At 41.1% G+C, this 144179-nt stretch overlaps 5 protein-coding genes across 7 annotated transcripts; 4 read left to right on the forward strand and 1 right to left on the reverse strand.

The window, feature by feature from the left end:
* Window positions 1-4446: 4446 nt before the first annotated feature.
* abcg2d (ATP binding cassette subfamily G member 2 (JR blood group)) lies at window positions 4447-19717 on the forward strand. 2 transcript variants are annotated; one of them, XM_072677083.1, is made up of 16 exons: window positions 4447-4658; window positions 7570-7629; window positions 7793-7907; window positions 8363-8515; window positions 9210-9367; window positions 9848-9999; window positions 10231-10332; window positions 10866-11116; window positions 13660-13742; window positions 15326-15415; window positions 15671-15795; window positions 15945-16099; window positions 16565-16654; window positions 18053-18139; window positions 18277-18293; window positions 19537-19717. In XM_072677083.1, the coding sequence occupies exons 1-16, from the start codon at window positions 4447-4449 to the stop codon at window positions 19682-19684; spliced, it is 1998 nt and encodes a 665-aa protein (XP_072533184.1). In that variant the 3' UTR covers window positions 19685-19717. The 2 variants fall into 2 exon arrangements, with proteins under 2 accessions (XP_072533184.1, XP_072533183.1); XM_072677082.1 differs by lacking the exon at window positions 18277-18293 and having other exon boundaries at window positions 18053-18135.
* An 871-nt stretch (window positions 19718-20588) lies between these two features.
* On the reverse strand, window positions 20589-42252 carry pkd2 (polycystic kidney disease 2). Of its 2 annotated transcripts, none has more exons than XM_072678467.1 (15): window positions 41129-42252; window positions 31462-31575; window positions 30124-30257; window positions 29107-29357; window positions 28664-28888; window positions 28270-28498; window positions 27946-28116; window positions 27626-27807; window positions 26861-26981; window positions 26464-26562; window positions 26232-26353; window positions 25982-26099; window positions 25209-25369; window positions 24847-24994; window positions 20589-23062 (listed from the first exon to the last, which is right to left on the reverse strand). In XM_072678467.1, exons 1-15 carry the CDS (start codon window positions 41547-41549, stop codon window positions 22835-22837), a joined length of 2724 nt encoding a protein of 907 aa, XP_072534568.1. In that variant the 5' UTR covers window positions 41550-42252; the 3' UTR covers window positions 20589-22834. The 2 variants fall into 2 exon arrangements, with proteins under 2 accessions (XP_072534568.1, XP_072534567.1); XM_072678466.1 differs by having other exon boundaries at window positions 25209-25372; window positions 41129-42251.
* Window positions 42253-44504: 2252 nt separating this feature from the next.
* LOC140554220 (uncharacterized) lies at window positions 44505-48153 on the forward strand. Its single transcript, XM_072677085.1, has 3 exons — window positions 44505-44652; window positions 45608-45643; window positions 46173-48153. Exons 1-3 carry the CDS (start codon window positions 44586-44588, stop codon window positions 46799-46801), a joined length of 732 nt encoding a protein of 243 aa, XP_072533186.1. The 5' UTR covers window positions 44505-44585; the 3' UTR covers window positions 46802-48153.
* Window positions 48154-49607: 1454 nt separating this feature from the next.
* Window positions 49608-79163, forward strand: papss1 (3'-phosphoadenosine 5'-phosphosulfate synthase 1). The gene is made up of 12 exons (XM_072678468.1): window positions 49608-49838; window positions 52701-52815; window positions 52938-53173; window positions 54521-54659; window positions 56363-56481; window positions 57534-57647; window positions 58115-58226; window positions 62006-62211; window positions 66646-66781; window positions 67178-67446; window positions 72006-72235; window positions 77066-79163. The coding sequence occupies exons 1-12, from the start codon at window positions 49779-49781 to the stop codon at window positions 77202-77204; spliced, it is 1875 nt and encodes a 624-aa protein (XP_072534569.1). The 5' UTR covers window positions 49608-49778; the 3' UTR covers window positions 77205-79163.
* A 35389-nt stretch (window positions 79164-114552) lies between these two features.
* On the forward strand, window positions 114553-129455 carry dkk2 (dickkopf WNT signaling pathway inhibitor 2). Its single transcript, XM_072677086.1, has 4 exons — window positions 114553-114777; window positions 125363-125513; window positions 125931-126062; window positions 129010-129455. The coding sequence occupies exons 1-4, from the start codon at window positions 114553-114555 to the stop codon at window positions 129258-129260; spliced, it is 759 nt and encodes a 252-aa protein (XP_072533187.1). The 3' UTR covers window positions 129261-129455.
* Window positions 129456-144179: the final 14724 nt, after the last annotated feature.

Below are 144179 nucleotides of genomic sequence, written 5' to 3' on the forward strand. Positions count from 1 at the left end.
AGATTTGTAAACAGCTTTTTTGATCAGAAATACAGAATTTTCCCCTTGTCACAATGATACAAATACACTGGTAACCCCCAACCAACCACCTGGGGTACCACAGCAAACAAATATCAAAATCAATCCTGCTTCCTTTGATTTGACTGATGTACATCATAACGAATGTAAATGGCCCCTACTATATATATATATATATATATATATATATATATATATATATATATATATATATTAGTGGCCATTTACATTCTATATGCATTCTTATATAATAGTAATAATATATACTGATGGACGCATTTTAAAGTTTTGAGTATTATTGTTTGAGTCCAGCAGGGGGGGCTATTGCAGAGTGTAACTGATGAGATGATATGCTTAATGCAGGACGTTTGGGCCTCAGGCCTGTAGAAACCAGGATCACTATTATGGCTTATTAGTGACACATGAAATAAGGTTACTATTTTATATACCAATCGGTCATACCATTAAAACCACTGAAAGGTGAAGTGAATAACACTGATCTACTGTGACATCTGCCAAGGGTGGATATATTAGGCAGTAAGTGTACAGTCAGTTCTTGAAGGTAATGTTTACGTTAAAAGCAGGAAAAATGGGCAAACATAAGAATCTGAGCCACTTTGACATGAATCAAATTGTGATGGCTAGACAACTGGGTCGGATGTCAGGTCTTGCGGGGTGTTTTCGATATGCAGTGGTCAGTACCTACCAAAAGTGGTCCTTGGAGGCCCTAGCTCACAACTTACAGGACTTAAAGTATCTGCTGCTAAAGTCTTGGTGCCAGATACCACAGGACACCTTCAGAGGTCTTGTGGAGTCCATGCCTCAACATTCAGAGCTGTTTTGGTGACTCGAGAGGGTCTTACTTCGTGTTAGGTCAATAGTTTTAATGTTCTGTCAGCTTAGTGTACCAGTAATTGACCAGGACCTTCAGCTCTGCAAATTTACAGTCAGAACACATGTACAAAGGCTTAATTAGTCTGCTGTATCAATTTACAGAGGAACAGTGATTTTAAATTGGTCCTGAGGAGTCAGCGTTACAAAATACTTCAATAAACATACGTTTCATAACCACCTTCCCTGCTGTTATGAAAATGAATGAAGCACGTCATCATGCTTCCTCATGACCTTTATTTACACTCTGTCCACCTCCCATCTAACCTGCCTTTATTTACAGTAGTGTGAAACACACCAAAGGACTTTTACACACGCAAGCCCATATTAGCTCAAGAGTCAAAGGTTAGTGGTTATTGTTTTAAAAACTGGTCAGGAACTACAAAGACAAAATCAAGTGCAGAACAGCTTTCCTGTGGTCTGCATGTGAAGCGGGGCCCCCGTTGGTGTTGTAAATGATGGAAGAAACAGAGGAGAGTTGAACTGAGAAGCAAGTTATATAAGGGGCTTGAGGGACAGGTGGAGAAGTTCAGTGTGGTAGTCCTTAGTAGTCCTTCTTCCAAAATGTAGTTAAGTCATGTCATAATTCCAATATATAGCATCATTTACCTTAAAAACAGCTTCATATTATTTAATGCTCCACTGACCTGTGATAGAGAGAATAGCACCTCCACTCCTCCACTCCAGGCTCGGCATCTCGGTTTCTGCAAAATATTTGCCAGAACTGTGTAACGCTGCGTAACACGACTCATATTTGTGTAAAATCCAGTAATATGACTCTACCACCTCAGTCCACATGACAGTTCTGTATTTCTCAGCTTGTCCAGAAATGCATGTGTAAAGTGTGTCTTGTAGGGGTGGTTCAAAATGCATATTACTCATCCAGACTGTAGGGGGAGCCCAGGAGCAAGAAATACCTTCTTGCATAAAGCTGCTTTAAGTACTGCAAAGGTTTCTCTTAGCAGTTCTGTGCTGTAAACCATGGGACAGGTCAGAAGTTTGGTCCTGAATAAAACCAGTTAAATGGTTTGTTGCTACATGAGCTCCAACGCAGCATGTTTTACACTGCATAGAGGAAACATGCAGTAATTGGCTCTTTATAAAGTGAAGCAGTGTTTCTTAAGCCTCATGGTCCGAAGTTGTGCCAATGTGTCGGGATCTCAGAAATATGGACTAATTTAAGAACGTGTACTTTACAGAACACTGTTGTAAATGAGAACCTTGTGTAATCTCTGATGCTATTTGCATGTGTGATCTGCCCTCCCACTGCATGGCATTCACTGCTGGTGCCTCTATATAAGCAGCAGAGCTGGAGGAGCCTGCAGTTCACTGCAACACCCTGGGGGAAAGAAGCGGCATAACAGCAGTGATCAAAGGTCATAAGGAGAACAGGTTGGAGGACAGTGAGTATATTTCGTTCTGTTGACCAGGCTGATTTATTTACACATGGTTTAATAGTTATAGTAAGAAGAAAATAGCATCATTGCATGTGCTTTTATCAGTTTCTCTGTAGATCTAAGCCCTGGCGTCCAGTGAGATGTTACACAAGGCAATTACATCTAATAGCAGTGTGATTTGCTGAAACGCAAAGCATATTAGTCATGCGTCTTCAGTCTTGTGCTGAATCAAATGATTCTTTGATTTAAGCCACACAACATTTGTGCCACCAGAGAACTTTTTATAAAAGTTTTAGGACGGTTTTAATGGGGTCATAAGCAGCTTTAGCTGAAAATCATCATTTTGAAAGAATATGAATCTTTTACTGCCCAGTCTGTTGACAGTTTGTTGGGCAGTGACAAAACAAATGTCGATTAAGTAGAGAAATCATTGAGTGGTCAAAGAAATGGAAGTTTAACAAGCGAGCATCTATATTAGACGGCTGCGCCATGCCTAAACCTTTCAGTTAGTGCAGAATCAGCTCTGACTGGGTCAGTATGTAATCAGTGTTGGTGAAGCACAGATTCATGCCTGTGTGTAGCATGTATTGCTCCCCTTCTTGACACAGTGTCATTTGGTCGTAGTTCTTTTTGGCAGGGTCAGTTATGGTGCATTTAGTGCAGAATCTAAAGGCCGAAATTAAAGTTGATTGTGCAGTTGTGTGGGATTTCAAAATGTAACTAATATTGCACAGAATGTTGGAATTTAATATTTTATATAATGTTACATGTCGGATGCAATATACAGTAAATTGTACATTTAAATGTATTGTACACAATAAAAGGACGTGATTTTATGTTTTTAGGACATAAAAATAAAAATGCGATGCCATAGAAGAACCACTTTTGGGTCCATAAAGAACCATGTTTGTTGTAGATGTGTAAGAGTGGAGAATCTCTAAATTGGTGAAAGTTCTTCATTCTTCATTTAAACGTCATGGTTCTTCTATGGCATTGCTCACCTTTATTTCTGAGAGTGTAGCTATTTTTGACTCCAGAAGAGCAAAAGGTTTAGATGACACTGATCTACTGCACCAGAACGTCTGCATTATTCATTATACTGCATTCACAACCCTCCGCAGCTGTAATCCACGTGAATATAATTTCTGCAGTTCATGTATTGGCATCATCAGACATTTAACTCCAGAATCGGTCCAGAAAACTGAGTGAATTTTGGCATGAATGTTCCTTCATGAGCTCTCAGCCTCTCTACTCCTCTCTGCTAGTGTGGAATGTCTTGTGACCCTCCTTTTAGACTCCTAATTGAATATACTCAGATATGCGCAATTCAGGCAGTGGGTTCACTGGCTGCCTTTCTCTGATATCTCCAGGCATTACGACTGGAACTTGTTCCAAACTCTTGATCACGCAGGAGTCCAGAATAAAACGAGCACCTCTGCTCATATTTGCAGTAGAACGAGCAGACAGCACCAGCACTGTATTAGCATGAATTTATTTGGATTTATTCATGCTCTGAAACATCAGAGAGACACAACACAGAGCACACACACACACACACACACACACACACACACATACTCACACACACAGAAAAACACTAGCCCCTGTCCACTGGTTTCTCAACCTGCACTAGTTCTCGTGGCTGTTGTACTGCAGCTAGTAAATCATCTGGTAACTCATGGTGCTTCCTAGTGTTCTCTTTCTGGCATATTAATAAAGATAAATTTGCCTTCATTAGGGAGTAGTGTCTCTCTCTGTGCTCTGTGTTTATGGATTTATATACTTACAGCACTGTTGAAAAGTTCTGAATCACTGTTTCTGGTGCTGCTAGTTTACAGCTTTATATATTTCTAATCATTTATACAAAAAAATGTAAATAATTAGGATCAATTTTAGTACAGAACGATGAACAGAGCTGTACATGATTTCATTAGGAGTAGGTGGATACTAAACTGAATTACAGTATATTATTCATCAGCTAAGGTTCAAGAACCTGATGCTGAACGTTTTGAACTTATGCTATCGGAAAAAAAAAATTAAATACCTTCTGGTGTTTGTTGATTTATCCAAACTTTTGAATGGTTATTGTTTTTGTTATTACCCATCAGTGTTCATCCATGCAGGTTCAGAGCCTTATAATATGGAGGGCCGTGTGAATCACATCAACATCCAAATGATTGAGGAGGTGGGCCAAAACGGAACGGTTGGGCCAAAGATTGTCACCACAGAGACCATGAGACAGCAGCATGGAGCCACTGTCAGCTTTCACAACATCCAGTACAGCGTGAAGATGAGGAGTGGGTCACTGTGCAAGAGGAAGGTTCTCACTAAAGACATCCTACAGGACCTCAAGTGAGTCTGACCGCCATTAAGTCCAGATCTCCAGCTTGCTTAGTTAATCCAATGTATTTTAATGGTTTGATGATCATATCTTACAGAAGTCAGAACTATTTTCCAGCAAAACAACACATTTACTGACCTAATTGTAATTCTCTTTTGATCTCTGTTGAACTTCAGACACCAATCATGTCTTGTGCGATTGGCTACTTTTGGGGTCAGGTGGACAACCGAGTCAATTTGATGCTTGGTGGTTTGGTGGCTTGGTGATAGCAGGTTTGTCTTTAAACGCTGGGGTCTTGGATTCAAGTCCTTGTCTGGGTTTCCATGTTCTCCCCATGTCTGCAGGAGTTTCCTATGGGGACATCAGTTCTTTCCCACAGTCTAAAAACATGGGAATCGGGTGAACCGATTACTCTACAATTCCCCTGGTGTGTATGAATGAGAGTGTGTCTGTGTGCCCAGATATGGATTGGCACTCTGTCCTGGGAGAACCTTACCAGAGAGGAGAATTACCACTTGTCTTCATTGTACCACAATGTCTTCCGAGTTTGTCGGATACCAGAGGACGCTACCGAGCAAGTCCATTTGAGCAAAATAATTTAGCAGAATAGCACCAAATGTGTCTGCCTCCAGTTATAAGACAACTCTAGCGTCCGGCCGCCAGCAGAGGAACTAAGAAGTGGCTATTTCCAGCTCTGCCTCCTTGATGCAGTCCTCCAGGTGGATGATACGGTTGTTGGTCTGGTTGACAGTACGCTATGCGCAATTGCGCAATGTTGGCTGCTTCTTACTGGTGTGTGTTGGTTGAGTGCTGAGCGTAAAGGATTGTGTGGAGAGCATTGATTGTAAAGCACCCTTGGGTGTTAGAAAGGTACTATAGAAGTGTAGCTTTCACTCATTCATTCGTTCATTCATGATCACTTGATCATTTAAGCTTTGGCACCATCATCTGGAAAGCACCAGTTTGACCTCGGCGATGCCACAGCCATCCGTAAGCATAATTGGCTTTGTTCTCTCTGGGTGGATGGCCTTCCCTCTCCCCCATTACTTAGCTGTCTGGTCGCTGACCCAGCAGTTGGTGCTCCACTACAGCGCATACAGCTGTTCACTGAGGTTGCGTCTTTAACAGTTGAAAAAGGTGGTGGTGGCTCTTCACATGTCTCAGAGGAAGCACGTGCGAGCCTTCATCCTTCCAGAGCTGCTAGCATTGTGTGATAGGGGGAGACTGAACTAGTGAGATGAATTGGCCCAAGACTAAACTGTTTTATTCTGAACAGAAATGCTTTTTAATGCATCCGACATTTCTCAGGAGTGATTGTGCTATTTCACACACTTTTCTGGGCCTTTCCTGAAGAGTGTTAATTATTTGATATTAAGCATGGGCTCTTGCATATAATCTGTCTGGTACTGTTCAGCATAGGCTGCCAGGATACAATTAACTGCAGTTACATGTCACAGTTCATCTTTCTTATTAGCACTGCAGATTCAGGCGGGAATGTAGGAATGACGTAGAGTGCTAATTAGATGTTTAATTACACCTGCTTGAAAACTGATGTCTGATCAAATTTCTGTTACATAAGGGTCTATATCTGTTATGTAAGGAGATCATTATCAGTTGATCTGCTTAGAAATTCTTATTTGTAAAGCTTTTAAATGGGAATTATCACATTGAATTTTCAGTCATTAAAAGTCACAATGTCTGGTTTTGCAGCCGGTTCATTTTGCTTGTCTTAACAGGGTTTATTTTCTGGTGTTCTCAGAAATGTGCAGCGTAAAACATTGGCCCATATTTATGAAGCGCCGAGTTAAGAACACTGATCTAGTGTCAGGTCTCATCAGTCCGTGCAGAGTTTTGCATAAGCTGATTCCTGTCCCACTCATTCTCACTTTTGAGACGTTTGGTAAATGTGGGCCCTACTGATGCGCAGGAGACCATATTAGGTGCAGTAATGGTCTGATCACTGCAGCTGAGTTGAATGAGGTGTGTTATAAATGTGAAAAAGGCTAAACAGTAGTGACTCTAATGTGCAAATTAAGTGGAAACACTACCTCTCATTAGCTTTCCTTTGCTTTGGAAGCTATGCGTGACTAAGCATCCTGACTCATAGGATAGTATACACAGTAACGCGCTGCCATTACACACCCAAAACAAGTAGGTGAGAAGCCATGGCTGCTCCCGCCATGTGCCACCATTGGACAACAAGTTTACACTATAAAGTGTGGAGGTAAAAGCAGAACTCTAGTGAAAGGCTATTTTGTCTGCGTATGGCTGAGCAGAACATTTGAGCAATCTGGTCTGGTTCACTCCACATACATTCAGACACAATAGAGCAGCCCAAAAAGGCTAGAAATAGTCTGAATAATTCTATTTTACTATCTTACTATCTTATAATCTCACCTTGTTGTTTACAGAATATATACACATTAATACACAGTGTACATATTTTAGAGATAGATAGAGATCTTGACATTACTCTTAACCTATAGACATTGAATAGATGTGAGTTCACAAAATCAACTCAGCACTCAGCAAATACACATAGGCATATACATCTATATACATTTTTGTTACTGATGAACCAAATTTAAAACCTTTGTACTAAAATGTACAATTTATTGACATTTTATTCACTAAAATGCAAATTTTTACCAACTTAATTTTTAACGGTCTACTTTTTTTCATTAGAAGAAATTTAGAACATCTAAAGTTCATCTCTAAGTTCACACAATTTTGGAAGCTTTATTTAACCTTATGTGCCCTGCCGGCAGATAGGATTCTGTTTTTCCTCAGTCTGAAGAAAATCCAAATTCACCACCATCATAAATCAACCAAAGCTGGTGGACCACATTTGAGGTGTTGTTAATGCAGAACTGCGACTCAGAGCTGAATAAAGCTGATGTGTTTGTTCTCATCTGTTTCCAGCGGAATCATGAGACCTGGGCTGAATGCTATTCTAGGCCCTACAGGAAGTGGCAAATCTTCGTGAGTACGTCTTAGTTGAATATAAATGTGTCCCAGAGTCACTATTTATGATTCTTTAGTGAAGGCCGCCGCCTTTGAGCTATTTAAAATGATTCCCCTTTTGCCATTTTTAGAAAATATCCTTTAACAGTGTGTTGTATTTTACACTTGTGCCAATCCTCAGGTTTCTGGATGTGCTTGCAGCCAGGAAAGATCCCTCGGGTCTGTCTGGTGAAGTCTTGATAGATGGCGCCCCCCAGCCACCTAATTTCAAATGTCTCTCTGGCTACGTTGTACAGGTACAAAGATGCACAACACCTTATATGTGTTTATTAATGATCTTCATTAGAACTGCTTACATTGTACTATCAGTCATTGGCCTCTTCATGAGCTCCTCTACCTTGTAGTTGAACTGTATGGGGTTATATTACTGTAATAATATGTATAATAATATCTCAACTGTTGTAGCTCACCTGTTGAACATTTACCTTTACCCCATTTATCACTGTCAGCTTCTGACCACAGGACCTCAGTCAGATATTATCTGGGTGGTGGATCATTCTTGCACAGCAGTGGCATGGTAGTGTGTTTCACACTGATACGAGCCGAGCTAAGCCCTGCGCTGTTGCTGAGGTTTTTACAAATCAGTGTTACTGACAGGCTCAGACTACAGCTCAGTCTCTAACTGTGCTAGATTATTAAGTGACAGTTGACAGTGTAGTGTATGTTTGTGTGTCTGTCTGTGTCTGTTCAGGACGATGTGGTGATGGGTACTCTGACAGTAAGAGAGAATCTGCGTTTCTCAGCTGCTCTGCGTCTCTCCTCCTCTGTGAGCCAGAAGGAAAAGGAGGCCAGAGTTAACCACCTCATCACTGAGCTGGGCCTCAGCAAAGTGGCTGATGCACGGGTAAACCACACTACTCTAATTCTAGCAATACAAGTAAATACTACTCTACCACCTCAGCCCACATAATTCTGTCACTTTCGGTGACAGTTCTGTTTCTCCCAGCTTGTCCAGAAAAGCATGTAGGTGTGTCTTTCTTGAGCAGTGGACTGAAAGAGCGAATTCCTCTTCTTTACTGTTGGGGGAGCCCAGGAGCAAGAACATGCTGCTTTAAGCAACATGTACTACCATTGACACCAAGGGCAATTTCACCATGTTTTTCACAATTTCAGCAAAACTAATCATTAGCCAGTGTGAACTGGTAAATTAAAAAAAAAAACTTACAGATTTCCTTACAATGTTGGTGATAGGAGCTTGGGTGTTGTTGTTGTGTCTACAGTCATTTATAGTTTGGCCCACAGTGCTCTGCTATCTCCACATCTGCCAGCATCTCAAAAACCCTATGCCATGCCTCAGGAAGTGTATTTAGAACTATTATATGTACAAACACACTGTGATGAAGCTTTGAGGGTCAATAAACTCTTCACTTTTGTAATATGGTGGGTTTCTCTGAAATTGACTACTTCATATCTAACCATAATTACATAATTATGCAAAAAAGTGAAAACAAACTGCTGAAATTCCCCATTAAATATGTTTATATATTTCTAAAGATTTCAGATCCTCATATATTGACATCACTCTTGTGGTTGTTCAGGTGGGCACGGAGCTGATTCGGGGCATCTCCGGAGGAGAGCGCAAGAGAACCAACATCGGCATGGAGCTGATCATTGACCCCTCTGTGCTGTTCCTGGATGAGCCCACCACAGGCCTGGATGCCAGCACTGCCAACTCTGTGCTGCATCTGCTTAAACGGTGAGCAAACACACCTAGTTCAACTCATCAGTTAATAAGCAAGGGTCAAGTAGGTGTGATAGAAGAGGGAAAATGCATTTCAGGACTGTACTGACCGTTACTCAGCCTCTATGTTCCTGGGGTTCATTTATTAGCTGAGAAAGTGAGAAAAATGAAAGAGTGTGTGATAGTGGAACGTCATCTTACAATTAGTTTCACAAATCAAGGCTGTCCAGACTGGTTTCTGATGCTGTGTTGTGGCCTGACATAAGCAGTGATTAATTCTGTTCTTATTTTCTCTGTTATTCATCTTTTTCTTTATCATATTTTGCACAATTTCACTAGAAACACACTTATAGTTTCTATTTTCTCTGTAAATGTGCAGAAATTAATGACCTTTCATAAAATGACTTTTGAGGGAGAATAGTTGAATCATTGTTTGGACACTGTGGTCTACATACTGTATGTTAATTACTTTCTTTTCTGTTCTCTCCGTTTCAGAATGGCCAATAATGGACGTACCATTATCATGTCCATTCACCAGCCACGTTACTCCATCTACCGGCTCTTCGACAGCCTTACACTGCTGGTCAGTGGCAAACAGGTGTACCATGGACCGGCCCAGAATGCACTGGAGTACTTTGCCAATATTGGTACATGCCACACAAACACACACAAAACACCTCAAAACACATACGAAGTAACCACATACTAGATATTTTAATTTGCAAAATTAAATTGAGATAGATAAATAGATAAATAATATGACCATCAGACTTTTGTTAATATGTCTTTTTTAGGAAGTTTATGTAGTTGGTTTGCACACAGTACACTTCCATGACTCTCCCAGGTTTATGATGTTTGATTTTGATGTGGTGTACCAGGTTATGCCTGTGAAGCTCATAACAACCCAGCAGACTTCTTCTTGGATGTCATTAATGGAGACTCCATTGCTGTGACCATGGCCAAGCTACAGAATGCAGAAGGTATTTGTTTAAATTTAGCTAATGTCTCGATCAGAAAGGTATTTCACAAAGCACAGCAGAGTTAGCCAACCTGTGAAATCCTGTTTTGTGAAACACCCTCAGGGGACCTTAGACTTGCCCACCCTTGACGTTTATTAAAAGGAACATTGCACTGATGCAGGGAATGGTAAGAGCGGCCTCAAGTGCACCTTGCCATTAGCCATGGGTTGGGATCAAAACTCATGACCTCTTGAGTGGTTGCCAGATTTCCTGGCCTGTATTTTGTCTGTTACCACCCAGTTTGCAAAAAAAAATTTAAGATGTTTAGGCTGAAACAGTCAAAAGTTCGCTTTTTATGTTTAATTATTTTAATATTTTGCCACAAAAACGTTAGCAAGCGCACTGTAGAACTAGACAGATTAACCACAGGGCTTCACTAGCATTTAGAGAAATCCCTGCAAGAATAAGTCTGCTTGCTGTTGGAGGAGTAAGAAGATGGGCAGCTTTTGTGGGTGTTCACAACTGGACTAAGTGTAACCTTTTGCTACTGTCAGCTATAGAGTTTGAAGAGTCTGGAAGCAGACGACAGAGTATTGAAGAGCGTCTGGTGGAGCAGTACAGGAACAGCAGCTACACTCGAGACACCAAAGCCGAACTGGAGAGCATCATCCAGGGCAAAGAGTACAGCGTCCGGCCCAAGTCTCGCACCATCACCTACAACAGTGGTTTCTGCCACCAGTTTAAGTGGGTTTTGAAAAGAACTTTCCGGAACCTGATGCTGAATCCTCAGACTTCTGTTGCACAGGTAAGCAGCCAACACTTACATTGTGGCAAACTGTAGCGATATGGTGTATGTTACTGTCTGAATACTCATACTTTCACTCAATAACATTACCAATACAAAGAGCAGACTTTCCACTCCCCACATTAGTGTGGACCCAAACAAAAATGCTGTTTGGAAAGTTCAAAGCCATGATGACACAAAGTACAACAAAGCCATGTTGTCTTAACCCAACAATTAGTGCTGGGCAGGCAATGAATGCCAGCAAAATTTCCTTTAATATTTAGTATTTACATTTTTTTTTTAAAGTTTTTGGCCTGAACATTTGCTTCAGACTTACTGGCCAGCTCAAGCTGGTAAACCTGCTTAGACTGGTTGACTGCCTTTGCTCTTGACCAGGATAGGGTATGTTTTCATTTAATTTTAATGCTTAAGCTGGTCTGACCAATCTAGTTAACCAGTATGATTAAGCTTGCTGACCAGCAAGTCGGTTGGCCAGCATGACAACAATGGTGGGCCATTATGTCTAGCTTGACCAGCAGCTTGGTCAAGTTTGTCATACAGATAGACCTGAAATGCTCAACGGCTAAGTTGGTAAACCTCAAGGTTTCTCCTAGATGGCCAGTTATTGGTCATCAGGGACCAGCGACCAGCAAAAGCTGGTCTTGGGCTGGATTATTAAGCTGGTTTAAATTAAATGTGTATTGATACCTTTGGACTTTGACACTGTAGTATATAAAGTGAAGTATGTTTTTGCCTTCATACGCACTTTTTAAACACTACTTAGTACTGGCACTTCTGTGCAGAGCAGCGATTACACTGTTTGGATCCAAACATGGTGGCAAAACAGGAAAAAAGGAAACGTATCTGTGGGATAGTGCCACCAGCCAAGGACCTTATGACAGGACTTTCGCTCACATCTTAAGCCGGCTCTCTCCCTGCCTCCTCCAATCCACATTCTCTCGTCTCCCTCACAGAGACCCTACATGCTCATTAGCCACCAAATGCCATCAGAGAAACCTCACTTTAAGAATTATTAACAGCTAATTGGCCCCAGATAATTTAGGTTAATCCCTCCAGGGCCAGCTAGGCTAAGCGGATTTGGTGACTGTTGACGCCCCACTCTTGCCTCCTTTGGCCAGTATCTGCAGTGATATCATATTGGTGGAAAAAGGGGTGGATAGGGCCAGGGAGAGCTGGGCAGTGCCGGCCAGGCCATCACCTGACCGGACGGGTTGGCCCCAGTTGGTGCCTCTTCCACATGAGGGGTGAGAGAAAATGATGGGAGAGTGGCTCCTTATCCCTTTTGGCTCTGTTTGCTTAGCCTTTCACCCTGGGAACGGATTTCATGCCAGGCAGACACCTGTCAGCATCCATAAAGTCCTCAGGAGATTACTGCCCCCAACTCACCCCTGTCTCTCGCCCTCATTCTCACACTTGCTAACTTTGTCTGGGACTTTGTCTGCACCTCTGGAGCATTCTCACATTGCAAAATGCTACATACAACATGACAAAACTGCTGTTTTTTTATTTGTCCCGATGTTTGGGAGTTGGATGTAAAATGGAGGTGGATGATTATGGCAAATAATCATCTGATGTTTGATGAGCTAGATCTTACCACAAAGCCAACAAGAGTTCCAGATTTGCTTCCATGCTTTCAAAAAATCCAGAATTTTTTTCCAGAATTGTGCCAGATTAGTGTTTTATGACTTAATATACACTATAGGGACAAAAGTATTGGGACACCTGCTCATTCACAATTAAAAATGGTTTACTCTGCTTTTGTTGGAGTAACTGTCTCTACTGTCCAGGGAAGGCTTTTTGCCAGATTTTGGAGGAGCATTGCTTGCATGACTTTGCTTGCATGACTTTGATTGCATTCAGCAACAAGAGCTTTGGTGAGCTCAACATGTTGCATGATCACCACCCCACCTCATCCCCAACTTACCAACTCATCCCAAAAGAATTGGATGGAGCACCTCCATCATTCCATAGAACACAGCTGGGGGGCTTCATACCCCCTCTAGCCCACGCCTGGCATTAGGCATGGTGTCAGTGGGTTCATGATGATCTGCTCCAGAGAGTCCTGTTCTATTGGCAATACTGCTTTTTATGGACTAGACAAGCCGTGGGTGTGCATTTGCAATGGGTGTAACTTAAAGTAGCTGAATGCATTCATTAGAAGGGGTGTCCACAAACATTTGGGCATGTAGTGTATCACAATATCAATACAATATTTGATTATTTTAGAGAATAATGCTGCAAATTCAGTCAATAGGTAAATCAGCCACAGCTCCTGTATAATGCTACTGCTACACCACACCACAATCAGCGGGCCAAATCGAGACCACTTCTAGTGGATGGTTTATTAAAGAATCCTTTTTGTAAATGGGAACTGCGAGTCTAAGGAACTTTTTGGGAGATTTTAAGAATCTACAGAGGTAATGATTCTACACCAGCCATCTTTATAGTTGAGAGTGTTACAGAATGACCGCTACACAACGCCAACAACATTGGTGATTTTCTATTGTTTCTAAGTTTTTGTTGACCCTTTACCCACCCTACAGTTGGCAGTCACTGTCTTCCTGGCCCTCATTGTTGGTGCCATCTTCTTTAAAGTGAAGGACAACCAGAGTGGCATACAGAACAGGTGAGTTAGGTCCAAAAATACCTGGTTTCCATTTATGTTCTCAAAAACCTAGTGGCAGGCACTCATCTGCACTTTTATGGCTGCCCAAATCCATTCCGTTAATTTCCTAGTTCAGGTACACCTGCAGTACAGAAATGTACATGCTGAAATGCATCTCAAACAGGCTAAAGGCTAAAACAGCCCCCACTCCTTTGGGAAGGCTTTCACAAGATTTTGGAGTGTGTCTGTGGGAATTTGTGTCCATTCAGTCAAAAGAGCTTGTGTTAGGTCAGGCACTTATGTTGAACTTATGGTGAACACATTTCCACTGCTTCAGACTCCAGTGGCGACGTGCTTTACACCACTCCAGCCGGCCCTCAGCATTTCAAATAGTGATCTTAGGGTTGTGAGCGGCTCCATTGGAACATGCTACATTGGAACTCTGTAGTGAAGGACGCAACAGAGGAAAGTGCCTTAGCACTCGTCGGCCATTGCTCTGTGAGTTTGCATGGTCTACCAATTTAGGACTTAGCTGTTGCTGCTCCTAACGGCTTCCATTTTACAATCGTAGAACTTACAGTTGACGGGGCAGATCTAGCAGGGCAGAAATTAGACAAACAAATTTGTGAAAAGGTGGCTTCCTATGCTAGTGCCACTTTTAACATCACTGAGCTCTTCAGTATGACCTCTTCTACCCTCAGTGTATGTCTAAAGAGATGTCTGAAATGCTGAATGCTACCTTTTCACTTAAAGTCAGCATATGTCCGCCTTAAAAGCAGCTCTGTATGTAAATGCAGTGTATCATGGTGTGCAGTAGTAACATCACTAATATGAGCATGAACTCCTTGGTTTGGTGTTATAATCAAAATAACACGTAGGCAGTTCTTTGTGGTCAGGCCGACCTAAGCCTCTTAACCTCATCACACACATTATGTTACACAGTCCATTATAGGTCAGAAGCCAGTGCACTGAAGCATACGTTTAACATGCATCTCAGACATTCTCTTCCCCTCCAGTCCTATGTCACGTGCATGATCAGCTTTGAGCAAGTGGATTTCATGGCATTAGACTGTTCAGAGTAACCTTAGATTATATGTCAGCTGAACTGAGAGAAATCCACGTCATTACGATGAAGACATTTAACCCTGTAAACTCTGAGACCTGTCTACACTTCAGTCGCTCACTCTTGTAGCAATACATATGCAATAATGAGCTCATCTATTAGGGTTTAACAGTATGATGGTAATACTGTATACCACTGTATTTAAAAATGTTGATGGTATCAAGTCAAACGTTCAGTAAGTTTGTAAGGAGAGAGAATATTATAGTGTAATGTGATCAAAAGTCATTACTAAGAGTACAGCCTTGATTCACATAAAGAAAAAAAACTCACCCTCATATTGTTGCCACTATTTGGCTTTTCTTAGGCAGAGCTCATATTACTAAGTCACCCTGAATAAGAGCATCTGCTAAAATGCCGTAAATGCAAATGCCTGTGTATGTGTAGTATGTGGCACAGTATATCTGTATGGTGGGGTATTTACATGACCCTGTCATGTGTTTGTATGTAATGACGTGTTTCTAATTTGTGCTTCTCCTGGCAGGTTTGGTGCTCTGTTCTTCATCACAACTAACCAGTGTTTCAGTACACTCTCAGCTGCTGAGCTCTTCATTACAGAGAGGAAACTCTTCATGTATGTGTAAAATCTCTCTCAGTTTTCAGCTCCAATTCAAGGGTCCAGGGTCTGGATTCAGGAAACCTTACATTGTTCAAAACATCTGTAGAAATGTATACATGTCCTGCTTAAAATAATGAACACCTTTATCAGACAGTATTTGAGAGCTTTGAGAATTTGAGAATTACATTTAAATATATTGAAGTACATTGAAGTATCCTCACTTTTGGAACTGAGACAATGCTTTTGACTTATAAAACTCTCTGTTTTTAGACATGAGTACACCAGCGGCTACTACAGAGTCTCTGTCTACTTCCTGACAAAGATCCTGTCTGACATCATTACCCTGCGCACAATTCCTGCCATACTCTTTACCTGCGTCTCCTATTTTATGATTGGTGAGTTATGGAGCTGATGTTGTTTTGATATGCTTTACCACATTTCTTCATGTAACATTCATACTTTGTGTGTATGTATGTGTGTGTGTATGTGTGTGTGTGTGTGTGTGTGTGTGTGTGTGTGTGTGTGTGTGTGTGTGTGTGTGTAGGATTTAAGCCCACGGCTGCAGCGTTCTTCATCTTCATGTTTACAGTGACCCTGGTGGCGTACACAGCCACAGCTATGACCATGGCCATCTCTGCTGACCAGTCTGTGGTGGCTGTCGCAAACATCTTCATGACCATCGCCTTCGTCTTTATGATGGTAAGTCAGAAATGTTTGGCAAAGCGAGTCAGTGTAGCCTAAGGTGAGTTTCTGTTATTAATAAATTAAATTATTAAAAAAAGTTGAACATTACGAAAATTAATAAACCACTCAAAACTGGTGTATGCACGTTTTATCACACACACTTTTATAGAAGAGGCACAACATGTAATATGATTAACCACCACTAGAAAAGTGGTTGCTATACCATTGCTAAGTGGTTGCCATGGTATTCTAGATAGTTGCTAGGCAGTTGCTGTTCTGTTTCATGTTCCATTGTTTTAAGCAGTAATTTTGAAAACCCTGGTGGTTTCTATGTGGTTGCTAGGTGGTAGTTATGCAGTTACTATGGTATTCCATGTGATTGTTGTGAAGTTGCTAGGCAGTTGCTATGCTATTCCGAGTGGTTGCTATGTCGTTCAGCTGTGCAGTGTTTATCTAACTGTACCAAACTGCTGATTGTAGATTTTCTCTGGTCTGCTGGTGAATCTGGAGAGTGTGATGGCCTGGCTTAACTGGCTGAAGTACTTCAGCATCCCACGCTACGGACTAACGGTAAGAATCACTCGCTTACACTATATGGACAAAAGTATTGGGACAGCTAACTGTCTTTTCTGAAGGCTTTTACTAGATTTTGGAGCAAACTAGACAAGCTGTGTGTGTGTGCACTCATTTGCACATCTATGTCAGTGGTAGGTGCAACTTAAAGTAGCTGAATGCATTCATTAGAAGGGGTGTCCACAAACATTGGGACACACAATGTACCTAATTTGCATGTTTTAATACCTGCTAATGCACGTATGTCCTCCAAAAGCCATCCAATAGCCTGTTCTTGGCTTTTCCAGCTCCATTGTGTCTGAAAACTCTTTATTCCAGGCTATGCTCAGTTACAGAGAATGCAAATATGAAACATATCCCTGGGTGGAATTATATTTACATATGTAAATAAGCAGAGCTCTGCTAGATACAGAGAAACATGAAACTTATTAGGTAATTAGGATTATTAGGTTCACTTACTTTGCACCTACAGTCAATGGACACTAACTATACACTATGGGTGTGCTTTGTAGGTTTACAGTTATTGACTATAGCCCATCTTTGAGTCAGCCAGACAAACATGTCTAGTCGAGTCCTTGATGGCAATGGTTAAAAGCCAATCTGTACCAAGGGCCCTTCGAGCTACAATTATGGCTCGGCTTGACCCACCAAACTTTAAGAAGTATGAGAATCCACAGAAGACAAGCGTCCAGGCTTTTTTCTGTCGTGGCACCAAAGTGATGGAACGAACATACCCTGGGTGTCCGAACGGTAGAGTCGCTCACTGTCTTCAAACGCAGACTGAAGACCCATCTCTTCCAAGAGTACTTAGGCAGAGTGTAGTGTGTGTCGAGTATTGTGGTCTCCATACTGACTTCTGTATTTAGTAGTATCTCAGCTTAGAGGTATATTTTGGATCCTAGTTGATATAAACTAGCCAAGGGTATTTTCTGAGTAAACAGTGAAGCACTTTTGTAAGTCGCTCTGGAGAAGATTATCTGCTAAAGGCCTTTGATGTAAATCTAAATGTAAATAATTGAGGACAACACAAATGTGCAAAACAAGAGATGAGTTAGGTAGTCAGTGCTCGTCTCTTACTGTACTGTACCCAAGGTTGTGTTTAATACAGTAGACAGTATGTGAGCGCTGCAGTTTATTCAGATGAACAAACACACTGGGAAAACCAACCTGAGAAGATTAAACAATAAACATGAACCAGGAAAGCTGAGACGGGACAAAACACAAGGACACATGGATCACCACAAGAGCAGGCAAAGACACAGTAAAACACAGAGTTATGGCACAGAGGGAGACTAACCGACAAGGTGGCCGGAGGGAGGAGGCGGAGGAGGCTGTTCTAATGGAAACTGTTGCAATGAAGACATGCAGAGTGATGTCAATGGTGTGTTTGAACAGGCTTTGGAGATTAATGAATTTGTGGGATTGAACTTCTGTGAAAACCTCTCAGCCAGACTAGCCAACGACACACAGGGGATCACGTATGTATACCACACACACACACACACACACACACACACATACACACACACATACATGCACTGTACACACAGACACACAGTGGCAAGTCAGTTTACATGTGTTCTGGTGGCTTGGTGTTTGGTGTTTCTGTTGGAATAGAGACAGGTCAGTCCAGTTTGTCTTTTGCAGACATGCATATAAAAATATGCCTTCTTGCGCCATCTGCTGATTATAAAAAAAATAAAAATAAATAGGACACCCTATTTTGCCAGCAAGGGTTTCCTCATTGCACACCTCTCATGAGAATCAACTGTGCTTGGTCTCTTTCTGATGGTAGATGCTGGTCTTCCACATTAACTGTGGCAAGACCTACCTGTAGGTCCTGAGATGACATTGTAGGATTGTTGGAGACTACTTTACGCTTCTGATCTGGTCTGATCTCGGGCTGAACTTGCTAGGACAGTCTGATCTGGCCATGTTGGACGTTGTTTCACTTGTAAATGAGTCAGCGGACAGTGGAACAGCTGATTTCTAATTGTTGATATTTTAAAATCCCTTTCCAGACTCCTCTGCATCTACAACCTTCTTTCTGAAGGCATCAGAGAGAGGCACCATGGATCTGGCCTTGGTGATCTCACTCACTGTACCAACCGAGAGCAAACCAAACTAAATTTCTGAGGTTTAAAGCTCCTCCAAAATTCTCTCTAACCATGTTTTAATCATGTGCATTTTAAGTTTAGTAAAAAGTAAAAACTCCTTACAAGAAAATTGTTTATATTAATTATATTTAATTTTACATTTAAAAAAACAAATACATTTGTACAGTGCAACGCAGTAATCTCCTCTTCACTGGAGTCAAAGTGCTACAGCACCCTCAGAGCACTATTATAGCTGAAAAAGCCTTTTCCCTGGGTCTAATCAGTTATGGAGAATGCTAATATGTAAATAAACATGGCCCTACTGGATTCATGGGGTTGGAACTTGCTGTAATAAAGAGTGCCAAAGACACGTGGACGTACCTACAATCACTGGACACTTTATCTGAAACACCTACCAAATACAGTAGGTGAATTGTAGGTTTACAGTGACTGACTATAGCCAATCTGTGAGTCAGCCAATGAAACAATCTCTTCACATATCCCAGTTTAGAAATCTGGGGTCAGGAGTGCTACAGCACCCTTGGAGCATCCTTGGAGCAAAGAGGGTTAAATGTCTTACTCAAGGGTCCCAACAGTAGTTTAGCACACCTGTGTGGTGAACACCACACAACCCAGCCCCAATAAAATAATTAATTAAACTGAATTGTGAGCTGCACTTTAAAATAACGAGACACTTTATCAATTGAAGTATCTTTGAAGTATCTTTGAAGTATCATTGTTGTCACATCACTCACCCTTTTCCAATACTCCTTGCTACCACAGGTGCACAGGCGAACAGCATCTGAAGTCCCAAGGAATCGATTATTCCACCTGGGGTTTATGGCAGAACCACCTGGCCCTGATCATTATGAGCATCATTTTCCTCATCATCGCCTACATCAAGCTCAGATTCATCCGCAAGTTCTCTTGAGTGTTCAGCTGGCAGCGCATCTTCCCGGACTGTTGTGTGTGTGTTATGTTTTTGGGGTTGATCCCCTCTGAGTGGAACCACTGTTAGAGGCAGGACCAAAATATGAACTGAACACCTTCAAAATATTTGCACAACTTGCAAAAGCAATCTCGATAAAAATGAGATCACACCAGTTATAGTTCTAATAATAAAAACAAGGTTCTAGGTGTAAATGCGAGGTCAGTTTTTTTAGAAATGCCATGCTGTAATAGAGAATATAATTCTAATAAAATAGAAAACAGTTATGAGACTTAAAATCCTTGCGGTTAGATTAATGAAGTGACTTCTTATGAACAACTGGATGTCTGATTCTCTGTCTGCTTTTGGTTGTAGTCCAATCAACAAAACTGTAAATAGTTAAATTGACTTTTATACTTTTGTATGTTTTTCATTTTAGATAATATTAACTTTTGTATTTAATAAAAATATTAACTTGTCAATTAAAGTATCACACATATAACAGCGCTGCTCATTATTCAGAGTCTGACATCTGTACTCACTGATCGTCCACATATCAGAATTGTTTATTAGTATGTTTAGTTTAGAATAATGTACATATTTCTACCACACAAACCTTTAAGGTAAAGATAATCTAAATTCAGCTCAAGATTGCCTTACATTTTAATCCGGTGCTTTAAAGCAGCCTAATCTGTTTTAATCCGGCCTAATCCCCTGTCAACAAACATCAATTGTAGAATTAAAGGAGATCAATCTAATGCCATGTCAAGACAAAATCCATTAATTCTGACTGCTTAAAACCGTCTGGACGATATGACTGAAAACAATGTTAACTATTATGCCTATAGTGCACAAATTAAACCAATCAAACAACAGCATCACTCACTAACATGCCAGTGACATATGCTGTAAAATTCTGCATACGCTTTATTTCAAACAACCTTGATATGAAAACAGTACTGAGGACTATAAAGTACCATAAAGCACAGTGCAGAGGCTGATTTGCATAGCTGATGGCTGATACATGTCCTGCTATTAAGCTGGGAATTGAACAAAACATCACAGAATAATAAAATGTTATGTGGAACAGCAAACTGAACATCAGCAGCATTAACAAAAAAACACCACAAATGTTAAGGAAGCCAGGATATTAAGACTCTGTAAGATTCTGTAATTATGAGGCAAAACTGACATCAGAAAAAAAGCTTTGCAAAAGCAGCTATACAAGTCAAACTCACACGGCCTTCCCATGAAAGCAGATGCACTCCAAATCGAAGTTTGTTTTAAGTTACAATATGTATAAAATACGAAATTACACAAAACTGTTATACATCACCTTATATAGATGACAGAATATGACAGAACATGCCACTCTTTCAACAACATTAAATGAAGTCAACTGCATACACATAACAGGAAATTTGATTTGGAGTGAAATTTGAGTAAAGTGTTGTACTGAGAAAACACTTTGTGCTTTTATCAACATTAGACCTGATAATACTGTGTGAAAGGTCTCTTAAAATAAATCAGGTAGCGCTATGAAAGCAGAGACTTTCATTGTACTTCATTGAATAATGCCTTCAGTAATATAAAAAATGAGGCGAATATGTAGGCCTCAAAGTTTGTGCATTTTAAATATTTATCTGATTTTACCAATCAAGCTCTCTTATTGATTGAAGGGCACAAATGCCACCAAGCCAACAGAAAAGAGCATTTACAATACATACACTGAGAGAAGCCTCAGACAATAATGCAGAAATCAATTTTCAAATGTACATATTATGGTTGCAATATTATGTAATGGTTGTGATGGCTGTAACATTATGACCCAAATGCAGCACTATAAAGAACAATCTTAGCGTGTTGTGAAAACTAAATTGCCATAGTGCTAATATACTGAAACGGTCAGTTCTTGCTCTCATTATTCAAAGAACAAAAAGAGGTCATTCAAGACGTCAGATTATTAGTTTATGTTTGTAGATATGAATCATATACAGAATAACGACTCGGTATATGAATGAATCAGTTATTCTCATTAACATGACAAATACTAGGACCCAACCTGACAAACTTTGTTTTTTCCTGGACAAGCAAACAATGCGTGGTCTAAGAAATCAAAGCAAATTTGTATCAATAAACTGAATTTTCCAAGTTGAAATGTGGAGCACACTAAAGTCAAGGGATTAAACAGTTTAAATGAATACAAAATAAATATTGATACTGAGAAACAGGTGATATTGTCATGAGCATTGCGATCAAATTCCCAAGAAATGTATAATAAAAAAATAAATAATTCAGCTTTTTGTGCTCCGATTGCTTTACTAGACTTTATGAAAATGATTCATCTGCAGGATGATAACGATATTCAAAAACGCATGAACATATTGCAGCAGTTTCGTGAGGATTACAAGCTTTGTGAAGGTGCATTTAAACTGTTGAATAAAGGATGAGCTTGAATCTTGAGGGTTTATATAAGGCTGCTCCTAAGAAATTGTGATGGCACAGCTCGCTGAAGCAAAACGTCTGTCGCAGGGTGTCTTGTGTACAGTCTGTATGTATGTCAGTATGTTTATGTTTCACTGTAGGATCCCTACCCATCACCTGGTTCTGCTCAAATTAGAAAAACTCTAAATTTTACTTATTGATCCCATCCTGATTGGCTGAAAAAACACATGCAGGTAGTTAGTTTGGAATGTAAAGCTCATGTCTGGAGTGACAGCCTTTCAAACACTGTGTTTTCTACTGGTGTTACACTGAACATGTATGTCTCTATGAATGTGAATAAAAAAAATTAAAAAAACATTGTTCGACTTCATTTTTGTACAATCAGAAAAGTAAGTGTACCTTCATAGATTTTGAAAAAAATACTTGCATATTAATGCAAACCCTTGATACAGTATATTTAGCTACAGTTCCACTAGTCTTGATTTAATGATATTGTCCATCATTCAGGCGCTGAAGATCTATGTTAACTGTCCCAAAACAAGATTTTTCTTTGTTACCAGTAAACCTCAATGACTCTAAAACGTCTATCTGACAGTACCGGACCGAAAAGTGCACAGCATGAAAAAAACTGCAGCATACAAACTATAATACTGTTGTGATTATAAACATTTGGAATACTTCTTGGCAATGAGATAAGCAGGAGTGGTCTTAAACATGTCCACTGCCATTGCCCCCAGCGTCTGGATCCTCAGTTGATAATGAGGAGGAGGGGCGGGCGCTACGAGGGCGGGCCTGAGCTCCGTGGCCAATCGGAGTGGCTCGCTGGTGGCTGACCTGGGAGATGGCGTCGTCTGACTCCCAGCGCTCAAGCTCTTCTCGCACCAGCTTCTCCATGTGCTCTCTGTGAACTTCCGTATCCCTTCCCATCCTCTCATCCTAACAGACAAAATGAGAGTAAAAAGAGGTAAAAAGACAAAGAAAAACACCCCACAGTGACTCTGAAATAAAACAAGCAAGATGTGATTGAGGTGTAGACTTCAGTGTAAACTCCCCAGTCAGTAGCAATGCCAGTGTAGAAGACAAAAAGGTATATCTAAAATGCTAGCTAACTGTGCAGACAGGATCTGATCATGAATCTGGTGGTATTTGTCATTATTATAGCCATTTTTTGCTTGTTTTAATAAAGTGGTGGCACTGATGATGTCAGCAGCTGACAGATTGGTTTACAGTCAACAACCTTCACTGGAATGTAGACAAGACCAAGGAAATGGTTGTTGACTTCAGGAAAACAAGACACGACCACTCTCCGCTCAACATCAACGGCTCCTCTGTGAAGATCGTTAAGAGCACCAAGTTCCTTGGTGTCCACTTAGCGGAGAACCTCACCTGGTCCCTGAACACCAGCTCTACAGCCAAGAAAGCCCAGCAGCGTCTCTACGTCCTCCGGAAGCTGAGCAAGACCCGTCTCCCTTCACACATCCTCACCCTCTTCTATAGAGGGACCATAGAGAGCAACCTGAGCAGCTGCATCACTGCCTGGTTTGGGACCTGCACAGCCTCTGACCGCAAGACCCTCCAACGCATTGTGAGGACAGCTGAAAGGATCATCGGAGTCTCTCCTCCCTCCGTCATGTACATTTACACTGCCCGCTGCATCCGCTAAGCAACCAGCATTGTGGATGACTCCACCCACCCTTCACACAGACTGTTCTCCCTCCTGCCACCAGGAAAAAGGTACCGCAGCATCCGGTCCAACGCGACCAGACTCTGCAATAGCTTCTTCCCCCAAGCCATCAGACTTCTCAACTCAACTTCTGAACTGATGTCTTTTCTGTTGCATGCACATACACTCGTTTTGTATGCACTGTCTATGTTGCACCATGGTCCTGGAGGAATGTTGTTTCGTTTTACTGTGTACTCTGTATGTAGTTGAAATTACAATAAAACCCACTTGACTTGACTTGATTCCGCTTCATGTATTCACTAGATCTGATAAAAATGTTTTACAAAATATTTTTAAAGAATCATAGTGATGGTATCAAAGGATTGTATGTTAAACACAGAGTTTAAAAAAGCAAGCATCTCAGTTTGACCATCAGACTTGAGTTTGAGTTGCAGTGTTTTTGGAATTTATCCAGTGGAATTAAGCTAGGTGTAGGTAACGTAAACATATTGCAAACTCTGAAAAAAAAAAGTCCTGCCTAACTACAGAAAAAAATAGTTAATCTAAGAAAATACCAAATTATATATTTTTCTCTGCCAGTTACGAGTAAATTCATCACAACAACTATAGATAATAGTTAGAGGAGAATCATAAAACTGGGTAGTCAGGGGCTTTAACTGTTCAGGATTTTCTTCATAAATGTTTCCAGCATTTTTTCAACATTTGACTGAATATGAGCAGAAAGTATAACTGTACATATTATAATTTATCCTGCTACTTCCATCAGCAGCACTAAGCCAGTTTCATTAGCAGCCATACATGCCCATGCCATAACAGTACCTCCACCCTGTTTGACAGATGATGTGGTATGCTCTGCATCATAAATCCTTTCTTTCCTTCTCCATACTCAAGCTGATTTAGTTTAAATTTTTTCAGAGCTGGGTAGACCTTTTTACAGAGGTTTTCTATTAGTCTAATCAGGCCATTCTGTTTTTAAAAGTTACCAATGGTTTGTTGGTAAACTGTCTGCATTTACTTTCAAGAAGGCATCCCTCACCTCCATGACGCCGTCCAGCAGTCGACCGAGCACTTCTCTTCTCTTCAGCTTGGCTCTCTCCATGGCCTCCAGCTTCACAATGACTGCATCGATCTTGGACACAATACTTCCAATCGAGTGCTCCATACGGTCCACTCGCCGCACCAATCTGTCAATATGGAGATCATTTACGCACATTTACAAATTACACATGACTTAAGTAGAACTCAAAATTACATATCCAATTATGATTCATAAATGGTGAGAGACCATTCTCCATGGTTCCAGTGGAGATGTGTAAGATGTTTTATGCAATAGAAATATTTAGTGAAGAATACCCTTTTCTAATTTTCTTTGTTAAAAAATAACAATAAGGAACTTACACTTGAAACTCCTCATAAGATACGCCCCCAGAGCTGCTGCCACGGCGACGAGAGCTGTGTCCACTGTCCTCATCATCATCCTCTTCCGAGTCGTCCTGGCTACGAGAGAAGCTCCGCCCACTCAAAGGCCTGGGCAGCGAACTGCGCTCCAGATCCAAGTCCTCCTGGCATGTGTGTGAGAGACACTGAGCATCTATACAGGTGTGTGTGTGTGAGAGAGTGTGTGTGCAGGTAAAGGTGTATCTAATTTAAGATCTTTTTAGGCAGATACTAAAATTCTAATATCCTTATTCTTATAGTAAACAGCACATAGGTTTCTCACACCTCAGCCAAGACAGTTGTCAGTGTGGTTCCTTAGCTCCCAAACTAAGGAGTCAAACACAACTCCTGGAAGACTGTAACAAACCAGAGTTTATAGTTTACAGTCAACTTCCTAATCAAAATCCAGTCTGTGGCCTCTCGTCTCGGATTTTGTACTAAAGGATGTTTTGTGATGTTCAGTAAGGCACTCAATGTCTTATGAAAACGACCAATGAGAGGGGATTTGGGCTGTTTCCATTGTTTACACAGTCGGCAAAATCGAATACTAGAAACAAGCTGTACGGCGCAATAACTTGCTGTTTTTGTTACCAAACCTATGAAGTCTTGGCTTTGTTAGATCACATTTAGTACAAGTAAATAAAACATCATTTAGGCTTCATTTAAATGATCAAGAAAAGTAGAATCAATGACAGAAATCAGAGGCCCCTTGTGTGCCACTCGCATTTACTCACTCTCTCTTTCTCTAGGTCATCCTTCATCTGCTGGTGTTCATGCTCAGAAAGCTCCTGGTCACCATCCAGGTCATACTTGGCAAAAATGGCTTCAATTTCAGCATCTGAGTGTCCCTTTCTGCAAACATTTAAAAAATTACACACATCAGCTTTGGTCAGATTATTCTATATAGTTTGTCATCAAATAAATCCACAGTTTAAACATCATTAAGACATGTATTGTTTATTTGTAATGTTTATGTTTGCCCACCCTCGGAGGTCCTGCCGGAGCTCGTCAAAGTTGAGTTTCCCTCCTGCCTGGCGAAGGCTGTCGGAGATGTCATCCACTGTGGTCTTCCTCAGCCTGAGTTTCACCATGGCCTTATGGTAACCCTGTAAATGCGCATCAGCAACCAGCTCTTTATTCTACTACAGTTTTTTTCCACATTTGTACGTAGAACAATACTGATGCACTGTAGGTGTATTCTCTCACTCAACTATACCTTTTTAATGAGATCTGTAATCTCCATTTCAGATCTCTGCTGTGCCATGTCCGCCTTCACCTCTGAGTATGTGTCATTGATAATAGCCAAGAACATGTTCTGAAGAATGGGAAGGGGAAATGAATTAGCAAAAGATAAAGTAATTAGACTTACATGGGACTGACTACTAATGGTCATCAGTGCAGTAATCAGTTCCTTGTATTCTATAGGTGAATTAATTTCAGCTGAACCTACAGACTACATAGACAGACAGCAGTACTTCATTAACACAGAAGGAATAATTAACCTGTACCTGCGTCTGGTTTTCTGGACCCACATTAAGACTACTCTTATTGTCTACTACTAAAGAGAGTACATCTTTTTAGTAGATGTATGATTTTCTCATTTGCCTACTTACCAACAGAATCATGAACATGAAAAACACAAAGGTGGTGAAGTAGATTGGCCCTAGAACTCTGTTTGTCTCTTCAATCTCAGAGAAGTCGAAGTCTCCAAGAATGATCCGGAACTGTGTGAAACTGCATGAAAAGAGACAGAGTAAGAATAAGATGAGTTACACTAATGGTTATGGACACTTAAATAAATGCATTTAGCAATGTTTAGTTAGACATATTGCTGACACAGATGTCCAAATACCGCCAATAGAATTGGACTGTATGGAATTTATAAAAATGAACCTATTGGGCTAGCACTGAGCTGTGAAGCAGTGGGACCTTGTTCTGTAATGATGGTGCTTCATCCAATACTTTAGGGATTAGTTGGGGAGTTTGGGATGAGATGGGGTGGTGAATATTCAACATCCTGACCTTACTAATGCAGGAAAAACTTTTTAATGCCCTTGTTTTCAAAAGAGATTATGAGTAAGCAGGTGTCCCAATACTTTTGTCCATATAGTGTACCTTACATAAGAGTGAACGTATTTACAAATATCTGTCAAATAATCAATAGGTAATACGAATTTGAAATGACCTGAAATTATTAGTCAGCTACCAAATTATTATAAGATAAGATAATCAGCAGCAAAGGGATAGCAAGACACTCAGATGCAAAAACGTAGATAAATTACCACTATATACACAATATAAATAATAGTAAAACAACAATAACAATATTATTTACAGACTATCTGGTTTCAGATCAGTAAAAAAGACCATGGACTTACATGCACGCCTGGAAGGTGCTAAAATCATTAAGCTGGTTTCCAAACACCAGGTAGGCCAACTGTGCGTATGCAAGGAATACAATGAAGAACATGATGGCAAATCCCAGAAGGTCCTTAGCACATCGGGACATTGTGGTGGACAGCTGACTCATGGTCTTATTGAAGTTGATGAACTTAAAAAGCTGTGAAAAGACCAGCGCACTTCAATTCAATTCTCAATTCACATTATTAACACATACATTTCATGTTATAAATACCTACTCCACATTAAATACTATTATATGCAATAGAACATTGGCATGTAGAGGTGAGTGCCTTACTTTGACCCAGGCAAGAAAGACGATGACTGCAGCCAGGTTGTTGAACTGAACCTGCAGCTGAGCAAGTGGTTCGAAGTTCGGGTATGTGCTGTGGTTCTCCAGAAGGTACCTTAGCCTGTTACTGACGGCTGATGTCCTGTAGATGTTCATAATGATGGCAGGGGCGCTCAGCTAGTAGATACATGGAGAGAAAAGTGAATGATAACTCAAACAATAAAAGGGCTGAGAAAGCTAAACAGCAAGAACATTTGACAGTACAGCTCTGGATAAGAGCGTCTGCTAAATGCCTTCAATGTAAATGTAAATGTCAGGATTCTCTCTCACAGTTACAATGACAACGTCCAGACAGTTCCACAGGCTCTTGAAGTAGCGCAGGCGGTGCAGACGAATCTCCAGCACTTCCTCCACCATGTAGTAGAGCACAAAAAGGCAGAAGACCACCTCACACGTCCCCACAAAGTAGTCCCAGCTGGACACATATCGCACCAGGCGAACTGTTTGGAACTGCCAAGATGTCACAGCACCCCCGGTGGCAGGAAACTCCACTAGCATTCTGTAACATAATGAGTTAACAAAATCCTCAACTTCCTCAGACCCAAAATCTATGTTTGAAAAAATCAACATATGTTTCAATTGAACATCAATCCTAAATTTAGAAAGAGCTGATCGATTGCATGAATAACTATACAATGTATACATGTATGGGAGCTTGGCTGACCTGACAATGCAGAAGAGGTTCACATTCCCATTGTAGACAGAGAAGTCAAGGAACACAGCTCTGGTACCACGGTCCAGCCATAGGTTATCTTTTAGCTCTTGCAGCTGCTTGGTGGACTCCTCCCGGCTGCGGGACAGGTCCTGGTAGTAACCCCCTCCTCTGTAAGTAGCCACCTCACCCCAGTAGCTGCTCTCTCCAAGAGCGTTCTCCTCAGAGTACACCCAACTGGGACAGACACAATGTTTTAAACCTCATGGCTAAACATTTCGCAAAAACATGGCAAGAATTAAACAAACGAACTTGGCTGTCTTAGGCATGCAATATTACCCTAATCGATTTACACTAGTATCTACTATTTAATACATTATAGCATATTTGTATTCTATTTATTATTATTACGCCTGTAAAATAATTTTCCAATTTTTAATTAGGTTTTTCCTTACGCTGTGCCGTTCTTAAGGCCGAAGGGTGCCTTATCCTCACTGGCTGGTGAGTAGGTGCTGTAGCAGTCGTACACTTCGTCCTTCAGGTCCTCGTGCACAGGGCAAGACTTGTTAAGCACTTTGACCTGGCGAAGGCGAGGGACGCCCAGCAGAAGGTTCTCATAATAGATGAGACTCTGGTTCTCTGGAAGGCTCTTGTTGTTGTACCACACGTCCCAGTACATGCCGTTTAGGAAAGGCCCTTCTGTGTACTACGGGAAATATACACATTAGAAATAATGATAGTGACAGCCTCAAATGTTTAAACTGATTATGACAGATTTGAATTCAGATTGGGGGTGAAGGATCGCAATATTATGTTTTGCAGTGCTGTATCAATTCTCAAAAACACAGTATGGATCTTTAATGAATAGTTTACATGTAAAAAGTGGTGTCAGACAATGGTTTATTGTGTTTAAACCTGGATGTGTTTAAACCCAGATCCCACTGTTGTGATTGCATAAAATATCAACTTTTCTTTTACTTAGATTTGATTTTTATGATATTGTGTTTTTACAATTTTTTTTTCTAAAATTTGTACATAAAAAACAAAAAACACAGTATATCGGCTTGCTTATAGTAACGCATTATGTTAAATCATAACCCCAGTTGGGGTTGTGTGTTGGGGCTCCTGCAACACACAACTCTAATTCAGATAACTGTTATACTGACCATGAATTTGTATGTGTTATATTTGTTTAAAATACAATTTATTTCTAAACAGAGCTGAATCTGTAGCAAGAAAAGCTTTGAAGGTCATTAAACTTTTCAACATTCAACATTTAGTAATGCTGAGAAGCCTGTAGGAAAACACACTGTTGTTTCAACAAACACAGTATAGAATTACTATTTATCTATTGCAATGAAATCTCAGCTTCAGCATAGTTAAACAGTTTGTTTGTTTGGCATTTGTACTTGTGAAGACATTAAAGTGGTTAAAAAAATATTTTAATGTTACACTGAATTAAAGTTCTTTACTTTCCAGAAGTCCTCCATGGTTGAAATGGTCTTAAAAGTGGTGGGATCTCCATTTGACAGTGGTGTGTCCAGGAAGAGTTGAGACATGACTTTAGTGTAAAAGTACATGTTGGTGCTCACCATCCCATATGTTACTGAAACACATTCAGACAAAGTATTTCAAAAGTACAGTATTTTACATCTTTAAATCTTCATTATTTCGTACTTGTTTTTACACAGATAAAACTAGTGTGATGTTGCAGTGACACCTGGAGAAGTATTTAAATTCTTTCCACCTTACCGTTCCTCCAAACCTAGCCTCAACTAAACCATTCTGCCAGGAAACTGTATGATAATGCCAAACTTTTCCAAAACGATTTTTGACTACCTTAGATTTTTACACAGCAGATGTGCCAAAATCAACAGTGTGAGTGTTAATGTTAATATAATGTCAATGTTAATATAACAATGTTAATATAACAAAACTTCCAGTCAATTTCACATTAACAGTACTGACTTAACACTTGCCAATTTTCTGTCTCATGTATGTACAATACATCCTTACCCAGATGTACTGGCTTGGCTTTACAAACAGGACAAAACTGGAGAGAGTTTTCCATAAAGTAAGGCTGAAGCAAAGCACAGCTGTAACCACACAGAGACACAAATACGACATCTTTCCATTACAACAACTGATCCACTGCTTGCCAGTAACATTATTAGGAGCTGAGCGAACTTAAATAGGAAATGTTATTTATTTGCCTGTCCTAATTTGTCTTTGCCTGCTGAGAAAAGATGTCATGTTTATGTCTTAGGTTTAGGTTTCACATTTTGTTTCACCACTTTTTTATCAATTGGATTCTTTATCAGTTCAAAAATGCCAGTTTATCTTTATTTAGCTGGGTCAAATAGAAAAATGTAGAGCAAGTCTAAACTAAAAAAAAAAGCACTCGAAGGTGAGTCACTAACAGCATGGCTGGAAAAACAATCTAAAATGTTCAGATAAATAAAAAAAAAGCATGATCTGGGCTGATAAATGAATTAATCTTTTAAATGTCTTCATTTTGTATTACAGACACTGTAGCTAAATTGTAACAATATCAAAAATGATAAGATATTCTCAGTGTCACAGCAGAAACGGGATAGCAAGACACTCAGACGCAAAAACATAGATAAATTAACAATATATACACAAAATAAATAATAGAAATAACATGGTAAAAAAGGTCAATCTTAAATGTAGATTGAATCTTATAATAAACCTTATTTAAGTTTACTCTGAATTTCACTAATTGCAAATTCACAACTAGTCAATGCCTTTATCATGTTAGATCAGTGTGTTTGTTATATCCAACTTACTGATGCATAAAGTGATGAGGAAGAAGGTGTAGGTAATGGTCTCTCTCAAAACGTTCTTTAGGTACATCTCCCTGCTGCTGTCACTGTCCTCCATCAGACGCGTGCCCCACAGAACTGGAATCACAAAGAAGAAAAACAGTTAATCACCTTAATTATTAAAGGCCCTTTATTCAGCTTTATAAATGATACAGGTATGTAACTGTATATATATATATTCTTCTGTCGAAATGCAGCTCAAAGTTAGAAACTATGTACAAATAGAATACGTAAAAAAAAGTAAAATGAATTAAACTACCTGAAAGAATTACTGGTAACACTTTATTCACAGTCTACCTACATAACATGTGCATAAGCACTGAATAGCGCATGTGTCTTACGCAAGATTTGACTGTTAATAGCTTATGTCATTATTCACAAGATAAAACATCACGAGATAAGATGTTTATAGTAAATATAGTACAGTGAAGTTAATGACAATAGTTTAAGACCACTTAGGTCAATACAAAGTGACATATTTGTTTATTTTATTCAGCTGTAATGAAGCACCATGTGATGTAAAAATGATCACTTTTATTTGTGTTTCTTTAGAAATAATATGTGATGTTTTTAACCAGTGTTTCATTTCATTTATAACAGTGTCATAAATGAAATAAATGTCTCGTGTCAGCTGGAATATTTTCACTATTTTAATAGAAGTCATAATGTGATTTCACATTAGAACTGGGCTATATACGTATCGTGATCAATTTTGTTTTTGTGATACACAATACGCTTTTTTAAGCACTATGAGGATATGTTTTTGTGCTTGAGGAACATTTCATTACAAATGAATGCAATTAATTTGATGAAGTTGAAGAGGATGAAGAGGATCTGAATAGTACTGTTTAAAAATCTGTTGCTACTGATGTATTTAGTCTGTGATTACATGTGTCGTGATAAATATCGTCATGGAAAATGTCTTTCAATATCGTGTAGTAGTATTTTTTTACCATTTCGCCCAGCCCTATCATCAATAAGTGTGTGTTTTCTGAGATCTAGCAAGTTGGAATGATCAAAACCTGTGGAGGCACATGTACATATTTCACATACCACAATTAGCTAAATACAATTAACCAGGACTAATTATGCTCACTTTGTAACATGCAGTTGTTCAGTGCTCTTTAAGAAGGCTACTGACAATATCCACAAAATTCTTAAAAAAGCATACTGTGATATAACAATCACAATAACGATATGTGATAATGTCTAGTTGTATCTTAAAGCTCCAGAGCAAAACTGTAAAGCAAATTTTGGAAAACATACATCTCATTCACACTACTTTTGGGAAAAGGGAAAAATAAAGCATTGATTTTAAGACCCTATTTGGCATACAGTGTCAGACACAGTAAAAACTGAGGGGAATGCATGTAATAAATAAATGTAATAAATTTACTCCTAATAGAAGAATGTCTAGAGGAAGCAGACAACCAGTTTTTTTAATTGTTTTCTCATTTTTTGTCCATAATTTCTGTATGATCGAGCTGATTGGCTGTAAATAAAGTATTTCAGAGTGTGTTTGGTAAGAAATGCAGAGAAACTGACCACATCTCAATTCTTTATAGGAGAATAGCGGTGGTGACGGGAACCAAGGATCCTTATTTCTACAAATACAGTCATTTTATTTTCTTTCCAAACCTACACATGTCTTGTGTGCAATGATATTAACTGTAAATACAAAAATATATTGTATGACAATGTTATATTCCTAACATTTTTTGTCCAATACCTTTAGGTACTGCAGCTTTGAGATGTATTTAACTTTTCAGACGCCTGGTTTCTATTCACAACCACTGTGACCACACTGCTCACCAACCCACACCCTGCTCACCAACCCACACAGTGCTCACCAACCCACACACTGCTCACCAACCCACACACTGCTCACCAACCCACACACTGCTCACCAACCCACACACTAACCCACACACTGCTCACTAACCCACTCACTAACCCACACACTGCTCACTAACCCACTCACTAACCCACACACTGCTCACTAACCCACTCACTAACCCACACACTGCTCACTAACCCTACTCACTAACCCACTCACTACTCACTAACCCACTCACTAACCCACACACTACTCACTAACCCACACACTAACCCACTCACTACCCCACTCACTAACTCACACACTGCTCACTAACCCACTCACTACTCACTAACCCACACACTGCTCACTAACCCACACACTGCTCACTAACCCACTCACTACTCACTAACCCACTCACTACTCACTAACCCACACACTAACCCACTCACTAACCCACACACTGCTCACTAACCCACACACTAACCCACTCACTAACCCACTCACTAACCCACTCACTACTCACTAACCCACTCACTACTCACTAACCCACTCACTAACCCACACACTGCTCACTAACCCACTCACTACTCACTAACCCACTCACTACTCACTAACCCACACACTAACCCACTCACTAACCCACACACTGCTCACTAACCCACTCACTAACCCACACACTACTCACTAACCCACTCACTAACCTACACACTGCTCACTAACCCACTCACTAACCCACACACTGCCCACTAACCCAAACCCTGCTCACTAACCCACACCCTGCTCACTAACCCACTCACTGCTCACTAACCCACTCACTAACCCACACACTGCTCACTAACCCACACACTGCTCACTAACCCACACACTGCTCACTAACCCACTCACTAACCCACTCACTGCTCACTAACCCACTCACTGCTCACTAACCCACACACTGCTCACTAACCCACTCACTGCTCACTAACCCACACACTAACCCACTCACTACTCACTAACCCACTCACTAACCCAAACACTACTCACTAACCCACTCACTACTCACTAATCCACACACTGCTCACTAACCCACTCACTAACCCACTCACTGCTCACTAACCCACACACTAACCCACTCACTGCTCACTAACCCACACACTGCTCACTAACCCACACACTGCTCACTAACCCACACACTAACCCACACACTGCTCACTAACCCACTCACTAACCCACACACTGCTCACTAACCCACACACTACTCACTAATCCACACACTAACCCACTCACTAACCCACTCACTGCTCACTAACCCACACACTGCTCACTAACCCACACACTGCTCACTAACCCACTCACTAACCCACTCACTGCTCACTAACCCACTCACTGCTCACTAACCCACTCACTAACCCACACACTACTCACTAACCCATACACTGCTCACTAACCCACACACTAACCCACTCACTACTCACTAACCCACTCACGACTCACTAACCCACTCACTAACCCACACACTACTCACTAACCCATACACTGCTCACTAACCCACTCACTGCTCACTAACTCACTCACTACTCACTAACCCACTCACTACTCACTAACCCACACACTACTCACTAACCCACACACTACTCACTAACCCACTCACTGCTCACTAACCCACTCACTGCTCACTAACCCACACACTAACCCACTCACTACTCACTAACCCACTCACTGCTCACTAACCCACTCACTAACCCACACACTACTCACTAACCCACACACTACTCACTAACCCATACACTGCTCACTAACCCACTCACTGCTCACTAACCCACACACTAACCCACTCACTACTCACTAACCCACTCACTGCTCACTAACCCACTCACTAACCCACTAACCCACTCACTAACCCATACACTGCTCACTAACCCACTCACTGCTCACTAACTCACTCACTAACCCACACACTGCTCACTAACCCACTCACTAACCCACACACTACTCACTAACCCACTCACTACTCACTAACCCACTCACTACTCACTACTCACTAACCCACACACTGCTCACTAACCCACACACTGCTCACTAACCCACACACTGCTCACTAACCCACACACTGCTCACTAACCCACTCACTACTCACTAACCCACACACTGCTCACTAACCCACACACTGCTCACTAACCCACACACTGCTCACTAACCCACACACTGCTCACTAACTACTCACTAACCCACTCACTGCTCACTAACCCACACACTGCTCACTAACCCACACACTGCTCACTAACCCACTCACTAACCCACACACTACTCACTAACCCATACACTGCTCACTAACCCACTCACTGCTCACTAACCCACTCACTGCTCACTAACCCACACACTAACCCACTCACTACTCACTAACCCACTCACTGCTCACTAACCCACTCACTAACCCACTCACTACTCACTAACCCATACACTGCTCACTAACCCACTCACTGCTCACTAACCCACTCACTGCTCACTAACCCATACACTGCTCACTAACCCACTCACTGCTCACTAACCCACACACTGCTCACCAACCCACACACTGCTCACTAACCCATACACTGCTCACTAACCCACTCACTGCTCACTAACCCACACACTAACCCACACACTGCTCACTAACCCACACACTAACCCACACACTGCTCACTAACCCACTCACTAACCCACACACTGCTCACTAACCCACTCACTAACCCACACACTGCTCACTAACCCACTCACTGCTCACTAACCCACTCACTACTCACTAACCCACTCACTGCTCACTAACCCACACACTAACCCACTCACTGCTCACTAACTCATTCACTAACCCACACACTGCTCACTAACCCACTCACTACTCACTAACCCACACACTGCTCACTAACCCACTCACTAACCCACTCACTGCTCACTAACCCACACACTGCTCACTAACCCACTCACTGCTCACTAACCCACACACTAACCCACTCACTACTCACTAACCCACTCACTAACCCAAACACTACTCACTAACCCACTCACTACTCACTAATCCACACACTGCTCACTAACCCACTCACTAACCCACTCACTGCTCACTAACCCACACACTAACCCACTCACTGCTCACTAACCCACACACTGCTCACTAACCCACACACTGCTCACTAACCCACACACTAACCCACACACTGCTCACTAACCCACTCACTAACCCACACACTGCTCACTAACCCACACACTACTCACTAATCCACACACTAACCCACTCACTAACCCACTCACTGCTCACTAACCCACACACTGCTCACTAACCCACACACTGCTCACTAACCCACACACTGCTCACTAACCCACTCACTACTCACTAACCCACACACTGCTCACTAACCCACTCACTAACCCACTCACTGCTCACTAACCCACTCACTGCTCACTAACCCACTCACTAACCCACACACTACTCACTAACCCATACACTGCTCACTAACCCACACACTAACCCACTCACTACTCACTAACCCACTCACGACTCACTAACCCACTCACTAACCCACACACTACTCACTAACCCATACACTGCTCACTAACTCACTCACTAACCCACTCACTACTCACTAACCCACACACTACTCACTAACCCACACACTACTCACTAACCCACTCACTGCTCACTAACCCACTCACTGCTCACTAACCCACACACTAACCCACTCACTACTCACTAACCCACTCACTGCTCACTAACCCACTCACTAACCCACACACTACTCACTAACCCATACACTGCTCACTAACCCACTCACTGCTCACTAACCCACACACTAACCCACTCACTACTCACTAACCCACTCACTGCTCACTAACCCACTCACTAACCCACTAACCCACTCACTAACCCATACACTGCTCACTAACCCACTCACTGCTCACTAACCCACTCACTAACCCACACACTGCTCACTAACCCACTCACTAACCCACACACTACTCACTAACCCACTCACTACTCACTAACCCACTCACTAACCCACTCACTACTCACTAACCCACACACTGCTCACTAACCCACACACTGCTCACTAACCCACACACTGCTCACTAACCCACTCACTACTCACTAACCCACTCACTAACCCACACACTGCTCACTAACCCACTCACTAACCCACACACTTCTCACTAACCCACTCACTACTCACTAACCCACACACTGCTCACTAACCCACACACTGCTCACTAACCCACTCACTAACCCACTCACTAATCACTAACCCACTCACTGCTCACTAACCCACACACTGCTCACTAACCCACACACTACTCACTAACCCATACACTGCTCACTAACCCACTCACTGCTCACTAACCCACTCACTGCTCACTAACCCACACACTAACCCACTCACTACTCACTAACCCACTCACTGCTCACTAACCCACTCACTAACCCACTCACTACTCACTAACCCATACACTGCTCACTAACCCACTCACTAACCCACTAACTGCTCACTAACCCACTCACTGCTCACTAACCCACACACTAACCCACTCACTACTCACTAACCCACTCACTGCTCACTAACCCACTCACTAACCCACACACTACTCACTAACCCATACACTGCTCACTAACCCACTCACTGCTCACCAACCCACTCACTGCTCACTAACCCATACACTGCTCACTAACCCACTCACTGCTCACTAACCCACACACTAACCCACACACTGCTCACTAACCCACACACTAACCCACACACTGCTCACTAACCCACTCACTAACCCACACACTGCTCACTAACCCACTCACTAACCCACACACTGCTCACTAACCCACTCACTGCTCACTAACCCACTCACTGCTCACTAACCCACTCACTGCTCACTAACCCACACACTAACCCACTCACTGCTCACTAACTCACTCACTAACCCACACACTGCTCACTAACCCACTCACTACTCACTAACCCACTCACTACTCACTAACCCACTCACTAACCCACTCACTGCTCACTAACCCACACACTGCTCACTAACCCACACACTGCTCACTAACCCACTCACTGCTCACTAACCCACTCACTGCTCACTAACCCACACACTAACCCACTCACTACTCACTAACCCACTCACTAACCCAAACACTACTCACTAACCCACTCACTACTCACTAATCCACACACTGCTCACTAACCCACTCACTAACCCACTCACTGCTCACTAACCCACACACTAACCCACTCACTGCTCACTAACCCACACACTGCTCACTAACCCACACACTGCTCACTAACCCACACACTAACCCACACACTGCTCACTAACCCACACACTGCTCACTAACCCACACACTAACCCACACACTGCTCACTAACCCACACACTACTCACTAATCCACACACTAACCCACTCACTAACCCACTCACTGCTCACTAACCCACACACTGCTCACTAACCCACACACTGCTCACTAACCCACACACTGCTCACTAACCCACTCACTAACCCACTCACTGCTCACTAACCCACTCACTGCTCACTAACCCACTCACTGCTCACTAACCCACACACTAACCCACTCACTACTCACTAACCCACTCACTAACCCAAACACTACTCACTAACCCACTCACTACTCACTAATCCACACACTGCTCACTAACCCACTCACTAACCCACTCACTGCTCACTAACCCACACACTAACCCACTCACTGCTCACTAACCCACACACTGCTCACTAACCCACACACTGCTCACTAACCCACACACTAACCCACACACTGCTCACTAACCCACACACTGCTCACTAACTCACTCACTAACCCACACACTGCTCACTAACCCACACACTACTCACTAATCCACACACTAACCCACTCACTAACCCACTCACTGCTCACTAACCCACACACTGCTCACTAACCCACTCACTGCTCACTAACCCACTCACTACTCACTAACCCACTCACTACTCACTAACCCACACACTGCTCACTAACCCACTCACTAACCCACTCACTGCTCACTAACCCACTCACTGCTCACTAACCCACTCACTAACCCACACACTACTCACTAACCCATACACTGCTCACTAACCCACACACTGCTCACTAACCCACTCACTAACCCACACACTGCTCACTAACCCACACACTGCTCACTAACCCACTCACTAACCCACTCACTACTCACTAACCCACACACTGCTCACTAACCCACACACTGCTCACTAACCCACACACTGCTCACTAACCCACACACTAACCCACACACTGCTCACTAACCCACTCACTGCTCACTAACCCACTCACTGCTCACTAACCCACACACTAACCCACTCACTACTCACTAACCCACTCACTGCTCACTAACCCACTCACTAACCCACACACTACTCACTAACCCATACACTGCTCACTAACCCACTCACTGCTCACTAACCCACTCACTGCTCACTAACCCACACACTAACCCACTCACTACTCACTAACCCACTCACTGCTCACTAACCCACTCACTAACCCACACACTACTCACTAACCCATACACTGCTCACTAACCCACTCACTGCTCACCAACCCACACACTGCTCACTAACCCATACACTGCTCACTAACCCATACACTGCTCACTAACCCACACACTAACCCACACACTGCTCACTAACCCACACACTAACCCACACACTGCTCACTAACCCACTCACTAACCCACGCACTGCTCACTAACCCACTCACTGCTCACTCACCCACTCACTACTCACTAACCCACTCACTAACCCACTCACTGCTCACTAACCCACACACTAACCCACTCACTACTCACTAACCCACTCACTGCTCACTAACTCACTCACTAACCCACTCACTACTCACTAACCCACTCACTAACCCACACACTACTCACTAACCCACTCACTAACCCACACACTACTCTCTAACCCACTCACTAACCCACACACTGCTCACTAACCCACTCACTGCTCACTAACCCACTCACTAACCCACACACTGCTCACTAACCCACTCACTACTCACTAACCCACACACTGCTCACTAACCCACACACTGCTCACTAACCCACACACTGCTCACTAACCCACTCACTAACCCACACACTGCTCACTAACCCACACACTGCTCACTAACCCACTCACTGCTCACTAACCCACTCACTGCTCACTAACCCACTCACTAACCCACACACTGCTCACTAACCCACACACTGCTCACTAACCCACACACTGCTCACTAACCCACACACTGCTCACTAACCCACTCACTAACCCACACACTGCTCACTAACCCACACACTGCTCACTAACCCACACACTGCTCACTAACCCACACACTGCTCACTAACCCACTCACTGCTCACTAACCCACACACTGCTCACTAACCCACTCACTAACCCACTCACTGCTCACTAATCCACTCACTACTCACTAACCCACACACTGCTCACTAACCCACACACTGCTCACTAACCCACTCACTGCTCACTAACCCACTCACTGCTCACTAACCCACTCACTGCTCACTAATCCACTCACTACTCACTAACCCACACACTGCTCACTAACCCACTCACTAACCCACACACTGCTCACTAACCCACACACTGCTCACTAACCCACTCACTGCTCACTAACCCACTCACTAATCCACACACTGCTCACTAACCCACTCACTAACCCACTCACTGCTCACTAACCCACTCTGAATAACTTACATCTTGACAGCTTAATTATTCAGGCCATTTTTAACCTTTATGAATTTTCCCTTTTAAAATTCTTCTGTGGTTAGCCGTGCATACTTCTGATTTTTGCCAGTATCCTCTTGCCCCAGCCGTGCTGTGTGCCCTCTGCAGGCCGGCCGGGTGAAAGCCCACCGCGCATCCGGCCGCTGCTTCCCCCGCTGAAGCTTCCCAGGCCGCTGCTGCCGCTGCTGCTGCTCGAAGCCGTGGACAAAGACCTGCGTCCAGGGCTCTCCGGGGCCCAGCTGGCACCCATCAGTCCATCCTCGGGCTCAAAGCCCGGGTTGTCCCGGCTCCACGCTTGCCTGGAGCTGGAGGCCGGCGGGCAGGGGCAGGGGCAGGGGCTCGGGCTCTCCTCCTCAGACGCGGTGTGGGGCACTGTGCCCAGCTCGATGGCTTCGCTCGGCGGGAGGGAGGCTGAGGCCGGCTGGGGCTGCTGCTGCTGCTGCTGCTGCTGGGAGCGGAGTCTGGTCGAGCTCATGGTTCAGTCCTTGGTTTGAGAAAAGTTCAGATCATGGTAAATAAAGAGAGTTTACCGGGATGAATATGGCTCTGTTTCCAAACGCCACCCAAAGCCAGAAAACACTAGAACTATCTATCTATCTACATCTCCAGCGTCTTCGCGCGTGAAAAAACAAAAGAGAAAAACGGAGAACGGACCAGGCTTGAGAAACGAAGTTCTTGGTTATTTTAAAGCTGGATAAGTGAGCCGTTCTTGTGGTTTGTGGATGTTAAAATCCTCCGTTTGTGAAGAGGAGGAACTGTTCCTGCGTCCCGCGGCCATCTTGTTCCCTTCAGTTTTCCCCTAAAACCGCAGTCCTCATTGGCGGAGGGATCAGATTACACCCCTGGATTCGGAAACTTCTGCACTTTCGGTGCTGAAATAAATAAATAATTTACAACAAACTTCTCAAGGACTTCTTGAAAAAACCCTCACGAAATTGACAGCGCCAGCCGCTTAGCTACCATTCCCCCCGTTAACGTTAAAGGATGCTCAGAGATAGCTAGCTAGCATAGCTAGCCAATAGCTAGCGCTACCAATGTTAGCTATAACGGTATCTAGATAAATAAGTTTACCATATTTTATAACATTAGCTATATGTATATTTAAAATGTAAGATAAGTCTTTTGACTGACAGACGAAGCTAAAACACTTTTTTTTACTTTGTGATAAAAACTCAAACCAGTGGGTTTCAGTTACATAAGCGCTCTCTGTTTGGGCTCTGCTGCTGTTGTTGCTAGGCAACGTTGTGCCCCACCCACCAACGTCTCTGATTGGATGAAAATAATGAGTGGCATGTACTTCAGCCAATGATCTTCATTTCTGAAATCTATCGTCGTTTGTACGAAAGTGATGGGCGATGGCACTAGTGGTTCTGGTTCCTACTGTAATCAGTTTGTATTGGATTACTGAGTGACACAAAAGCACAGTTCAGTGTTTTCAGAATTTTTCCACTTTTCTCTGCAGAAGACCTGTTGTCCTGAGTTATTTGGTGGCCCCGTACAGCTTATATAAGGTTTATGCACAAACTATCTATGACTTATATGATTTAATATAAGTACTTCAAAAAAGTTTGTGTCTCTTCTGGTAGTCCATGGTGGATTTTGCTGGAAGCATGGTGCTCATCTCCGAACATACCTTTGGCTGCTCCAGATGTTCTGTAGCATAATTATGTTTGTGCAGGCAGTGCTGCCTCTGATTTAACAGCATACGAACAGCTTTTCTTGGTTTTATTGAAAAACTCTCATCATCTAGACCTCCACATTTCCACTAGCAAATTACAATTTTAGCTCTGATTGAGTAAAAACAATGAGTGGCATTTACTTCTGCCATTGATCTTCATTTCTGAAAATGTTCAATTCTTGTATTTTGAATTTTTCCACTTTTCTTTGCAGGAGGCAGAAGGTAGTCCCCAGTTATTTGGTCACCTTGCACATCTTATATAAGGTTTATATACTATAATAGTGCCCTATAATATTTAGGTCAAGGGATTCTGAGGGACATTTCAAACTAATGGTTGTGTCTCTTCTGGTAGTCCATGGTGGATTTTGCTGGAAGCATGGTGCTTATCTCCAAACATCTCTTTGCCTTCTTTAGATCTTCTGTAGTGGACTCACCTTGACTTTTGTGATACGGTTGCAGTTAAGGTTTTCTTCTTATGAGCCTTCCCTGAAAATTATGTTTGTGTGGACAGTGCTGCCTTTGATTGACCCTTGGTTTTAAAGACACCATTTTATTCTTGGTTTCTTAAAAACAGTCCGCACTGTAGAAACCGCAAGCTGAAAACACTTGGCTGTGCTCTTATAGCCTCCTCCTGCCCTGTGGACGTTGATTACTTTCATTATCAGATATTTAGACAGTTAGAGGACTTTATGGTTGATGAGTATTTTGGACACGGGTTGAAGAGTCAGGGAATGCTTTAACCTTATAAATTTGATTCAGCTGACAGTTCCTAATTACAGTTGATGACATTGCTCAAGCCTGACTTGCTATTGAAGATCTGAGACAGCAACAACAACAACAACAACAACAACAATAAAACCATTGGTCATACACCTGGTCATGCATCTTGAGTATCAGGATAATATCTGGATAAGGCTGAGCCACATAAAAATGCATGTTTAAACTTATTCAAGATGCATTTAAAACATATACAAATCCAATCCGATCACCTAACCACTTCAGGATGTGGTCTGAGATGCACTTGAGCCACATGTTGTAGCAGTGTAAACGCATCAGGATGTTCAATACGCTTATAACAACCTAAACCCCCCCACCCAGTACACCATAAACGTCAAACTAACCAGAGACGTATTTGACTATCCAGTGTAAATACATACAAGTGTGATAAGAAAACTGAGCGATAGCCTAAGGGCTTGATATATATACTGTATACTGTATACTGTATACACATGAAGCCCTTAAGCTATTGCTCAGTTTTCTTATGACACGCTTTCTGTGTTCTGTCAGGTCGAGGCACATTTGCTTTCATAAAAGTTATTAAGTCTGTTGTTTGTGGTATTCTCGACTCTCGACAAGTCGACACAGTCTGAAACACAATGCGGTGGATAGACGAGCCCCACAGTACCACCTCACACTGTGGTGTAGACAGGCCACTACAGGTGGGATGTGTTAACCAAATGTGTTTAAAGTCAAAATCTTATTAACTACATTTACAGTATTTTATCATGTTGTGTACAGTGCAGTTTGACACTAGAAAGTGATTAAGTAGAAGTGTTTGTGTACCATGACTTACTGAATCACACAAAATCAGACAAAACACCGGCTCTATCCTGACTTTGGATCAGTTGGTTGCTAGACGTTTCGTCATTCCCCAAATGTCAGGATCATGAGATGTGAATTAATTAACACTATGCCTCAGGTGTTTCTGCTATTTCACAACACTGTTGTTGTTTTTCCAATCACGCAGATTAAAAGTGCGTGTTTTGGGTTGGTGCGAGCTGTCTTTCATATCAGAGTCTGAGAAAGAAGAGGGTCTACATTCGAACTGCAGTCATGGACATGAACTTTGCTCTTCAGCTCCTTCTAACTCTGGCTGCACTGATCACATATTCAACAGAGGGTAAGCTGTGTGACTAACCCAAGACATTACATTGCTTTTAATACAGTTTCTTGTAAAAGTGCAGTCGGCTCTGAGTCTTCTAATGGAGAGTAAACACTTAGGTTTTGGAGCTCATGGTTTTCTAGTATAGCTCTTTATAAATAAACAGTTGTACTTATTGCTGACTGAGGCTTTAGCACCAGAATCTAAAGCACAGAATTACATTGAGGAGTAAAACGGTTTGCAGATATGCTCTAGAAATAAGCTGGACAGATCTGATGTTGCCACTGCATCGGTACGACAGCACAGGAACCGTAGTCCGCTGTTTATGCAGACTGTGGAATCAGAGCACTGTTGTGCTAGGTCCTTGCATAGGCCACCCTTTACCCAGCTAGCAAAGTTACTACATAATAAAGTTGATCGTAATCTTCAACCATTCGCCCCAGCTCTCTACGCCTAATGCTGTGAAAAGTTGGAAACTGGTTATATATATAATTGGTCTGTTCATACTTTTCAAACTCTCTCATGATGCTTCTTTTCATGGTTGTCTTTGCAGCAACACACAGCATGACTGAAAAGCTCTCCTATAGCCTATTTTAAACCACAGGTTGAATTAAAAAAACTCTTTACTAAACTTTTAAGTTGAACGGAGTTGTGACCATACATCTTTCACAGCTGACCAATAATATGTTTGTTGGATTGTTGTTGTTTTTGTTCTATTTATTATTATAGCTGTTTTCTACTTCAATCAAATACCTTAAATGCCCCCTGTGGGCATGTCCTTTACTCAATCAGATACACCCATAGAAATGAACAAAAAAAGTGATTGTCTGAAGAAGTGAACTTCAAACTCTTAACATGTCCTGGTAGACTGACTAGACCCAGAGAAAGGGGAAACACCTGTGAATTGGCTTTAACCAACCCTGTGCTTTATACGGATCGCTGTTGATCTACTAACACATCTGTTGTCCAACAGGGAAAAGTCTGAGAGTGTGTCGCAAGTCTTTGCGCCGTAAGTCTTCAGTACTCTTATTAATATGCATTGTGGTCTGGTTGATGAGACAAATTCTTTCATTTCTGTTATACACAGTAATGTTTTACTGCAATAAATAATGTATTCATTATAATGATATTTTAATAAATACTCTTATTACTATGGTACTGTAATTTATCATATATTTATTCATTTTTAATATGTTTTTAATGTTAATGTTTTTGCGTTATTTATTCCTGTGCTTTAGTTTTTTGTCCAAATCTCTCATTATTGTTGTTGAGAGATGTTATATAGTACAAATAATAATAATAATAATAATAATAATAATAATAATTTTGGGTTGATCTTTTAGATTACAATAATGTTTATTACTGTTTTTAAACATATTTAATTATTTGTCACTTTTAGCTGCTGCCTTTGTGGAAATAAATAGAAATGCTCTATAAATAAAAAGTATTATCATTATTTTTATTATTATTGTTGTTGTTGTTGTTGGATAATGCTACAATGCAGAATTTGCATATCTTTTTTCATTGGTTCTGAGCAGGACTCAGTAAGCGCCAGACATTCCTAGACGGCTCTGCAGTGTTTCCACAGAATGAAGAGCGAGATATGGGGTGTGTCGATTATGAGATCAACAGCACTGTCACTCCGCAACCTGCCCCGAACCTCCCTATGCGCTGGGTGTACTACCCTCATCCTGTGGCTATATATCTGCCCAAAAACAACACATATGTGTGGCCACATGCGTGGACCCGTCTTCTGCCTGGGAACTTCAACCTGTCTAAAATCATTAACTCCACACAACGACAACCTCAACTTCGGCCAGTGGTGATCCATGGTAGGACCCTGAGACCTATGAACAATGTCCCTCCGGAGCTTGAGGCCTTTCTTAGGGGCAACAGAGTAGGCCAGGGGGGTGTAGCTCCACAAGGCGCACAGCTTGTAGTGGTCAGGCCAGTGAACATGATTCAGCTGCCCAGAAGAGGAATGTCTGACTTACTCAATTTAGCTGGACGAATGCCAGAATTTCAGAAGGGAGGAGGTTTTGTCAAAGGTCCTGATGTAGCTTCTTCATGGCCTGCATTGCACACACCACCCAGACCCCCGCTGCTATTTGGCCGTGTCTATGGGTACAAATTACCCTACAATGCTTACGCCAAATCTTCTACTTAAACAAGTATTTTCTGCAACTTCTGCCAGTTTGGGCTTGGGTTTTGTCTGTTTTGGGGTATAAATAGCAAATAGTATGATCGCATACATTCAGGTCATTTAGCACATAACCTTTAATATACTGATATGCCATAACATTAAAGCCACCTGCCTAATACTGAGTAGGTCCCCCTTGTGCTGCCTTAACAGATGTGACCATTCAAGGCATGGACTCCACAAGACCTCTAAAGGTGTCCTGTGGTATCTGCCACCAAGACATTGGCAGCAGATCCTTTGAGTCCTGTAAGCTGGGAGGTGGGGCATCAATTGCATCAATGAGCCTTGGGCGCCCATTACCCTGTCCTGACCAGTTCACCAGTTGTCCTTTCTTGGAGCACTTTTGGTAGGTACTGACCACTGCACACAAGCAAAAACAAAACAAAACAAAGATCTGCCTAAAGTTTTGAAGATGTTCACAGTCACAGTTTGGTCCTTGTCCTTGTAAAAGTAGCTTAGATCCTTACGCATGGTCATTATTCCTACTTTTTACACGTCACCTTTAAAAACTGCACTTGCTGCCTAATATGTAGATCCCATTCCTGGACAGGTGTCATTATAATGAGACGGACAATGTTTTTCATGTCAACTGTAAGTGGTTTTAATGTTATGGCTGATCTGTGAATCTAGGCACACCTACTTTCCCACACTTTTGAAATCTACTTTTTTGCTCTTATAAGAAAGTGGATTTGTTTAAAATCAAATCAAATCAAATTTTATTTGTCACATACATAGTAATACACAGTATAACTTGCAGTGAAATGTTTTTTTGACAGTCTGCCCACATCAAAGCTATTCAATAAGATCTAAATTTAAACTAAACCTTAACTTAATGAAATAAAGTGCAAAAGTGCAACAACAACAAAAAATTTATAGATATATAGAAATATAAGATAAGACAAAAAAACAGAAGTTGAACAGAATAAATAGGTTCATATTTAACATTTATACAAATGGATAAAACTGGTCTTCTGGCACAAAAGATGCTCTGTAAATTACATTAAGCGAGATTTGTCCATATTAAAGTGTATTTTGGCATTAAAGATCAAGGCACTGCCACTCTTCACTCCATGTGCATTATCAACAGCTGCCGACTCACCACATATTAACCATAGCAGCAGAAATTATTTTTTTAATTACAAATTTAATTCTTAAAATCTAACCAAAATATCTCTGTACTTAATTGTATCTGTATATTTGCTGCATATAGTTGTAAAGTTTGTTTTTCACTTCAAAAGTCACTTTCATGATTACAGAGTATTTGTGAGGATGCTAACATTAATGGGCAATCAGCTTGCTTTACATCTGTAATCACTGCTTTCTGGCTTCTGTACTTCACATGTATTAATAAATGCATGGCAAATTCTAATTTTATTTGACCAATGTCAGTTTGTTCAGTTTTTCTGTTGTTGGGAAACACTGGGCATGTTGTCACAGTGCTATTTTGTGAAATTCCATGCCAGGGCTTTATATATTTACATATTAAATGCACAATATGTAATATTTTGGTTGGCTTAAAAGAAAACAATAATGTCAAGTAATAATATGTAGGATGGGTTATAGGGCATTAGTTAAATCATTGAACAAAAGCAGATTTTAGTATTGCCCTGTTCTCTGTTAGTAAAACTCCTTTATACCCAAAAGGAAGCTTTAATGATGTTCTTGATCAGATCTGTACATTTCATTATGGACGTTTTTCCACAGTTTCACAGTAAACAACGGATTTAGTTTATAAACTAAGAGTTTTTATTTAATTGTTGAGATGTGAACCTAGTCGTTTATATTTATATCAAGGTTTGATGAGAAATGGTTCGAACTTACTAACTTTTTACCCTGGTGGTGATAGAGGAACCAAGGGCCTGAGAGCCTACCACATAAATATTCCCATTTTCAGAATCAGAATCAGAATCAGAATCAGAAATACTTTATTGATCCCAGGAGGGAAATTACAGTTGTTACAGCTGCAACCGGGGTTGTGTAAGGGTAATATATATATATATATATATATATATATATATAAGATAAGATAAGATTAGTCCTTTATTAGTCCCACAGTGGGGAAATTCCCAGTGTAACAGCAGAAAGGGATAGCAAGACACTCAGTTACAAAAATTTGGATAAATATATATATTATATAGTCAAGTCAAGTCAAGTCAAATTTATTTGTATAGCACTTTTTACAACTGTTGTCGTCACAAAGCAGCTTTACATAATTAGTACTTAATAAAGGACAGAGACAGAGAAGAAAGAAGGAATAACATGAAGCGTCAAAGACCCCCGTGAGCAGCCAGCGGCGACAGTGGCAAGGAAAAACTCCCTCAGAGCTGAAGGAAGAAACCTTGGGAGGAACCAAGGCTCACAAGGGGGACCTGACCCATCCTCCTCTGGCCAGACTATTTAAACATTAATGATAAAAATGACCAAAGCAGATACAACACAAAGTTAATAGTGGTTAACTTTGTGTTGTATATCATAGTGTTATATATTATACACTATGAAATAAACACTCTATAAAAATAATCAAATACATTTTAAACACATAGAGAAAAAGGAAAAAAGAAAAACTTGAAATGTAAATATATATAAATTATATGATTTTTAGTAAAGTGGTGACTTGGCTGAGTTTAAGATTAGTAAATTTATTGGGGGCGCAGTCTGCCCTGCTGCACCTCTCCCCCTACAGTGTGGAGGTTATGGTAAACACGGCTGAATGCCTCCCTGTGTCACTAGATGGCAGTAGAGTGCACGCGACCTCCTGGTTTCCTGTGACGCAGGGCCCAAAGCCGCCGCCGCCGCCGCCGCCGCTGCTGCTGTCTGTCCGAGCTGTCCGGCTTCCACCATCCATCCATAACAGCCGGTTTCACAGAGTGTTTTGCTCTACAAAGCTGCTCGTTTTTCAGTCCTGCGTGCATCGTTTTTGTTCTGCGTGACAAATCCAACAGGCATGGAGACTTCTGGAAACTCGCACAAGAAGCAGAAGCTGAGTAACACTGCTGAGAGCTGGGTGAGTAGTCGTTAGCCGACCGGCTAGGAAGGATGGGTCTGCACACACCGCGTCCAGAAACCGCCATGAAGACTGTATGAAGCACGAAGCTTAAGCTCGCCCTCCTGACTGAGTTCACAGGCTCTTGGGTTTCCCTCATTACTGGCTTTACAGACTCATGAAACCAGTGTCAACACAGATGCTGGAATTCAGGGCTCAGAAACGAAGAGGAGGGGGGCTGTTTAATCCCGGTAACTTTTATAGAGCAAAATAAGACGCTAAACTGACACAGATGAGCGTTTAATTGCCTCGAAATCAGAGCAATGATGGGTAATGTGTGAGGGCCATTACATCAGTCCTCCATGGCTCTCAAATGACTGTCGTCAAGAGGCGTGACCGCCTTGTCTCCGAGGTAGGCGTGGCCAGGTCGCTACTGGTTGCAAGGGGCGTGGCTTGTGTTAAAATTGTAAATATTACGATAAATAAAATTTATATAGAAAAAATGTGAGTAGATGAATAAACAGATACAGTTAACGTCGAAATAAAATAGAGTAAAATTAAATAGTGCTATTTTTGACTAAGGGCTGTCACATGGCTGTCACATGTGACATGGGGCAGTGGTGGCTCAGCGGTTAGAGCACCGGGATATTGATAACAGGGTTGTGGGTTCGATTCCCGGGCTCGGCAAGCTGCCACTGTTGGGCCCTTGAGCAAGGCCCTTTACCCTCTCTGCTCCCCGGGCGCTGGAGTTGGCTGCCCACCGCTCTGGGTGTGTGTGTGTACTCACTGCCCCTAACACGTGTGTGTGTGTGTGTGAGTGTGTGTTCACTACCAGATGGGTTAAATGCGGAGGACACATTTCGCTGTACAGTGACGAATACGTGCACCTTTATCCTTTATCCTTTTATCCATGGTTTTCAGTGGATAAACATTTTACATCTTCTATTTTTATTTATAACAAAATTAAAAATTCCCCTCCATTTACACCAATTTTCTCCCCAATTTGGACCACCAATCATCCAATCCGTACGTACTCTCTCCCTCCGTCAGTCATTTTCTGAACTGCTGCTGATGCAACATCACCGGGCATCACCACATACTCAGCTTCGGCGCCAGCGACGGCTAGCACCGCAGCGAAGCGAAGCAGTGTGGAGGGAGAGCGCCATCTACCCACCCTGAAGAGAGCGAGGCTGGTTGTGCTCTCTCTGGGCCTTGGCTGCTGATGGCTTGTAGCATGCTCGGGATTCGAACCAGCGGTCCTCTGATCATAGTGACTTTTAGTGCCTTATTCAGCTGGACCACCCGAGGCCCTCAGTTTGTATTTATGAGGTTTTTATTATTGCATATTTATTAGTTATTTATTTCATGCTTTTGTCCACTTAAGCTGGATAAACTCCTCTTTTGAATATTGGTTCCTTTTAAGGTTCCTTACTCTTACTCTGAGGGAGTATTTCCATGCCACTCTCGCCTTTGGCTTTCTTAGTGGGGCTCTGACCCAGATCTCCATGAATGGTATATAATATATGATCTAATGATTATATAAAGAAAATTGAAATTGTTCTTTAATGATTCAGTGGATTCCTTCCTAAATTGCACCTGACTTAAACAGGTAATCACCAGTGTTTTAGGGGGTCCAGACCTTAGATTTGACCACAGTTTGATTTTAGCTTTTTGATGATATGTTACAGTTTGATGGGATTCCTCCCAGTTATATTTGTTCATTTGATCAGTATGTCCAGGAAACGTACTGATAAAAAAAGTTATCATTTCACTGTTAAGTAGGTCCCCTTTAATTGTGTAATAAATGAATAATAATATTAAAGCTATTGAGCAAAATATGCTCCTGACATGTCAACATTTGAAACTGCTGAATCTCAAGCCAGTTAGGTCAGTAAGATGAACATCCTAATGGCGCGTCCTTAAGATCAATGGCTGGACGTACCTTTAGGATTGTGGCATTGGCAACCCAGTGAGAGGTGTTTTCAGTCAGGTTCTTTGCACGCCTCTGAATTCAGGAGATATGCAGATTGGATCAGTGTGTCTAAATTGGATTTGTAGAATCTCACTTTAGCTTTTAGAATTGGATTGGTCAGAATCAATGTGTTCCACACCTGCCAGATTTAGTGAGTGTGTTTGAGCTGTGAAATTACGAAACTGTGCTGGACAGTCTTCAGATGAAGTTCAGCTTCACTGGCCTAATGGATTTGGTTCAGGGCTGAACAGTGTGGACATGTAGTGTTCGATAATGCTTAAAACAAACAGGGTACGGCTAATGACTAAAAGAGGAAGTGAAAACCCAGACAACTAAAGAAAATACCAGCTGAACGAGAGGTACAAGCAGTACAGTCCTGCTCTGAGAGAGACTGATGAGAGAGAGCACTGCCAAGGCTGAGACCCTGAGTTGTTACGTCAGCATTGCTTGCAACCTTTTAAAAGGAGGCTTATAGTGAAGAGTGTGTTCGGCCTGTTACTGGAAAACACATGTTTTGGCTTTAAACACACAGTTCTTGCGCTGTACGTGATCTGGTCTAAACATGAACCTTAATGCCAGGTGTGGGCTAGAGAGGTATAAGGCCCTCAACATTAAACTGAGTAGCAGTATAACTGTGTTCTCTGGAATGATGGATGGTGCTCCATCCAGTACTTTGAGTTGGGGAGTTGAGCATGAGGTGGGGTGGTGATCATCCAACATCCTAATCTCACTTACAGGGAAAATTAGTGAGCAGGTGTCCCAATACTTTTGTCAATATATTGTAGGAAGTAAAAGATGTGACAGAACACACATTTTAAGCCAGAAATAAACGGTATGATTCCTCACCTGCTGTACTGTTGAGGAAATTGTGCAAAGCATTATTTCATGATGTTTTAATGTATCTTTTCCAGGGGAAGCAAAGAGCTACTAATGTCACCTATCAAGCCCATCACGTGAGCCGAAACAAACGTGGACAGGCGGTCGGCACAAGAGGGGGCTTCCGTGGTTGCACTGTGTGGCTTACAGGTACAGTTCAACCATCTGTGATCTGAAAAAGACATTGGCAGTTTAACAAGTGCATGAAGGTCTGTTACAAAGTTTTATCAAGGTAATGAATTGAGTGCCCTGTGCTATCCTGTATTCCGCAGGCTTGTCAGGTGCAGGGAAGACGACGGTGAGCATGGCTCTGGAGGAGCATTTGGTGTGCCATGGCATTCCGTGCTACACTCTGGATGGGGATAATATCAGACAGGGCCTGAACAAAAACCTGGGCTTCAGTCCTGAGGACCGCGAGGAAAACATCCGCCGCATTGCTGAAGTGGCAAAGCTGTTCGCTGATGCCGGCCTTGTGTGCATCGCCAGCTTCATCTCCCCATATAGCAGAGTAAGAGAACTGTGTGTGTATGTCTGTTTTTCATATATAGTTTAAAACTGCAAGAAACCTGCTCTCAAAAGTGCTTCTGGTCTTTATGATGTTCCAAAACACCTTCATTCTCCCAATTTCCTCTTCTACCACATCCCAAAATGTTCTCTTGGGTTGAGAACTGATGACTGGGAAGGACCCTGAAGAACACTGAACTCATTGGCATGTTCATGAAACCAGTTTTAGACGCCTCTTGCACACGGTGCATGATTATGCTGGAAGTAGTGGCTAGAAGATGAGTTAATGAAAGGATGCACTTATTCAGCAAAAATACTCAGAAATCCTATGGCATTAAGGCGACTATTGATTGGTGTAAGGGGGCCCAAAGTGTGCAGAGAAAACATCACATCCCCCACTCCATGACACCACCTCCACCAGCCTAGACTGTTGTCACACAGCTGTCCACGTTGTGTCCATGGGTTCATGCACATCTGTTCATCAGATCAGGTTTCTTTTTTCTGGTCTTTGACTGTTCAGTTTTCAGGTCCAAATCCAATCCAATCCCCTTGGGATGTGGTAGAATGGGTGGGCAGTATGAAAGTGCTCCTGAAAAATCATAATTGCCAGAATGACTGCCAGAAACAGTCATGTCTGCATGGACCAGACTCTCTAAGAACTGCAGCCTTAGCTTTCTGTTCTTGGCTGACATAAGTGGAGCTTGATGACACTTTGGCTATTGTAGCCCATGCTCTGCAGGGTTCAACGTGTTCTGCATCTGAGATGCAGAGTTTACTGCAATTGTACAGCATGGTTATCGGAGTTACCATAGCCTTTCTGTCTGCTCAAACCAGTCTGACCATCTCTCTGTTGACTTCTCCCATCAACAAGCTGTTTCTGTCTGCAGAACTGCCGCTCACTAGTCTGAAAATCTCAGACCAGCAGTTATATATCAACATAAATATTCAAATATACATAAATAAATAATGCATATTGTTTTTGTTTTTTTATTGTAGTTGTTACTGAATATAGGTATCTACAGTACTTCTGTGAGAGAGAAACGGGAGAAAATGCCAGTATGAATGCTAATTTGGTATTTGTCAAGACAGAAGCATGATAAAAGGCAGCAACCATGCATCTGAAGCAGTGGGACTGCTGTGTGCTATTCTGAGCTGGGTCTGATTTCCCAAAGGATTAGCACAAACAGCATCATTACACAGTAGAGCAAACATTTCACTTCCTCTGTATCAATTAAGACTTTATTAATAGGAACCCATTGGAAAAAAAATGTGTTCTATTGTGTCCTAATTATGAGTTTTTGTTATTCATATTGAGTTCTCATTATATTTCCATGTTTATTCTCCTGTGTAGGACCGCCTGAATGCCAGGAAGATCCATGAGGGAGCAGGCCTCCCCTTCTTCGAAGTGTTTGTGGACGCCCCACTGGATGTGTGCGAGCAAAGAGACGTGAAGGGTCTTTACAAAAGAGCCAGAGCTGGAGAAATCCGAGGTAAAGCACTAGAACCTCCTTGTTGGAGTGTGTTACTGTGTTCCTGTACAGTGCAAGCTGCTGTTCAGAGAGTTTCCACTTCTCATTTTCCGATGTCCAGTCAGAGTTTATTTCCACTGATCAGTTAAAACACTGTGACCACTCACAGAATAAGTGAATAACTTAGATTATCTCATAACAATTATTACAGTCTACATGTAGAATGCAAGCGAAAAGGGCTGGTGGAATGACCTCAGGGACTCAAATGGCTATGACTGGACAACTGGGTCAAACCACAAAATGGCAACAGGGTGTTTGGCTCATCATTGAGGCTATTTATCTCTATTCTAAACAGAGGAGCTATTGTGACTCACACAACAGAGAGGGATGTTTCACAACTCACAGTGCACCCCACCCTGCTCCGGCAGAGTGCCCTTGCTAACCCCTGTCCACCTTTGAAAGTGCCTTCAATGGGCACTTGAGTGTCCAAACTGGGTATGTGTGTGATGTTTTTCTGTGGGTTGCGCTGGACCAAGTCCAATCTGCACGCCTCCACCTCACACCTACAGATGGACCACCTAGCACCTCTAGCACCCACACTCTTATGTGCCTCTTATGGTTCTTTGAGAGATGCCCTGTTTGTAATAGAGGTATGTGAGTGGAAAGAATCTTGTAAAGGTCTAAAACACCTTCACTTGATATAAAGGGTCCATCACATTCACACATCTCTATATACATGTTTTTTAATGAAACCGAAAGTGGTTCTTCCAGAGCATCAATTTAGAAACAATCTGAAGCACCTCTATTTTTAAGAGTGTAAGTAGCCAGCATGTTAGGCAGGTGGCCGTAATGTTCTGCCTCTTCAGTTTCAGTTATTGTGTATATACAGTTCATTCTGTATGTTTGATACTGGGGCACACTCATACGTTTTAACCTATATCTCGCTTGAACTACTGTGTTCTTAGAACTTGGCGTTTGGTGTATTTGCTCAGATTGTCTTCTTATAACATGGCAAACTGTGTCCATATGTAGCATCACCAACATCTGCTGGCCTGCTGTAGTGTTTGAGTTTTTTTTTTTGGTGCATTACTGCATCATTTTGAATGTTCCTCTGATCAGATTAGTCAGACAGTATTGATTTTACGCACTTCCCCTTTGCTTATGTGGATGTGGCTGAAGACGAAAAGTGAGAAAATGCTGTCAGTGCAGTTGTGAGGAAAGCATAATGATGCTATCTTTGTAAAGCCAGAGGAAACGACCCATTTCTTGTTATTCTGACGCTAACGTTTTGCACATTGGGACTGCTGAGTGCACCAAAAAGCCAGATTTTGTTTCTCATCTGCTGTAGAACTTTGGTGCTAATTGGCCTTAAACTGTCTTTTTTAATCCTTTTAAATCCGCACTTGAGTGTACTCCGATAAGCCAAGTTAACCCCTAACACTCATCAACAAACATTATTTGTGTAGTTATGAGAGTGAAGAAGGGGTTATGAAGACATCTGTGGTGCTAATAGCTTTTAGTAGGTTGTTTTATGAAACCATGTGTGCATCAATGCTTTATTGAGTGAAATGATAAGATTGATCTGTGTAAATAAAAACACTGTCTACCCAAAGCCTGCTGTTCTCTCTCAAACATCCACCCATTAGTCTTCAAAGTAGCCATTACATATCAGATTTGATCTGTAATGGCTGAACTAACACCTGTCTGTTTTTCTTGGCTGGCAGGGTTTACTGGGATCGACTCGGAATATGAGAAACCTGAGGCTCCGGAGCTGGTGCTAAAGACAGACTCGTGCAGCGTGAATGAGTGCATCCAGCAGCTTCTCGACCTTCTGCAGGAGAGAGTGAGCTCACACAGCCGTACATGTCTTGTCATAAGACTATAGGAATCTGTAGTGCTGACTATTGCAATATTTAATTTAGTTATTAATGGTCTTATTATTGCAAAAATAATTATTAAAGAAACAGGCTTTTTAACTGTCTAATTTATTTAAATCATTAATTTTCATATATACAGATTTATTTGTGTGATATTACCATATTTCTACCACTTTAATATAGATAGATAGATAGATAGATAGAGAGGGGGTATTGACAATTTAATAAGACTAGGAGCATATAAACATGAACCTAATGCCAGGTGTGGGCTTGAGGTGGATAAAACCCCCCAGCATTGGAGCAGCTGTGGAGGAGCGGAAGTGTGTTATCTGGAATGATGATGCTCCATCTAATACTTTTGGGATGAGCTGGGGATAGGGTTGGGCGGTGTGTATCCAACATCCTAACCTCCCTAACGCTCTTGTCGCTGAATGATTGAATCAAATCATTGCAGCAATGCTTCAAAATCCAGTAGAAAGCAGTAAAGACATTTATTCAAACAAAAACAGGCTTCTTAATAAGCTCATAAGCTTAATACCCTTGATTTCAGATAAAACAATAAGAGAGTAGGTGTCCTAATACTTCTGTCCATATTGTGTATAATGCTGAAACAGAGTATTATTAGTAGTCAAACACTGCAATTTAACATTGTCCAGTTTGGTCATATAATTCTGAATAGTCCAGTGTCCACAAAGTTCACCAGCTTTCATAGTGATTTACATTCCCTGAGAAGCCCATAGAGCATACAGGGATTCATCTTGACCACTAGGTAGAGATATTTGACCTAACTTTAAAACCTGGAGCTTATTTGCTGCTACATCAGGTTTTATATCTGATCCACTGTCTGTAATACTGTTGTAAAATCTACTGGTTAGCTCTGTGCAGGTGATGGCCAATGTAAGTTTGAACCAGGTTAACATATCAAGCATAATATATTTTTATATAAGTATGTCATGGGAATTACTCTAACATACTCCTGCTCATAGATAACCGCTGACTTCTGTTTAACACCTTTCAGGACATTGTTCCTGTAGATGCTTCGTATGAGGTGAAAGAGCTCTATGTGCCTGAGAACAAGCTGGACTTGGCTAAGGCGGACGCAGAGACTCTGCCTGCTATTGAGATTGGAAAGGTAACAACTTCACTTTCAACAGAAGGAATGGGTTTTAAACATCATCAGCGCATCTTGCTGCATTCTTCTAGGGATGGTGTTGATTTGGGGAAATTAAATTGTATTATAACATTGCATTATCTGGTGTCCAAACATAAAAATAAAATACAAAAATAAAGCTTGTCTTTATAATGTGTATAATTCTGAAACCATGAGCTATCGAGCTAATCGAATCATAGAAAAAGCTGAGATTTCATGATGCATTGAATTATTTTCAAAGAATTGTAATCTTAGTGTCAGAGTGGCCTGTGTTATGATTATCAATAAGCTGGGAGGATTTGTGAAGATCACAAGACTTGCTTAAGGTGTAGTTACTTCTTTTCAGTTAAAAACAAATGTCTCTGGACTAGAAGTTTTAATGGGCTAATAAACATTGAGCTTGATGTTTTACTCTCTTGTCTTCAAAACCTTTTTTCTTCTTCTTTCAGGTGGACATGCAGTGGGTTCAAGTCCTGGCTGAGGGCTGGGCCACTCCACTCAATGGCTTCATGAGAGAGAGAGAGTACCTCCAGTGTCTTCATTTTGATTGCCTGCTGGACGGTAAGTCTTTGATCTTGCAAGGATGATGATGGTGGGTCCAGAACATATTAGTTTTACAGGACTACTTTCAGCTTATTATTAGAGCCTAAATGAGGCCCAATTCTCCAGGCCCAAAATAGCAAAGACGATCACAATACAGCACTATTGCAGTGAGGCATATACTCACCTCTGACTTAATGCCAAGTTAATGGAAAAAAAAACTGCATTAACTTCAGATGAAATTGACAACAGGGTGGAGACTTGCACTTTAAAGAGACAGCACTGATGTTAACAGACTAGTATTTGTGGAACTAGACCTAGTAATATAAGTAAGTGCATGTATTGTATTGCTTTATAGTATCTGTCATACGCCACAGCATGGACCACAGCACGGCTGATATTCTGTCCTGATTTAGCATTGCAGCTAATTAAGATCTTAATACATTGAATTTTGAGTGTTTGCTCTGCAAAAAAGGGTAATCTCCACAGAACTCCCAGTTATACAATATTCTATAAGGCAGGAATTTGCCATGTTTTACACCTTTCTTAGCGCAGGACCTATCCAACTACTACTGTAGTTTGGACCGTTATGACGGGTGGGAACAATCCAGACATACATGGGTGTGCACAAGACAAAAGGACCAAAAACCAAGGGTCCTGGTTCATTTTCTAGTGCAGCGTGTGAGCCTATAGACCACCAAAAGTAAATTTGATAGTAGACCTGATGTGGTTGAATTCTACCTTGTAAACCAACCAGTGGCTGAGAGTTTCTCTGCACAAACAGGATGCTGAAATGGTAGAGTGAGCATCACATTCAACACACTCTTTCTACCAGCTCTAAACCAACCAGTCATCACTCTGACAGTGAAACATGTAGATGTTAAACACTTTTATAGTCATGAAAACATGACTGGCAGATCTTTTATTAGAACTGTACAGTGGGGGGAGATGTGGATTTTATAATATGATCTATGACGTATGAAAATTATATCATATAATATGATGTGATTGATCTGTTACATGAAAGTAGAAGAGTGCTTGTATCTCCTCAAGTCTGGTCAATTAAAGAACACAGTTTGTATTATCTGGTGCACTTCGGACATGTCTGTGTGAAACCAGCCAAACCAAGTGGAAAAGACACCATGTCATGACTACATGTAAAAATGGCAGTGTGTCTTTAGTAACTCATATGAATATACCCACCTATGGTGGACGGATAGGTGTTATGCCCCTATATAAAGAAGACCACTCCTGTAAATCTCTGTAGACCAATCTCTGTAAACCATGGCAATTCTTTTGTACTGAATTGCACCAGGACTAAACTGCAGCACTAGAGGGCGCTGTTGATAAGCTGTATAAACTCAGTCAGCCGCCTTCGCTCTGAGGATGTTGTGTAGTTGTGGTCAAAGCTCAGGGAATAGTGTTACTCTGAGCAAATTTAATTAAATGGAATATAAAAGTGAATTAGGGCTTTAATATACGAGTCTCAGGTTCTGCTCCCTCAGGCCTGAAGTCACGCTGATCTTACACACCCGGGGCTTTCTGAGAGTTACAGAGTCGTAGGCGGCTGAAATAAAAAGAAAAGAGCGAGTGCCGTTTTGATTATGGGAGAAGGCAAATGCGCTGAGGGGCTTTTTAGGAGGTAATCTGCTTCTCCTGTTTATGGAACTGTGTAATTACAACAATTTCCCACGTTGAGTTTGAGTTTCCAAAAAAGAGTCAGCTTAGTTTTATTGCTCCATAACACTGACCCTTCCGTTGTGTGTGTTGTGTTGCCAAACAGTCCTGCATGCACACACATACTGTATGTACATAGACACACTCATACACACATGCCCATGTTACATGAACCGCGTGTATAAGTGGAAGATCATCTGGATATCAGAGTCAGTATTTAGTATTTCTGAGTATAAGTTAAAACAGACAGAGCAAAAGTAGAAGTGGCTCATTTACAGTTTCCACTAAACACTTATTTATTCAGTATTTTAAGCTGTTTTTGATGCATAGTGTGTGGCTCGGCTTGACCCACCATCCCTTAAAATAATTTTTTTCTGTCCTGCACCGAAGAGGTGGAACAAACTTTCCCTGGGTGTCCGAACAGCAGAGACGCTCGCTTTCTTCAAACGCAGACTAAAAAAGTAGAGTACTATGGTGTCCTTATTGACTTGTGTTTAGTAGTGTCTAAGCTTAGAGGTATCTTTGAATTTAATGTAATGTAAATGTAAGAAAATTGGCTGGTTTACAGCATTGTGACTGCTCACGGGAGCTGCGGAGCTCATCATAGTTTTAACACCATAACCAAATTACTGTAATTATTCTTGAGTTTTACTGGACAATGTTGTTGTTGTTGTTGTTGTTGTCTCAATGTCCTCTTTGCTTTCCTCTCTGCTTTTCCTCCTGTCACGTGCAGAGCTCATGAGTCCTAGCTTTCCTGAAGTCACTGTTGTGTTTTACAGTTTTGCCAGCTTTTAACTGGGGCTTTTGTTAGTGGGTGAGGTTTGTGTATAAATGGGGGTATAAATATTAGGGATGCACTGAAACAGAACAAAATGAGCACCAGCTGAAAACTGCTGAATTCCGAACATGTTTCTTCTGAGGTTTTCATTGAAATTACCATTGCATGGCAAGTCGGACAGACCAAACATATTTTTGTCTTGCTTTTCAAGGAAAAACCAATTACAAAACTGCAGTTTAAAATATTTATTAAACACGGTACTATATTTTAACATCCCCAAAGACATACCGAGTGTCATTCTCTGATGCTTTAAAATGCTTCCACACAGCCGACGTGCTGCATTAACACAGAGCACCCCCCTGGTGGTTGCGATTTGATCACTTCATTAAAAATATCATTGGTATAAATTATTCAGCCTTTCCTAGTTTTGAAATTTTTTTAGATGTATAATTTTGCTTGCCAAATATTCTGTTAATCTCTGGTAAATATAACTAGTCAAGACTGTTGCATAACAGTTTATGGGGTTTAAGAATTAGCCCTTTTCACAGATTACTTCTACTGATTTGGTTATGCAGTGAGGACACAACAGTTTTTGAGGTTTACGGTTTGTCACTTTCATTTACCGAGCTCTCATTAATCAACTATGCCAAGATAAACACAGTTTCTAGTGCATCTAAAAAAAATACATAAACTATACAATGTTTGTTTATAAATGCACATGCAGTCAAGTTAAACGGGACTAATAACATTGTACAGAAACATGCAGCTAATCAGTGTTTAAGTGCTGACAGTGTTCACAATGCACTCAGAAATCACAATAATAAATGTTTTCATTTAATTTCTAATTAATTAATAAGTTTACTGTGTTCAGTGAGCAGTTATTTCTCCTACTTTACAAGATTCTCAGGTTGAGATGTCTTCACTAGGTGTTTAGGGTATTTCCCTGGCCCTGACCGAGCCATTGGAAGAGAGTGGGCGAGTGTGCTACTCAGCCAGTGCTGGGATGCTCACAGCCTTTTGTCTTATAGAAAGCAGCTGCTTCAGCTACTTATGAAGCATTGAGAGGATCCTGAAAGGCATGTTTGAAAAGTGCCCAGCTCCTGTTGATTCAGTCAGTTGTAGGAGTCAATGAATCTGCCAAACACCAATATCAGCTTTTCAGCGCTCTCTCGTCTCCCCATATATCTGTAACCGTACCTGTCTTTCACTCTTGGGTTTTGAGTTGTTGTGTGTTGTGGATTTTTTTTTTTCTTTCTTTTTTTTTTTCTCTTTCACAGTGTTTGAGCACACGGTGAGCTTCTGATGTATGTGGCATGTGTGATTGACCTTTGCCCTCACTCCATAGGAGGGGTTATTAACATGTCGGTGCCGGTGGTCCTGCCCGTCTCTGGCGCAGACAAGGAGCGTCTAGACGGCTGCACAGCGGTGGCGCTGGTGTACGGCGGCCGGCGGGTGGCCATCCTGCGTAACCCGGAGTTCTATGAGCACCGCAAGGAGGAGCGCTGTGCACGTCAGTGTGGCACCACCTGCAAGGACCACCCCTATATCAAGGTCAGAGGCGTGGGAACACTGATGGTAACATCACTAGACCGCTTTCAGTCACATGGACTGTCCATGCCTTTTTAGAGGACAGAGGGTCTTTTCCCTAGAAAGCATTTTCCCTAGAAACTCCTACTGGAAGACCTGCTTTTTGAAATGGTGGCTTCACTTGAAGGTGTGATAGTCATGGGAAAAAGTCCATCACTGGTCATTGGAGCAGTACCTTCTAAGGTACAGCCATTGTTTCTATTGTAATAGGTGATTTTCAGTTATGTATAAGGTGCACATTAGAAGGTAAGGGCTAAATAATGGGCTTTTCAGGGTACATTTGTGTTTACTGTACCTCAGAAAATGTATGCATCGCCCAGTCTTTTTCATTCTGATGGAAGACTTCTCCATCATGCAGTTGTTCTCAGCTCTCTTTTGCTCTCGGTCGGTCTCTCTCACTTTCTCTTGTAATCCTTTTATCCCCGACCTCCTCCAGTTCACACATCTGTTTTGCTTGGATTTCTTGCTTAGCATTCTATTTACACAGTGTTCTGTCGGACCCCTTCCCCTATCCCCCCCCCCCCCCCCTCTCACCTTCCTCTTCCAAATATATCAGAGTAAATACTGAACGATTGTTTCCATCTGTGAACACGGACGAGGGGCTCAGGTAGACTTTAATGGTTCACAAACCGGCCGGGCTGCTGCAGTCCCCTCTTTTAGAGGGCGCCAGTGAAGGAAAGCTCATGGACTCTGTAACGGTCTGGCCCGTCTGCCTTTAACCACAATAAGGCCCCCCCTGACCAACATACAATTGTAAAAATTGCACTTATTGAAAAATACAGTTATGGTTTTGGCACCAAGCAACTTTGCTGGATTGGGCTGTGATGTGTGAAGTTTGCACAGTCAGGTGGGGCTTCAGGGTGGAGGTAATTTAGGCAGAGAAATTTTGGCTGTGCTTTTTCACTGTGTTACTTAGCTCTGACAGGAAAAGACCAGTCAGAGGATCTTTAGAGGCCTGGCACCACTCACTCCGTTCCTGCTCTAATGAAAGTGATTGTGTGTTAATATCATTTAGATCAGTGGTTCCTGGAATACAGCTGCTCGGAATATTTTAGTCTCTAACACACCTGATTCAACTATTCCTCTCATTTGTAACCCTTCTAAGTTAAAGCGCATGTGTGTTAGAACAGGAAAACACTGAAATGTGCAGGACCATGGTTGTGAAACAAAAAACAAAAAAAAAGAGTTTTACAGTATTTACTATTAAGAGTGTATATCATCCAGTTGATGAATTGGGCCTGGGCTTATATTCATAAAGCTTCTTAGAATAGGCCTTTATCACACTCGCTGTGTTGTCACACCCGGCTTTAAATAATAGTGTTAATGAACTTCCGCCTGAACCGTTTAACAGATCACTCACTGGTTTTCAACCTCCCTCAAAACTCTTCATTAGGCTTCAGCACAGCCCACAGGAGGGCAGTTAACTTGTCCCAACATGGATGAAAGTTCAACACATTTGTGTGACCAGAGCATTTCTTTAACACCACATCACATATCTGAATGGCCAGACTAAAGACTAGCACTTACTGAGCACATCTGCTCTGAGAATCTTCAGTAACACAGGTCTTAAAAAAGACCTGAAATCAGCTGAAGAACGTTTAGCCCAAACAGAACCCAACTCCCAGCACCAAGTTTAGAACCTAAACCTGACTGCATCCTGACCAAAACTCCACATTCTGACGATCGTGTCTGTTCTGTTATATTGTAGTGACCTTGACAGCTATCATCAGATCTTCTGTGAGTAAACTGGGGGTGGGGGGGGAGGGTTTCTTTGAGTTTCAAGTACGGCTCTGCCTGACCCGCCATCCTTTAAGATCCACAGAAGACAAGCATCCAGACTCTTTTCTGTCCTGGCACCCAAGTGGTGGAACAAACTTTTCCTGGGTGTCCGGGCGTCAGAACAGGCACTCACTGTTTTCACACGCAGACGGTACCTCTTCCGAGAGTACTTGGGCAGAGTGTAGTGTATGTTGAGTATTGTGATCTACATACTGACTTCTGTATTTAGTAGCATCTAAGCTTAGAGATCTTTTAGTCTGTATAAACTAGCTAAAGGTATTTTTTGAGTAAACTGAGAAGCACTTTAGTAAGTCGGTCTGGATAAAAGCATCTGCTAAATTCCGCAAATGTAAAAGTGATGGACAAAAGCTGTTGTTTTTTTTTTTTTTTTCTATTAATGTTTTTTTGTTTTTTTCTTCAGAAATGTCTCTAAAAAGAACATGTGAATGAATCAATGTTTTCATCAGCTACTGTGTTGCACTAATAAGATGTAAAATCAGATCAAATCACGTTTGTCACATCACAGGTGTAACAGTGAGTGAAAAACGGTAGTAAAAGAAAAACGGAAAAAATAGAAACGCTGAATATTTACACATTAACATACACTCACTATACATACTCCGCACACAGACAGACGGAATAAACAGGAAAGTGGATTTACTGCTTATAACTAACCCAGGTTATCCAGCTCTGGTCCTGCTGACTGACATACTTCAGTCTGGACAGTGTTAAGGCTGATTTTTTTATTTTATTTTTTTAAATTTTTTTTTAATTTTCTTTCAGTTTTTAAAATTTCTGCCCTTTCCGTTCGGATTTGTCACGCTCTTTTTCAAAATTGTCAAAAAAAGATATATGAAGAACCTATTTATGAGAACCTGACACAAGCCAGACAAATGTTCGAGAAGTGATGTCTGACCACGACCAGATCTGCTGGGAACAGTTTGGTTCCGTCAGACTCAGACAAATATTTCGAGCTGTGCGTTTCTGTTTGGCAGAAGAGGAATGTGCACTTGTATTGGCCTTAGCTTTGACGTATTTGGCATTGCACAACACTGTGTGTGTGTGTATGTGTGTGTGTCCGTGTCTACAGCTTGAGGCCGTTACAGTATCACTTATGGGGTGTGTGTGTGTGTGTGTGTGTGTGTTTCCTGGACTGAAGTATGTCAGTCAGCAGGACCAGAGCTGGATAACCTGGGTTTAGTTGAAAGCAGTAAACCCACTTTCCTGTTTATTCCCTGTGTGTGTGTGACAGTGGTAAAATAGCGTCTTTGGTTATGTGAGGGGAGAGAGCGGGGGGGTTTATCTGTTTTTTATAATGTCCCCTTTATGGACAAAAGTATTTAGACACCTGCTCATTTTCTGTTTCTTTTGAAATCAGTCCTACTTTTGTTGGAGTAACTGTCTCTACTGTCCAGAGCAGCTTTTGGAGCACTGCTGTGAGGATTTGATAGCATTCAGCAACAAGAGCGTTAGTGAGGTCAGGATATTAGATGATCACCACCCCAACTCATCCACAACTCCCCAACTCATCCCAGAAGTATTGGTTGGAGCACCAACATCATTCCAGAGAACACAGTTGCACCTCTCCACAGCTCACTACCAGGGAGCTTTATACCCCTCTGGCCCACACCTGGCGTTAAGCATGGTGCCAGTAGGTTCATGTTAATCTGCTCCAGAGAATCTAATTCTATTGGCATCACTTCTCTAGAAGGACTAGACATTCTGTGTTTGCACACTTGTGTCAGCAATAGGTGCACCTATTTAAAATATTACTCCCTCACTCATTCTTTTCTTTGCATCTCTCTCTCTCTCTCTCTCTCTCTCTCTCTCTCACACACACAAAACACTATTACACTATCTTGCATCTTCTTTCTGATGTGCAAACAAAAAAACACATGCATGCATGTACTTACACATACACACAGTATTTGTGCTGTATAGGAGTTTTCATGGTTGGAAAGTGAAGAGTGGGTGTAAGCGGTCTCTGTTGGTCTTAAATCTTTAAAACACAAAGCTTCAAGACTTGTGTCCTCACACTCTCATGTTAACACTGAGCAGACTAACACTTCAGAGGATGTCAGCTGTCCACTCAGCAGCGGAAGAAGTTGAGTTATAGCCTGAATGAAGACACGTTCTAATGCGCTTTTGGGGAGTTGAGTAAATCATTGACAGTTACTCCAAAAACATCAGTATATACTGTAAGAGTTTTTAATAACCATGATTTCAGAAGAAACAATGAATCAACAGGTGTCCCAATACGTTTGTCCATATAGTGTATATTCAGTTCAGAAGTACACCTAAACCATAAACCTAAATATGCTTTAGAACTTGATTTACTGCAGGTTACTCTTTACTGTACATTCTTTAATAAAATAAAGATGCCAAAAGGATTCTTTGCACAATACCACGGAGGAAACAACTTTGAATCCCTAAAAAAACAGTTTCAGTGGATGTTTTTATTTATATCCCGCGTTTATTTATTTATTTATTTATTTATTTGTGTTCGTCTGTGTGAGTCGACACCCTTCTCCTGGATGAGTTGTCCATTTAATCTTTAGCCGAGAGCAGCACCAGTGTTTCTAACGGTCCTCATGGTTGTGCATGTGTGCTCTCTTTCAGATGGTGATGGAGAGTGGTGACTGGCTGGTGGGAGGAGACCTGCAGGTGCTGGACCGTATCTACTGGAATGACGGTCTGGATTCTTACCGCCTCACCCCCACTGAGCTCAAACAGAAATTCAAAGAGATGAATGCAGGTAACTTGGTGCTTGGGTAAAATGCACATCGACTGCATCATGACTGCCCAGTCCTGGTCCTGGAGATCTTCTGTTCTGGACAGTTATATTTGGTATTGGAACTAAATCCTGTGGAGTAGATCTCCGGTACCAGGATTGGGCACCCTGGACTACATAACACATACAGCTTGCTTCTTCAGCTCTGGTCCTGGAGGGCTAGCATCCAGCACAATTTGGGGACTGCCCTGTTTAAACACACTGAACCTGGCAATTAACTGATCAGTTGAACAAGACTTATTTAGATCATGAAACCACAGAACCGTTCAGAACACTGGCCCTCCAGGACCAAAAATGAAAACGTTATTGAAAATCACGGAAACAAGAAGGATGATGACTCTCCGTCTTTTCCCACCTCAGATGCGGTGTTTGCATTCCAGCTGAGAAATCCGGTCCACAACGGTCATGCGCTGCTCATGCAGGACACTCAGAGGCGTCTAATTGAGCGTGGTTATCGAAGGCCTGTGTTGCTGCTGCACCCACTGGGTGGTTGGACCAAAGACGATGACGTGCCGCTGCCCTGGCGTATGAGACAGCATGCTGCCGTGCTGGAGGAGGGTGTGCTGGACCCCAACTCCACCATCGTGGCCATTTTCCCCTCGCCTATGATGTACGCCGGTCCCACTGAGGTAAGCAGAGAAGTGCCTGGGCTACCTATTCAGTATGTTTTAACTGCCGTGCTGGGCCAAAATGAATAGGCAAGCTAATAAATGCTCATATCTTGTAATTGATGATAAATTACACCATTGTTAAAAAGTGATTACTTCCTTTCAAAATGTCAAAACATCATTTATTCTAGTCAGTTTAGACTCTGCAGCTCCCCCTCAGGTTCAGCTCTGCTATGCTATACATGTTGATGTGACTCAGTACCGAAGTGTGAAGACACATCACAATATGCAAATATTTATCTGCTTCCTGACATAACAATGGCTATCTTAAGCTGCAGCGTAATATGAGGTGTGAAATGAGAAGCAGACCATGAGAATCCTACCTGATCAAACACAAAGGCACCCATATTCACCAATAGTGTTTGACACAGATGGAATATGGCAACCGCATTTAACCCATCCGTGCAGTGAACACACTGAACACACACATGCACACTAGTGAGCATTCACACACAGTGGACTGTGAGCACGCGTGCCCGGAGCAGTGAGCAACCTTCACTGCGGTGCCCAGGGAGCGGACCTTGCTCAAGGGCCAAACAGTGGCAGCTTGCAGACTCCGGGTTGTAAACTCACAATTCTCATCAATAGCCCATTTAGCCACTTAGCAGTTAGTTTAGATGTGTCTGCCACAGCAAAATTCTGGAAAATTGAGGCGTTGTAAGTCACTTTTTCTTTGCCAAACAAAATTTTAAAGTGTCAGAACTATCTGGAATCATAGGGTACCATTTTTCTTTAAAATGAAACTTTTTAAAATGACCTTAGCATTTAAGTGTCCAAATGTACTGTTGTTTTCCAGAAGAGCAGAATGTTTAGATGACACTGGAATACTGCTTTCATTACTATTTCCAAATAAATCTTTAATTATTCTGAAATAATTTATTCGGCCGGATTTACATTTTATAAGTGTATTTATCTGTGCCAATATTTGTATCAGCAGATTTGTGAATGAAATATATTGAATATTTGGGATCTCCCCTAGTTTTTACTGCAGATAGTCTGTCGATAGTTCTTCCTGGCTGTCTAGAAGCAAAGAAAGCACTGTGGCCTTCCCAAGGATTCACCAACACCGTATTCTCCAACAGCAGAGCACCAGAACCTCAACTTCAGAAGTGCAATCTGAAATCTGCCTTATGAATTGTGTACGACTTGATTTGTTCCAGGCTTTTGAAGGTGGTGATCAGTGCCACCTCTGTTCCATTTGAATAGAATAAAGAGCCTTGACTCAATATGAAACACCATATTTGTTACCTCTCTAGAAGCTGCGTAACCTCTCTTACCTTCTAAGTGGCTGAAGCTGAGAGTGCAGCTCTGCATCTGCTGGTACACCCCTAGGATCTTTTTTATTTTTATTTTATTTTCTCATATTACTTTTCAACAGGTTAGTCTATCAGCACAGGGGTTATTTACATACGTCAGTCTTGAATTAATACATTAATACGAACAGTTTAGGGTGAGAAGCTGGTGATTTGAAAATGGTCATATAAAAATAGCACACAAATGTTAGGAGTGGACATTGGGGGAAATAAAGACCCTTTAAATATGGAAATGTAGTCTTAGGAAAAAGTTTTTTTTTTTTTTTTTTTTTTAAATAAATGTGCAATTTTCAGGGGAAGACTTAAACCAGTCAAAGAACCATTTAAGTATCCAAATGGATCTTTGAATGTCATGGTTTTATAATGCCTTCACAAAAGAACCTTTTGAAGAGCCTTTTCTTAAAGAGTGTTGGGCTAAATTTTGGAGCACACTGTTGTGTACGGCTGACCTTATGGCACATCGTGTTCTTGTTCAAGTGCATTAGCTTTTATGCTAGGCTGCTGTACAGTGTCAGTCCCTCAGTGCCTGAAACGGTCCTGAAGTGCAGAGACTTTAAAATCGGCCACATGAGTGAAGCTGCAGACAGCCGAGACTGGCTCATCACATACACACGTCTCTTAGCTGGCCGGTCTCATTTGATTTATGATTCTTTGTGCTGCCTTTAAATACAACCAGCTTGCTCCGAGCCGATCCCTCAGTGGCCTCCGCACACACTCCAGTCAGAGAGAGAAAGAAACCTAGGAGCGTTCCTCCGACTCAAATTGTCGCTGATGGAATATACTCTATCTGTTTTGAAGTCCGCTGTCCTTTAATCATTTGGCCGGGGACATTAGTGGTTTATTAAGAGCAGACCGGGTTCTGGAGCTCTAGAGCGAGCCCGCAGGAAGCAACTATTACACTCAATGAGTTACGAGGAGGAAGCGAAGGACCTGTTCACTCTCACAAACGCACATCTCCTCTGATATAGGCCAGCGCAGATCGTGTGTCTCTGTCTAAACAGGCCTGAGCACATATCCTTAGATGTCTCTACTTCGTTTAGAACGAACGTGTTTTGGCGGAACTGTTCTTTCTCAAATCTACTGGTCCAATTATCCGGCTCGGACTAATTTCGCATGTTATTGAGAAAAGAGTGCACTGGTTCTAAAATCTACTGTTTTGTGGTTTAGGCTCACACAGCTGTAAAAACTGATTAACTGTTGAAAACAAAAACCAACAATATGTTAATTCACAGCTTTTTGTCAGTTTGTTAAAATTGTTCATTTTGTGCAAAGCATGGGAGCCTCAGTGATTTACGAAGCCTGTTCCCTCAACACATTTTCAACATAAGAAGGCCTGGAGAACTTGCTTTAGAGTGAGCAGCTTCATTCACAAGAAGAGTTGTGGTACAAAGCTGATGTACACATTTACAGATGGCTGTAAGGCTGGCCTAAATAATTTGTGTACTCGAGGATTTGTCATTATGTTCGTATTCATTTCTCTATTTAGTATTCAGAGGCTTGTTCATTCTTCTTTCCCTTACACATTATGCAAAACCTGTTAACATCAGAACATCTTTATATTCATGCCTGATTTTAGGTAATTAGTTATCTTGAACTGCAATAACCAATAGAACTGTGGAAATGATTAAATGTAAATAGTAATGATGAGGTGCTTTAAAGGTGGTTTTGAGAATTTTATAGAGATTTAGAGAGTATTCAGGAACACCAATGAGTTCAAAGCCTGTAAGAAGCCTATTTTATATATACAATTATGGTATACAATTATGCAAATTGCATAAACTTGCTACATTCTATGAACTGGTGCTGAAGCAAGGGTTATATTGATTAAGCTCTCTTACAGAGTAAGCCCCTCATACATTCAAACATGTTGCCTTTCAGTGCAATTCTCACAATTTAATGACATTTAATGTCATTCACATGAATTGTGTAGGTTTGCTACTTTTTTGTAATTGTTATTTAAGTATTAGTTATTTTAATAATGCCAATCAGGACTAAGATAATAACACTAAAGCTAAAGTTGTTTTTATTTTCTCATATTTATATACTTTCTTCAAAAACTTTCTAACTGCTGACAAAAAATGTTCATTTATGTAAATGATTTATAATGTTTTTTTAATCTGAAATTGATGACCATCTGTAGATCCCTCTAAGCAGTCATAACCACCATGAGAGTTCAGCATTCGTCTTATTGATCAAAGTACATCTCAGTTGGTGATTGCCAGGGTCCAAGCACTATGTGCCATTATGGAGCCAGTACAGCGCACCCAAAGGGCAATGTTTTTAGCAAGATCAGCACAACATATCGTTTCAGCATCGTGGTCACGTCGCAGGAAGTGCATTGCCAAGTAAAGCAAAATGAATCAAACATTTATGATCCAACATTTTTGCTGCTTGATACAAAAAGAAAATTTACTATTTACTGCATTTTTCATGACTAATCTACCAGAGGCAGATTACATCTGCCCAATATCATTTATTGTGCTCCAAACTTGGATACACAGAGTGTATTAATAATTAGGGATGTCTGAATCTGATCCAGTCATATTTGAGTAGATCGGATATCTCTTCTGTTTTAACCCAATCCAGTTCTTAGTCTTTGTTTTAATTACAGTGGTCCAAGCACAGAGAAGGTCACAGAACCACTCACCTTTTTTTGTTTTTAAACCAGCAGTGAAGAGCAAATTCAGAACCGAGTGGAGGCTAACGCTAATGCTAATACACACGCTATAGAAACCCAAATCACAGCACATTCACACACTACAAACCAGTTATTACACACCAGTAGACCAACAACAACTGATATCCGTCCAGAATGTCTCATTATAGAAACAGCTACTAAAAATGAAGGGATTTACTGAATGTATTAATCAGCAGCTCATCTGGTCTAAACTGTGTGGCTGTATTATTTCTACAAACACAAAGATCGGATCAGTATCAGTAATGGCCGATACTCTGAGACTTCAAACAGATTGGGGGTAAAATAAGCTGATTGGGGGTAAAATAACCTGATCGGGACACCCCTATTAATAATATCATTTCATATGTTATATAATTGAATTGTGGTGAAATTCTTTTATTGTAGTTGTCTAATCACAGTAAACATTTCTCCCAGGAATGATGCCACCAGAGCCTCTGCTACAGAGCTTCTACCCGTCACCTTTCACACTGCTCATAACTTTTCATGTCTTTATGTGTGTTTCTCCACAGGTGCAGTGGCACTGCAGAGCTCGGATGGTTGCCGGGGCAAACTTCTACATTGTGGGCCGAGACCCAGCGGGAATGCCCCACCCGGATACAGGTAAAGATCTGTATGAGCCTACTCACGGCGCCAAAGTCCTCACCATGGCCCCCGGACTCATCTCTCTGGAGATTGTGCCCTTCAAAGTGGCAGCTTACAACAAAGTGAAGAAGGCCATGGACTTTTATGACCCCAAAAAGTAAGTTGTTTGCCATTTGTCATTTTCTTTCTGTTGGTATCCCACTAACCTTAAACCAGAAAAGTTTACTACCCTTATGTTTATGTTTCCTCCTTTTGGATATGAGCACAGTTAAACCAGCTTGAAAATATTGGAAACTCCAGGTCTTAAGCCTTAAGCACATGAATGTAATTGGCCACTTTATACATTTACTCAGTAAGTGATATCATAAGAGGTTTGTAAAACTGTATTCTACAATCTAAGATGAGGATCAGCACAGTCTGCAGATGGCAGGAGTGTTTTCTCCAATACGCTCAAGAATCGATCATTCGACTTCTCCAGTGTAACTTCCATGTGTGTCCGGCCTCCTTTTTGTTATCTACAGAGAAACTTCACGCCAAGAATAACAGGAACTGTGGTGGTTTTTTGAGGATTTTACAAAGTTCTGTGGCTTTTTTCAGTGCTTTGAAGTCGTCCAGAAATCACGGAGAGCTGCCGCTAATTACGTGGCCGTGTATGAGTGTTGCGGACGATGACTAACAGAAATCTTGCCGTGTTCCTGTAATTAATCGTGCTCTCCGCTATCAAATGAACTGCCTTCTCATCCCACGTGCCAGAAAGCATACTGACTGAAATCTCACGAAAACTGTCCTTCCGTAGGCCAGCATGAACTAAGCGAGCGAGCATTGTTTGCCAGTCGTTTGCTGAAAGGCAGAGGAACCAGCCGAAAGCTGTTTTTTCCCTAATTAGTTTGATTTCATGGAGCCATGACTGTAAGAAATTATGCTCAGCTCGAATGGTCTCATCTGAATCCTTTCTGGAAACACAACAGTCGCTTCCCTCAGTCAACTGAAGCGTTCTGTCTCCTCCGTCTCCTGTATGGAGGCTTTGATGCTTGTCGTACACTGCTCTGGAATGCGGGGTCATCCTGCTCAGATGTAGATCTTCCAACAAACCACCAGAAGTTGTTGTCCGTCCGGGGCTAAAATAAATACATGCTTTAAACATTTCTTTTTTTTGCAAATACATTTTTATTTGAAGTTCTTGGAAGGAAAATTGACTGCACTGTACAAGTATGTGACTGTTTGGTGTGTTTTGGAAAGACGCAAGTAGGGAAACAATCTTAATGAGGTCTGTACAATAACAGTGTTTGGTGAGCATGTCCCAAATACGCTCAATACCTGGACTTTCCCGATGCGTAAGCTGTTCCGTGTTCGCACTCCCACTTTTTAGTTTCTTTTCTGCACTAGGATTCAGTTAAGGCCGTGTTTCTTCGCATCGGTAGAAAACCTTTGGCAGATGGTTCTGCATAAAAGGGGCTCCATATAGCACCAAAACGGTTCTGCCGTGGTCTATAGAGATTAGAACGAAGTGTGAGGAAGATAGATCTGGTGTTGATGTAAATCTGTCAGGCTCTGGACACTCCTTGGCAGTCTCCTTCCCTCCTTTCCTTTTCTCCTGCCTCTTCCATCCTGGAGCAGGCAAGTGATCGGGGAGGGGAGCGAGAGACTAGCACCCCATCTGAATTTCAAAGGGCCTCGCTTGGCGCCTTGGCAAATTTATGGCATTCTGTCTGCTCCTGGAGCAGGCGCGGGCTGGGCCGAAGCCGAGGCCAGTATGGATGCTAAGCCTAATTGCCAGCGATCTCCCTTAAATTCTCCCTCCAAAGTGTAACGGCTCAAATCAGTCCAAGCTGTTTCTCATTTGACTGCATATTAACTTTTCTCGTCTACAGTTTGTGCTCGCCACCCCACTCCATACCAACCCCAACCACCCAACCCCCCCCCCCCCTTCGGTTTTTGTCGTATGTAGATTTCTTTTTATTATTTTTTTTTGGATGGCTGGCTAGGAACAACAATAGTTTAACCGGAAGTCCGACTCCTTTAATAGTACGCAGTAATGGTGGTGTCTCTGCTTTTGATGACGCAACTTTGTATCTTTTATGGCTTCATACTAAATATGTAATTAATTTGGAAGGTTCTGGTTTTAAATTAAATTAAATTAATGAAAATAAATAAAATTTGTATTGAATGAGAAACATAAAGAGTATACAGTAAAAGACAGATTTGCGTCCTAACAACCTAAAAAGTTTGAATAACAACAACCTTACTTTCGGATGGATTAAGCTGCTAGTGCTCCCTTGATTATAATAGAATTTTGTACCTCTCTTGATATTTGAGAGTATTTACCCTAGATAATAATGTGTCCAGTGATTTTGTGATGCTCTTCATGTCAGAGTTGTTAATATTAACCAATGTGTTGCATTCACGTTCCCTCACTGGGTTCCGTAATGGGGAAAACCTAATCCTTTCTGTGCTGAAGTAGTTTTTTTTTTTTTAGAATTACGGTACCAAATACAAGATATTTCCATTTCTCCAGTGTTCTGTTTAATCCCTTGCATGTAATTGTGTGTAATTGCATGAAAAACAGGTTTCCAGTGAATTTTAGTCTTTAGGCAGGGTTTATCTGTGCTGCTGAAATAAATAGCACCCCTACTGTCTCTGGCAGGGAACTGAATCCAGTTTTAGTTTGGACTGTTTTGTTCAGATTTCACTTAAAAAATAAATAGTACATAAATAAATAGATATGAACATAGATATGAAAATATATTAATTTTAGATGGTATTTTCTACACAACCATGGCCTACTATTAACCAGTTTAAAATATTGTTTTCATATATATTGTTGTATTTCAGTTATTGCAGAAACATAATCATACAGAAACAAAAAATAGAAATAAGATCGCTCATCCTTATCAGTATTGGATTTCTCCTGTATGAGTGTTCGGGGATTGGCCAGTGACTAAAAGGACCTGAATCACATGTAATGCAGACATTATCTGCAGCTGAGCTCCATCTGATACTGAGATTTTGTGCACTTTCTCATCTGGCATAAGTGATTCAAGCTCAGTATCCACTGCGTCAGGTTTTTTCTAAGTAGGGAAAACCTCAAAAATGTGCAGAACACAAGGTCTCAATGTAAGACTACTGGAACCACTGCCACAAATGAACCACTTTTGGTTCCATAGAGAACCTTTCAGTGGGTTGTTTAATAAACTGTTTTTGTAAAGTGAGGTGTTTGAAAGGAAACATCTTTTGGAAGTTTAAGGGACCGGCTTATAATGTAAACATTCTGTATCAGTTATAGGGTCTCCTTCGTCTCCATACAGTATGTAAATATACATACATACATACATACATACATCGCTTCACTATGCATCTGTGTATCTATATATTATTTGTCTTTGATTTGTGCTCAAAAGCAAACAGCAGTGGCTGAAAGTTTAGAAAAGACTGAAAGGTGTGTGTAGAGAAGATATGAGCTTGACCGCTAACAGGCCGGTAACGTGTACACGAATACAGGCTTGTGTCACAGTTGTTTTCTTCTCCTTGGTGGCGGGAAATGTTTGACATTTTTCAGAGTGCCCGACTACAAACCCATACGAAACGCTTCGCTTGTGCAGACAAACCACATCACTTTAAAGCTGCAGTGAAAAGAAACCACATTTTACAAATGCGATCATGGCAGGGAAAGTGCGTTGCAACACTGGTGGAGAGGAAGTACACATCCCAGAGTGAGTTTATTTTATTAACATCTTTGGCGAGTTGCGGAGTATCTAATCTTTCTAATCTAACTTCACCAGATCAGTGGAGATGCCATCAGAGGTTGTATTTAGACCGGCTGATTATCGTTTGGATTTTAAATTAGTGCTGTTTGGCAGATATTTGACCACCGGTTTATTTTTTGATGCCATTTGTTTAAAAGGGGAAACTGCAGCTGATAAGTTCTAGTTTAATGGAGTAGGCCTGTAGTTTAGATTCCTCTCTGTCTTCAAGCAGTGTTTTGAGAGGATTATTCTTCTGCACTTCTCGTTCATCTAGAACCAAATCTGGAAAGTTGTGGTTCAAGAAAATAAGACCTTACAAAGTGTTGTAGTTCTTTTTTGTTTATTATTCTATTTATTGCTTCTTATTTCTTTTATTAATTGTATTGCAGCTTGATAACTAATGGAGTAATTTGGGTAGTTTACCAAGTGTATATGCAGCCTAATAGCAATCAGGTTCATGTAAATTCACAGCTGAAAATTGCTGCACTGACACCCCAAAATAAATGGAACTAACACTTTTATGCTGTAATTTTTGTGTGTGTGTGTGTCTGTAAATATGTTGATGATTTAATAATCTTTGCTGTAAGGATGTAATGACATACATTTAGCAAATTCCAGGAAAAATCCGGTACCTCCATTGTGGCAATTTTTTTTACTTTCACAGAATTTGAATCTGGAGCTTGTTCTTTATAGAGTAGAAATACTTCAAATTAAAGTTTTACCTTGACCTCCATTAAAAGCTCACCTGATTTACCATCATTAAGCACTGGGTTACCAAATCAGGTGTTGGATGAGAACTCTATTAATACTAGACTCCCATGAGAAGAGCTTTGTATGTGTTTTAATGAACACAGTGATGTAAAACCATGACTTTCTGTAGGAACTTTGTTTAGTATTTATTCTAATATTAGTGTTTTACTGAGTAAATAAACTCTTACTGCCCAGATAAGCAACTTTTCATTCAAATTTTCTCAGGTGGCTTAAATATTGGCACAGTACTGTGTGCATATACTGTATTGAAGAGTGTATATATACAGTATACCCAGTAGAATGCTAACAGTTTACTTATTTACACTGTGGCCATAGTGAATTAGGCAAGACAAGCTGCAGTAAAGTGTTTAAAGGTCAAGAACAGTATAAATGTTTTTGCAGTATTATCCCACAGCATGTCCAGTCTAATGAGCTGCGTTGCCTGTTTTCTCTGCTCTGTTCTCACTGTATTTGTCTGCTCTTGTGTCCTGCAGCCATGAGGACTATGACTTCATCTCAGGCACACGCATGAGGAGGATGGCTCGAGAGGGCCAGAACCCACCAGAGGGCTTCATGGCCCTAAAGGCCTGGACAGTGCTCAAGGAGTACTACAAGTCTCTGGAGAAGGCATAAGTAACTTCCCAGGTGGGGAGATGCAAGTGTTTCATCAAATTTCATTTAAAAACAATGAAAAAAGACAAAACAAGGGGGGTGGGGGGCAGTTAAGGTGTCAGTGGTCAAACGCAGGGACCACCCAAAAAAAACAAATGAACAAAAACTTGTGAAACTGTTTTGCTGCGAGTTGTGTTTGGAATTGTATCTTGTTACTTGCAGAACACACAAAACTCTGGCTCATCAAGTTACTGTCTGTTTTTACTGTTTCGAGTCTTACGAGGTTTTTTTATGTATTTTGCGTAACTTATTAACTGCAAGAGGCAAATTTGATCATGTTTTAAAAGTGGCTTTAACGATTTCAAGGAGTAGTTCAGTGCGAAATCTGATTAACATGATTTCTCACTTAACTGTGACGCAGTGGGTCAGCCAACTTTCTTTGATATCTGAAGTTTGCGTCTTTGTTTTGGAACAGAAGGTGCTAGGCTAACGTCACTAACAAGCACTGGACTTTGACTAGTCACCAATCTCATCTCTGCGGCCTCCAAAATCAACTCTTAAGCCTCTCGATATGCATAGAGATCTTTATTTGGCCTGTGCAGACAAAGAAATGTGATTTAGAACACACTGACTTACTTTAGTCTACAAACATAAAAAAAACAAAACAAAAAAAAACTGCAGAGCTGAATTGTGGGACAGCTATTGAGTGAGTATCCAATAGCCCCAATAATTTAATTTGTATTTTTTAAAGCAAATAAATTAAGAATTTGGTATGTATTTATCTATGAAATTCACTTGGAGACAGTCCAAGTCCAGTGTTTGTTAGCAACGTTAGCCTAGCATCTCCCATTCTACACTAAAGGAGCACACTTCAGATATCAAACACGTCTTGGCTGATTCATCATGGTATACAGATTTTCTTTAGTGCTGAACTACTTCTTTATAAAGTGGTTCTCATGCCCGGCCCTTAACTTTTTCCCTGCTCTGTCACCTGATTCACTGGATCAGTAGAGCAGAGACCACGCTGAGATGTGCTGGACAGAGTGCACGCCAGAAATGCGGTTTGAGAACCACTGGGTTGCTTGAAAGAAAATGAAAAATCAGATGAATTCTAAGCTGTTATACAGTCAAGAAATGTGTTTTATCATTATAAGTGTGAAGCGTATGTGGTGAGAATCTCCCTAATTTTCACAAAAACTGTGACTAAAAGATTGCTACTGTAAAATATTCTACGGTTATGAGGCATGTTTTTCAAATGCCTTTGATGAATCATTAAAGTGCTGGATGATACGGTGCATCCTGCAGTGTATTAATTCTTGAAATTGGGCCCGGCTGCCTTAATAATTACAACCTTTCGTCTGTAATAGTTGCACAGACTCGGTCGAAATCAGCATCTGAACTTGAAAACATCTGGTTCCTCAGTTACTTCCTTTGGGTTATTTGTCATATGACCTCATCAGAAAAAATGGCCCGTGGTTTGTTTCTCTGTTCTCTAACTGTATGTTCCTTGGTGATATATGTCTAATGTACATGTTGGAAGCACCTAGCTCTTTTTTCTGTATTACTCTCACATGGTCATGCAAGCTTTGGAGTGAAATGTCTTTAATGATGTGAATTCAAACCTTGTGAGGTCAGTCAGCTGTTCGGTTCAAAAGCCTTTACTAAAATCTGACCGTTACATTCATTTCACCCCTTTTTAGTTAGTATTTACATAGCATTTTGGGAAGCGCAGGTGTTTTTCCAGACTTTTTGGGACAGGTGGCTATGAACCTGTGTGATGGTGACTTATTTTTATTATTTAAGTCTTATTTGTTTTGTTTTTTTGTTGTTTTATTTTAGATTTTATTGTTTTGGTTCTTAGTGGTCTATAATGCCTGTGTTAGCCTCTCATTTTGAACCTGTTTATTTAAACTTTCTTATTTTTGCCGTATTGTCTTTGTTACTACAGTGTCTTCAATAAACCATTCCTGAGCAAACTGACCAGGTTGGACACTGTGTTTAATACCATTAGGAGACCAAAAGTACTGTTTACAGAAGAATTAGACCTGACCAGTTCGCACAAGACAAGAAATCTCAGTATAATCTTGCCTTTTCAATTTTATGCTCAACAATAGTAGCAAACAAGACCATTACTATCCACTGCCGAGTTACGCAGAGGAAGCCATTACATCTTATCTAGCTTTGAGTTTGGATCGCTGGCTGGATATACTTGGAGCACTGAGTGATTAGGGGGTCAAACTGCCAATCTCCTGGTGATTGGGCCGCTTAGATGGCTGCGCCAGTGAGGAGCCACTAAATGCCTCCGTGATAAAGGAGAAAATAGAAACTCCTTTTCTGCTGGATTTCATTTAATAACCCTGATGTTTAGCTGGTGTTCCTGGCTTGTTTTATAGCAATTACAAGTTAGCAGTGCAACTTTAGGTAAATTTCTCCAATGTAGATCACTGTTTAGTTTAAAAGCTGACCATGAAGATTATAAAACAGATACCAGAAAATTCTAATTCAATGCTGCACTTTCAAACTCATTATTTTCAATGGGATACAGACATGGATTTGCGTTGCCTGGAGTCCACTTTGGCAGATGCACAGAGTTATAAAATTCTAATATGGGTGTTTCAGGTAGTTCCCTTCAATATGGAGAAAAAGCTTATCTATTTCTGAACTTGGGCTGTACAAAACCAGTCTAAAAACTAGGGCTGCACGATATATGGTTTCAGCATTGCAGTGTGTGTATGTGCCATAGTTACATCACAGAACATGTAATGTCAGGTGCAGTGTCAAATATAGCTGTAGACTATAGCTGCCCAATACCGTTTATTTTACTCCGATCTTGGGTACACAGAGTGCATTATTATTATGACATGCTGGATCATTAACTTTTGGTAAAATCTGGTAAAAAGAATCCTGTATTTTTTAAGTATTGCAATAAAAATCTCAGAACAACTAATATCATTCAGCCCCACTGAAAAATCTACTTTGACCTATTGGGAAAGGTTTAGCATGGAAGCAGGTTTTGGCCCAAGCTAGTCTTCCTGGTTTGTAGTTACCAGCATTTAAGCTAGCTTAAAAAAAAAACAACAACAAAAAAAAAAACATCCCTCGCCACTGAGAGCACCTCCCACTTTTGCTTCGCACAATGCATTTAGTGTGAAAACAGCTTTAGTCATTGTCTGGGTTGTGTATGCTAAAGCACACTGGACTCACTGGCTGTCTCTTTTTAAATAATACAATACCAGAACACTACAAGATCCTCCTGGGGTCCGTCAAAGGGACTGATGTGGTGGATTCGGACAGGACTAATCACTGAGAAATATCCATAGTGATTAAAGCACCCCAATTCCTCATGTTAACAACTCATCTGAATGATCCTCACAGCTGAACGATTGTTCCTCTGTCTGCAGTGATTTTCAAAAGTAAAGACTTTCTCTAATTCTCTGATTCCTGCTTTCTGCCCAATCCCCAAACCCTGCATTCTTTAACAGAGCTGTGTTCAACTGCTATAGACACTCAGATGCTGCACTGTAGCTATATTAGCCCGAGCAATATTAACTTCCTTCACACACACACATACACACTGACTCCACGCAGCTGGTTCCCAGATGCCTCATTCAGGGCCTTGTGAAAGTGGAAGACGCGGAGATCACTCCGTGCCCTTTCACCACTCACCCTGCCTCTCCTTTCAATCTCACTCTGAGATGTAACGTCCAAACCTGTCAGCTGCCCTGTTCTTGTTTTTTTTTCTTTCTTTTTTTTGCGGGGAGGGGGGGTCAGATCTTTTTCAGTCCCTAATGGTAATCAAGCATGGACGCTGGTAGCACTTCAAAAGAAGGGCAACTTCAGTTTGAAAAATGAAGGAACGTGTAGGTAGAAGGTTGTGTTCCCTATAGTACCTAAGCTACTGGCTTTAATCCCCCCATATGCTGTATTGAGCCTGGATCTGGAGTGGACACTGTGTGCCTTCATGCAGGTTATCTAAAGACGGCACAGTGCTGCTTCTTCTTTTCTGCCAACGCCAAGAACAGTCAAAGAGTGGGTTCTTTGAAAAAAATTTGCTCATTTTTTCTGCAGTTTTCTACACAATTTTGCTCATTTCCAATCCCACCCCAGGATTACACAAGGCTACCAACACCGGGAGAGTGAAGGCTGGCACGTGCTTACTCCAAAACATGCGTAGCCAGCTACTCACTTCTTGTCAAATTGCCGCTAAGCTAACGCAACATCATCAGATTTTTCAATGTTCTTGGAAGAGAGCGTTAATTGCCAGTTCTGTTACGTCAGCTAACAGACGTCCACTCTGGCTCAGTGCTGGGACAGAGCAAGGGCCATCCGACCCACCTAGAGACAGAAAAGTCAATTATGCTGTCTGGAACTCCCAGCCACAGATGAATGTGGCAGCACTGGGGATCGATGATGGTCCTGATCTCCCAGTGATAGAGATGGGGTTTTGACGTAAATAACATTTGGGAGAAGGACCATGCCCAAACTCCTCCTCTCTGTTATTATACCCTGTAAAACCACTCCTCTTTCCTCACCTTTCTCGCGAAAAATGCTCGGTCTTTGGTTCAAGTCCCATCACCTGAAGCCACCCAGAACTCCAGCCCAAGTTTCTTCAGTTTCCTTCTGTTGCCTCAGCCCACAGCGAGCATGGTCCGCACTTCACAAACCAACACTTAGATGGCTGCGCCACTTTTATTGCTCATAAAATGACCATTCCCAAACTACTTTCCTACATAGCCAACAACATGACTTCTACAAAGACACACATCTTGGTGATGGACTGGCATTCTGTCCAGGGTGTATGTCTGATTCCAGGCAGGCTCTGGACCCACCACAATCCTCACCAGGATGAAGCGGATAATAGGTTGGATGGATGTTTCACAGAAAACACGAAAAAAAAAACAACTTCTCCTAACACTCCTAACAAAAACTCCTAACACTACATTCGTCTGTGTAACAGAACTCAAAATGTTGTTTTGGATAAGAATATCAGCCAAATTTCATAAATATATTTCCGTAAATACGGAAAATAAATAAGTAAGAACTCTAATTTAATCGTTGATACATTATATACATGTTATTCCGCTAGAGGCTACTGCTTGTTGTGTTACATGCAGTACTGAGCCAAGCAAAGCCAATAACATCGGTTCTGTTTTTTCCTCTAATATCCAATCCAGCATTTTCTTCTGAAATCGGCCCCATACTGACAGTAGGACCAGTATTATGGCTCAGTTCTCTCTCTGATTTTAATAAGGTGGGCTACATTGACGGTACTTACAAGTACTTTGCAACAGTCTTCAAATGTAACAAGACACAGGCTTGAGCTGAAGTATTTCCCTTAAGGGACGAACTGCCAGTGTTTATAATGTTTGATCATTTCTGACTCGCCCTTGTGGGCTTGCTCTGAGTCATTTTCTGAAATCTGAACACCTTACAGGAGTTGAGCTGTTGCTGACGGCCCGGCGCTCTGTTTCTGTCCTCTGCTGCTCTCACGCCGACATCAACAACTTTGCCCTGGCCTCCTGCTTCTGAAAATCATGCAAACTATCTTAAGCGTAAAACCATTAAGTTATGCGGAAACAGTGGAGACGATGTTTCCTGATCTGATAGAGATTTATTATTGACATGGTTTAGAAAGGTAAACCTTGATTGCTGTGTCAATACTAGCTCTTTGTAGGCCAGCTGTGGTAGAGACAGAGTGATGTATGGGTATTTTTACATTCTGTTTTCTGTCAAATATGCTTGTACAAGAGATTCTTTAAATCTTACTCTGAGGTTCATAATCCAAACCTGCCGACTGTGCTTGTTGTTGTTTTTTTTTTTCTTGTTTTTTTTCTTTTCAGTCCCTGAAATGGTAATCAAGCATAGACGCTGGATCTGAAGTGGACACTGTGTTCAGTATTTTATTTACTCTTTGCCTTCATGTAGTTCATCTAAAAATGGCCCAGTCTGGCTTTTTTTTTTTTATAAAAACAAAAAATGACTTTTTTGTTTTTATTAAAGTGTAGCTTGTAACAAGTAACTTGTTTTTCTCCACAGTTTTTCCAATTTTGTCAATTCCAGTACCCACCCCAAGACTAGAAGCTAGGACCCTGTGACACTATCATACGAAAATCCCATGCATATCATACATAAATATATATATCTATACAATTTGTAAGTATAGATTTGTGGGTATTTTTACCTTAGCCATCAAGCTTTGGACAGAATTCTGGTCATTAGGGATATTTTTACTCTCATCTTGGGAGAATTGGATAAGTTCAGTTAAATTTGTTGTTGTTGTTTTTTTTTTTAGCACAGTCCACATATTTGAGGTCAGGACTTTGGGAAGACCATCCCAAATGCTTAACGTTAGCCTGCATTATCTATTCCAAACCACCTTTGGTGTGTATGGGATCACTGTCCTGTTGGAACATCCAATTGGATGCAAGTTGTAATCATCATCACTGTCAAAAGTATGAAATCCTTGAGGACATTCTGGAGGTTCTTCAGTTTGAAACTGTGGATCAACCTCTTAAGGTGCTTTGAGGAACCTTCAAGGAACTGTTTTCTTCTAAAATAATTTCTTGAAAGTTACTCAAAGTACCTTAAGGTTCATCCACAGTTTCAAATTGACGAACCTCTAAAGGTTCCTCAATGATCTTACACTTTTAACAGTGTAGCTGATGGATTGAGGTTATGCTGAAAAATTCTGAGGTAGTCATTGTTTTACCTTCTTCATTGATTTATACACTTCCTGCAATGTACCAGATCCAAAACAGCCCCAGAGCATGTCGCTACCACCAGCATGCTTAACCATTATACAGTGTACTTGGTATTGTATGCCTTAACTTTGCTCCAGTAAACATTTTTGTCTTATCTAACCATAAAATGTCCATGTTCCTGGTTTGACTGTGTTGTTTTTTGAAGCAGAGGCTTCTTTTTTGGCAGCCTTGTTGGTACACGATGATGTAAAACCTAATATACTTGACTGTAGACAGGACCTAGATTTATAAAAACAAATCTAGGTCTTGCATTAAAAAAGAAAACAAACCCAAGCCTGACTCGATGTTGCACGTACGAAATCAGCCCAAAATATAGTTATTTAGCTTGGTCCCACCAGGCATTGGTTGGTTAGCAGACCTCTTTGGTTGGTCCACACACCTCCTTGGCTGTCTAACAACTACAAAATAAGCTTTAATAATTGTGGAAAAATATGGCTTATGATCAGGACCCCACTCAGGCTTCCAGAATCACTGTTATTGCTCTGCACTGGTTCAGTATATGTTAGAACTGTCACCACTTCTGCGACGCTCAGCCGATACATGTTCCATAACCCAAGTGTGGCATTCTGAATAACCTCCTTTGCCTCTTTGATAGGTCGAGTTCTGCAAGTGCATGACCTCCATCTGCTTTTAGCTCCTTTTCCACCATATGGTTTTACTTCTATTCAAAGCCATCCATTAAAAATGGCTCTCGTCTGTATAAAAAGACAATACAGCGGCGTCCATCAGTTTACATGCGGAGCAGACTCGAAGCTGAACCCCAATGCTGCGTCTAGAGAAAAGACAGAGTGACCCGTCATCCTCTTTCAGCGTTAAATGAAGGCCATGCTGCCTCGGCTAGGCTTGGCAGATGAGTGACACGGGTGATATGAGAAGGTGGAGTAAAGGCTGAGATGTTTAGTGTTGCTCTTGCTCGCCAGATACATATATAACTAGATATTGCACAATCATAAATTGAGACTGCGGTGATACCTTCACGTAAGCTTCTCGCCTTCTCGTAAGCATTCGCCTCATCACTTCTCCACCAGTGAAGTGATACCTGAGACTTTACCTCACACACTGTCACAATGCCCAGTGAGTTCTCTTTAATCTGCCACTTTCAGAGGTGTTGCGTATCAGAGAATCACAGCGAGATGAGACTCCACAGACAGAGCAAGAGAGAGAGGGGGCATCCATGCAGAGAGGCCCGATATAAAGAGATCACATGGATGGAACGGTATCATACATCAAATGCTGCAGCTCACATCAAAGAGACGCATCTGTTTCACGACGTGCCTGCGACCCTAAAGACGTGGAATTCCACTCTTCTTAGCACATGGAGCGGTGGGGGGGCTGACAGTCACTCCCTTTGGCCCTCCCTGGCTGTGATCTTCTCCGCCTCTGTAGCAGCATCGCACAGCACAATGTTCTGCCTGGCTGCCACCTACCTGGATGTCTAATACAAGGCCTCTTTGTGTGTGGGTGCCAGGCCGGAGCCTGGAGATCCCTGCAGGGTAAGGTTATCTAGGCCTGTTTGTTCCCCTGGGTGTCCAACCCTGCTCCCGAAGATCTGCCGCCCTGCTGAGTTCAGTTCTCACTCTTACTTAAGGCTGTTTTTTTTCATATTACTTGCTTTATTGCTCAATTCAGATTTCTGCCTTGTCAGACAACCATTTGTCACTAGTTTGGGCACACATCTGCTGTGAAGTAACAAGTTAAGGCTGCGGGACAATAACCACAGTGTGATGTTGAAAAAAACCTTAATATCCAGCCTGACCATCTTCATTACAGTGACATGGCCACATATGGCAAATGTACCAGTTAGCTTATTTACGCCTCCAGATGTACTCCATTTACACTTTTATCTAAAGTGCTTCCCCAGTACTTTACTTTCCTATGGGACCTACTGAAAGCATAGTTTTCCACCTGCTATACATACTGTCAAATATTATCCAGGCAATGTTCACATCAACTATCAGAATTGGCAAAAAATGGGATCTCTGTGATTTTGAGAATGATGTTTTCCTGGGCTTTTCATCACATCAGCAATCTCCAGAGTTTACTCAGAATCAGAATCTTTTAAAAGGTCAAAAGAGAACAGCCAGACTGGTTCAAGCTGACAGAAAGGCTACTGTAACTCAGATAACCAGTCTGCACAACTGTGGTGTCTGGAAAAGCATGTCAGAATGCTCAACATATCCAACCTTCAGATGGATGGGTTACACCAGCAAAGGACCATATTGGGTTCCACTTCTGTCAGCCAAGAGCAGAAAGCTGACCCTGCAGTATGATTTCTGACCCTGCAATGGGATTTCTGAGGCCCACAGATGGTAGGATCAGAATTTGGCACCAACAGCATGACTCCATGGACCCACCACACCAACAGTGTCAACAGTCCAGGCTGGTGGAGGTGGTGTATTGGTGTGAGGAATTTTCTGGGATCTTTGGGTCTGTTGATACCAGCCAATAATTGCTTGAATGCCACAGTCTATCGGAGTATTGTTGCTGACCATGTGCAGCCCTTGTGTTCCTAGTACAGTGTGTTTGCTGAGTGTCTTTGGATGTAGAAAACGTTTTCCCATAACAGCTCTATCAGAAGAGTGACTGACTATTTAAACTGCATGACTGAATGAACTCTACCTGTAAAGAAGCATGATACACAAACACATACACAGCGGAAGAGAGTCATGGAGATGGAGCAAGAGGGTGGAGCCAAGATCCACAGTAATTATTACTCATATTAGTGTTTTATTAAACAGGCGTATTTCCACTTCCCTGATGGAATCGGATCACATGAAACACATTCTGTTACACTTGTATTAAACGTAGCTGAGATCTGTCTCTCTGTCCATCTCCGAATGTGGTTTGAGTTATCCGATCGTAATCTGATCACAGTGCATCTGTTTGGAGGTGTTTCCACCTGGCTTTTAATGCGGACAAGTGAAATCCGAATGTGATCCGATTACCAAAACACACGTTAATGCCAGGTGTGATCAGGCTGGTTTTTTGTTTCTGGTTCAAGTGATCTGATGGATCACACGTGGTCCTAGAGCGGATTAGTTTTTGTTCACACAGTTTTGAAATCTGTTCATAAGCCTAAGATTTTTAGAGCCTTCTGGAGGTCTTGCTGAGCAGGATCAGGAGTGGGAGATCACCAGATGCAGGATTAGGCAACCTTCTGGATCTAGTGCTGGATCATTTGAGGCTTGTCCACAGATCCACAGACTAGTCTTCTCTACTGCAGTGGATTCCATGTATGTAAAAACACTGATTGCCAGTAGAATTAGATATTTAACTTAACAACACTAAACGCTAAACTAAACAGCAGTGACTTTGGGAGTATGATCTTGGCCCCTTGATGGACATTAACAAATCAAACCCTGACTGTGACTAACTATACCCCTCCTGTAACTCAAAATGCCAGTGCCAAATTAGGTCTTCTTGTTGGCGATACCTGACCTGGACTCCCTCGGGCTCTGCTTTTCTTAGATGTTGAATACAGAATCCCCAGAATTCCAGCACTTAAGCTCCTATAAAGACATCCCACTGAGTGAAATCTATCAGCACTGTGCAATGCAAGCCACGGCGTGAGGTAGATGACGAAAGTGCTGCTGATGCTATCACCCGATTTACGCTTTGTCGGTCATAAAAGAAGATTAACTGGCCGTTGTACCACACTGACAGATTGCCATATTCAAATACGGTGGCCCGTGCGGATCTGGCTTGTACGTCAGAGTAAGCACATGCACACCTTTTATCTGCGGATCACGGAACGGAAACAATGATGATATCTACAGGCCCGCAGAGCAACAACACGCACTAATCTGACAGTTTATTTCAGCTCTCATCACCAGCCATCAGAGACCACCCTCAAGGAGAATCTCTTCTTAATAAACACTCAGAGGCACATACATACATAAAAATGCTGCTGACCATACCACACTGCCCAGTATGCATAAACAGCACTGGAGGATGTGCACATGCATGCAGGGGGCAAGTAAATGTGCTGTTGGCTGTCCTGGCTGTTTATATAGCGGGAAACTAACTAAGGCCTACTTGGGATATTATTACCTTTTTAAGTGTGTGTAATGAGTCTATCAGCACTGAAACCCAAAGCTCTCCTTTTAATGGGCTTTATTGGCCTTCAGTTTTGCCAGTGAATGTAGCCTCTTAATCTGGCTGGAGGGTTTACAAGCCTTTAGCTACTATAGTGAAAGTGTGTGGAACCAATATGATGAATGGAGATCCCAGGGCTTTCCTGCATATGTAAGGAGTGAAACTGTATCTTATGCTAACTGAGGCTTCAGAGAGGTTGCTTCCAGCGCAAAATGATCCTGTTCCCTCTTTCACAAGTGTTTTATGTGTATATTTATAGTGTGCTAGTCTCTCTGGCTTAGAAGAGCAGATGGCCTGTCGTACAGATGATTTATGATTTGGTTTAAAAGTGGGATTTAGAAAAAAGGGCTATTTTAGATATTAGGTAAGATTTACATCTTAAACTGTGTGTGCCTACAAATAGTACGGATATCATCACATAGCCAGGTGATAATATGGGTGGGTTAATGGTTTGCACCCCAATAGGCCGCCTACATTCATGATAAAAAAAAAGAAAAAGAAATCTTTAGTTTTACCCTGATTTTTTTTCTTCAGTTTTGGACAGCAAGGGTTTACTCATTACACATCTAAACTAGTTTGCCCTCTTTCTGATGGTAGATGCTGTTCCTTGACCTCAACTGTGGCTACCTGTAGGTAGCTTGATGATCTTTACACATCTTGCTCTCTGCTCTTGGCCTAAATCTGCTAGAATGGCCTGCCTTGGCCATGCTGTCAGTTGTTTTACTTGTAAATTATTTCAGTGGAATGGAATGACTGATTTGTAATTGTTCTGAGACCTTTTTTAATCCCTTTCCAGACTCGTCTGCATCTACGGCCTTCTTTCTAAAGGCCTCAGAGAGCCTCTTGAATCTGAGCCCTTTGTGTGTGGAGTCTATGCCTTGAATGGTCGGAGGTGTTTTGGCAGCACACAGTGGAATCTACTGGGTGGTATTAATGTTTTGTATTAATTACATTACATTTGTAATGTAATGTATGCCTGATCGATATGTGAGTGTATATATATATATATACACACACACACACACACACACACCATTCTACTGTGCAGCATTGCATGAACAAACATGCTGTACATTGAAGAGTCATGAAAAGGAAACCTCAACGTGTGGAATAATGCAAAGCAGCCTCTTATAAAGGCATCTACAGCCTCAGAGAGCTCTTTGGATCTGACCATGGTGATCTTCACCACTCACTTCAACAATCAAGAGCAAACCAGACTAAATGTCTGAGGTTTAAAGAAGACGGGCTCCTCCAGAGTCCTCTCATGTGCTAATCATCTGCAGCTGATGTGCTGCACCTGTTTCTAATTACCCCTCTTCTTTAGACATTTAGACAAATTTAAGTAGTAAAATATTTAGGGGTGTTTGGGGTGTACTTTATCTTCACAAGGAAATTGCACTTCTATTAATTTACATTATTATCAATAATATATTTTATAAACTACTTTTAATCTCTTCAGAATTATGTGTTAATTTGTATTGCCTCCATCTCTCAATATTGTGAGTGTTGAACTTCTCACAAGACTGTATAAATGGTATTACCTCATTATTCAAATTCATTCAAATTTGTACTTTATATAATACACTATTTATGGCCTTATTGACGTATTGGTCATTGCGATAGTACAGCAGGCCGTACTAAAAAACACAATTCAAACTAGTTGGTTGAAAGACGCTGCTTCACAATGAAGATAACATCACTCTCACACACACAAATACTGTGGGGACTACATGAGGTCAGAAACACGTCCAGCGTCAACAAGTTCGTTTTACCGCCTCACTTGGAACAGCCTGGGGGCTGAAACGTGGAAACCCTGGAGCCCAGTGCTGACGCTATCTCTGTCAGTATCTCAGATCAGTGTGGCCCGCTTACCTCATCACAAACATACACAGCATATGTCTGTAATATCTCCACCTGGGCCCTAGCAAGTCAGTACTGTTAGTACTGTGTACCGACGCGTTTTTAACCTTGCTTTCTGGCACAGCACCTGGCTGGCACCTGGCTGGCAATCTCGAATTCCCATACATCATCAGGCGCAGTGCTATTTGATGCCTTGATTGTATTTGTCTTGGACATTGTTCTGCTTTGATGGTGAATTGAGGTAATTATTCGGGCCCGTACTCTCTACAGGAGACGACAGTGCAACAGGAGAAGCTTGTGTGTGTAAAACGCAGCCCTAAACAAGAGAGGGCACAGCATAGGAGCTAAGGAGAGGATAAATAGCCCAATTAAATGCCTCCTTTATGGTTTTCATCAACAATACACTTTGCAGGCATTGTACTTCCCTCTTTCAGCTCAGTGAATGAGGCCGGATGTGTAAATGAATCGGGTGAAATAGAAGGAGGGTGCCTTTTTTTCCCCCTTCCTTCCCTCTCCATCCTTTCATCCTGAAATCACTAAACAAAAATAAACAGATGAATAAAACCTGAGAAGTGAATGAAGAGGAATTGTTCATTTATGTATTCTGGGAAAAACAGAAGCAATTAGGGATTCAAAACAAGTGATGATTCATTTAACTGGATAAAAAGCACAGTTAACTCTTTCCTGCCTGCTGAAAGTGAATACCTTAGGTTTGCCAGAGCATCTCTTATGTTTATAGTTCAATGTAGTCTGATTGTTTTTACATTTACCAGCATTTAGCGATGGCCACTGCTTTATGTTACATTGATTTTGTGATATGTGTGATATTTTGTGAAGCTTTTTTCAATTTTATAAAAAATTATATAAAATGTGTTTTGTGGATTTTTCCTGTGTGAGCTCTGACAGCAACAGAACTGATTTCTCATGAATCTTGATTTATACCACATGCCATTCTATGCTAAACTTTGTGCATATATATTTACAAGCATAAGGACTGGAGCTACTACTGGGCCACAGCATATCCAAAACATCAGGCAAGTCTTGTGGACTTTTTCTGGTATGGAAGGACAACCGGTGAACCGGCGACAGGGTCATGGGCATGTAATGCTTATTGATGTGATTCATGGATGCCCCATCTCACAACTTACAGGACTTAAAGGACCTGCTGCTTATGTCTTGGTGCCACAGGACACAGTCAGGGGTCTTGTGGAGTCCATGCTTCGAATGAGCAGATCTGTTGTGGCAGCACAAGGGTGACCTGCTCAATGTTAAAGCAACATCTAAAAGGTACAAAAAAGCACAATTTTAGAGTGATGCCATAGAAGAACCACTTTTGGTCCACTTATAGATTTAAACAACCTTCAGATAATGTAAAGGTTCTTTACTAATTTAAGGGTGATTCACACACACTCACACATGTGGTTCTTCTTTAATGGCATCACTCAAAGAACCCTTTGTAGTACCTTTATTTTTAGGGTGCAGATAAGCCAGAGGCATTTTGGAAACAAGTGCTGTGGACCAAAGAAGTAAATATGGAACTCTTTGGCTACATTACATTTGGGACTGTGTGACAGCCTGTGGTACCTGAAAACATGGTGCAGGTAGGTCCCACTAAATGTTCAACCAATTCTGGATGCAAATCTGATGCAGTCATTCAGAAAACTGACGCTGACTGGATGCTTACTTTACAACAGGACAATAAGTAGATCCTTAATGTGCTGTGAAAGGTGGCCCAAGACTATCACAGAACTAGAAGCTTTCTATAAGGAACAGAGTGTGAAAATTTCCAAAACATGAAAGACTCCCTAAGCTGCTACAATAAGTGTTTGTGCGAGTTGTAAGGGTGTGTTGCCAAGTAGAGACTTAGTTGGTGGGTCCAAACTTTTGCACTTGCTGTAATTACTATTTAGTTTTTTCTATTTTTAAACTAAACAAACTTCAAGTAATTCATATTTGCAGAGTTGGAAAGGTTTCGAAACGCAGAGCTGTTTTCTGCCACCTTTTTCCTGGCAATGGGAATTCCAGCAGGATCGTCTTTGCACTGTGCTTGAGTAGCTGCAGCCCACCCCGGAGCTCAGGTAATGTAGAAGTTTCCCCTGAGAACTTTGTGGCTGTTCGCCTGGATAAGAAAGAAGCTGCAGCTTTATTCCCACTTTCGCCTTTATTTACGACACAGCAGATTTCTTACTAGCAAATCACTAAAGCTGCGGAGTGCGAACCCAATATGGGCCATTTATGAGCTCCTAAGACTCCCACCTGTTTTCATTCCCAATGTCCAGAAATCCCCACAAACACACATCCGAGTGGATTAGTCAGTGTTTCAGCCGCAAGCTGACGTTTGGGAAGTTGACATTTTTTGAAACTTGATCATCATTCCCTTCACTTGGTTTAAGCCTAAGCTGGTTTTCGAGGTTAAGTGCAATGCAAACATTGTTCGTATCTGTGGGATTTAATTAGTGTTGACTGTGAGCTGGATGGAGGGGATGGGGGGTTGTGTGTAGCCAGTTGACAGCAGTAAGTAATAATTATTCACTTGGAGTGCAATCTGAACCCAGTTCTGAACGCCATGTCTGTGTTTCTGGTCTCATTCTCCTGCTGACCAGCCAAGGGGCAAGAACAGCCAAACACACAAATAATCACAAAATCTCAGACCACTGATTTGTCATTGTTTAAATGTTCAGAACTGCATCTGAAAAGTTTCCACTTATCAGAAAATAAGAGTTATTTACTGCTGTCTCCCTCTGAAGGCCAATGCTTTTTATACAGGGCCAATACTGCAGGGGAGGCTGGCATTGTGTTTTGTGGTACACTATTAAAAAAGATTCTTTAAGGCAATGATTCTATATAGAACCGTGACCAGCTGGATTGTCCTGTTAAAATGGTTCTATATAGCACCAAAAAGGGGTCCACAATTGTCAAAAAACCCTTTTCCAGTGCTGTATAGTATGCACTTTTGCTTAGAGTGTGCATAACAGAAGATGTACAGTCCTGGGACTGGGGAGATATTGTACGAGTTTTGCATAGAAGTGTGTGAAAAGCATCAGTAGTGACTAATGAATAATTCATTTTCTTAAAAAAAAAAAAAATCTGAATTAGGTTCTTTGAAGCTCCACAGACGGCTTCTTCAAAGAAGGCCTTCTTCTAATGCACATTCTAATGCTTCCAAACAGTTTGATTACAAGTAGGAGTGTAACAATCCAGCCTATTGTGTTGTGCCATTCAATATGAAGCTCTCAATTCACTATGCACAGGCCTCAAACAATACAATCAACACACTGTAGCGAATAAAGGAATCATTTTAATCCTGATACTGCATGGCATAGGCAGACCATCCCTCCTCTGAAAATATTGCCTCCAATTTACCTCAAAATTAAGAGCAGTATGGAAAAGGCACATTCCTCATACTCGTATATAAGCTCAGGCCTAACATTAGCTTGCCACTAGCTAGTAGCTGCTCCTATCACACAATGCCACAAGTGCTGGTTGGGTGAAACCTAGGTACATGAAGCCAGTCGGCTACGTCATTTGAAACTGCCGCTAACACAACGTCACTAAACTAAACACACTTATAGAAGACTGCTAACTGCTAATTCTGGTCTGTCAGCTAACGGTAAATGATGCTGGCATTATGCTAAATGAAGAGAAGGAGTACCATCCTACTCGTTTAGAGAGATGGAACAATTATGCTGTCTTGAACACTGATGGCTGTGGGATCATTAGAGACTGCCAGCGTTTAGACAGATGTGTCATGTGTGAGCCTTCATGAGGCACTAAATTTATATTCTGTGAATCATTACACTCACTATTACAATTATATCTACAACTACATTTAATCTCCCTCTCTCTCACTACTGGAAATATGCTTCAGAGAATTTCATGCTGGTCACTGACTTATGAAAAATACAATTTCTGTCTGTACATTTCCACTATGGATTACTTTGAGGATAATCCCCTTTACTGTTTGAGCCCCAGGAGCTAAAACCATTGTGTCATATCAGAAAAACATTATATCATATCAGAACCTGGCTAGCATTAAATCCTGAGATCTGACTTTTCCATTAACTATTACAGGACTTGAGCCAAGGTGCAAGCCAAAATCCAATAGGATTTAAAAAGCAGTCCCTTGTTAAAACTGGGCCTACATTCATATGGGATATCCAAGTAGGGTGACTGATGGGAAACTAGCTTAAGCTCCCATTTATGGTTATTTTACTTACAAAAACTGATCCTAGATTAGCTGCCCAGCTTCCAGCTTTAGGTCTGGCTTTATTGAAAACCAACCCTATTTGTATTTAGGCTGGTAAAGAGACCTGGGTAATGTCAGTGTCAGCAAACATGCCGTAGCATTTGCTAATGACTTTATCCTAACAATGGCTAATCAGGAAAGCTCATTTAGAGCCTCTGTAAGCCCTGGCATATCTCTGCAGTGAGCATTCTTTCAGTAGAGCTTGACTTTGACTTGACTTGAGTTTTCTTACTGTATAACCATGACTGCTCTTAGAAACACTGCAGCAGACGGAGAGGTCGGCAACTGTCTTGAATAGAATTTAACTTGGGACATAATGTACTTGCTTAGATTAGACTTGTCTTGACCACAAGTTTTTGAAGGTTTATGTTGCTTATAAGGAAGTGTTTAATGTCTAGGCATCTCATCTGGCATAACAGAAGACCACACAAGGTGCCCAGCTTGTTCGTATTTGGTATTTCTGTGGTGTGGTCTATTAACAACTACTAACAACATTTCTACATGAATAATATATCATTGCTGAAATATATGATGTATGGACAAACAGAAATGCTACCAAATGACAACAAATAAAATCTTCTTAAACTGACTTCCTCTGAAATTTAAGAAGGTTTATGTTGCCTTCCACCGGCAGCCAGAGCCAGAGAGAGCACAATTAGCCTTGCTCTCTCTTGGTGGGTAGATGGGTCTCTCTCTCCCCACATCACATCAGTGTGATGCTGTCTGGCATGGGTGTTTGCTAGCCAATGCACCAGAGCTGGCTAGCCAGTGTTTTCCTCAGAGTGTGTTGGTTGCATGGTGACATTGCATCGACAGCAGTTCAAAAAGAGGCAGTGGTTGGTTGTGCAAGTGTTGGAGGAGGCATGTGTCAGTCCTTATTTTCCCAGTGTTGGGAGCATTAACAAAGTGTTAACATTAACAAAGTATTAACTATATTATAATATATTATATGTGTATATAAGTATATATATAAGTGTATAAGTGTATATAAGTGTATCATTCACACTACTGCCAAACACTCTGTTGTAAAGTCAGCATTAACATTTAAACCAATGACAGAATATTTTGGAATTGCTTTCAGTTTGAAATTCTTATTGATAAATGAACTGAAATACAAATAAGAATCCACTTTTCGAATACATGATTGTTTACAATTCCCAGTTAAACCAGAACCCACAACTGTGGCGTGTTTGCTAACCATCACTCAGTCAAGAGTCAACAACTCGCTCACAACACCGGCCTACAGTTTTCTGCAGTGAAGGATCTTCTTAACACATTCAAGAGTTTAGGGAATACTGCATTATCAGCAGTTCTGCGAGCGCTTCACAGATAAACACATATTGTGTATTTGAGGATTGGGCTTGTTTTCAGAATGACAGTTCCTTCAGCTATCCAAATCTCAACATGGTAAATTATCAGCCAGCTCATTAACACAAATGCCATAGATGCTAGATGATGTGAGACTGTTAAAGTTATGTTGGTCATTACCACTCCATTCTGAAAGTTTTTATTATGTGCTGTGGATTTAGCTGTGGACTTGTTGTGCCCATGCAAAATGGCAGTCCCGACTCTGCTACTGCCCTGAATTCAACTACTTCCAACATGTTGTTGTCAGTACACTTAAGAAGAACTCTGTGTACAGACCTGACCCAAAGTCCACCCTTGCGGTTTTGTGTACTGGTGTGTTAGGTTTTGTGCTTTCTGGTAAGTATTCAAGTGTGTCCCGTTTCTCAAACATGCAAAATAGACTACATTGCACAAAATCACGCTAAACCCACACGAAAACCACCCTTGACCAAAAACCACATCCACATAAGCGGTATTGGGCTAAGTATATATCCCACAGTTTGGTGGGACTGTGTGCTAGAACATCACCAACACATACAATAGATACAACAGATATCCTCACACTCTCAGCATTGCACACTGTCAATAAATCTGGAAATGCGTCACGTTGGTGTTCACTTACACAAAACCACAAACCACAAATGTGAACTTTTCTCACTTTCTCACGTAGAGAACCTTTTTTTAAAGGAACATTGTGTTGGGGGGAAGGAGATGGAGATGGGGCCTTAGAATGAACAATGTGAGGATCATATGAATGAACTGAGTTAATATAATAAATTATATATTTCAATGAAATCAAACTAGTTCTGAAAACACTCTCTGTAGATTTGCCACTTCAGACCAGTGGCTGCAGTATAATTGGTCCCAATGCGCCTAGGCACACCCATTTTTATCACTTTAATAAATAAAAAAAAGGGAACAATTGACAGTTAGGTGCCTTGTTTAAGGGTAACTCAACTGTAAATCTATTATTTCTGCTATTAAGTCCAGGAGATTGAACTGGAAACCTTTCAGTCTCAAGCATTGTCTCTAGCCTTTAGGCCATACATGCCCCCCCATACTACTTAAAAGCAGGAACAATGGGCCAACACAAGGGTACAAGACACTCTGACAAGAGACAAATTGTGACGCTAGATGAGTGGGTTAGAACATCTCCAAAACATCAGGCAGGTCTTGTGTGGTGTTTCCAGTATGTAGTGGTCAGTACCTACCAAAAGTGCTTCAGAAAAGTACTAAAAGGGGAACCAGCGACAGGGCCATTGGCACCTAAGGCTCACTTACAAGACTTATAGGATCTGCTGCTAACGACTTGGTGCCAGATACCACAGAACTTCTTCAGACGTCTTGTGGAGTCCATGTCTCTGTATTAATCCAAGCGGTGGAATCCAAGCGGTATTAATGTTATGGCTGATTGGTGTATGTGGAGTGTATTAGTGCACATGTGGCAGTCTAGACTGGCCTTATAGAGACCTGTCAGAAAGAACACACAATGCAAGTTCGGTGCATCCATGTGTAGGAAGTACATTAAGTCCCTTCCCAACTGCCCAGGGACATGTCTCTTTCTCCATCTCTTTGTTTCTTGTCTTCCTCTCTCTTTCTTTGCTTTTTCTATTTTTGCCTCTCTTTCTAAGAAAGCTGAGAATGTCAGTCCTCCCTGCCCGACCACAGACACTTTGTTCACTTTCTGCAGGCGAAAGTTCTGCCAAGTGGCCGAGGCCCCTCTGCGGGGCGAAACATCTTCCCTGCGCTTCATCCGTCCCCTCCGACAACTCCTATGGGACGTGTGGTTGCCGTGACATTCGAGACATTTTCAAGGCCCTTCGCCATGTGACTGCAGCACAAACCACCATAACATATGTGATCGTGCATCAGAACCAGGTTTCTGCAAGCATGAGGCACAGACTGGGAAGCTGGTAATGAACTGCATTTGCTTTTTAACATCTCCTACTCCTGTGTGGTATTTGTTATCTAAACCTCCTCTGCAAATACTCAGCACTGTTGTTTGGGCAAACCCAAAACCTCCTTTGTTTGTGGGTGGGGTCATTGCTCCAATTAAACACTCTTCTCCTGAAGATGCGTTCAGACCTCCGTGAAGTGGAACATCTGCTATGCAAATCCAGCTGTCCTGCGCTTTTTGCTCATCATTCAGGCGGGCCCGCCGTCGTCCTCCTCGCGAGGCCTTGCCTAGGCTTTTCATCCCACCAGGAGCTCCCGGCTGTTATTAATGAGAGCTATGGCCTGACGGATGCTGCTCCGGCGCTGTAGATGATATCCCCTTGTGTGTATTTGTAGCAGCCTTGAGATCTACCTGTGTCTGTTTATGCCTAATCAGTCTTCAGTGTGAAAAATCAGGGGAGGTGTGGGTCCAGATGGACCGTATTGAAGTGTATACATACCCCGTGAGGTTTACTAACTCTTGTCAAAGTGACAGTGAGCATTTCTATGGGCACATGGATTTGATTTGGTGAAGCTTGAGTTAGGAGTCCCTGTTTTTTAAAACATTTTAGACATTTTTTAATCTAGTTAATTAATTAATAAAATATACAATATACCAATGAAAATACATACAATACCAATATCAATTTTGAAATGATATTGATATCAGAGTTATACTTTTATTGATGACAAAACAAAAGTGACCAAAAACAATGGAAAAAAAAAAAAAAAAAAAAAAAAAAAAAAAAAAAATATATATATATATATATATATATATATATATATATATATATATATATATATATATACCCTATTGGTTTCTTGCTCACTGTCCCACACTGGGTTTGGGTTTAATTATCTTAACAGCCAGTCCAGCTCATAGTTCACCTTATTTTCCATAACAATGGAGCGGCCATCTTTGTTTACTTTATGTAGGATTTCCGGTGTGACAGCGAATCCCTTTACATAGCTCATATTCACAGTGACAATAAACATACTGTATAACAAACAGTATTATATGCTCAGGTAAAGGGTGTCACAATAATTGGATTGAGAGGAGAATTTCGATTGAGCAGCAGTGTTATGAGCACAAAACAAAAAGACTGGAGTGTTTTGGGGCTCCATATAACTATCCACACCTTCCAAAGAAGAGGGCTGTGTCTTTGGTTGAAAGTGCTAAATTTAAAACATCTACCCAAATGTCCAGATGTCTCCTTTCACCACTTTGTGGAGGAGAAACCAACACCAGAACATCCTTACCAAGAAAAAAGGCTCGTCAGGTGCTTGTGAGGCTCTTAGCTTTAGCGCTTAGGCTAATCTATGTCTTACCTGATGCCGGATTGTCTTACTGGAGCATCATAACCGAGTTTTCCCTAGACTTTTAGACTTTGTAGATTTTTGGATGGATGTTTTAAAATTTGGGCCAACACAATTTCTTACCATACCATGAGCTAGCTGAGTGATAGGTGGTGGGGAAGACCCACCAGCCAAGCACTAGAAAAGGTCAGTTTTGACAATATCCATGGCAACACACTCATGATTCATTGTACTAATGACGTATAATATGTATCATCAACCGACACACTGTCTTCATCTAAACCCCCATGATCTTATGATTTGAAATGAGATGGAAATTTGTGAGTTTGGTGAAATACTTGATTATTTCCAGTTGTTTTACTTGAAAACAGAAAAGAAGAAGAATTTAGTAATTTCAAACTTCTGGCCAGTAGCTAGGACTGCCCTCACACTTTCTCTTTTCAAATTGTTGCTAACAACAGCTCAAAATGCATGAAGGAGAACGCTAACGCTAACTGCAATTTCTGTTACATAATCTAGCTAGCATCACGCCGAATGACGAAGAAGACCAAAAGACTGGAGATTGAACCTTTGAATCTGTGAACTCTCAGCCAACAGGACTTTCTGTAGTGCTGTATTTAAATCATCTGGAGTGGTTAATTGAGAACCATTAGGTAACGCTTCAGAACCCTGAGACGTAGCCATCTGGTTTAGTTCTTCACAGGTAGAGGCCATCTCATCGTTTCAAAAAACCACCAAGTAACTGACGACAGATTTCTGGTGGCCATAAAAAAGACAAGAGCAAATGAAAGACTAAAAGGCAAAATCAAGCATAAAACCACAATGTCAAACAAGCAGAAAGAGATGCTTGTGAACTTGCCCACTGGTCACCACATAAATGAGAGCTTAATTCATTTAGCAGTCTCTTTGAAATCTCTTTAAAAGTCTTTCCCGAAAGCATTTGTATTGTACCTGGAGCGCAGAGCAGCTTCTCTGCTAGCCATATGTATTTCTTCGCCCCACTACTATACTGCTCAAATGCCATGTTTGCTCACAATACAAAACCTATTGATGAAATCTCAAAGCTCTCTCAAAGATCAAGGCTCAACAGGGTTGAATTGACTTGTTCTGCATAAACTGAAAAGCTGAAAATCAGAATGAAATCTGTGGTTTATTTTATTCCCTCAGAGAACTGAGGTTGCGTGCCAAACCAGGCGATTTGTATCCCTGAAATAACATACAGTAACCAAACTCAGCCACAGCGACTCGAGTAAATGGATATGTAATTTTGAATGTACACCAATAGCGCTGACAAGATCACACTGTATCAAGCAGACTATAGAGCACATGACATCATGCAGTTTTTTTAAAACCGTAGAGAAAATGGCTGCCTTGTTCAGTTATGATTTATGCCGTTCTCTGGTTCAACTTACAGCATAGCAGAATGAGGCCTTTTGAACCGTAAAGGAAGAAATGTTTCCCCTGGAAACATTCATAATATTCCTTCTGATCTTCATTGTCACTCTTCAGATGGACAAATTGCTTAGGTTTCAACTCATCTGTGGTGAAATTGAAAACACAACCAGGCCTGCGTACCCTTCGTCCTCCAGCTTCCTTTTAAGTCTGCTCGCTGAGTGAAGGGAGACAAATCGGACTTCTTCAGGTTCAACAGAACACCTCAAGCCTTCTGGAGTCCCAACAGCAAAGCGATGGGAATGTCAAGCCATGGCTGTTTTTACAATGATCTCTGGTGTAGCACTTTCTTAGCTTTCACTGGACGTTAAACGGACTGTTATTTCAGACCTGCACTCCTCGTGTGTTGTTTTTCACTCACTGACCCAGTGAGAACTGCCATTCTTGCGACATGTGCAGATGTTTAGAACGTACTGATACTTTCGCTGTGTGTGTGTGTGTGTGAGTGTGTGTGTGTGTGGAGCAGCTAAAGTCTAATCAAGTAATTAGAGGATTTCGAAAGAGCTGAAATACAAATCCTTTACTGAGAGCTGTTCACTTGGCCTGTGCAATATTTAGTTACAGGTGGTCCAAAAATGTGGTCTACCACCACATCTGAACACATAGCACGTAGTCTTTCAAAACCCCTTTCAAAGGAAAAATGCCACTGACCATGAAATCCAGTTTAGGACTGGCTGGTGCCTAGAGGACGGACCTAATGTCTTTTGAGCATGCTTTCAAACCGGTGTCATTTTTATTACACTTCCTCTCTGGGATACTTGGATGAGTCAGCGAAATTCTTATCTCGTGTCTTTCTGCAATCATCTGCTATGTCCATCGCATGCACAACCCCACCGTCAAGGCCAGCCAGAGATTCCTTTTGCTGTGCATCTTGCCAAGTTTAGTGAGTAGCTCCATAATTATTCCTTCAGTGTGTTAAGAGGTGGTTGGTGTTTTTGTGATTGTGTGCTTACTCATCGCTCCTCAGGCCTGGAACACAAGCTGTTGTCCAGGGGTATGACTGATGGGTTTTGAAGGGTTTGTGATAGAAGATTGCAGAGCAGTTCGGAATATCTCTGTGCCTGTCCAAACCCCAACTATTCCAGTCCTTACAAACATCCTTCAGGGACTCATCACTGACCTGTGATCAGAACATGCTCACTGCGAATGCCTGTGGCGCGACAAAATGTGGGACTAGAGATTTTAAACATATCCAAAATTCTTCCCCTGACACCCAGAGGGTTCTCTGGAATCAATTGTCGCCTCAACAACATGTCAGCGCCCCGAAATCACTTGCACTTCTTTCTCCACTCCTGAAGCAAACGTGGCCCCAGGCATTGGCTAATGGCAGTTATCGTGATGAGTGGACAAACATAGCCAGAATTTCTGTGAAACGGGGCATTTCTCTCTGTGCTGTCCTGGCGGCACATAAAGTGTTCTCCTTTAATACGGCTATTTTGGATGTCCTGCATTATGTAGAGGTTCTGTGGAGTGCTTGCATTATCTTATGGTTTCAAGTGGGCACAGGGATGTTGATTGAAACTGACACTGGAAATCAGTATACGGGCCTCTCTCACCCTGTGCTTTTCCTGCTGTGTCTACATCACAGGTTTGGGGACAATAGAGCTTTGTGTGGCGGCCATTCTATCCAGTGTGGAGCGCAAGCTCTGACAGTGAATGATCACATAAAAATGATGTCAGTGCAATTGCTTGGCAGCAAAGAACAAAGGAGTACCTGATCTGTGGTCACATTGAATAAGACTTCAGGAGGAGACAAATGAAAGGAAAAAAAACGCACACACACACACACACACACACACACACACACACACACACACACACATATACATAATTGAAATGGAAAGATTAGGTCCAATAGAAAGACAATTAAAAATATATTAGCATTATTTGATTACAATTTTTTACCTATTAAAGCTACAAGCAGGAACTTGTGGAGGTATTTTTGTTGACATCAACTTTAAAGGGACTATACTTTTAGTGTTTTATATTTAGGTTATATATTTACATACAGGCAAAGCAATTTTGGACAAAAGAGTGATCAAAATGCAAAATAAAAATAGCATAAATAACATAAAGACAGCATATATATGAAATATATAATATTTAATATGAATAAAATTAGAAAATTGCAAAATCTCAGTGTTTGCTATTTATTTATTTATTTAAACAAATCCTTACTTCAACTGGTATTAAAAGATAATAATATTTTTGCTTCTACTGCAGAGTTGATAAATTAATCAGCCCAGTTTAGCCTCTCAGAGAGTTTTCTAAGACCCAATCACAACTTATGTTTTATGTACCAAAACCAGTAATAATTAATTTTTACTTTGGCCATTTTTCATCTTCATCTTTATTGTTTCTCAGAATAAAAGTCTGTTTCATGTCAACAGGGTTGGGAGGGTTACCGTAAAAAAAGGAATTCAGTTTTACTGATTACCTGCTTAAACCAGCATGAATTTCCACGTTCATATAAAATAATCAGGATACATTGGTGTATGCTGATATTTCTGACAGGGCCAGGTAGCTGCCTTTTCTAGACAATATAAGACACTACAAATGTGTTTCGTTACGTCAGTAAGTGCGTATAAGATTTATCTCACAGGTTATTGTGATTTATTCTAAATACTAAACCTGTACACTCGATTAGCAACAGAAAGAAAGATTTAGACAGTACACTGTCCGGCAGTCAGCTAATCATACAGCAGTGCTAGCTTGTCTACGTGGATTCAAGTGGGGATTCAATTTTCTTACCTTCAAATGTTCCTTTAAATTGGACTGGAGTCTTTTGAAGCTAAAAGAATATTTACTGCTGGAAGGACTAATTTACACTGGAGAATGATATTCTTTTCCTTTTCTTTTGAAATTTCCATTAGTGAATGCAATTTTACAGCACACCAGGGAAGGGCAGCCCAAGATTGTCCATCGGGGGCACTGTTACACTCAACTAGCTCTGTGTGAGACATTACAAAATGGTAAAAGTCACAACAAACATCAGCAGCAGCAGCATGTATGTAACTATAATCTAATTCCTTACTTTTTTACTGTAACTGTACCGGATTACAGTTACTGTTTTTGTATCATGACAACGTAGCACTGTTGTTCCGTTACTACCCAACCCTGTATATCACCTCTCATCAAGTTGGCTGCCATATATTGTGTCTTAGCTACCTGAGCTAAAACAGGCTTTATAACTTCAGTGTGGGCGGGGCCAAAGTTCTGTAGGCAAAATAGGTGGAGATACGTAAATGTGTTGTTTTTTGTGACATCGAAAAAACAATGAATGCACTCTGGGCTGTTTTGTAGACTGTTGTCTATATAAGGGCCACAAGAACTGCAGAGTGAGCAGCATATTTTGAAGCTAACAATGTTTACATATCACATCTAACTCTAATTTACAAAAAAGTGAGGACAATTTGTTTCTCCACGGGCCGTTTAAGGCATGCCCTGATTCAAGATTTGTTACAGATTTGACCTCATTTTCAAATACAGTTGTTCTATTGCATTCTCTATTGCATTCTCTCATTCAAGTCCATTGTTTGCAAACAATACACATGTAAACAAACCATTGGGATGTTTTGGACGGCATTCTTTATGGCATACCAGTGCTGTCTGTGCCTAGGAGCACAGTGCATGCTACCACTCCTTTGGATCTGAAATCTCTGATTCCCTGATTGAGGTTACAGTGTAGATGTAAATACTTCCTATTTAGATACATACAGATACATTCTATATTAAACTGCTCCTGTGGCATATTTTTTGCAGTTGATACATGGAAAACAAGCAAAACGGAGTTATTAACAAGTCGTACAAGCAAGAAATGGAAGTGTTAACCCCCCCACAGTTTGTTTCTTGGTCTATAAGAGGTTGAGCACTAGAACTGCATAGTTTAAACTGCACAGATGCCATCAAATGTGGCAGAGAGTAGCAAAATAAGGGATTACAAACAAACTTACTGAGGCTGTTCCCCATTCCTGGGGACATAAAACAGAATCGGTGATCAGAGCTTGAGGCCAAGTGTTTAATAAAAGTGAGACGTAGTTCAAGTGCTAACATCTGGAGAGGCACAGCGCTTTACAAGTGGAAGTGAATAGTGAAGTGTGAACAGTAATTTACTAAAAGACTCCATCAGTGCTATACGTCTGTCTCCTATTAAAACCTTATGACTGTCAAACCTAATCAGCACTTCATGGTGACACCACCACAGCAATAATTATAGTTGCATTTCTCCTCTTCGCTTGGTGTCACACTTTAAACATGCTATTAACATACCACAGGAAAGCATTATTGTGCTTTATGGCCAACCATATTTACTTGGTGGAATGTTTGGAAAATTACAATTGACCATGAGATCAAGAGCGTCAAGAATTTTGTGAATCAAAGAAGATGGCAAAACCTTGGGCGTTTCACAATGCTGTGCATGCTGGAACACCTGTAGATGTGTTCTACATCTGCTGTAGGATTTCCATATTAAACCATACAGACCTACATTCCACATACATTACATACAGTTCTCTGAGAGACCGATCTCTGTCCCTGTAAAATTGCCTTTATTGAAATGGTCTTGGCTGCAGTTGTGCTTAGTAGGAGTTCCAGGCGTTCTATGGAGAAATTCCATGCCTGGAGAAACAGACGCATGGGCCATTCTTCTGCTCAAGAATGCTAAATGTAGTTAAAGGTAAAAGTCTCCTTGTTGGCTCTTGGTGACGCACAGGCCACAGTTAGAGTTGTCGAATGACAATGCTATAATGTGTGTTTGGGGAAAACCGCACCTGGAGCTTGAGTGATTTGCGCCATGATGAATACCGTTGATGTCCCACACTCACACCCACACGGGTGTCTTACATCTGAGTGAATGGAGGTGCAGTCACAGAGCCTGGATCCGTCCAGCAGTGTGCATCTGGGTCGAGACAACGCCTTCAGGGCCCTTTGATTACCAGAAACCTCCTTTCATGTGGTCAGTGCTAGGCTCGGGAGAGGTCATTCTTATCGCTTTAATGATCTGAGTCATTGAGAAGGACGTCACTAGGGGCATTCATGCCTCGACCGCTGCTTGACTTGTAGGAAATGGCCTAATCCATCTTCCAGGGAAGTGATAGGACAGGACCAATTATTGGCCAGGCCGCGTTAGTCCTTTCCCAGAGCATCTTCTCCCTCTAGTCCACTCCCTGAGCTTCAGTGGAAGGGATGTGAATGGTGGGAGCTCATTAGCCAGCTGGTCTGTTCGGATTAACATGTGAACAATGGAATACCTCAATGGCTACGCCCAAGATCAGATAGAGGCTCATGTAAGTTCTGTCATGTAGAGAGAACAATGGTGCTTTTCATTCACACGTTTAATGTGTAAAGGCATGTCAGATTTCTGAATGCCTGGAACCACAGGCTGCCCGCTGTAGTAGCGATTGATTTGGGTTAATGGTTCAGTTTGTGCTTGAGCCACTTCTTGTCTTTTAAGCTTGTAAGATACACGGTAATGAAAGGTGCTAAGAAATGGTTCTTTGAGCGATGCCATAGAATAATTGTGTTACTTAATATAAAGGTTGTTTACCAGTTTAAAGGTTCTTCACACTCACATTCATTGGCATTTACGGCACTAAGTGATTCTTCCATGGCATGGCTCGAATAACTATTTGTAGCACCTCGATTTTTACAGTGTAGATGGGATTACATCGGAATTACACTTCCTAAACACAAGAACAATTCCTTGACATTCCTCTTACCAAGAAACACTATTAAAAAATAATTGTAAGCCACATATGCTTTTGTTTATGAATTGCCAATAACATACAATTTTGCCTGTTATTTTATGTCTGGCAATAGTTGAAACAATACGTCCCTGTGTTCTTTCATATCTAAAAACGTAGAGATTCTTATCGGAACTTTTATGGAAAAATGATTTACTGAAATCAAACAAATATTTCAGCCACAAGTCTGTTTCTCCTCATTTGTGGAAAATAAATGAGGGACAGGTCATCGAGTGTTGGAGTCGCCCCAGTTGGCCTAATCAGAACCATAGCTCAAGTTTGTGCAAAAGTATGCGAACACAGTGCCTTCCAGTACCTCCTGTTTCTGTGGCTGATAGCTCTCGCAGCCCTGCTGAGGTACAAGTGTCAAGGCACCTGATTCATATGGCTGAAAATGGCTCACATATGCTGGGCCACAGAGACGGTGAGCAGGGAAAGCTGCATTCTGAGGAGAGTGTGTCATCTCCCAGTCACATCTTCCACAATGAGTGTGTTCAGCATGACTGTGTTCATATGTTCATTAGGATGGACCACCAACCAAACACTGTTTAAAAATAAATAAGGCTTGTCCTGTGACTACATTGAACTTGATTGATGCTGTAACTGTGAGTGTGTAAGAAAGAAAGACACAGAGGAAGATGCTAAGGGGGAAAACAGAAGGCCCCCTCTTAACCAATAAAGTAATACAACTGTTTTTTGGCCAGCAATGTTCAGACATGGACATTTAATTACTATTCAGCATATTAAGTATATACAGGGCGGGCAGGAGACGGTGGGTGGGGAGTGTGTGGGGAACAAAAATTCATGTTTTGTCCCATGAACAAAATTCCAGTTATCAACAATAATATTTCTATATATATTTCTCTGTTCTTGGTGTAAACAGAAGGAGAACTGATCTAGAAGATGAATTGATCCCCAAAGGTCATAAAGTTGAGGATTAGTTGAGGAGTTGAACATTCTGTTTAAGATTTTTAGCAAATTAGTTTTATTTCTGTTTTGTACAGTCCTAGAGTGAAAAAAGGAAGAGGAGGCTCATGCAGAGCATTGGCTATGAGACATCTGATCTCTCAGATAATGTTTACTGAGCTCTTAGACCAAAACTTGCTTGTTAGAGCTATAGCTTGTTCACAACCATCACTAGACAAATAATAGCTAATGCAAATGAATTAAACCTAATAATAAATACCCAAACTCCTCAAATCCTCCTCTAAGCTGCTGTCTAGTGTTCACTTGCATGACCCTCATGGAAGAGTCATCTAAAAAAAAAAAAAAACCTTTCCTGCATATTCACCACAAAGCCCAGCATCAGACGTTTTCAGTGAAACATCTAAACAAGCCTGATGCATTTCAAAAACACACAAAAAGGTGAAAATATAACTGGCCACAATGAGCATAGGTTTATTTGGAGCAAAAAATGGTGCGAGATTTCATTAAAAGAATACCTCTCCAACTGTTAAGCAGGGGCGTTACAGCCAGTGGCACTGGGAACATTTTACAGATGAAGGAAAAATTGCATTCAATTAAATACCAGAAATTCTGGTAACAAATATCACCTCAAAAAAGAAAGAAAGAAAGAAAGAAAATGGCGAGCTGGAGTCGCAAGCTGAAGGTTGTGCCCTGACCCTCACAGTCCCCAGAAAGAAACATCATCAAAATCTATGAATAGACCTCAAAAGAGTAGTGTCTCCCCCCCCCCCACTGTTGTGACTTAGACAACTCAGCCAGTTTACATTGCTTTGCATATAGTTGCTGATTAGTAATCCTCAGGGTGTTATAAAAGAAGGGAGCATAAGGGTAAAACATGTAAATAAAACATAATATTGCTTAAAATATTAATATAAAAATTTGAAAGATCTGTAAAAAAGTAAAAATGAGTATTTAATTGCTTATGTTTATGTTTATGTTACATTACGGGACCACAGAACTACTCTAAATGCCCATCAGTAGTTTGCGAGGGTCAGACAGAAATGAATAGAACGGAAAGATAGGGGTGAATGTTGAAAGATTGTGTGCAGGGTTCAGTGTCTGTGCATGCATGTGTATTCCCATGTGTGCATGTGTTATGGGTTCTAGTTCCAGACCCCCCCCCCATCCTCAGTCAAACAGAATGAAAGTCAGGGTGGGCTGAGCCCAGCGCATGCACCATGCAGTCGTCCCCCTGACGCGGTGGAGATTGATGGCGACTGTATGCGTCCGACCTGTTTGGGGAACGCTGCCGTCAAACTGTGTGATCCATTAATAAGAACCAGTTCAGTATGCTGGGGTGAGAAGGTTTCCAACAACATGGGTTACATCAAAGGCTGCGACCACAATTACTTAACCGAGTTCCCAGCCTTTGAATCGGCAGCGGAGGCTTTTAACAAGGCTTGAAAGCGTGGTGTAATCCAGCCTCGCAGACGTACGCACGGGTTGTAGTCCCGCAATTCCATATGATGTCTGTAGATGGGACACATGGTGTTTGTTTGTTTAGCAGTGCGGACTGCCTGTCCCTGCTGGAGGGAGAGCCTGTGGAGAGCTGCATTGAATCAGAGTGTACGAATGCCTCAACACAGGCTTTGTTCTAGTTTTTTTTTTCAAAGCTGCTAGGTAAGATGCAAATGTTGACCTACAGTATATTTGTGTTAAGCAAAATGTAAAATAACAAGGGATGACTCAGATCATTGTTTTGACGCAAAAGACATGAGAGAATTTGACGCATGACTGTAATTACAGTAATTAAGTGGTACGGGCCTCACTGGCAAACTTTCTACAGTGCTGTCATCCGACTTACGTTTCTCTTATCAGTGATCAGAGAGATAACCAAGATAACCTGGCATGAGAATATATAGTTCTGCGTGGCGTTTTATGTGATGCCGTCATGCATGGTCTATTGTTTTTATGTGAAATCAGGTTAATAACAGCCGTAGGTTGTCTCTGGTGTGAATGCGTTTGTGGGTATTGCTCAATAGGTTAATTCAATAAATCTGCAAGCCTGTAATGTTTGTGAATTCTTCAGGATAAACATGTAGTGATGGCGGTCAAAACTTGTAAATTACCTTACAAATGCTCAGGGTGATGACTGAATCTTGCAACACAGCTCACTTCTAAACTTCACCACTAGCTAAATAAACAAACTGAGAAGGACAATCATCATGCAAAGCTCAGCCAAATTCTCTTGAGTAGGCCTCCATTCATCCACGCTCTTTAAAAAAAAGGTGCTTTTTTTTTTAGTGATGCCTTACCCAATTTTCTCCCCAATTTTAACACTCACTAGGACTCCCCTTATCACTTACAATGCTCCCAACAATAGGAGGGTGAGGACAAGCATATGACTCCTTTGAGACATGTGAAATCAGCCACCACCTCTTTTCAAACTAGGCAGCCAACGCGTTCAGAGGAAATCTGAACCGTTGGATCCCCAGCTCTGATACATCAACCAACAGATATCTGTGCCAACCAGCATCACAATGGGAGTGCAATCTACCCATCCAGAGAGAGATCATGACCAAATGTGCTCTCTCAGGCTCCGGCTGCTGTTGACAAAGCAGCATTGCCCGGGATATCAGTCTTAGCCTGCTGAGCCCATCGTAGGCATTGCTCTGTTTTCATCAGGACTACTATCTAAACTGTAATAAGGTAGTAGGTGTAAAAATGTATTGTGATTTGGCCTCAGAACAAAACTTTCCTTTTATGAACAAAACTTTCCTCTTCTCTGATTGGTGTACGGCGCTGCAACGGCTCACATGAGCCAACTAGCATAGCACAGCAGCGCAGAGCATGGTTTAGTTTTTAGCACGGAAGCACTGTTTCAAGAACATTGCGATTATTTTTTGTCATTATTTCAGAGTCTTAGCAAACACTGCTGCTGTCCTCTTGGTGTGGTCTGTAGTTAGCTAGCTAAAGAGGAGGTAAAGTCCAGTTGGCCACATATTTTAGCATAGCAGGGATACCTGCTTGCTTGCTTTTTGTGTTTCACGAGACCTTGTTCGTGTAGCATTGGCTTTTTGGATGATGCTAAACTTACTTCTAGACTTCAAGTATCAACAACATTATTTTCTCTCCCTTCTGGGGGCAGCTTTAGAGCTTGAAAGGGTCTTGGAAATGGTCTTGGTGTAGACCAGGGCAATTTAAAAAAATTCAAATAAAAAAATTCCAATAAAAAAAAATCCCAAAATTAATGAAGTTATGTATGCGGAAAATTCAACTGCGTTTTGTGTATCGTCAACGGTAGTGGAGTCGAGACATAATCTAAATGTAGCTAAGCATTTATTGAATTTGAGAGAAAGTATGTGCTAGCGAATTCTGCTGCGTTTAGTTTGTCTTTAGATGGGACATTGGTGGAACAGGTCACTTAAACCAAATTACTGGGTGTCAAATTAGATGATTTATTGTCTTGGTCTGATCAAATTGATATATTGTTTCAATGGTGGGAAAGGCCATTGCAATTTTAGAAAATGTTCTTCATATGTTCCATCCTTTGTTGTGATGATCGATGTAGTTCAGTGACTTGTTTGTCATACCTGGAGTACTGCCCAGTGGTTTGGTCAAGTGCTGCTGAGAAGCATTTAAAAACATGTAGTTGTACAGAACAGAACTGCCAGATTAGCTCTTCATTGTTTTTTCTGTACTAATGTATGTGAAATTCATAAACGGTTATCACTGGGGCGGAACTAAAATCTAGTCTTCTTATTTATGCTTAATGCTACTTAAAGAAAGAAATAAATCATGCTGTGTCTTGAAATGCACTGCCTGTCAACATAAGGTAGATCAGAAAGGGGAATTTCGTTCAAAAATTCACAAAATTTGATGAATCTTATATAGAGCCTTATGTAGATGATTGTGTCGACTTCTGTTTATGAATTTTGTTTTAGCCTAGTAGGATTTTAACAACTGGCAGTTTAATTTTTAATTGTATTGTATCTTGTTTGGACCCCAAAAAAATTTGGAAGGACCATGCCCTGGGCGGCTGAACGGAGAGGCAAACTTTTCGTTAAGACAAGGTGAGGATTGAAAAGCAGTTTTGTAGGGCACATAATAACAGAGAGGAGCAGTTTGGGCATGGTCCTTCTCCAAAACTTTAGTTATATCATAAATCCATTGTAAAAGAACCATATAGATCATAGATATTTAATCATGCAAAGGACCTTTTATACATTTGAATGGTTCTTTGAGTTGTCATGTTTTCCTCTTTTAAAGAACCCTTTCACTAAATAACTGTTTTTATATATATAATTTTTTATACAACAGTTAATTCTGGCCACGCGATTGGTTGAGAAGTGTTCTAATAGTGCTGTAATTTGGCTTAACAACATATTTTTTTCACAAACACTGTATCTCTCCGCTGAACGCTGTTAAACCAAGAAGTAGCGTAAATGCTTTGAGTAAAAGAAAACAAGAACAAGAATGACCTCAAACGAAACTAAAAGAATTAAGACAAGAATTCATAATAACAAACAAACAGAAAAAATGTGAGTGGGAAATGAGTTTAATTAGCTGGTCTATGTAAGGCGCTGGGGAGCTGCAGGCTGTGCAGTGAGTGAATGGAGTTTGCCGCTGTGACGTAGCAACAAGTTGCTTGTTAAGGAACTATATTTCGGAGGAAGGAAATGCTCACATTAAAAACATATTAAAGGATACAAGGATACCTTCTCAGCTCAGCTTATTTATTTTTGGAACCGTTGTATGTTATCCATTATCCGTTATCCGTCACTATGTTATCTGTTGTATTTATTTTTCGTAACTGTTGTGTGTTATCATGAAATAACAGCATGGCTGGAATGAAATACGGCACTCGTCTTTGGCTTGTGTCTGCTTCATCACAGCTAACACACTCCCTTTTGTGCTCTGTTGCTTTAATGTATTATTGCTGTTGTGTAAAAAAACCCAAAAGATTTATACAAAAGATTTGCAATTACGTATTCACTTTTTGACATAATTCGAATCTGGCAGTTGTTCTTTACACTGCAACAAAAAATATTGACAAATGGACCAATAGAAATGCTCCAAAATGACTTTCTTTTACATTGACTTAGCAATTTGAAGAGATTGGAGAGGTGAGGTTGTTGTGTAACAGTAGTGATATTTTATAATAAACAGCAATTTTAACCCCTTCATGCAGAAATGCTTCTTACACTCCGAGGCCTATTACTCAGTAACTACAGGACCACATTCCCACAGAGTTAAAACACAGAGAGTAGACATCTTGGATGATGCAGCAGCATTTATCCCAAAGGATATCAGACAATAAGGGTCGCGGTGCAAAAGGGATGATTCCTGCCTATTTGTGACCGGGGGTATGGGATGGCTTTCCCTCGCATCCCTTCTCAAATCAGTCCCTGGAGCTAATTAACTTGGCTGTCCCCACAAGCCCTTGATCCCTTCATCATGTAAGCTTTCAAAAACACATCACTAAGCCATCCAAGAGCTTTGCACTGGATGAAGAGTTTCCGTCAGCACACTCCTGAGACTTCAGCCTCAGATTTCCAGCCAGGGCATACACATAAGAAGACCTCAGATTCAACTAATTCAATCATAAAGTCTCGAATGGTTCACGTTAATGACCCCCTGCCTCTCTGAAGCTGATTTCACATGTCAGTTGTTTGTAATAAAAAATTCTCTTTCTTTCCTCAGAGCTTTGTGTCATTTTCTGCCTCTCCCCGGGAGCTTTTCAACCGTTACTTCAGTAATTCCTCCTCCAAACAACAGCTGTATACTGGCAAAATATATGAGGCAAATCATATTCATATTACACAGTCATACTCGAGGGCTATTGTTTGCTATTTTACCGCAATCTGCTTTTCATTCGGACAGCACAAATGTCATAATGGAATTGTCACTAGTGTAGTCTTTGATTTGAAGAAATGTTTTTCCCCCTTTGGCCAATTTTTGTTGGTTTAGGGCTGAACTTTGTGTTTGGCTGTTATTACAAAAGAGTTAAGAACACTTTTTTTGTTTGTTTATAGTGTGGCGAATCCCTTTGTGAGCTAGGGAAGGGGAAAAAATGACATGTGACATAAAACCAAAACAATGTCCTTTCAAGCTGTTTTGATACGACAGAAAATTTGTTTGTTTAATAGCTTATAAAACAACAGCGAGTCTTTAGGCCGCCAATCTAATTGCCAATCTCCATGATGTGCTAGATTTGCATATCATTTCATTTCATTTCATTTGTCCTTAGATAATCACATGTACACATTTACATATGCTGTTAACTACACAGGGTGTTGTATACAGTACTGTCTGGTATTTATAGAATTCATTTCCTTATTTCTATCTCCCCCTAGTCGCCTAGTCGTTTGAATATTTGTCAGCAGCCGTACCGTGTACGTGTCTCGGTGTCATACATGTGTGCACCAAGACACATTCCTAGTGAACATATACATATTGCTGCTGTCCAAAGAAAACCATGTATATACATTTTTATCACTTTTTAGTTTCCCTTATGGTTTGAAACCTGTTCACTTTTCTAAATATCAATAATTCTGCATTAATAAACCAATAGAAATGCTCTGACTTGCTTGATGAATAAACTCTTAGTTTATATTGACTTCCATTCAATGTTAAGGATGCTTTTGCCTTCTCCTGTCAGGCCACTATTGTGCAGATACAGGACGGTGATGATAAACATATACCATTACAATCCGGGACATCTCAATTAAAGATGACCGGTAAAATTAGTAGTCAACAAATTCAAAGCAATGACAACAAATCAATTCAAGTCAATTCAAGCCAGATTTATTTTTATAGCGCTTTTTACAACTGTTGTCGTCACAAAGCAGCTTTACATAGTAAGTCATTAATAAAAGACAGAGACAAAAAGAAGAAATAGCGTAAGACAATGAAAGATCAAAGACCAAATTCAGTCTTTAATCAGAGGTAGACCCTAATTTTCCTTCATTTATAGCAGAAATAGCTTTTTCTGTTTTATTTCTAAGACATTTAAGACACTTTTATAAGCATGGCTTACATTTACCATATTCTGATTTGTGTACATAGTGTTTTCAAAAAATGATCATCAGATTAAACCTGTAATTTCCAGAGGAGACACTAGTTCACTTCACACTGTTTAACAGTCTGCATCCAGCGCTTTCTCAGAGAGCGCGTTGTTTTGCAAGCCCCGCCCCGTGCTGTAGGGATTGGCTAGTGACGGTTTATGAGATGAACTAGCAGCCAATCCCAGCGCAGGAGGCTTGTCCGAAGCCATGCGGGAGGTGCAGGGCAATAACGAACGGCGCGCGTCTGTCAGACTTTTCACCAACGGGGCGGAGAAAGAGTCCTATAAAAGGTGGCGTCCCACATCCTCAAAATGCCAGGCTTTTCCACAGAGAGGGGGAGAAATTAACGGCTGCTGTGGACACTTACTCGGCTTCTGTTTTTGCGTGCATCCACCTTCCATGAGATTACAGCTGCTTCAGTCCAGCTGCGTCTGAAAGTGAGAATACCTGCACTGTAGATTCATGTAAGCAGCCAGTTTACAGACGCAGTCGCCTCACTCCACTTTGACGGACTTCTCTTTAAGGGGGTTTGGGGTTTTAATCCCCTCCACTGTCGAAGCGCAGCTCTCTCAGAAGCTCCAGCTCGGTGTTTCCAGCTGAACACACTTTCTAGACTGAAGCAGAAGACTTTCCCCGCCGAGGATGCTCCCACTCACACCGAGCCTCAGCTGCCGCTGGACCGTCACGTTGCTCCTAGCAACAGCTGCGTCGCTGGGAAACTCCTTAGCAACGGTACGGCACGGGGCTTCGCGAGACGCCGAAAATTCGATAAAGTCGTCACTGCTCGGCGAGGCGCCCACGGCGACCACCAACCGCTCGGGGGTCGCTCTCAGCGGAGCGGTCAGGAAAGGCAACGTCCCCGTTCAGGTAAACCCAGACGAAAAGCTGATACTGTGCGTCCTCTCTGTGGAGGCACCTGATCACTGAAATCAGCCTCCACTCGTCTGGGAAGGCTTTACACCAGCTTCTTAGACATTTCTTTGAGAAGTTGATGGCATAAAGCCATGAGAGCATTCGTGAGAAAGGTGTTGGGTGGACTGAGGCCAGTACAGTACCTCTGGAGTGTGGTAGGATGGAGTTCCACTGCTCCCCAACCCAAAGCTGGGGGGGCTTTATACCCCTCTAGTGGATCACTGGCATTAGGCATGGTCACCTTAGGCTCAGACGTGTCCTATTCTATTGGCAAAGTTTTTTCATGGAAATTATACAAGCTCTCTGATTAGAAAGGGTGTCTGGACAGACAAGCGTCCAGGCTTTTTGCTGTCCTGGCACCAAAGTGGTGGAACGAGCTTCCCCTGGGTGTCCGAACGGCAGAGTCCAACCCTCGCTGTCTTTAAACGCAGACTGAAGACCCACCTCTTCAGAGAGTACTTGGGCGAATAGCAGAGTGGTCACCCTATTGACTTGTGTCTAGTAGTGTCTTAACTTGGAGGTATCCTTGAATTTTAGCCTTTTCTAACTTGCTGAGGTTTTTCTTAAGTAAATAGCAAAGCACTTTTGTAAGTCGCTCTGGATAAGAGCGTCTGCTAAATGCCTTAAATGTAAATGTAAATGTAAATGGGCACATTTGGATGAACAGTATATGTGCCCTATGTAGAGGTGTGTAGTTATGTAGTTTGTAAATGTGGCTGTTTCTTCCACTTGAGCGTTTTTACGCTTACATTCACACCAGGACCAAATGATATCTTACCAATTGAACATCTCATGCTTGACAAAAACAACACTATTAGCATTTTACAGTAGAAATTGTAATAGTCTAAGTCTAATACCTAAGCGGCACTTATAGTCATATTCAGCACAGTGCCAAAAAGCTTAAGTGTAACTTTTTAACCCCATTTTACTCTGATTTACCCTGATCACATTAACCTAAAAAATCCTTGATCAGTCCCTGGGAGTGATCCTATGTTGTTCTGTTAAATGTAGTCCATACTTAGAACTTAATCTCTGTCCAGAAAACAGTCCAATAATGAGTTTTATGGGATTAACATTGGCAGGTAAGACTCTTAATGACTGTTAATGCCATATAAGCCTAATTCTGGACTATGTTTTTCATTCAATGTGGAATCTCTACTAGAAGGCTGTGTAGTCTAGACCTCAGCCCTGTCCGAGACGTCACCCTCAGCTGCACAGGCTATTCAGTTGACTTGCCTGGCACATGAAAAGTGTGAAGGGTTAAAGGTTTGGAGCCCTCATGGAATTTAGACATTACCCAGTTTATTGTTACTGTGGATTTTTTGATACTTTTACAGCAAATCACAGAAATGTGGCTTCACACATTGGTGTTGTGTTAGTTTCCAGTTTCCGGGGATTAAGCCTAAACAGAAAAAAAGATTAGACTTAATAAATGTCTGGATCACAAAGCTGTTAGTTAATAACTGGTGGCTGAAGCCTTGCGTTATCCAAAGCGTTTAATACATGGAAGATTTTCCCATATGTAGACTAAGCTTGAGGCTTAGCAGTTTGAGACAGTGTTTATACTAGGGCTGCACGATATATTGTTCCAGTATCGGCATCACAATGTGCCCATGCGAAATTGTCAAGTTGCAGGAATATGCGATAAACAGAAAAATTGGCTAGAAAAATAAAATTAGCATTGTTCTCATTACCCATAGCATATCTACCAGTATACCATTATATCTACCTAGTATATATGTTTTACTCCAGTCTGGGATACATGGAGTGCATTGTTTTAATAATCACTACATGTTGGATTATTGACTTCTGGAGAAATCTAGTTAAAAATATCGCAAATGACTGCAAAATATCGCAATGTCTTTTTTTCCCCAATATCATACAGCCCTTGTTCATACAGTATCTTTAACTAATGACTGCAAATTTTAATGCCCTACCAGTCATCTCGGCCATCATCCAGTTTGTCTATGACCTGGTACAGGTAAACGTCCTGAGAGAAATCTCACAAAGGTTTCACTTCAGTCTTTCTTCCAAGATTTGCTGTGAAACCCAACTTCAATAGAGTCACCTCTCAGTAAACCTACGCTATGCTGTCAGTTCTGGTAAAAATCTGCACTGGTGGTAAATGTATCTGGAGGTAACAGGCAGCACAACAGCCCTAATAGAGTGCAGTCCCAGTTAATTGGCCTAGCGGGTGATTAAATAAGAAAAGAACCTTTACAAAAAGATCAGTCATTCTCCCTTCCTCTCTTCCTCTCTCTTCCTCTCTCTTCCTCTCTCTTTCTCTGTTCCAGTATGCCTATACCTCCAGCTAAGTATCTCTTTCCAGTCTTGCTGTTCCACTAAACCCAAATTTGGTTGAACTGACCGCAGCGATACGCATGGAACCCACCGCATTGTTATACAAGTGCACTGCCATGCTACATTTAACCTCTCAGGCAAATGACGACGACTAATAGCGGTAACGGTGGTGGGAGTGCAATCCTTTTGGCAGCTTGGAATGATTTCCAGGCCTTGATTTTTTTTTTTTTTTTTTTTTAGAATGCTGCAGCCAAATACTAAGCTATGGCCAGCTTCCAGTAATGTCTGCCCGGTAGGCTCATGCCACTGACCATATGAAGCAATCTAAAGTGCTTGTTTATGAGTGGTGTAAATCAAAGATAACAACATAGATGTAGTAGTGTGTTTTTAATAGGGAAAGTGTGGCCTGTGATTTGCAACAGCTTCAAGGCCAGGCCTCGAGGTGTTTAAATGAAAGATAAATTCAGTTCATATGGTTCCTATGGAGCCATTCTGCAGCTTTTCGCTCCAACAGTCTCACCTCGGTGCGCCATAGTGAATCATTTTTGTGGTTATGATCTCTGATGGTGTGAGCAAACTGGTGCCAGAGAACATGTCGGATTTAGAGGTGATAGATTGATGCAAAACTGGCAAACTGTTCACAGCCTAGCTACACGTATGTACGTGCAGTTGTGAAGACAGCATATGTAACATAAACTGCTCGCTGTAGCTCACTGAAGCAGGCCTACAGTGTGTGATGGATGGGGTGCTGAATGCTGCTTTTATCAGCCTTTGGACAGAAGTGTCTTTACAGTAGTGACTGATGACTATCTGCTTCACTGGAGTGTTGGAGGAGTTGGAGAAGTTAATTCACCATCATAGCCATCATCTCCCCCACCAACCAATCTGCACGGACTCTCAAATGAATGTGCCACATTTTAATCTGTTGCTAGAAGGCTGCTGAAATGTATCCCCCCGAGGCCTCTAACTCACTTACATTAAAGGATAAGTGGAGGATCATAACATAAGCTCCCAATAAATAGCCCCCACTGGCTTACCCTCAGACGCTGTGAATTAGACGTGCAGGGAAATAGGCCACCCAGTGTTGCGCGGCCATCCCCAGAGGAAGGCTGGAGTGCAGTTTGGTGTTTCTGACTGTCACATTAGCAGAGAGGGCCCACAGCCAGCATGTCAAAGCCATTGCCAGTGGCAGCTTATGGCACCCTAACGTGTTTATATTTCGCTGAATGTTGACAAAAACTCTGCACTGTGCAGGCCTTTCTGTCATCGAATATCATGGGCATTGGTTATGTCGGGCCCCCCCTCCCTCTCCTTTACAGACCCACAAATCATAAAAACCTCACTCGGAACGGTTCTACATTTTAAATTGCACTTTTAAATTGCAGTTTCACTCAGGAACTCAGCAGAGTTACTCCCTGCAGGCACCCTGAGTAAATGCACGTGGGTGGGCAGCAGCATTCTCCTTCTGTTTTTAGTGGGTGCGCCAGAAGAGGAGTAGGCTACTGGCATGGGCATTGGTGTACTTCCCTCCTAACTAACCCCCTTAATTCCGGCGGGATATGGTCTATTATACTATGTGAATACAAGACCTGTTTCTCATCAGTGATCCAGCCCTTTCCACTCTTTCAAACCGGTCCCCTTATTTAATTTGACGCGGAGGTTCCGTTAACGAGGAGGGGACCAGGGTGTTTGGGTCTGGCTTGTAAAGAGAGGAGGCAGGTCTCTCCTGCCCCCTCTGGGGTTAAGTGGCTGTTTAGTGATGCTAACGAGCTGAGAGGGTGAACTAAAACAGCCCGAGGTGTGACGGCTCGTTAGCGCTAGCTGGGCTAATCATGTCTCCCCCACTCCCTCACACTTAATGGCTAAGGCAGAGGCCAGGAGACGCCTTGATTGCCACCAGAAGAGAAACCATAACGCGTTTCTGGCCTTTATGGCATCCTGAGCCTGTGCACTCAAGTAGCCAGACTCGTTTCATGTTTTACTAACGCTAACTAGCTGTGTTCCCTGTCCCGCCACGACTGTGCGTTTAAAGCGGGCGACGCAGAGTTTATGTTAGTCGTGTTGAATGACTGACAGGCTCTCATTCAAGTGGGCCTTTAGGGTTTGCTACACACATGTTTTGTGGTGGAGAGATTAACCTTAAACTTGTGCTTCAAACAGCGAGAGAAAGCGCAGATCACCTCGGCGATCTGATACCGCAAGGGACCTCATCCTTTGAGGCTGTATGGGGTTTGTTTGTTCAGTGACATCGTTTATTTTACTCTGGAAAAGCCTCTCAGCTCACTAACACCATTCATGGTGTCGAGTGTCCATTTCGATTTCTCAAGGTCAGATTCAGTGAGGCCCTGAGGCTCAGTAGGACTGTGTGTAGAAACAAATGAAGCCTGTGTGCAAAACCAGCGCGGTGTTTGGAATCTTGCATTCAGTTGTGTAAATACCGCTGGATTTTAGTTGAGTCTTATGAGACCGAAGTTTCAATCCTGTGGTTTGAAAATTGATATCAGCTGAATTGTTTTATTTATTGTCCTTTCTCAGGAAGGTATTATGGAAATTTTCAGTCACTGGGCTTGTTTGGACTATATAATGATTTAGTTTCAAGCTTTAAGGAGCACTTGAAATGATTATCGCCGCTCTGACGGATGACTCAAATCCATCCAGGAAAGAGCTCATTGGCTCAAATGTTGCCGCTAGAGAGGTGCAAACAGCACCGCGTTTGGGTATTACACCACTATCCAACAATGATATCAAACCCCTGGAGTGACAGGCTTGGAAAGAGGTTCAAAGGGAGGCACTTTTGGGCTTCAGAGTTTGATCTGCTCACCGGCACAACAGTGGTGTGGTGACGGTCTGGTTAAGGCTTCCCTCATCTGCCTCTGTCTCGGGCCTTATCTGTTCCTCTCTTATCTCCCCCCAACTAACCCCCACCACCACCCTTTTAATGTCGCCATGCACTCTTGTGAAGATAGGGGTGAGAAAGAGAATAGGAGGGACGAGTAGGATCAAGTAGTAAAAGAAAAAATAAAAAATGTAAAAAAAGGCACAGTGGCCCTCAGAAGAGCGATATTAAAAATGTGACATGATCAGACAGTCAGATTGCATGGTTCCGTGGTTACGTGTCTAAGGCTGCCATGCTAAAGTATGTGTTGCCTAGGCAAGTGCAGTATCTGTTGCCTGGGATGAGGGTGGCGTCTATGGCTCTGGGTAACAGTCATATTTATTTGACTCTATGAAAAATCATAAATTTGATCTCAGACCAACCTAAAAAGCACATATTCATAGCACACCTTATACATTAATAGGACCATTAATTCATTGTAAGGACAATTGAAAAACACATCAGCCTGAAAATTTTTTGTAATATCCCTTGTCTTGTAGACAAGCATAAAGGCAATAACTGTGCTAAAACTGGGATATTCCTTATGCAAGTTACAGGGCACAACTAGGCTCAGAACAGCCTAAAAGGCAATGATTCGTAATATATCTACGACATTATAAGGGGCAAAAACAGTCTCATGGATTTTTACAGACCAGCCTAAAAGGCAAGGATTCATAATACACCTTATAAGGAAAATCAACAAAACAGCCTCACATCTGCCCAAAAGGCAAGACTTTATAATATTCATTGTCTTAAAAAACAGCTTAAAGGGCAAAATTAGAACATGATATAGCTTACGCATGATATGTTGTATATGTATATGTAACTAGGATTAGACCAGCCTAGCAGGCAGGCAGGGACTTATAATATCCCTTTTATGATTGGATTGGAATGATATGATTATAGACTAGCCTGAAAGCCTGGCATGAAACTAAGCCATACTAGACATTATAAGAAAAATACATTGTATATACAATCACAATGGCAAGGACCTGTTATTAGCACTGGCAGGCAGTTGATATAGATTTGGAAAACAGGATAGGATGTGAAACAGGAAGTCATTTGTAGAGCGTTGTAGATATGCTGTTTTTATTTTGGGTTGCTGAGGTGCTGAACCTGCTTGATCATATTGACGCATCCCTAGAAAGAGAGAGGCAAGCAGTACCAGCAGTGGTGTCATTCTCCCATTATAGGTTGCCAGCCATGTAGTCTGATATCATCACAGAGAGGCAGACCCACTGTAGTTTGTCTTTAGGTTTATGAGATATCCGCACCATGAGGGTCTGTTTAGCTGCTGGTCTGTCTTACAGAACTCCCTGCATTTTGACGGTGTAGTGATTGCTTAGTCTTTCTGGTATGTGTTTATATTTGTTAATTTGTTGAATGAAAGACTTCTGTGAAGTGGAATTCGTTTTCAATTACTGCAGGTTTTGGTGAAAGGTAACAGTTACATATGAGAAGAAGCATTAGACAATTTGAGAATTATGAACCTTAGAAGTCGAGAGTTTCTCCCCTCAGCATTGTCACGCAAAAACCTTGCCAAGGAAGGAAACCTTCTTAATTGTCAATGGAAGCCAATGTGAAAAGATTTTAGAGATTTTAGAGAATTTCTATTGGTCCAGTCATCATGCCATTTTGACACAATGTAAAGAGCAACTGACAAAATTAAATTATGTCAAAAAAATGATAAAATATATTCTGTATCAATGGGTTTGAGATTTAACATGATTTAACATTTAAAATGACAAAAACAATGATGCTTATCATTTCAGCAAATCAACTGTAAACACAATGACATTTCTAAGTTATAATCTGGATTTTTTTACATAATTTCTTTGCTTATTGTAATGAGCAAGGCATTTTTGTAAATAATTAATATTAAAAAAACAATAAGTCTTTTGTTACCATGAACAATATGGTTTAAAACATCAGCTGACAGAACACTGGACGTCACACTTGGCATTGACATCCATAGAAAACCATTTTGAGAACACTGCCTTCCTTCCCTTGGCACACTGGCATTCAATTCCCAGGCCAGACAAGCACACCACACTCCACTAATAAAAGTCTTTGAGCAAGACTCCCAACACTACTTTCACTCGCCTGTGTAACATGATTCAACTGTAAGTCACTCTGGATAAGAGCATCAGCTAAAAGTCATAAATGTTTAAATTTAAATGTAAAGAATAGCATGCCGTTATCCAAGCCCAGTAAACTTTCTAATAAAGCAGATAAAACATGCAAATTCGTATTCGGTGCTTTGGACAGTCCTGTTTTATTTGACTCTTGTTCAAGCTTCCTTGGCGGGCTAGACTATAGCCACCCATGTGTTTCCAATGTAACAGCAGTATTTCTATTGCTTACCCAATAAGGGATGATCTTCTTAAGCCTTCTCAGTGTCCAAAGCACATGGATTTCGGAATAACATCTTTGAAAGTTAGATGATATTGAGATATTCCGCCTGCCTTTACTCTATCGGAACATGTGTTGCACATTTGAGGCAGAAGGCGAGGACTTGTTAGAATGACGTCAGTTGTTTCCCTCCGTAAATCATCATTAGCTGGAGCTCTTCTCTGATTGATGCTGCACTGGCTCTAACCCTGCACTGGCACCAGCAGCTCACGGAGCAATTGTGGAGCGCTCAGTCTCGGTCGGAACTGATGTGAATCTGTCAGTGCCTCCCGGCCCAGAGGAGCATCAAACGGTCAAGATGTGTCATTACATTAGCACTCATGTGGACATGAAACTGATCCAAGCTGAGAGCTGGTGCTGTAGAGGAGTGTAAGGAAGAAGTCTCATGTGATTTAATGGGCTTGTTAATACAGCTGGTTTAAAATGTCCCAGAATTAAAGTGAAATATGTTTTTTTTTTCAGGCATATTAAACTATTTAGCTCAGTCTGCCTTCACTTTAGGGCTTTTTTTTTACAGATGTCACTGAGCTCTGAGACAACAAATCTGTTTCAGCTCAATTTCTTAACTGTGTCTCTTCCATGGACAGAAGATTTGATACCAAAATGTGATTTCTTGTCAGGGATTCCAAGTGCACTCATTGTTGGCCAGCACTGATGCTTTAAAATGAATGGCAGATTTCTGTGTGTACAACTTTATCACAGTGCACACACCCTTAACAGTCAGCCAGAGTGGCTTAAGGACGTTTCGGAGTGTTTAAATTGGATCGAATGTAAATATCGGGTAATATTGCTGGTGTGTTTTAATTTATGTGTATTTATTTATGCATTCCTGCTGCCCTTCCTCTAGGCCAGAGACCTGACAGCATGTGTGAGGCATTAGCACAGATTAGAGTATCAACTGTGGTATCATCTCACTGGCAGACACACACACACACACACACACAGAAACAGAAACAGACATATACGTCCATTTGTTTTGGAAAGCAATCTGGGCTCATCGTTGTATTCTGCGGTTTCCGTTTACTCATTGTTGGATCCGTCGCTCAATCATCTCAGTTCAGCTAACACTAACACATCATGCTCTAACAGGGTGGTCACATGGTCACATGACAGTTGCTGTAATAGGGTACATCGGTGGTCAGTCAGTCTAAACAGGAGATTTGAAGAAACAAATAGAGATGAATGGAAAACAACTGGAATAGCTGTAGAAACAGAAGACACTGACAGAAGACACTGACAGAAGTTAGAAATGGTCTCCAAAATGAAAGATCAATGCCACTACAACTGTGAAGATTGGAGAGCCATTAGTGTTTTTTAAGAACTTGGTCCTACCCAAGCAAAACATTGCTACTTATGTTGGTGGTCACCCTGAAGCCTTATGCCCTAAGTCTAGCTCATTAAGGACTAACCAAGTGGTGAGCTTGCTTGGCAATACCTACCTAGATGTCACACCGATGACTGGACAGTTTTCCATTGGTTGTTTACTTTTGTCATATCTAATTCCCACACACTAGTAAGGACTCCACCTACCACACAGTGCTACCAACACTGGCACGGTGCAGGCTTGCATGTGCTTTGTCTCATGTGAGTCCTATGAAGCTCCACCGCATCTCGTATCTATTCTAACAGCAGCTAATGCCACAGCATTGGACAGCTGAACACTTACACGCTTGGAGAAGAATGCTAATGCTAGGTCTGTTATATCAGCTAACAGGCGCCTGCATTGGCTAGGAATGTACAGAGTGGTGGGGGGAAGAGGGAGGGCCACCCTACCTAGCTGCCCAGAGAGAGCAAGGACAACTGAGCTGTCTTGAACTCCTGGCTACGGCTGGCTGTTGCATCACTGGAGATCAAACCTGCCACAATCTCCTGATGACGAGGCTAACACTCACTCAAACACCACTCAGGTGCCTCATTGGCTGTTTTTTTTTTTCAAACCAAAACTTAACGGTGGGAAAAAAATAGATCATAGAGACATAGAGCTCAACTGCAATGTGATGTTTCTATTGAATACAAAGGAAAACAAAAATATTCTAAAAAAAAATGGTTAGTTAGCCCTAAAAGACCCTGAGGGTTCCCCTCTGTTTATTATGGGGTAATGGCAATGCTTCTATTGTCAAATGACTAAAAATATTACCAGCAGTTGGAGAGAAATATATGATGCTGGTTTTTGGGACTGTTCTCCACTGTTGGCTATTAAAACAGCTCTGTGTTTCACAGCAACGCCGCTCATGCTCTGTTAAACTGGTTAGCGTCTTGGGCAGTTTTACCCCAAGTGTCTAGCTGTCACATAAAAATGTGCTTGGCAACAGAGGAGTAAGTGATGACTGTGATCTGAGACTCAGAGTCAGATTTATTTGACTGAAAGTTGGACTTTGGAAGTCGAGTGTTTTCCATATAATGTCTGGTTAGCATTAGCCCTTTCCCTCATGTTTCAGGCAAACGTAGAGGCTTATTTGACCTTGCTTGTGAGAAAGCACATTGATTGTCATCTTACGACAAGAACTATCCCTAGTAACACATTTCAATAAAACAGATCTTTCCAAGCATCAATCACAAATTTGCATATTTTAACTGCTTCATTGGAGATGATTGTCCAATCGTTTTAAATCCATGTCAGATTGAGGTGGGCTTTAATGATGAGGCCCAAAAAATGTCTGTACAAACCCACCTAGCCTACGTTCCACCCATGTGAGCCCCACATGAGCATGTTGGCAGGTTTAAATGAAAATGTAAGAAGTTAAAAATTAGTTTTTTTTACTGGGCAATGTATTAAATCTCAGCAATAGTTCTGTAAAATAAAAATAACTTTCGCAGTATTTTCACTGAGCCCATTGCCACATTTCATGCCTTCTGCTTTTGAACTTCTAAAATTGCAGCAGAGGAATTTGTAGATTATTCACTCCTATCTCTTCCTGTCTCCTTCTTCCCCTGCCCCCTCTTCATGTGCAGGTGTACCCTTGCAGCAGTGATAAAGAGTGTTCAGTGGGTAGTTACTGTCACAGCCCTCAGCATGCTCCATCACGCTGCCTCACCTGCCGTCGGAGGAAGAAGCGCTGCAATAGAGATTCCATGTGCTGTCCCGGCAACCGCTGCAGCAACTGTGAGTGTTCCAGTAGTTTTGTTAAACAGTGTCCTGAGATAACTTTGATTAGGACTATGTTATTATTACAATGAAAAGTATCATCACAACATACTGATATACTGAGAATTTCAGTGTATCATAAGAAAGAAATATTATGCAGATAAAATATTAAATATTAAACAGACAGCATAGAGGACCTGTAAAGTAATTAAGTGATTTTAAGTAGCTGAAATTACATTTGTTGGTACTTTCCGACCATTCAAACCATCAGAAATCTTGATACATACACTGTACAATAAAAAAATGCCTCTAAGTATCGCAATGCTATCGTTTTGCCACATCACTCTCCCTTGGTGATACTAGTAATGACTGTTTTCAAGCTAGGCTTTGATGTTCTTGCCAAACACTGATGCCAAATTTCTCTCTCCGGTTTAGATATCTGCATCCCATTCTCTGAGAGCATTCTGTCGCCACACATCACACCCTTAGAGGAACACAACAAACTCTCGAGCAAGGACAAGGGCTGGAAGAAGAGTGGGAAAGCCCAAGCCAAGCTCTCCCTCAAAGGTGGGGAATTCACGCCAGCCTTGTAAATCTCAACAAAGATCTTATGGAAAAAGCCGCGTCTCCACCAGACTGCATGGGGCTTGAAACCCTGGCAGGCTGGAGAGGCTCTCCTGTTTCTGTGCGTTATCTCCAGCGACCCTGCCCACAGGTTGTTATTCGTGCGGAGGGAGGGGACGCCAAGCCGCAAATGCGCTCGAAATTGCATACCGCTCATAGATCAGCCAACCCTGAGCTTTCAGCGCAGCAGGGAGCGCGTGCAGAGTTAACCACAATGCACGGCTCTTCTCGCTCCTATATAAGCCCGGAGCTCTCGTGGGGATGCTGACAGCACAACCCAGTTCAATCATAAACTAAATCACAGAACATTAAACTCGTCTCGGGCGTTTAAAAGGGCTCTAAAAACCCTGCCACCACCGTCATTAAACTCAAATCATGAGATTATATGTGCTCTTAACGTGGACTGTAAAACTGAAGACTGACTGAGATGTATGATTTAAAATCTTCCATTTTAGTGCATAAATTGAAATGATTATCGAATAATGCTTATAGCTCTCCATTAAGCAGTCAGAAACCACTTAGCGTGTTAGTAAGTCATGTTAAATGGGTGGTTTTCTTGCATTCTTAAAAATCAAGGTGCTTTAAATGGTTCTCTGAGCAATTCCATAGAACAACCATATTTGTTTCCATAAACAACCATGTTTGTAACAGAGATGTGTAAGTGTGAAGAACCTTTAGAGGTCTCCTAATGTAAATGCTCTTCACACGCACACATCTCTGCTACAAACATGGCTCTTTATGTTGCCAGACATGGTTCTTCCATGTCGTCGCTTAAAGAACCCTTTGAAGCACCTTTATTTTTAATAAAAATGCTATAATTATTTTTAAAGCTATCATTGTCATTTCTGATTACGTCACTCACGCAGAGATGCCCCACCTGTCCCAACCTAAGAAGGGGAACCATATGACCGTTTGCATGCTGGATAATGCTGATTAGAACTTTAGCCAGGAAGGCCTCTCAGGAAACTGCGGTTTTGTTCTGGGACACACAGCGGCCCGGGTTGCCTGTTTAAAGCCTTTGGCAAGGGGAAGTGCTCACGCCAAATTATTTCACAGAAATCTCACAGCAAGATATATAATAAATATTTGCTATACTAATTATCCCTTTGAAAGAGTAATATAAACCGTCTGACACGTGTAGAGAGTTTCCCTCAACTGAGTCGAATTGGTTAATAAATCAGGAAATCATTTGAGCGGATTCTTCGGGGCCCCGTATCGCTCCCTTTTATATGCAAACCTTGTAATGCAATTTTAAATCCAATGTAACAGCAAGAGCCCTGGATGTGTTTGAACTCTGGTGTGACTGAGCCAAAACAATGTAATGGTTTGATTTTCCTCTGCTCCCTCTGGACAGTTTGGATTTGCTGTACTTCCCCAGTAGAAACTGCCTGATTGCATACAGTACAATCATTATGCTAATATACATTCATATCATCAGTTTGAGATAAGTTTGCCATGGGGACTTGCAACATCTAGAGGCCTCTTAAATACTGTAATTTAGTTCTCTTATAATAATAAAGAGTAATAATACAATGACTTTCCGGTGGCTTATGGTGTTCATATTGAATTATATAATTGTAGAAAATGGCAACAGCTAAACAACGCTGAGATTATTTCAAGAATTCCACCTGAGCAGTCAGTTCATAAATGGGTATACCCATGTTACTAAACTCATTGGCTGTTTTATCTGCTACTTAATCCAGTACTGGGAAACTGAGAGGAAGAGTCCAGCACAGTTTAGTAATTACCCTGCTCTAAACACACCTACTAAACCTGGAAGTTAACCTAATGAGTTGCATCTGCCATAACATAGCTCCAGTCACAAGTGACGTAAGAAAAACATTGATTCTCTTCATTTACAGTGGCATCTGTAAAATGGTGGGATGTATTAGGCAGCAAGTGAAAAGCCAGTTCCTGATGATGATGGGTTAAAAAACACAAAAATGGGCAAGACACTTTAGCAAGGACAAAATTGTGATGGCCATACGACTGGGTCAGAACATCCCCAAAGCCTCTGGTGGGTTTTTTTCTGGAATGCGGTGGTCAGTACCAACTAAAAGTGTCCCAAGTAAGGGCAACCAGTGAACTGGCAACATGGTCATGGGCACTTAGCGCTTATTGATGCAATCCATGAGGCCCATGTCCAGAGGTCTTGTGGAGTCCATGCCTTGAATGGTCACATCTGTTGTGGAGGCACAAGGGGGACCTACTTAATGTAAGGCAATGGTGGTACTAATGTTATGGCTGGTCGATGCATACTATAACTTTTTCTTACTTACTTATTCTAATGAAAGCAAGCTAGAAAACCTTCCCCTAACTCCTTGTTTAACTTTTTGTACTAATCCAGATGCTCACCCAGATCCAGATGTTTGTCCCACATTGTGCTTTTAATTTAAATTTTTATTTACTTATAATACTTTCATTTTCGATTAATTACTGGCTTATTTTCAGTTTTATTTTGCATTTTTTAAGAAGTGTTTTCCACAGATCCACTGTTGGCTGGATATTTTGGTTGGTGGACTATTCTTTAACTCAGCTGGGTGGGGGAGCATTATCAGCACAGCTGTGACACCTCAATGTCAGCGCCACACACACACTACCATATCAGTCTCACAGCTGTGCTGAAAATACTCCTCCACCCAGATAATATCTGGTCAGTAGTGGTCCTATGTTGGTCCTGTTAGAAGGGGCTGATAAAATGTGGCAGCAACCAATGAACTACAGTCAGTAAATGTAAACCTACAAAGTGCACCTATATGGAAGGTGTTTCTGATAAAATGACCACTGAGTGTATGTCCAAAAATAATATAATACAGTGTATTGGGTGAATTTCACAATAACAATTCAAGTATTTGACCTAGGGTTCTCCCCACCTTTGCTTCTTCCATAGGCCACGATGGTGACCCGTGCTTGCGTTCCTCTGACTGTTCGGAGGGCTACTGCTGCGCCCGCCATTTCTGGACCAAGATCTGTAAGCCCGTGCTCCGTCAGGGTGAGGTGTGCACCAAGCAACGCAAGAAAGGCTCACATGGCCTGGAGATCTTCCAGCGCTGCGACTGCGCCAAAGGCCTGGCCTGCAAGGTGTGGAAGGACGCCACTTCGTACTCCAGGTCCAGACTGCATGTGTGCCAGAAAATCTGAAGGAGTGCAGGAAAGGGCCCAGCAATCGAGCTGTGCGGTGGGGCCTATTCTTTCAGCATGAGGGCAAAACAGAGAGGACTGCTTTTTTTCCCCAGGACCCAGGCCATATGCGATGAAGGGAGGGAGAGAATGAGAGACATGCGCAAAGAGAAAGAGAATAATCCAGGATTGTGTGTATGTGTGTGTGTGAGTGTGTTTTTTATGTGTGTTTGTAGCTTGGCATAGACGATACGATTGAGACACATGATCAGACACAGTCTTGGATAGTTTCAGCAACGTTTTGCTGCACGTTTTTAAAAAACTGTATTGATTTCAAAGCCATAGCTTTTCTATGAGGTCCTGAAACGATTTAACCTTCTCTATGCATTTTGGGTGTAGGTGTAATGCAGTCCAAACCGGGCTGTGTTTAGCAGTTATTTAGTGATTTGAACATGCACATCCCGTTCTCTTACAGGGTTCAGCATAATTCCGTAATCCATCAGATATAACCACTATATTTCACAGAAAAAAGCAATAATATATGACTGTTCTGTAACACTTGTAGTATATAACCACATATTCATGTCTGTTAGGTCCACATAACCCGCACATGCCAAGAGCGAGGCAATCAGGCTATCTTCTATTTTAAAGCCACAGGTGGAACTTTGTGAAGCCCATTCTGTTCATGTGTTCTCTGGTTAATTGCCATCATTGATTGTTGGGCCTTCAAAGTGATGTGAGTGGGATGGTGAAGGGCAACATGCGCCAGCACTTAGCTTTAGTGATCTAAAACAGTGGCAAAGCTGCAGTTTGGATGTTTTGAAATCCATGATTGTGGTTTTATCTGAAAATGCACATCAGGAATAGTAGATGCTATCATGTATAATAATCTAGAATCAGTGATTACATAATCACATATATTTTGCTGCCATGCAAAAACCTTAGAATTCCAAAAAGGCAACTTTACAGAAGATGAAAAAACCTTTTAGTGGATTCAGTGTAAAAAGGCTTTATTCCAAGTCATTTTGGAGCGTTTCTATTGGTCTATTCATCATGAAAGTTTGATGCAATGTAATGAACAACTGGCAGATTCACATTTTGTCAAAGAGTGACAAAACACAACAATGGAGATACAAGGCGTGACAGATATGTTATATTGTGAACAATTATGTTAAATCTAGTCGATTGTGTCCATTTCTCATTATGAGATTGTTGTTAGAATATTGCAAGAGGATTTCACTCATTTTTCGCCAGGTTCGCTCGTATGCTGCATATACAGCAATTTATTTGTTAATCCTGGTGAATAAGAATGACAATATATATTTTTTCTGATACATCTGAGTCATCATAGAGATTCTGTTTTATGGCCAAATAGTGTTTTTTTCATTATCTGGCACTGAAATGTTTACTCTAAACTAGGCTATGTGTTCCTATAATTATTTTAGCAAAATACATCAACACATCAACATCAATACATTAATAATAATAAGCCATCTTGAATACTCCTATAATGATCTCACATAAAATTAACCATCAAGGGGGCATGTCCCCTCTATCTGCCCAAAAAATGTAAGTTTTGTTTTATTGACAGGTAATTTAACTTGTTTCACCAATTAATGCTTGAAACAAGCAGCATTATCTCCCCACAAAATAACAGCAGTCTCAAAATGAGTAATACTGCAAATATTGACTAGATGTAAGATTTTCTTTTCAGTAATACAAATTAGAGCGGTCTACAATGTTAACTGTTAATAACTCCAATTCCACCGTCCAGCAAGTAGGTGCAGACTTACACGTTATTTATTTGCATAGGGCAGGATTTCATCTTCAAAGCATACTGTATGCAAATGAGACCTTCAAAGACTAGCGTAGTATCTGTGTGATATGAAGGCATACAGATCCTAACGTCATCACACACAAGCTTATGCAAATGTTGGCATGTTTTGATGGTTTGGTTTTCTAGGTGAAAATAAGTGAACATATCAACAGGGAAAACTCTGCATTACATTATAATGCACATGTATTATTTATTTGATGAATTTAAAATCTCCAATATTCTCCAATAAATTGTCCAATATGTTACATTTAGCAAGTTAATATGAACTGTGCATTACATTGAGCAGAATTATCAGAAATATTTAAGAGCATTGCCCAGAGGACATGTTTGCTTAATTGCAAATAAAAAATCAACAAAACATGTCATTTGACCGCAGGTGACCAACCTCTTGCGTAAGCCTGTAACTGTAGAACCACACGGGCAGAATGGGTTTCGCAGTTGGCAAAGCCTTTGGCGTCACAGGGGTGTCTGAGACTGACTTAACTGGCCTGCTTACTGAAGTTACACATGTCTGGGGAAAAGCTTTTCCTTTGTGGTTCAGATTCACACAGAACAGTCTGGTCATGTGCTGCGCTCTCTATGAAATATGAGAATTATCTAAAAAAAAAATGTTTACAGTTTGAGAAGGCATATGTTTTTGGGTCATCTACAGCATTCTGTAGATATAGTTCAGCTTTTTCACGCAACAGAATCTTACGATTGAATAACTACAACCATTATAGTTGATAAAATACAAAGTGTGCCTCTATTTTGTGAATTTGTATTTTCCTATGAGTTCTATCAGTTAACAAAAAGAAATTAATAAGCTCTTATTGTAAATAACATGGAAACGTTGAAATGAAATGTATTTAAAAACAAGTGTATATCATGTACATATGATATGGGGAGGTGTTGAGGCTGTAAGTCAAGCATGGCACTTTGAAGTGCAAGCATTGCAATCTACAGGAGCTGTAGCAGTGGCATGTAAAGCTCTATCCATACCTGGGTGCTTGCATGCATCTGAGAGCAGAAAGCATAGTTTACATCTTCAGTTGTTGTTTTTTCCAACCCAATTGTATTTTGTTTCTGCATATACAGTATATTAATATCTCCATAGAGAATTATTCCTATTAAATTATTTTTTAAAACTCCTTTAAATGTTTAGTTCAAATTTTCTTAATGAGCCCATGTTGTGCATTTGTTTTCTTGACTTATGCCTCCTTAAAGAGATATGTTGGACTATGCTGTTGGACTATGTTTTTTTTTTTCCTGTGTATATTTACAATGTTAAAAATGATTAAAGAATGTATTTTGTATTACAAGGCTGTTTTGTAATTGCACATGAATATTAAAAAGGACAGGCTTTCTTTAATATAGCATGAATGTAGCATCTAAACTAGCTGAGGAAAATGAATACCATTAGGTTCCTTTAGAAAATTCTGTGTGATAAAGTAGGGTCCTATTTTAAAGTTCTAGTTTGCTCCATCTGATGTAATCACACATATTTGCATTCCCTACAATGGTGCTGCATTAGACTTTTAAGCAAGAAATGAACCCTTTAAACCAGGGTTCTGCTAGTTTAAAGACTAGGAAAACCACTTTCTAATGATGTAATGTGAAGGTGGGAAGAGCACTTCTGAAAAACTATAAGCACACTGTGTGAGACTGGAGGATGTTTTTCAAGCCAGGTTGATACATTTGCTAAATATCATTACATCTGCATTTATTAGCCTCTGCATCAGTGGCTATGCTAGCAGCCAGGATTTCCTAATCACTGAATAAAGATTTCCGGTGGTTGCATGACATAATTGTGTGATGCATGCTGGCTACAATATCATGAATTTGGTCAAAATTAGAAAGACAAACAACCAAAACCAAAGTTCATTTAGGCCAGAATGTGTCTTTAGAGCAAATGTAAGAAGAGAGAGTGATGTGGGAGTGAATTAATGAAGTTAATGTGTTTGTCAATGTAGTTGTGTGCTGGAGTTACGAGGCTAATGTAGCTAAAAGGGAGCTCAGTAGGGAAAAGGGAACACAAGGTGAAACTGGCACGACTGGTGACATGCTGCAGAGATGGGGATTAAGAAATTTTAGTTTAAATCTAGGTATTTTATGGTTATGACGTGAAATGTGCATGAATGAGACCTAAAGAGGAACCTTTGTATATCTGTGCTAGAAAGGCTTGGACCGCACCTAATATCTTCCTTGGTGTCAAACATCTATTGCATTTGCCTTCTGACACCAGACATGTCTTATCTGAGTAGCTACATTTGTGGTGAGGAGAAATTGTTTGGCTGAACAGTTCATTCTAATGGCTCGTGTCATGGAAAACATACTTTTCCTCGCATTTCTCAAATGAAAGAGTTCGGTGCAGTATGGAAACACTGCAAATGTTTGAAAATGTACCGTTCACTCTACAGTTCATCCTGTCCATATGGATGAAAACTAAGCTGCAAAACAGCCTGGTGTCAATTCATCATCTTTGTAATGTCATGAAAATGCATTTACAGGCCTAATCAGCCTACAGCATTTTGGCCGTACCCTTTCAGAATGAAGTGTTTCAGCCTGAACACAGTCTGACTGGCAGCCAATCAGAACTAAGATCATTCAGATGTACCCGTCTTATAAATTCACAGATATTAAATATAAAATAATTAATCAAAAAATGAATGAAACAATCATGAATTCATTTGTTATTCTGGAGCATAACAGATGTTGGGAAATTATTTCAGCACTTAAAAATATAAAAAATATAAAAAACCCATACAATTGCCATGCAGTCAGGGGGGAAATTCTAAATAAATGTAAGATATGAATATGGCCCTGAATAGCATAATATCACATGCAATATCATACATACGGTTAAAACAGTGTACCTTTTAATGGTCCAGCAGGCATGAAAATAGTTTCACTGTTCCAATCCACATCCCTCTTTTCCATCTGCAAACTAGTCTTCTGCTGAAGGTTCTCTGAACAGCAGGTTTAACAGATGACAGTAGAAGAGTGAGAGGGTGGGAGAGGACATAAACGGTAAAAGGAAGGTACAGATTCCAGGAGAAGGAGAGTGGTAGCAGTTCAGGGATGCACATTTGTTTCTGTTGTTTCTAAGAAAAGTATGTTTTCATTATGTTGTTTTATCAGACACATGAGCTAAAAACATTAGCTGAGCTGATGTCCAGGCAGCTAAGTTAGCTAATTAGCTAAATAAGTTACCTCTAAAAAAGGCACTTTCATGCATTTGGAAGACAAAATATTTGATGTAGGACTTTCTTTCTTTCCCTCCATCCATCTATCCATCCATCACTCTATCCATCCATCCATCTATCTATCCATCCATCCCTCCATCTATCCATTCATCTATCCATCCATCCATACATACATCCCTCCATCCCTCCATCCATCCATCCATCCATCCATCCATCCATCCATCCATTTATCCATCCCTCCATCCATCTATCCATCCATCCCTCCATCCATCCATCCATTCATCCATCCATCCATCCATCCATCCATCCATCCATCTATCCATCCATCCATCCCTCCATCCATCTATCCAATTATCCATCCATCCGTCTATCCATCCATCCATCCGTCTATCCATCCATCCATCCCTCCATCTATCCATTCATCTATCCATCATCCATCCATACATCCCTCCATCCATCTATCCAATTATCCATCCATCCATCCATCCATTCATCCATCCCTCCATCCATCCATCCATCCCTCCATCACTCCATCCATCCATCTGTCTATCTATCCACCCCATCAATCTATCCATTCATTCATCCATTCATCTCTCCATCCATCCATCTATCACTCCATCCATCCATCCATCCATCCATCCATCTATCCATTCATTCATCCATTCATCTCTCCATCCATCCATCCATCCATCCATCACTCCATCCATCCATCCATCCATTCATCCATCGTGGCTTCACTATTTCTGTTATTGTGAATAGATAAGTCACTAGAGAATGACAAAAGTTAATAAAGATCCAATTGTTTAATCATTTAATGTCCAGTCCAGTGTAATTTTAGAGTGACAAAAATAAAAGCAGCGTTTGGGCACCCCACAATATTTGAGCTCACAGATAACTTTTACCACATGTGGCTCGTTCTGAGAGAATTTCTAGTAGGATTGCTGGAAAGGCAAATCAATCCCCTGTTTTACTGCAAAAAGTGCTGGTGCGCTGTTCTACTGTGCAGCAACACCTGTCCAAATATGACCTTCATGGAAGAGTCATCAAAGGAAAACATTTCCTGTGTCCTCACCACAAACTTCAGCATCAGACGTTTTCAAAGGAACATCTGAACAAGCCGGATGCATTTTAGAAACAAGTTCTGTGGAAAGATGAGGTTAGCTTTTTGCAAGGAGGAAGGGTAGAAAATCCTCCGAGCAAGAATTTAAAGGCTCTGGCTTTATGTATATAGACAAAAACTAAGCTTATGACAGGTTAAGCTGAGTTACAAATGAAAAGTGATGTGTAAAGGGCATTTTTAGTTTTAATTGTTATTTATTTTTTAATTACGACTTTTCATATTAAAGTATCCAATTTATCTTTTTTTCCAGATTAATGATCGAATGAATAGATACATTCTATAATCTAATGCAAAGGCATAGAAAGCACTGACTGACCTGCTCTGTTTCAGCACTGACCTGTTCCGCACCGTTCTGGAAAGAAATGTGGAAATTTATGAAGATCTAAAACTGAGAGAAGTCTTTCAATTAGTAGGTAAAAAGCAGATGTGAAATCCACCAGGGTTCATTCTCAAGCTCTCCCTAGAGCAACTCTTTCCTCTGGCAGCCCCATTCACCACAGCCTGCTGTCGCAGTAACTTTAGCGCTTTAGTGTCTGCACTGTATTTTTGAGAGTCCATTTGAATTGACATTTATTGGCCTGTACAGTTAGGGGTCTTGTGTCGAAAATAAGCAACCTGTGTGCCTTTTTTTGTCCCTGCCTGTAGCCCCCACAGCCTCTTTCACGACTTGGTTCACATTCACAGGTCTGACACGTCTATTAAACCGAGCGCAGACACACTTTGTGTGTCTGGCAGACTGGTGAGACGCACAAGCGGAAATATTGAGTACTTATTCCAGAAGCCATTAACATGACAAACCACCAACAGTGTTGGTGCTCTCAGTGCAATTCCCTACTGGCTATGGGGCTGAGACTTAATTGTGCCCACTGTAAATGACATCTCCAGCTGGGATGCTGAACGTTTTTGAAGTGAAGTGAAGCAAATATGAAAGATGCAACAACAAATAGCTGGATTCGTCACTCGTACCACTTCAGAGGGGCTTGAAACAACAGGATTACTCACTGATGGAAGAAAACACCATAATCAACCAGTGTCATAAACTTCAAGCTTTTCTGTAGTGTTTTGAATACCACAGTGGTGCCTACTTGAGCGAGGTTTTTGTTCTCCTACTGAGCTTCAGAAAAAACAACCTCTTTTCACATTCTTGCCTCGCAGAGTTTAGACGTAAAGGGCCCATAGCCTACATTTGTCTTGTATTTTATTTATTTCCCTGAGGCCACATGACATTTTTATGGTTTTTACGTACCAAAACACAGTCAGGGCTCATTGTACTTGACCATTTCATAACCTCTTTTAATCTCCTAAAATTAAACAGGCTGTTTTTGTTACTGTGTCTTTTAGATTGACCTTTTTCCTATTTAGCATGTTTCAAAAAGAGGTCTGGGCTTTCTGGCTCCTTTAACTTTAATATGAGTAGGCTAAATTGCTTAGCCTAAAAAGCTATATATATATATATATATATATATATACACAACAAATTAGTCAAAATACATACTACTATACTATTTTGGACATGTATAGTGCTTATTTAATTTAAAAATGTCACAGCAATTACCAGTATTTTAGTCTCAGATTGCACCAGAATGTCCAAGTATTCATATGGTATTTTTATGTATTTAAAACATTTCCTCAAAAGCCACAGACTTCACTACAGGAGGCTGGTTTTGAACTTGTCACTTTTCTTTTCAGTTTTCATGACTGTAGATAAATGCATTGTTTTTTTACATAATAAATTGAAATTATCCAGTATCCAGTATTTTAGTATCTATATTTTAAAGGGAGAGTGAACATTACATTTAACCATGTTCATATGCTACATTACACTGTACATGACTCTGTTCAAATAAATGTTTTAAGCAATGTTTTAGCCTTTTTAGTTTAGTATTCCTTTGGTCTTTAATAAGGGTCATTACACACAACCTTCTAAATCTCTTGAAATGAATGTTCATTAAAGTTATACTTACACACACATGTTTACAGGCAACTCAGAAATCGTGTCTTACAACATCCTGTGTTTTATTTAGAAAATTTGTTTTTTAAGCACTTTCTGTGCGATGTTACTGATAAGTTGCAATAACGTGAAACAGCTTTCACTTATTTCTGGGCAACAAACTTTGTATATTAAATATTTTTGAGCTATTAAATGCTTTTACAGAGTAGGAAATCCTAAAACTCTCCCTATGCCTAAATGTGCTTTCCAGATGTTCAATAATGTTGAATAACCATCGATAGATTCCTAAGTGTGTTTCTGAATCAGAAACCATGGCTCCCAGTTTGTCCAAGCCAAATTGGTTCCTTTTCACTTATGTAAGCTGATATGGAATGGAATTATTTTGGAATTGTGGACTGGGTGCTAGGAGGGACACTTCTGTTGGATTCAGTTGAAGTTAGGAACAGAAAACAGTAACTGATTTATCTTGCTTGTCTAATGTTCCACGTGTACTTTGAAGTGAGTCAGAAATATCCCAACAGCTTTTCATTGGCAGTTGATGACAAACTGACATGCGATTTAACATTTTACTCGCACTGTTCTTTGCTGTTGTTTAATCGGATGGAGTGAGATCTGAGGCATTCCTGCTGATAATAACAACACTGTACACCACAGCCCTGAAAGACAAATGCTGGACTGGAGCTGTCTCCAGTTTTTAGTTCATGATACAACAAAACTGATACAAGTGAACATCTTAGGTCTAGTCAGGTCTAGTCATCTTAGGTATAGTCTAGTGTAATATCTCTTATTATAAAAAAAACAAACACTTTATTTGGATACTTTAGATGCTTTATAAATACATCCAATCAATTAAATATCCATGAATGTTCATTTGATTTCCTCACCATAAACTCACTCTAACTCTAACTGAAGACCTACTCTTACTCTGGTCCAAAGCCCTGTTAAAAATCAGCTTCTTGAGTTTTATCAGTTAACAATTACAATTTCTGTAGATAATTTGGGGAGGTGGGGAGGGGAGTAAAGTATACTGTCTGAATAAAATTAAATCTGTAGATTAAGACTAGTTACATGCTAAAGTCTTTTGGAAACTCATGAAAACAAATGTTTGAGTGTAATAAATTAAATAACCAGCAGATTTTAAAAATAATATATGCTTATATTTTTGTGTATATATTGTAATATATGTATATTACAAGTAACAGTTTTCATAACTGGAAATAAGAGTAACTACTACTAAAGACAAAAGATTTTATATAACATGTATTCAATATACAAAAGGATTTTGTGCATTGTCAATTATAAAGAAAATAAATGTAGTATGTAGTATATTTTATCAATATGATTTTGCTTAAAAAAAACTAAATAAATAAACAAACAAAAAAACAAAAAACAAATAGGCCATGGCCTATCAGTAATGAGATAAATGCTTGAAATAAAAATCTAGTTTAACAAATAAAACACAATCTATTTACTGTATTGTATATGTTTGGTACATATTTGAAAAAAGTACAGTAATTTGATTTTACACTCATTGCCATATTTCACATTTTACAAGAAACAAAACAATCAAAAAATAACTTTTAATAACATGAATAATGAATGACCCATAAAATGAGACTCTCTCATCTATCTAGATGAAACAATTTAAAATAAGATAAATGTAGGTGAAAGTGAAAATGTAGAAATGAGCTGTATAATCCTATAATATTTTCATAATATTCTAATAATAATAGATTGCATTTGTCTGCAGTGAATGATCTTACTGCATAGAGAATCCTCAATAATAAACAACATCTCCATCTGGGACAGTGTAATTTTAGTGTCAGTCTGGGCCCAATCTGTGTGTGCAATGTTCTTATTACATATTTGATGTATTATGAAAGATTCACAGACTTTCATTTCATTCATGGTAAGTGGAGTTTTTTATTGTGTTTTTAAAACAGCCTCGATGTTGAACTATGTAATAATGTTTTAGCTTTAGCATGAGAGAAGAAAGAAGCGGTTTCTGTTATTTTAGTGTAGCAATATTAGGTTTAAGATTTTATATCTCTAAGTGGATGCAAATTGTCACTGTAAAGCAGCATGTGGTTATAAAAATCAGGGGCTATTTCAAATCATTTAGGCCACTTTACTTTTATAGGTCCTTTAAAGACCCTGGTGCCTGGTGCTGAAACCTACAATAAATCATTTTCTCACTTTCCTTTGACAGTACAAAGGCAAAACCTACAGTAATTACTGAATACCAGCCTTTCCCTCATGGCCAGCAAAGTCATGCTTTCTCTCCAACTGTCCAGCTATGATTTGGGGGATTTTCCCCCCTCACCATGTGTTTTTAATTGTAAATAATGACCAGAACTGGAGTTGGTGGGGGTGGTGGTGCAGAGCACAATGGTTTAGGGCAAAAGCAAGAGCTGTTTCCTCCAGTTATCTGTTGGTTCTACTTTAGAAAAGTATCACGAGAGGGAGGGAAAAAGAGCATGAATTTGGCCTGAAATTGGATGCTGACTTCAGCTTTTTTTAAGCAGTCTTTGTGAAGGGTGTGAGAGTGGTGGTCTTCACTGGGCCACCCACATGCACACGGCAGCGGCTGCGATACACTAATTGGGCCACAGCAGGGCCAGTGGCCCGGAGCTGCTCCCTCTCTGCAGAGACGAATGTGTCTGTCATGATAATCCAGAGCAGTTTGTTAGCATTGGCCCTGAGCGGAGCCATGGCTTCTTCAGCAGGCTTTCGCAGCGCTGCCACTGCGACTGATCACAAGCCCTGACCGTGCGCCACGTGTTTCCTGGACATCTCAGTTGGAATACTGAGAGCCAGGTGCCGCTCAAAACCCGAGTGGATGATGTGGAAGTGTCCCTCAAACACAGCACTGAGAGGCAGGGGGGAAAAAACTAATGCGGGGTAAAATGTGACATGAACTTGAGTTAAACAGTTTGAGTTTGAGTTAAACAGTTTCAGGTTGAACATGCTTTTAGCCACCTTCTCCTAAACGTTGGTTTCCTGAATCTGAATTTAAACTGAATTATGCAACTGAGTTTAACACAATTTAATGACTTCATTTAAGAATACAGAAACATAATTTACAACAGTCGGCTTATTATTAATCTAATTTACAATGGACTTATTAAGGTTTGTTAAACTTCATTAACTGTGTTGATTTAACATATTTTTAACAGAGCTGGTTCGAACGTAATGTCATCTACACTGTATGTCTAAGAGCCCTATTTTAGTGACCTTTTGTGCGAGCTGTAAACTGTGCACTGCGCAGCTTGATTTAGGGCATGTCAGTGTGTCATTGCTGTCGTAATGACAGGAAAAGTACGCCTTGAACTGGTCAAACGTGCAACATGTTTTGGGCGTAACATGCAATAAACCAATCAGTCTAAGAGCCTTTAAGAGTCAGGTGCAGTCTGAATTTGGTTGGTGCGTTGGTTGGTGCATTGGGCACATGCCTGTGTTGACAATTCACTGCCTAGAGATAGTAATGAACATCCTATGCTGTTTTCAGTCAGTGGCGCACTTGTGTTTTCTGTTGTCAAGATAGCAATACGCCAGAAACTGACCTGAACACAGCTCATTTCGAGAACACCACACCTAAGCACCGTTGCTGTTTAAACGATGCAGGTGGAAGGCATGAAAATAGTCTATTGGTGGAGAGTTGGATGAGCATAGCTTTGGGCCTTGTGCAAGGTGTAATATAGGGGGCTACGTTTTTGTGGACACCCCTTTTAAGTAATGCATTTAGCTTATTTAAGTTGCACCCATTGCTCACACAGATGTAAAAATGCACACAACTTGTCTTGTCCCGGTAGAGAGAGTACTGTCATTAGAATAGGACCCTCTGGAGCAGATAAACATGAACCTATTTGCACCATGCTTAATGCCAGGTGTGGGCTAGCATTGAGCTGTGAGCAGTACAACTGTGCTCTCTGAAATGATGGTGATCTGTCCAGTACTTTTGGGATAAGTTGGGGAAAAGGTAAAGTGATGGTCATCCAACATCCTGACCTCAGTCACTGAATGCAATCAAATCCTCAAAGAAATGTTCCAAAATCTAGTAGAAAGCCTTCTCTGGGCAGTAGAGACAGTTACTCCAACCAAAGCAGGATGGACCTAAACACGCTTTGTCATCCTCCTATAGCCTTCTCGTACTTTGGCAGTTCTAGTATGTCAAAAGCAAATGATGTGAGATAAAAAAAAAAAAAAAGATTTTGTGGAAATGTGCCAGCAGGGAGGATGTCCTAAAACGTCATTTTTTTGGGCAGAATGTGCAAGACCCAAGCAGTATGGTTTCATTTTATTACATCATAGATTTATTGCACCCCAGGGGTACAGCCATCTAAGTAGGAGCCCAGTGGAGATTGATTCCCAGATTTAGGTCCCAGAGAGCATAATTGGTCTTCCTGTCTCTGGGTGGGTGGGATGTTAGTTAAGGTAACAGAATTGGCAGTTGGTTTGGATTTAAGCACTTACAGTAGTTTGCAAATACATAAACCTCCAATGAGACTTTCAGATCTTATTACACCAGCCAATAAGACACACCAACAATAACATGACAGGCAATGAACAGCATCACCAGTTATGCTTTCTGGGATTCTTGGCCATGGATGGCTATGAAAGACCTGGAAATCAAATCTGAAAATCGATCTCCTGATAACTGGGCTCCCGTGTAGATGGTTACGGCCCGTGATGTTGTTGCTGGTGTGTCTTTTTGGCTGGTGTAATAAGATCTAAAAGCTTTCTATTGTATTTACAGTGTATGGATTTTGGGAAACATGTATTGTGCTCTCAGAAGCCATGACTTGGAGTCTAGTGAGGTTTGATCATACTTTTAACAGCCCAGTGTTTCCATTACTCGATTTAATGAATGCCCCTTGTTATTTTTTATGTAAATCATTTTTTCAGAAATTGTCAGAGAATTCTGATCTGCCTGAAATGAATTTTACATGCTGAATCCAAGAAACCGACCATGATTATTTCAGAGGTTATCCAAACAGACTGGCTGTTTTCAGCCAACTCCTCATTCCTGGAGCCTGTCCTGGTGAAACAATCAGCCCAGCCATCTCTCCATCATTTCTTACAAAGCATTGCCAGTCAAGAGGTACATTAGCTCTTGATAAAAATACCAAAGGCCTGACATAAGCACTGTACCTGTAATAACTCAACCTGCTCCTTTAATTAGGGGTCACAAAAATGTTGAGATTGGAAGGTTTCAGGAGAATATCTGTCATCATTAGAGTGAAATGTTTTACAACTCAACCTCAACCTTAAAACCTTACTGCATTAACACCATGGATGCGTAGGTTTTCTTTCAGACCCTGGCTTGAGGCGTCAGCTCAGATTAAAGAAATTCAGATTCACATGCTTTCACAAGCAGAAAACAAACCTGTCCAAAGTAAACTACCCTGTCTTTAATGCAAGATTGTCAAGATAGGGAGACACAGTGCTGTACTGTTTTCTAAGCTGAGATGACCTGAAATCAAAATGCACTTATTTTTTTTTTTAGCTTTTAGTCAAATTGAGCTCAATCTGTTGCATAAAATCATTCAAAGGACAACATTCTGGTTTCTCCATATTCCTAGTCAATGTCAAAGTCAAATACAAAAAAAATATTAAAAGGTAAAGATGCACAAAATGTGTCCTCTGCATTTAACCCATCTGTGGTAGTGAACAGGGCAGTGAGTACACACACACACACACACACACACACACCCAGAGCAGTGGGCAGCCAACTCCAGCGCCAAGGGAGCAGAGAGGGTAAAGGGCCTTTCTCAAGGGCCCAACAGTGGCAGCTTGTCGAGCCCAGGAATCGAACCCACAACCTTGTTGTCAATAGCCGAGCACTCTAACCGCTGAGCCACCACTGCCCCGTTACAACCAATAAACACCAGATAGAGACTAGACAGAGTAGAGTGAATGAAAATATGGGATGCACACTGATAGCAAGTAACAGTCTTTAGCAGATCTTGACTTGGATCGTTGTCTAAATGAGGACAATGCACAGAATTAAATGGTTTAATGTGTTATCTCATATGTAGCATTTTTGGGCACAGCAGGATGTGCTGTAGGTGTAGGTGAGGACCAGGGATAAGCTGGTTAAGTCTGAATCTAACTGAGGACCATTAGACAGATCTAATTGTAATGGGGAAGAAAATGTTCCTGAGTCAAGAGGACTTGCCTGGAGGCCCAAATGTTCTGTAGCCTGCATCTAGACAGGATGGCTATGAATAGTCCATGTGAGGGGTTGAACAGAACATGTGAAGAATCCATGTAAAGGATCATACGTTCTACAGCTCATGTGAGTCATATGGCTCCTTCTACTCCAGTACTCCAGTTATTCAGTGAGGGTGCCAGACATGTTTCAGGAGGTGAGTCCTCCATGATTGACTGAATTTGTTATGTCTCTTTATACCAGTGGTGGGAAAACATCAAATTAATCAACTAGAGATTAATTGTGAGTGTGATTGCAGCATGGATGTTGGTTGCTGAGGTGTTGCTAGGTCGAGGTAGAGTTGTGTCGACAAACTTATGGCTAAAATGTAGGGTGCCAAAACATTTGCTCAAAGGATGGTTGGTCCAAAAGCTCATCCAATACATTTAACTAATAGAGCTGTAGAAGCTCAGATGAATCTGGCCTAATGAATATACCTTCCTCCTACACCACTGCCTGTTCTCACAGCTACTGAGTGGCAGGAGGTACAGAAGCATGAAGACCAACACCAACTGTTCCAAGACAGCTTCTTCCCTCAGGCCATCAGGCTCATGAACAGTCAGTAGCAGTGTATGATTACATTACCCCCCACACACATCACACCTCAATCAGCAGTAGTCTGGAACCCTGTGGCCA

The sequence above is a fragment of the Salminus brasiliensis genome, chromosome 4 (assembly GCF_030463535.1).
Source record: "Salminus brasiliensis chromosome 4, fSalBra1.hap2, whole genome shotgun sequence".
Taxonomy (NCBI): domain Eukaryota; kingdom Metazoa; phylum Chordata; class Actinopteri; order Characiformes; family Bryconidae; genus Salminus; species Salminus brasiliensis.

Coding starts and splice junctions, on each gene's coding strand:
- papss1 (XM_072678468.1), top strand. CDS start 49,779: ATGGAGACTTCTGGAAACTCGCACAAGAAGCAGAAGCTGAGTAACACT. Junction 53,174..54,520: donor TCATCTCCCCATATAGCAGA/GTAAGAGAACTG, acceptor TCTCCTGTGTAG/GACCGCCTGAATGCCAGGAA. Junction 66,782..67,177: donor ATTCAAAGAGATGAATGCAG/GTAACTTGGTGC, acceptor TTCCCACCTCAG/ATGCGGTGTTTGCATTCCAG.
- pkd2 (XM_072678466.1), bottom strand. CDS start 41,549: ATGAGCTCGACCAGACTCCGCTCCCAGCAGCAGCAGCAGCAGCAGCAG. Junction 26,354..26,463: donor TTACAGATCTCATTAAAAAG/GTATAGTTGAGT, acceptor GCGCATTTACAG/GGTTACCATAAGGCCATGGT. Junction 26,100..26,231: donor CTCCGGCAGGACCTCCGAGG/GTGGGCAAACAT, acceptor AAATGTTTGCAG/AAAGGGACACTCAGATGCTG.
- LOC140554220 (XM_072677085.1), top strand. CDS start 44,586: ATGGACATGAACTTTGCTCTTCAGCTCCTTCTAACTCTGGCTGCACTG. Junction 44,653..45,607: donor GATCACATATTCAACAGAGG/GTAAGCTGTGTG, acceptor GTTGTCCAACAG/GGAAAAGTCTGAGAGTGTGT. Junction 45,644..46,172: donor GTGTCGCAAGTCTTTGCGCC/GTAAGTCTTCAG, acceptor GGTTCTGAGCAG/GACTCAGTAAGCGCCAGACA.
- dkk2 (XM_072677086.1), top strand. CDS start 114,553: ATGCTCCCACTCACACCGAGCCTCAGCTGCCGCTGGACCGTCACGTTG. Junction 114,778..125,362: donor AAGGCAACGTCCCCGTTCAG/GTAAACCCAGAC, acceptor CTTCATGTGCAG/GTGTACCCTTGCAGCAGTGA. Junction 125,514..125,930: donor CGGCAACCGCTGCAGCAACT/GTGAGTGTTCCA, acceptor TCTCCGGTTTAG/ATATCTGCATCCCATTCTCT.
- abcg2d (XM_072677083.1), top strand. CDS start 4,447: ATGGAGGGCCGTGTGAATCACATCAACATCCAAATGATTGAGGAGGTG. Junction 4,659..7,569: donor GACATCCTACAGGACCTCAA/GTGAGTCTGACC, acceptor ATCTGTTTCCAG/CGGAATCATGAGACCTGGGC. Junction 13,743..15,325: donor CAGAGTGGCATACAGAACAG/GTGAGTTAGGTC, acceptor TTCTCCTGGCAG/GTTTGGTGCTCTGTTCTTCA.